Source organism: the organism of the source record quoted next, unplaced genomic scaffold (assembly GCF_019419815.1).
Source record: "Pyrus x bretschneideri cultivar Hongxiangsu unplaced genomic scaffold, Pyrus_bretschneideri_v1 Contig61, whole genome shotgun sequence".
Lineage (NCBI taxonomy): Eukaryota > Viridiplantae > Streptophyta > Magnoliopsida > Rosales > Rosaceae > Pyrus > Pyrus x bretschneideri.
Window position 1 is genome coordinate 681,582 of NW_025999800.1, and position 144,179 is coordinate 825,760.

Sequence of the window (144,179 nt, forward strand, 5' to 3'; positions counted from 1 at the left end):
ACACAATAACCATAGTACCAATAACTAACAATATTGTCAATCTAAAGAAACCAAATAAACAAAACTTAAAAAAGTCTACAACTGAAGCTTCACTTAAAGATGGCTCTTCCTGCATTCTTTACTGCAAAATCATTAATTAAACCTTCATAATCAATTTTGTCTAAAAAATCACTTTCAAGTCCATTTAACCTTTCCTGCAACATGGTTGACAAGTATGATTTTAATAACTTTAACTTTGAGAAACTCATTTTTGCAGATGCAACGATAACAGGTACAGTCAACAAAATTCTGTATGCAATGCTTGCAGTCGATAAACAATGCATCCTCTTCAAGTAGTTCAATATGTCAATGGGTGTCTTTATTTCTTTTGGCAAACGCTCTCGTAAAAACTTCAACTTTACTAATAATGCATCCCCATCAACATCAAAGAGTTCAGCTTTCTTGAGAAAGTTTTGAAGCCAATCACAACAATCTTTCAATTTATCATTGTCTATCGAATTCAACCATTCTGAAGTGAACAAAAACCCAAATATATCATCATACACTTGATATTCTTCAAACCTTCTCTTCAGTGAACCAATAGTTTGATCTATTATGTACAATGCTGATTGTTCAGTTGGTTGGGATGATTCACCTTTATTCTCATCAAAATGTCTTTTTCTACAAACTTGACGCTTTTCTGGAAACATGGGATCAATTTCCATTTCAATAGCAAGTTTTTTAGCATTAATCATAGCCTCCGCAAACCCAATTTCTCTGTACTTTTCAAAATAAATGATCAATCCTTGTACTTGTTGTATAGCAACATCAATAAGCATGTCTTTTGATTGCAAATATTTGCTAACCTCATTATCAGCAGCCAATATTTCATACCAAATTGTCATGCCCAATAAAAACTCAAAATTCCCAATGTCGAATGTTGCCAAAGATTTAGTTGCACTTCTTGTTACTAAGTCATTGTCACTTTCTGCTAATTGGAGTAAAGCTTTTTTTATTTGTAAAGGTTGGGATTGAATTACTTTAACACTCACAACACGGCTTTCCTATCGTGTGGCCGACAATGATTTGAGAGTCAGTCTTTTTATATTTTCTTTCAAAATCAGCCATCGTTTTGTAGAATTTGCGAACAAGCTGTAAATACGTTGTACTGTTCCAAAGAAGTCTTTCGCTATGCCACAAGAGTTTGCCATATCACAAAGCGTGAAGTTAAGACTATGGCTACCACATAAAGTGTACATTGCCCTATGATTTATATCCAAAAGCCTCTTTTGTACACCTTGATGTCTCTCTCTCATATTTGATCCATTATCATAACTTTGCCCTCTTACATCATCAATATCAAGATCAAGAACTTTTAATACATTTTGCAACTCTTCAAACAGTCATTCTCCTGATGTGTTATTCATAATCAGATATTGCAAAAAAAAAAATTCTTCTACTTTTATTGGAGTACTGTTCATATCCACACATCTTATGATCAAGGTCATTTGTTCTTGGTGGCTAAAATCAGTAGTACAATCAAGTATCACTGTAAAATATTTAGCTTCTTTGACTTTTTGAATGATTGCAGCTTTGATTTCACAAGATATCAACAATATCAACTCATTTTGGATGATATGACTAAGATAATGATAACAAATCTCATTATTTTCGAAGCGTTGAAGATGATTCTTTATCAATGAATCAGATTCAGCCATCATTTGAACTAGGCCCATAAAATTTCCATTACTTTCTTGATAAAGCGTATCGTTATTTCCACGAAAAGTCAGTGTGTGTTAAGCTAAATATTTCACAATGGAAATCAACCTTTGTAGTAACTCCCTTCAATGCTCTTTTTCTTTCTTGATCTGATCTTGCATAACTTTGTTAATTGTTTCGTTTTTCTGCAATCTAAGACGTAAATCAATCCAAGTGGTTATGTTCAAGATGCGATCAAAATTGTTTTCATGCTCTTTAAGCCTCACATTGAGATGTGTCCAATCTTTGTAGCCCTCATTTGCTAATTCACCTTTGAGAGGCCCTTTCTTGAACAATTTACAACAAAAGTATCAACATCATTTGAATAGACTAGCCAATCTCTATCATGTTTCTCTCCATTGGATAAGTATCGAGTGTAAAAGGTTGCATTAAAACGTATATTAAACTGATCTTTAGGACCTTTCTTAATTGATAGATCTCTCGCAGGACCTTTTTCGGCCAACAAATCAATCCATTTGGGATCAAGACTATCCCAAATTTGAGGATCATAAATGTTTGAGGGAATGGACTTACTTGGTTGATCAGTGACAATAAGAGCATCCTCATGATTATCATTCTCATCAAGGTCATCATCATTTCATCATTGCCCAAATCATCAACTAATTTCTCATTGTCATCCTATTGTTCCGTAATTAAATCATCCACTGAACTTTGTGGTTCTTTTTCTTTCAAAAAGAACCTATCAATAGCTCATTTTTTGAGACTGAATCAATTGTTCAACTTTTCTTTTTCTTTGATGCGTTAAGTAGCCAGATGGATATTTTCTAGTAGGTGCCATGTTTTATATCTCAAACAAGATCACAATAAAATTATAGTAAGTATGAACAATGAAACCTGATAGTCCGTAAAACGTGTGCGTCTAGCATTTTTTTGTGACTGCTCTTCTCTTGATTTTGCCCTGAAAAGTCCAAAAAAATAAAAAAAAAATCATTATAGATGAGAAATACCCAAATCTTCAAATTTTGCGTCAATATACTTAAATTAGTAAATATCTTACTTTGATCGAAGTCTACGTCACTCTAATAATTTGGAAGTTTCTCTTTAATTTCATAAATTTATAAATTAGGGTTTAATAATGTGTGGGAAATATAACAATGGGACGAAGAGAGAAGGGAATTACATTGGGAGTTTGGGACACTGGCACAACGTCTGGGATTTTGACTTCCCTGTGCTCTTGTAGTCTGGTGTGAAAAGAAGAAAAGTGGAACGCAGCAATGAGATTTTGGAGTGAGAGAAGTAGTCTGTCTCTGAATTGTTTGCCTCGGTTAGTGGGGTTCTCCACTTTAATTGATTAACTTTGCCCTTTGTGAATTATTATTTTATATATTTTTGTACAGGTTGTAGGTAGTAGTCTGATGGCTTTTAGGTAGTAGTCTAATGGCTTTTAGGCTCGTCAGATTTTTATATGTATATATTTTGATTTGATTAGTATTTCTATCTATTATATATAATATTATTATATCTATATTATTATATTCAATAAAAAATATTTTTGGGGGCCCCCAAAATTTTGGGGCCCTGTTCCATGGAACCTATTGCACTCCCCCAAAGCCAACTCTGAATATAATTAGATCATAAATACATAAGAAAAATTAGTGATGGCAATAATGTCAAGGATGATATTAGAATTGAAAAAAAGAAAAATGAAAAAGAGCTTTCATCATAAAATTAATTGGTAATATGAGATTTGCCAAACCTCTTATAAGCACAAGTAAGGTCCTATTTTTCCTGATGTATGATTGATACTCTCAACACGTCCCCTCACGTGTGGTGAAATTTTAAGTCTAACATGTGGATAACACAAATCGGATGAAGTCAAGCACGTATAGTTGGTGAGCTTCACACGCAGGATAACCTGCTCTGATATCATGAAGAAGAGGTTCCACCATAAAATCGATTACCAACTTACTTCTGATTAATGGCAAGGTTTCTCCCTCTATGATGTAGGACTCTTTAACTTTCACATCCTCACACGCCTCCCTCACATGGCGAATTCTCAAACCACATACATGGACAATACAAATTGGGTGACGTGGAGCACGTGTGACCATTAATTTTCACACTTAGGTCAATCTACTCTGAAATCATGAACAAAGTTGAGGTTAATTGGCAATGAAGACTAGTCCAGCCTTTTATAAGCACATACAAGATCAATCTCTTTCTTGATGTGGGATTTGTACTCTCAACAAGAAGTTAATAAAAATATATGTTGGCATCTAAAGGGTTCATTCATGATTAATGTTAAGGCAATATCTTTAATAAACATTTGCAAACTTGAGATATAAAAATATTTGTTGGCATCTAAAGGGTTCATTCATTATGAATGTGGGATTCTGACTTCCTATCCTCTGGTAGTTTGGTGTTAAAAGAAGAAAAGTGAAACGCAACGATGGGATTTTGGCATGAGAGAAGTAGTTTGTCTCTGAATTATTTGCCTCGTTTAGTGGGGTTCTCCACTTTAATTGATTAACTTAGCCCTTTGTTATTTTATATATTTTTGTATAGGTTGTAGGTAGTAGTCTGATGGCTTTTAGGTAGTAGTCTGACTCTGATGGCTTTTAGGCTTGTCAGATTTTTATATGTACATATTTTGATTTGATTAGTATTTATATATATTATTATATTCAATAAAAAATATTTTTAGGGGCCCTGTGCCATGGAACCGGTCGCACTCCAAGAAAGCCGACTCTAAATATAATTAGATCATAAATACATAAGAAAGATTAGTGATGGCAATAATGTCAAGGATGATATTAGAAGTGGAAAAAAAAAAAAAAGAGCTTTCATCATAAAATTAATTGGTAATATGAGATTTGTCAAACCTCTTATAAGCACATGCAAGACCTCTTTTTTCTGATGTATGTTTAATACTCTTAACACGTCCCCTCACGTGTGGTGAATTTTTAAGCCTAACATGTAGACAACACAAATCGGGTGAAGTCAAGCACGTATAGTCGGTGAGCTTCACACATAGGAGAACTTGCTCAGATATCATGAAGAAGGGGTTCCACCACAAAACCGATTGCCAACTTACATATGATCAATGGCAAGGTTTCTCCCTCTACGATGTAGGACTCTTTAACTTTCACATCCTCACACGCATCCTTCACATGACGAATTCTCAAACCAAATACATGGACAATACAAATTGGGTGACGTGGAGCACGTATGACCATTAATTTTTATACTTGGGTCAACCTACTCTGAAACCATGAAGAAAGTTGAGGTTAATTGGTAATGAAGAGTAGTCCAACCTTTTATAAGCACATGCAAGATCGATCTCTTTCTTGATGTGGGATTTGTACTCTCAACAAGAAGTTAATAAAAATATTTGTTGGCATCTAAGGGGTTCATTCATGATTAATGTTAAGGCAATATCTTCAATAAAGAGTTGCAAACTTTGTTGGCATCTAAAGGGTTCATTCATGATTAATGTTTGGGATTCTGACCTCCCGTGCTTTGGTAGTCTAGTGTGAAAAGAAGAAAAGTGGAACACAACAATGGGATTTTGGTGTGGGAAAAGTAGTTTGTCTCTGAATTGTTTACCTCGGTTAGTTGTAGGTAGCAGTCTGATGGCTTTTAGGTAGTAATCTGACTCTGATGGCTTCTAGGTAGCAGTCTGATGGCTTTTAGGCCTGTCATATTTTTATATGTATATATTTGATTTGATTAGTATTTCTATATATTATTTTATATATATTATTAAATTCAATAAAAAAATATTTTTGTGGGCCCCAAAATTTTAGGGCCCTGTGCCATGGAACCGGTCGCACTCCCCCAAAGGCGGCTTTGAATATAATTAGATCATAAATACATAAGAAATATTAGTGATGGCAATAATGTCAAGGATGATATTAGAAGTGAAAAAAAAAAAAAGAGCTTTCATCATAAAATTAATTGGTAATATGAGATTTGCCAAACGTCTTATAAGCACATGCAAGGTCCTTTTTTTCCTAATGTATGATTGATACTCTCAACACGTCCGCTCATATGTGGTGAATTTTTAAGCCTAGCATGTGGACAACACAAATCGGGTGAAGTCAAGCACATATAGTTGGTGAGCTTCACACACAGGACAACCTGCTCAGATACCATGAAGAAGGGGTTCCACCATAAAATCGATTGCCAACTTACTTATGATCAATGGCAAGGTTTCTCCCTCTACGATGTAGGACTCTTTAACTTTCACATCCTCACATGCCTCCCTCATATGGCGAATTCTCAAACCAAATACATGGACAATACAAATTGGGTGACAAGGAGCACGTGTGACCATTAATTTTCACACTTAGGTCAACCTACTCTGAAACCATGAGGAAAGTTGAGGTTAATTGGCAATGAAGAGTAGTCCAACCTTTTATAAGCACATACAAGATCAATCTCTTTCTTGATGCGGGATTTGTACTCTCAACAAGAAGTTAATAAAAATATCTGTTGGCATCTAAAGGGTTCATTCATGATTAATGTTAAGTCAGTATCTTCAATAAAGAGTTACAAACTTGAGATATAAAAATATATGTTGGCATCTAAAAGGTTCATTCATGATTAATGTCTGGGATTCTGACTTCCCGTCCTCTGGTAGTTTGATGTGAAAAGAAGAAAAGTGGAATGCAACGATGAGATTTTGGCGTGAAAGAAGTAGTCTATCTCTGAATTGTTTGCCTCAGTTAGTGGGGTTCGCCATTTTAATTGATTAACTTTGCCCTTTGTTAATTATTATTTTATATATTTTTGTACAGGTTGTAGGTAGTAGTCTGACTCTGATGGCTTTCAGGTAGTAGTCTGATGGCTTTTAAGCCCGTCAGATTTTTATATGTATATATTTTGATTTGATTAGTATTTATATATATTATTATATTCAATAAAAAATATTTTTGGGGGCCCTGTGCCATGGAACCGATTCCACTCCCCCAAAGCTGGTTCTGAATATAATTAGATCATAAATACATAAGAAAAATTAGTGATGGTAATAATGTCAAGGATGATATTAGAATTGAAAGAAAAAAAATCTTTTATCATAAAATTAATTGGTAATATGAGATTTGCCAAACCTCTTATAAGCATATGTAAGGCCCTCTTTTTCTTGATGTATGATTGATACTCTCAACACTTCCCCTCACGTGTGGTGAATTTTTAAGCTTAACATGTGGACAACACAAATCGGGTAATGTCAAGCAGTATAGTTGATGAGCTTCACACGCAGGACAACCTGCTCAGATACCATGAAGAAGGGGTTCCACCATAAAATCGATTGCCAATTTACTTATGATCAATGGCAAGGTTTCTCCCTCTACGATGTAGGACTCTTTAACTTTCACATCCTCACACACATCCTTCACATGACAAATTCTTAAACCAAATACATGGACAATACAAATTGGGTGATGTGGAGCACGTGTGACCATTAATTTTCACACTTGGGTCAACCTACTCTGAAACCATGTAGAAAGTTAGAGGTTAATTGGTATTGAAGAGTAGTCCAACCTTTTATAAGCTTATACAAGATTGATCTCTTTCTTGATATGAGATTTGTACTCTCAGCAAGAAGTTAATAAAAATATTTGTTGGCATCTAAAGGGTTCATTCATGATTGATGTTAAGGCAATATCTTCAATAAAGAGTTGCAAACTTGAGATATAAAAATCAAATTTACATCCTGTGGATCCAAATTTGTGCCTTCTTCTTCTTGGACAAAAATGTACGTGCAAAACAATTTCCACCTTAGGTTAAGGCGAAGAGCCTCATGGGCCCACAATGAATTGCTAAAGGGGCACTTTGACTGAAGAACCTTCGATGCCAAAGTTAGAATTTGGAGGGAAGAGTGTTTAGAAAATTTTTGTAAGAGAGTTGGAATTGAGTTTTTTGAGAAAATGGGGTGATATTTATAGGGGTGTGGCCGGCCTTTTTGGGAGAGATGGGGACCAGCCACTTGGGTGGTTTTTTGGGTGTGATTCACAATTTATTAGCTAATTAATAAATTAATTGAGTAATAAAGCAATTAATTACCTAATTAATATAATTTGAGAGGAATGATTTAGGGGTTACCTTGTGGAGAAGATTTGATGAGGATGGATGAAATAGGTTTTGAATAATTACCTATTTTGAGCACTTTTGACCTTGATTGTCCACTGCTCGCATGTAGGAGTTTCGGTATTTCTCGAGGGTAATTTTGTCATTTTCACCTTAAAATCCACATGTCGCCTCCATATTTTTCTCGATTATTTTTGGTTCCACAAATGCCTCCACGCCTGTTGGGCTGCTGGCAGGAAATGGCAGCAGGTGTAGAGATATTCTTGCTTTAGGAAATGTTGGATTGTTTCCTATTTTGATGTAGATTCCCTCTTTAATTGGAAATTAGATCGTTCGAGGAAAGGGAAATAAATTACTTCTAAAGTCCATTTAAGTCTACCTTAAGTAGATGATTAAATCAACTTTAGAGAGCAATTTATTCTACCCTACAAAAAAGAGAAAGCTAGAGGATATATGTTCCCCCTCCTCTAGCAATCTTCTACACTTGCCCATGCAAAGGACTATCTTTTGTTACTTTCTTCGTCTTCTCCGCGCTGCGCCAAGGTAAGAAAAATTTAATTTTCCTTGTATTCTTCTTGGACTTTGCTGTCGCGGGGTAGCCATCGGGGTGGTGCGGCATGTCGGTTGGCAGGGGCTAGGAGTCAGCTTGGCATGGGCCGAGAAGGTGTTGTGGCTAGGACCACTGCTTAGGCTGCTCAGCTTGGCTAGAGCAAGGGTAGCTTGTGTGGCTAGGGTTGCGGATTGAGGGGCTGGGGCGCAATGCTAGGCAAGCCGCATGTCTTATGTCATTTTGGCTCATGGACCTGATGGGGGCCAGGCCGGCGATTGAGAGAAATAAGGAAGTCGCGGGCTTTATGGGTTGCTAAAATGTTGGGCATGCAGGCTTCCTGCTTGTTGGTCTGAGAGGAAAAATGAGGGAAAATCCAGTATGGGTTAAGCTTCCCCGCTGAGTATCATGAATAACGCTGGCTGCTTAGTCCTCTTCGCCAGCAGAAATGTGGGCTGCTTTCGAGATAGGAGGTAAAGTGGATCAAGGTAGATGCAGTGGCTTGTCTGATCGTTTTGTGGAGCCTGCTATGAATGAAGGTTGAAAGAAGAGATATTCCCTACTTGCTCAAGAGATGATGGTTAAGAAAAACTTGAAAACTTTTTGCGCCGCTCGTGAGGGTCCGCCTGCTGCTAAGAGGCCTGTGATTGACATGACTTCTTCTAATAGGAAGAAAAACAAGGCTGCTGGATCTAAGCCTGTGGCACCTGCCATCTCTTTAGTAGGCAGTCTGACTTCGAGTTTGCTGGGAGAGACTTCGAAACCTTTTCTATTTCTCCAGAAGACTTGCTTGCCTTTACTTTTGAGGCCTCCATTTGTGAAGTAGTCGGAGATGTTGGTGCCCATGCTGGAACAGCTGATGGTGAAACGTTAGATGGTGCCACTACTGAGAATGTCACGGCTACTGAAGGTGTGGTGACCAAGTAGTCGTCGAGTGTCTAAGCTGCTGAAGAGTAATCTTCTAGGTAGTTTTCAGGATTTTCTTTGTTTCCCTCATTGCTTTTGGCTTTGCTTGAACTCCTTTAGTCTTTGCTAGTTGTTTATCAATTTTGCTAGAAAATTTAATAAACTTTCTTCCTTCTCTTTTCTCCATCTTCGCTTCTTTTGTTCATGCCCTAATCTTTAGACTTTATAGACCAATGGCAGGGGTGCTACTTTTTTATAAGCAGATAGGCCCGTGTGGCTAAGGCAGCCATAAATGTTGGTGTAGAACTTTGCAAAGTTGTTAGCCATAGAGTCGGCAGCCAGACACCTTACTTATAGAAGCAGACAAGTCTGCGTGACCACTAGGCTGTTAACCTTGGCTTTCTCCAATTCCATAGGTTGCATAGCAAGTATTACAACACTTTAAGACTTAGTGTAGGTTGTTCCGCGCTTGGTAGAGGTAAAGCTTATCGACTACGTAGCATGTCGGCAATGAGTAAAGCTTCATATAAGCATGCTAGCTTGTTTAACCTTTCACAAGAATGTGTGATTGTATAAATTTAGCGTGGTTTTACTGCTTGAAGGGCAAGCCATAGGCAGTCTTATGGAAACCATAGGCTACCTTAGTGTACTTGGTAGCAGCGTAGCCATCAATAGGACGTACTGCGTAATGTGCCCTTCTATCTCAGGGGCCCGGTTCTAAGAATCTTGGCATAAGCCTTGAAAAAGGATATTGTGGCTACTTCTAGGAATCTTGGTGCAAGCCATCGTGCACCTAGTTATACTAGGGCAGCCCGACTTATCCATGTCTGGATATTTAGAGTGTAAAGTTTATCCTCCCCTTTGGAGAGCAAACCCATGTGGGTGTCGGGGAATTGGTTTACCCTCTCGTACTGAAGAGCAATTGGTTTATCTTCTCGCACTGGAGATTAGACCTAGTTAGGTATCGGGGAATTGGTTTACCCTCTCGCACTAGAGAGCAAGGTTGGTCCCGTGGGGGGCGTAATTTTTGCGATGAATCCTTAAGAAGGGCATAGTCTTCTTTTGAAGTGCAGGAGTGATCAGTTGCTGTAAGCATGCAACCGAGCCAAGTTGTAGATTGCTTCTTAATTCCTGATTGAAAAACAAGTGAAACGAACGAGAACTTAGTTGTAAGGTAAGAACTACATAACAACTGGATAGTCATCGGTTTGTAAGGTGTTGCCTGTCAAGCTGCTTGAGTTTTTGGGCTTTAATGTAACGGGAGGTCACACATGGTACTTTCTCATATTGTAGGTGTTCGACTGCTTTTTGATCTCTTTGTAGTTCATGGTAGCTAGGATGTAATTTCCTTTACCACTTACTTTACTGATCTTGTACAGACCTTCCCAGATAGAATTCATCTTTTTGGAGCCTTCTCTGTGGGCAGTGATGAAGGTTTTCCTTAGGACTAGATCTCCGGGTTGGAACTGCCAGATCTTGGCCTTTTTGTTGTAACTGGAGAGGAGTTGTTGCTGGTAGGCTGCAATACGGGTAATGGTCTACTCGCGTTTTTCCTCTGCCAGATCTAACCTTGTGGCCATCTCCTTACTGTTTCACTCGATGCTTGGCAGTTGAGTGCTGATACTTGGCACAATGATATTAGGAGGAATGATCACTTCTGAACCAAATGCCAAAGAGAAATGAGTCTCACCGGTGGCTCGTCGCTTGGTGGTATGATATGCCCACAGACGTCTAGGGAGTTCATATAGTCATTTTCCTTTCTTATCAGAGAAAGATTTCTTAAGGCAGTCAAGGATCGTCTTATGGGATTCTTCAGCCTACCCATTGCCTTGAGGATATCTCGGCGTGGACATGTGCTGCTTAATGCCATACTTTTGGAAGAACTTCGGCAAATGTTTTCCTACGAATTACGAGCCGTTGTCTGTGATGATGGATTGAGCGATGCCAAATAGGCAAATGATGTTCATCCATATGAAGCGATATATATTTGTCTGTGCCATGGTAGTCATGAACTTTGCTTCTACCCATTTGGTGAGGTAATTGGTTGTCACGATTGTCATGCCTTTGCCCTCAGTAGCGGGCGACATTGGCCATACCAAGTTGAATGCCCATTGCATGAACGGCCAATAACTCGTTTGTGGGTGTAATTTGCTGGCATGCAGTATTGGTACTTCCTTATAGCATTGGCAGTGGTCGCACTTTTGTACTAACTTCTTAGCGTCTTAGTGAATGGTAGACCAGTAGTAACCTGCATTTAGAGCCTTCTGTGCTAACGATTAGCCTCCAAAGTGATTTCCACAAATGCCTTCGTGGATTGAGCTTAAAACCTTTAGATCATCAGGAGGCGTTAGGCAGCAGAGATATGGTCCAGTATAGGATCTTCGAATGAGAATGTCGTTCCACATGTAGTAGCATGCTGCTTTTATTTAGACCTTTCTAGACTCCAATCTTTCCATAGGGAGTGTGTCATTGACCAGGTAATCTAGAATGAAATCATTGCCAGTTTAGAGTTGTACTAACCTGTGACACCTCGGTTATTGGCTCTACTTCTATGCTTGGCTTGTCTAGATACTTCACCGGAATAGAGTGTTTGAGTTGGTGGTTAAAGGTGAAGCCTAGGCCTGCTAGTGCATCTGTGTGAGTATTGTCTGCCCGCGGAACTTGAGTGAGGGTGTAAGTTTGAAATGCCTCAAGTAGTCTAGCTAGTGATTAGTAGTGATTAGCTGGGAATCAAAATGAATTGCCAACTTTTTCTTCGCCAAGTCTTTTTCCATTCTGATGCTTGCTAGTAAGGCCTCATACTCTACTTTGTTGTTGGATGTTATGAAGTCTAAAGTGATCGCTTACTCGAGCATCGAACTGTCTGGGGTGACAAGGACCATGCCTGCTCCCGAACCTTTGCAGTTGGACGTGTCGTCGACATGAAAATGCCAAAAGTCTCCATCAGGTGAAGTAGGCGTGGCTAGGGTGTGCTTGGCTACCTCCAAGGCGTCGTTGGGCAGCTTTCTTACGTCATCTAGGCTAGGCGTGAAGGCGTAGTATGGAGTCGTGGAACCATCATTGGGTCATCATGTTGCGTCGTGAATGTGTGGTGGAGGAGCCGTGGGGCTAGGGTCATGTTACACGCAACAGGAGATACTCAATCACCGGTATTGGGCCACTCTAGAGTTGAATTATGGAGCAAGAGTCGGCTGGGGCCGTGTGACATGTAGCAGGAGGTGGTGTTCAATTGCTGATATATGTTGCTTTTATGTAGAATCTTTTGGGGCGATGAGGACAAAACTTGTTTCGAAGTGTGTCCTTCTAGTGTTCGTCTACCCTTGGTGCGCCTTTTAGGCCAAGTTGTTGTGTTCGTCAGAAAACTTTGCATCCGCCAGTGTTTACGCCTTTATCGTCGCGTGTCTGGATTGGGCAGAATAGTGCATTATGAGGATGACTGCGTGTGTCTGAAGGTAAAACTTGAGCTTCTGGGTTGCAACAACTATCGTCAAAGTTAGCTTTTGAATTTCTGGTAGCATTGATGAGAGCTTTTGAATTGTGGAATATATGTAGTCGGTCCTTCAGCTCTTTTTGTATGATGGTATAGCTTATCGCTGGTTCAGATACCGTCAAACATGCGAATAGGTCCTCCGTTGCTTCCGATTCGAATAGAAGGGATGTAATGTCAGGTTCTCTTTCAAAGTCCTTGCATCTGGGTCAGCGAGTTTCATCCCAAAGTGAATGCTTTTGTGTCAGAGCAAAAAAGTCTACCAAAGTTAGATATTCTTTCATAATCAATTTTTCGAACAACGGATGGTCTGCTGGAAGTCTTTTTTGGAAAGCTGCTCTAGCTATCGAGTCATTGCATCCGACTATCTTTGCCTTCTCTACTTTGAACCTCTTCACATAGTCATGAATCGACTTTTTAGGTTCTTTTTGACATTGAACAAGTGGTTAGACTTTTTCTTGATCAAGCGATATGATGAATATTCTTTGGTGAAAACCAAAGAAAGTTCATTGAAACTTCGGATAGATTGTGGCGGCAGGGAGTAGAACCAATCTTAGCCTCGCCTTATAAAGTGGTAGCTGATGTGAGTTTTATACGCACACAAATTAAACCCTCTTTTTATCAATTGTAGTAAGTACGTAAGTAGGGATCGTTCTGGACCGGGGATTAGGAGGGCTTGTTAACCACTTGGATTTGACTTCAAAAACGTAAAAACAAGTTTAAAACACTATACTAAACTCGAAGAATGCAAAATTCAAAATAAGATGGATTAAGACTAAAACTTCAACGAAATAGGGGGGAATTGGATTTGGACGAATTTAAACTAAAATAAATACTTGGAAACAAAACAAATTGTAAATATGGATTTGACGGAAATGAATGGATGGGAAGCTAGCTAAGGGGTTCATCGCCACACATGTTATACTTGCATACAAAACGATTTCTAATTACTTTTCAATAAACCATGAATTCTCAACGCCCCGGGTTAATTAGGTCCGCTTAAATTAACCGTCAAGTTTTCCTTAAGTTAATGAATTGGATAATTGCATACGACAATCCAAAGCATTCCTCACAAGTTCCCTACATGAATTGCATAATAGAGATGCAAGCAAGAATCATTAAGCATCATGAAAACTATAAGTGTTGACGAGGCATTCGTTACTATGATTGCATGAAACTTATGCCAAGAATATGTTTAACGCGATTGTTTATAAGCAACCTCCACTACTTGTGAATATAAGTTCATAACTATTACGTGAAACTTACTTATATTCTAGCGTCAAATTCATGCATGAAAATTAAGCGTTCATTCTTAATAAACATACATAAATAGGTTATCAATCAAACAGTTAAACAAATTGAATTCACAACTTATGAAACGTAATTAAAAGTAATCAAATCATATTACAAACATAAACATAGTTTCGAATCACCCCCTAGCTAAAGGGGGTTTAGTTCCTCATAACTTTGAAATCAAAGTAACACCTAAACATTCCAACAACTCAAAACTTGAATTGTATGAACGTTTAAGCACTCTTTTCTTCCATTTCTCATACGTACAAAACAAAGAGAATTAAAATGAAACTTTGAAATCAAAGAAACACCTAAACATTCCAACAACTCAAAACTTGAATTGTATGAACGTTTAGGCACTCTTCTCTTCCTCGTTGTTGTAGCATAAGGTTTAAGGATAGGTTGGTTGGGGGGGATGGAAGTATTGGGAAATTATGGAAATGGATGAGAAGCGGTGGAAATGGAAGATGGTTTTTGGATTCTAAGGGAGACTCACGGCTAAGGGAGAAAGGAATGTGTTTGTGGTGTGTTGTTGTGTTGTGAATGAGATGATTTTTGAATGAATGAATGCAAGGGTATTTATAGGAGGAGTGGAGATGTATATGGCTATTTGTTTAAGGTGTTTGTGGTTGCAATGATGAAGAATTGCATGTGGAAATAAAAGGGAAAATGTGGTGAAATGATGAAGTAGGAAGGTGGAAATGCATGTGAGATGTTGGAAAGGAAATGGGAATATGAGTAGGCCATGGCATGGGAGTTGTTTTTTTGGTGTAAAAGTGTCATGGTTGCAATGATGAAGAATAAAGGGTGCATGTGGGGTGGAATTGAATGAATGCAAAGTGAATGAATAATGAAATGAGTTAAAGAGGGAGAATGTGGTGAAATGATGAAGTAGGAAGGTGGAAATGCATGTGACTTGTTTGTGGAATAAAGAATGAATGGTGGAATGATGAAGAGTTGCATAAAGAATGCATGTAGGGTTAGCTAGGTTGGCTTTGTTTGGGTGCATGTGTGTTAATGGTGGTTTTGCATGTGAATTGATGGATTGTTTTTGATGGAATGGATGGTTCTTTGCATGGCTTTTGAAGTGATTGTGGGCTTTGGAATTGGAAAGAAATGCATGGCCTTGGGGTTGGTTTAAGAGAGAATGGGCTAGGCCCTTTGTTTTATGTCCAAAATGAGTACAAGGCCTTCAAATTCGTCCAACACTTTGGCTCCAATCATATGCTATCCATTCCAAGCCCAATTTTGCTCCAAAATGCTCCAAAATGCATCTTTTTGCTTCCTTAGCCATATGAACCTAAAAACACACGAAAATGGCTTAAACTACTAAAACAACTATGAATTAACAACATAGATGCACGAAAACAAGCTAAGTAAGTCGCCTAAATATGCTCCTATCAGTAGCGAATATCTTGCACATGAGATTGTTGTTGTTTAGATAGAGGATTATTGGGCATCGGTAGTGCTTCAAGTGTCTTTCCAGGTCTCCATCCTTTGAAAGATGTGAAATGTGGCATGCTAAACTCACGTGGAGGCTCTGTCTACTTGATCTCGTCTGTGAAAGGTGACTGCTTATATTGGTCATGTTCTGTCGTAGTGCCTCATCATTGACTTTGTTGAGTTGGAAATCGCGCAATTGCTTGGTTAAAAGTCTCTCTACTTTTTCTGGAATCTGCTTTTGTTGGGGTAGCGGAGCTCTTGGTTGCCCCCAGTCATGACCTACTGGTCTAGGTTGCTCTTCTACTTGTTCGGCTCGTCTATATCATAGCGGCTGTGCATGTGGTTTGTTCCTAGCAAATGAGGGAATTCTTCACAAGCTGTTAGTTGAAATTGTGTTGGACTTAATGACTGCTTCTCTCCGTCCTTCGTGCTGCTTACTCCAATGTGAGGTGGATGATGCTCCTTGCGGGCCTAGCATGAATGAACACTTCGCGTGGAAGGTTCACCAAGGTCGTCTACTATGTGAGCACGCTCATCAACTCAATGACTTGTCGAAACAAGTGTTATTCTCTATTTGGGTTGGAAGAGCTTGGAAAAAATGCATCTCCTTGAGCAATGGAAGTGTGGTAGACTCCGAGCGCGAGATTTGAGTTGGGAAATGTCAAATTCGTAGAAAAATATAGTGAAAATGCACCTGGTTCAATCGTCGGTCCGGAAATTTGGAGCTAGGACGGTTAAACTAATCTTGGACCGATTTGGGCTGCTTGGAAGGCCATGGGAGTTGGCTAGGCTACAGGGAGCAAGCTGGGCCAATGGAGTGGGTTGCTCGGCGTGTGGTGCATGTGGTGCTAGGCTAGGGCTCGGCTTGGCAACGCGTTAAGCTTGCATTGGGTTTGGGCAACTAGGGCCGGCTCGACTAGGGTTTGGGCCCTTAAAGGTTAAAGTGGCATGACTTAGGCCGTGGCCTTGGCGCCGTGGGTTTAGCTAAGTGTGGCCACCATGGTGTTTGCCACGGTGGTGACTCTTGTGGATGGTGCCGCTCCACTCATCGTTGTGTTGTGCCTTGTAGTTCGACTGTGGTCCTAATTCTTGAACGTTGGAATTTCCGTTCGTCGATGTTTCCGAATCTTTTGCCATTGTACTTTCCTTTTACGTTTAATCGAAGAATTTTTAGAAATAAAAATTCCAAGAATAAGAACGTACGAAAAATCTACAAATGAACAAGAAAACGAAAAATCTTCGATGTGAGAGTCTTCTATGAGTGTGTGACTCAACTCTCAATGAAAGCACCAATTTGTGGATGAAAATTTTTGTCTTCTTCTTCTTGGACCAAAATGCACTTGCAAAACAATTAACATTTTACGTCAAGGCAAAGAGCCTCACTCGCCCATGATGAATATAACGGGCCTTTGGCCGAAGAACCTTTGATGCCAAAGTTAGAATTGTGAGGGATGAGTGTTTAGAGAAATTTTGCAAAAGAGTTGGAATTGAGTTTTTGAAGAAAATGGGGTGATTTTTATTGGGGTGGGGCCAACCACTTGGGTGGTTTTTTGGGTGTGATTCACAATTTATTATCTAATTAATAAATTAACTGAGTAATAAATCAATTAATTACCTAATTAATATAATTTGAGAGGAATGATTTGGGGGTTACCTTGTGGAGAAGATTTGATGAGGATGAATTAAATAGGTTTTGAATAATTACCTATTTTGAGCATTTTTGACCTTGAATGAAATAGGATGAATGAAATAGGTTTTGAGTAATTTTTTTCCTTTTTACCCTAGAATCCATGTGTCGCCTCCATATTTTTCTCGATTATTTTTTGCTCCACACATCTCATCTTACACTCTCTGTCTTTGGAAAGGAAAATGTGTGTTCTATTTTAAGAAAAAATTTCAGTTTGCCAAGAATATGACTCAGTACAACAAGTATGATAATACAATTGATTGAATTTTTTTTTTTTCAAATTTCCAACCAATTATTTATTACATTTTGTGTATTGGGTAGTGTTCTAGACACACTGAAAAATTTCTCCCACTCTAATGAGGGAGTTGTAATTATTGAAATCTCAATTAGTATTCTCTATTGGGATTTTTTAACTTTAAAATCCTTCAAGAACATTGAAATTTAAAATGTGCATTTTATTTAATGTCTCCCATTAAATATTTAAATTTATTAATATACAAACTTGAAAGACCCAAGTAATGTACCTAAATGTTAGTACTGAATTGTATGTACCAAAAAATATTATATTGAACTAATGTATTTAAATGTTAGTACTGAAATGTATGTACTGAAATGTATGCACCGAAATACATTATATTAAATTAATGTACCTAAATGTGTGTAGTGAAATGTATGCACCAAAAGGTTAGTACCCAAATGTATGTACTGAAATGAAATATATTGAATTAATGTACTTAAATATTTGTATTGAAATGTATGTAACGAAATGTGTGTACCTAAATGTATGCACCGAAATGTATTATAATGAATTTAATGTACCTAAATGAAGAAGACAAAGTACATTAAAATATATTGTATAACAAAAATTAGTTTATCTAAATATATTAAGATAAATGAAATGAAAATTATGACTATAATGAAAGATAATTAATACATTAAAATTAGGAAGAAAAAGAGAACTAATTAAAAAATTAAAATGTAATTAATATATGAGATTATTAATGTATCAAGGACCAATGCCGCCTGCCATTGGGGGCAGAAGTATGATGATCGTAGAGACCAACTACTTCACAAAATAGGTCTAAGCCGAACCCATAACTACAACTACCCAAACGGACGTATAACGCTTTATATGGAAGAACATCATCTGCCGCTTCGACATCTCTCATTCCATCATCACAGACAATGGTCCACAATTCGTGGGCTTGGTGAAGTTCTTCGAAAAATATGGCATCAAGTAGCATATGTCCACACCCTAGTATCCGTAGGGCAATTGGTAGGGCAAGGCGTCCAACAAGACCATTCTCGACTGCCTCAAGAAGTCCTTCTTAGACAAAAATGACAAGTGGCCAGACAAGCACCCTGGTATTCTATTGGTATATCGCACCACCAAGAGATGAGTAGCCAGCGAAACTTCATTTTCCCTAGCGCATGGCTCTGAGGCGATCATCCCTCCCAACGTCATGGTGCCAAGCATCAACACTGTACTGCCGAATTTCGAGCAGAACGAGAAGGAGATGACCACAAACCTAGACTTGACAGAGGAGAAGCACGAGAAGGTTATCACCCACATTTCAGTTTCTATCAATAACAGTTTTTCTTCAGCTACAACAAGAGGACGAAGATCCAACAGTTCCAGCTAGGAGACTTAGTCCTCAGAAAAACCTTCATACTCGCTCGTCGGGAATGCTCCAAAAATATGGCTCCCATTTTGGAAAGTCCGTACAAAATCAGTCCAGTAGGCAGAAATGGCAGCTACACCCTTACCACTATGAGCGATAAAGAGATCAAAACGCAGTGCAATGCCTACAACCTAAGAAAGTACTACGTGTGACCTCCCGCCATTCCTTGGACCCTATTCAAGACAAATAAAGTTTGAAGATTCAAGCAGCTCGATGAATAAGACCTTGCATGCCGAGGACTATTAGTTGTTATGCTATTAATGCCTGCAAGCAAAGTTAATACATTTTCTCCATTTTCAATGAAGATTGAAGGAATTGTTCACACGCTTAGCCAAATGCTTAAACAAACTGACCACCCCTGTGACAGCAGAAGACGCCCTAACTTTGCAGACATGGCATGTGCTCTCTTATCAGGAGAAAGTAAACTGATATGGAATATCTAGACGTGGATGGGTTTTACGATTGCTAAGTTCCCCTTGAATTGATCGACTACATGAGCCGGATTGCTCCAGAATTGACGACAATAGTCTTTTTCCTAAAAAGACTTAGTTGATTGCAAGTCCTTTTCCTACAAGAATTGGCCACAATAGTCTTTTTCCTAAAAAGACTTAGCCCGAGTCTCTAACTAGAAGAGATGCTAAGTGCAGGATTCCTGCCCATGAAAGAATTCACATGACTAGATAGTCCTATCCTCGATGCACATGTTTTCATGAATGTAACCTGGCTCTAAAGTGTTACAATACTAGTTAAGCGAGTTGTCGAGTCAAGTTACAATTGTTGCCCTGGAGATCCATATCGAGCTACGTGCAGCTTAGAAATCAAGGGACCAGTAACTCGAAAGGATATGGCCTTTAAGGCACGATATCGCCAACAGCTTAAGCCTGAAAATCCTTTGAAAGCCAGGGACAACGCTTAAGTGGTCACACATGTCGTCTGCTTCTGTAAGTAAGACGTCTAGCCGACGACCCAACGGCTGGTAACCCAAGGCAATATGTAAGTCGAGACTTACACCTGCTATGACTATGCGAACTTGTTTACATATTTAAAAGTAGCGCTTCTGACTGACGGTCTATGATTTAAGTTTTGCAAGAGTTAAAGCTGAAATGTACAACTATAACAGCTGCGCGGACTCCTCTGCTTTCTATAAGAAGCACATGTCTGGCTACCGGCTCTATAAGTTAAAAATTTTGCAACATGCCTCGAGAAGGCCAAGGCTCATGCAGCCACTGAAGCTGAGATTCATGACTATAATAGTTACACGGACTTGCCTACTTCATTCGGAGACTATGAGTTTGGCCGCTAACTTTATAAGTTGGAAATCTTGCATTTTTTTCCTCAAGTAGGTAAAGCTCCTTAAGCATCAAAGTGGAGAGTAAAACCTAAGCGACGATGTGGGATTGACTACTTCATTAAGACAGCTCACCTAGCTGCCCATCCTACTATAAAGTTTTGCAAAAGACATGACAAAATAAAAGGATGAAGCAAAGCAAGGAAAACTATTTATTTAATTTCTAGCAAATTGATAAACCGGCTTAAAAGCCATCAAAGTTGAATAAAGCAGAAAAAAAAAAAAGGAAAATAAGAAAATTCTTAAGTTTAAGCAAAAAGACTACTCATCGGTAACCTGCGCAACCACTAGTCCCTCGACTGCCACGCCTTTAGCAGCCACACTACTCTTAGTAGCAGGTGAGGAATATATCTTCTTTTCGCACTCATTGGCAGGAAGCTCTACAACAGCAATAGTACGAGCCAACACCTCATCCTTTATCCACTTTATCTTTTTCTTCGCATGCGGCCTATCTTTCTCCTGATGAAAATGACTAAGCAGCTAGCGCCACTCACGATACTCAGCAAGAATGCCCAAGGCGATGTGCATTTTCTTCATATCTGCCGAAGTTCTTGGAGTTGAACCAAATTTCGAATCTACACAAAGTAAGAAAGACGATCAATAAACTGAAGTCATGAAGCAGCTTAACAAAAATCCAAGCAGTCCAGGAATGAAGTAGTTCACTTACCACTGATAAAGACAGTCAAGAGAAGAGTCAGACTCTCACTCTACACTTGTCTCCAAGGTATCCTCAGCTGTCTCACGCCTTCCTTGTGGCCGATTTCAAAGAAGTACCAGAACTCATTTATGGTCAAGCCAAAATTAAAGAATGTACTTAAGTTTGAAAACCCCATTATCGCACAAACAGCATTTGGAGAGCATTGAACAAGTGCGCATTTCATGGAGCATATCACCTCCTGGAAAAGACACGGCATATGAAAAGTAAATCCCAACACGAAGTAATACGAATGGAATTTGATAGCCCTCTTCCTAGCAGTGGCACCTCACTGCACGATTCATGGTTGCTATCATCCTTCACCCGCTTGACGCGAACCCCTGACAGAATCACATGTCTATACGTCTCAAGAAAATCCTGAAATAGCTCATCAGAGTTGACCTTGACATGTGCAGCCTTGAAGTAGCCCACCTTGCCAAAAGAACCTCCTTGGCAGGTACAAAGGTTGAGGATATTCATCACTTTTACGATTGGAGGAAGACATCTCAAAATTTTTGCAAAAAGTACAAAGAAAAATATTTAGAAGGCAACTCGAGAGAAGATAAACAAAAATAATAAAATTAAATAAAAAAGACCGCAGAGCCAGTGCCCCAGCGACAGACCCCACAACCCATCTCGCCCTTACTTTCTCATTCCTCCAGCACGAGCCTAAACCGCAGTAACCTAACGACAAACTATGCCTAACGGCCCAGACCCAACTTTACCTCTCTCTCGCACCTAATGTGCCCAATAGGGCCTAAGGCCTCTCAGCCCAACCTGCTTGCAGGAGAGAGTCGGACCATGTTCCTCCATGTTTGGCTCGTGCTAAGCCAAAACCTAGATGGGCTAGAGCCTTACGACTCGTCCAACCCCTTGCCTTAGCACACTTGTCACCTTGGCCTAAGCCGAGCCGAACACCTGGCCCACTCCAGTCGAGCTCTGCCACCGCACCCCTGCAGCACAACAACTCCGTGGCATCCCTGCCAATCATGCCTCTTCGGCCTTTGTCAAGCCAATTTTTCAAGTCGCAAAACTCCCAAAAAATCAAGAAGAAGAAAATTCAAATTTTTTTCTTACCTTGGTGCGTCACGAAGAAGAACAACAACAACAAGAGATGACTCTTTGCAAGGGCAAAAGAAGAATAAAGCTAGGGGAGAGGGAAAAAAATTCCTCTGGCTTCTCTCTTCCTTGTTGGAATGATGATTGTTCTTCTAATTTACTTAATCCCCAGCTTAAGGCAGAATTAAGTAGGTATCAAGGGCAATTGCTTTCCTTTTCATAGAAGAAGTATATCTCCAAATCAAGGAAGGAGATTAGGTTCAAATTGGGAAACAATTCTACAAGCCCATGCAGCTTAGGATTTCTACACCTACTGCCCTTTTTTGCGTGCAACCCAGTAGGTGTGAGGCCATTTGTGGAGCCTAAAATAATCTCAAAAATTCTAGAGGTGACACGTGTGATTTTGCTCAATAAAGACAAGATTGCCCTCAATAAATGGGTAGCTCCTCATATACTCCTACGTGCAGCTCACACTTTTGAAAGTCTCAGTAGCTAAATACGATTATCCACATCTCACCTACCTTTAGCAAGAAAAAGTCAAAGCATTAAAGATAAGGATTAATTACCCAAATCCTATCTTTAATACATTCCCCAGTTAAAGATTGACTCCAATCAAATAAGTAATCCTAATTTAAATCAATTTGGGATAATTATTTTAGTATCTCAAGATAATATTTCCTATTTAATATCTTGCAAATATTTCCCCATAAACCATGGCCAATAGGATGCCGCCATGTGTAGGGTAAAACCCTAACACTATGGCCGGCCCTCTCCTCCTATATATACGTCATATTCTACCAAATTTCGGAAGCGTTTGCTACCCTAAAGGCCCTAAACACTTTACTCTTCTGAAATAAACTAGTTTAGACATCTGAGATCCATTGGCCTAACCCCCCCCCCTCCACCACCTCGTGGGCATGTGAGGCTTAGGTCCTTGATTAAAGGCGTTGATTGTTTTGCAAGTGCATTTTCGTCAGAGCTAGAGACGGTGGAAATTTGCATCGATAGAGACAACTGTTATTTACAAGCAATTGCCATGGGTTGGAAAAGGTTTTCTACATACCGTGTTGCCAACTCACGTGCAATATGTGGTTTATGTTTTTTAATCAAAAAGGGCATGTTGAACTTGTGTCTATATGTTCTAAAAACTATTAACATGAAATCTCTTATATTGTATTTCTTTACTATTTTCGAGGGATGATTTGAAATCATAAATTGAGAGACTTTTCAATGTACCTAAAACATAGGTTGCTATTGTTGTGAATATTGCAGTTTAAGAATTGAAAAAAAAAAAAACAAAATAACCTTGAAAACCGAAAATAAATAACCAAGATAAATAACACCAAGAATTACCTAGTTTGGCTACGTGCCTACGTCCACGAGGTAGTAACAACAAATTTTCTATTTAATTTCAATAATGAGTACAACAAATTATCTTGCCAAGCCTTCAACAATAGTACTTGATGAAAAACCTGAAAGAATAAGAACAAGAAATACACTCTTATCTCTTTTCTTTTCTCTTGCATACATTTGTCCTTACAATATTCTCTCACTCTAACTCTTTGAGTGGTTCACAACTTATTGATTTGCTCCCCTTCAAGACTAGCGCAATAGCTCCTTTATATAAGCATAATAAAGGTCTTCTTCAATATGGATTACTAATCTAAAGAATCTAGTTATCAATAGTTCTGTAATACAAAAACCAACTCCAATTAAAAAAACCACTCCAATTGGGCAAACAATTTAATTCTCGAAGACTATAATTCTTAATAGACTTAGGAAAACTCATCATGGATTGGAAAAATCTAACAATCTCCTTTCATATGTATAGGAAGAAGCCCTGTCAAATAGAGATTTTTTTTCTTTCGACCATTTTTTGATTGTTAATACAATAGATAAGGACCACTACTACAAATAGTACTACACCCTTGATCCTCTTAACCAAACTCTTATTGATCGATCATCTAATAACCAAGCTTCCCTTGATCGAATTTTTCTTGACCAAGCTCCTCTTGACTAGGCTCTCGCTGACCAAGACTCTCATCTTCGTTTGGCAAAGGCAATTATAGATTTCTTTGCCAGAAACCATCGCTCATCGACAATAAAGAAGCTCTCCATCGTAAGTCACAACACCAATGAAATGTCCCATCCTTTTGTTCCTTTTCCATTTACGATACAGTCCTCTTAGAGCTGTAGAGAATTGGAAAATGTAGAACAAAATGCAAGCTTGGAATAAAGAGAAGCTTGGCAGCTAACTTAATAGTAGTAATTTCAGTCAAATCAGACTTGTCTCTTAGCATCCCAAGTACTGTTGGATTTGGTATGAAATTGGAATTGTATTCCTAACTAAAGTAGGAATCCTAGTTGTAATGAGTATAGGAAACTTGGACGCAAGTTTCCAGGTGATGTTTGGATTCTAACTTAGTTTAGGATTAGGTTTATGGCTAGGTTGTCTAGTATAAATATGTGTAAACCTTAACGTTAGGGTGTGTGAATTTGAGAGACTTGAGAGGCAAGAGAACTATTGTGAAAATTAATGTGAGTTCTTTTGTAATCCTTTATTAATTAATAAAGTGAGCTTCCGTTGTTCATATCTTTGTGTGATTGTTTTGGTTTAGTCATCGTGCTTGTGTTACAACAATTGGTATCAAAAGCTTGGTTCAGTGATTAAGCCAAAACAATGACAAAACCTGAAGACTCTAGCAAGAGTAGAGATGATGGGGGCACTGAGGTTACCAAAACATCGATGTGAAGTGCTAGGTTCGAGATCGAGAAGTTTGTCGGGACCAGTAACTTCGCTATGTGGCAGTGCGAAGTTAAGGATGCGTTGATACAACAAGGACTACTTGTAGTACTTGAAGATATGCCTATGTCGATGAAAAAGGAAAAATGGTAGCGGCTAAATGCGCACGCATGTTCCACAATTCGGTTATGTCTTGGCAAGGCACAAAAGTTTGGCGTGATGAATATTTCATCGGCCAAAGAACTATGGGATACACTGGAGTCCAAATATTTGAAAAAGAGTGCAGAAAATAGACTTTATCTTAAGAGTAAGCTTTATCGTTTCCAATATAAGGAAGGAACAAAGATGATTGATCATCTCGAAGAGTTTAACAAAATGATTGCTGAATTGTTGAATTTAGAAAAGACGATCAAGGATGAAGACAAAGCGTTGATCTTGATGAATTCTTTGCTTGAATCCTATGAATCATTTGTTACGACATGGATTTATGGTAGAGAAACTATTAATTTTGATGAGATCTCAAGTGCTGTGATGAATCATGAAGTTCGAAATCTTGATAGACAAGAGAGGAACAACTATAAAGCACTAATGGTGAGAGGAAGATCAAAAGAAAGAAAGTCTGCAAATAGGAAGAAAAGCAAGTCTCGCACAAGAGGTAACTCAAGCAACAGGAAATTCTTGGATAAAGATGAGTGCGCTTTTTGCCATGAGAAGGGACATTGGAAGCAGGATTGTCCTAAAATCAAGGACTAAAAACAAGGAAAGGAAATATGAGGATTCAGAGGCAAACATTGTTGAAGCTGGTGATGAGGATTTTGTTTGTGCCCTAACAGCAACGGAAAGCATAGACTATGTAAATCAATGGGTGCTTGACACTTGGATGCACTCAGCATATGACTTCCTAACGTCATTGGTTCTCATCTTTCAAAAGTATCACTAGAACTGTGTATATGGGTGACGATAATCCATGTTTAACGCAAGGGATTCGCAGTGTTATGATTAAGCATCATGATGGTGTAGTTCGAGAGTTACAAGGAGTAAGATATGTTCCAGACCTCAAGAAGAATTTAATTTCCTTAGGCACCCTTGAATCCCAAGGTTGCAAATTTTATTCTGAGAATAATATACTTAAGGTAACTAGAGGGGCGTTAGTGATAATGAAGGCTCCAAGAAGAGGTTTGCTTTACTTATTGGAGGGCAAAACCATGGAAAAACAGGTGGCTATAGTGGCAGAAGGTGATCAAGAGGATACATATTCTCTATGGCATATGAGGTTGGGGCATGTGGGAAACAAAGCACTGCAAGGGTTGATTAAACAAGGGATTTTAAAGGGAGCCAAAAGTGGAAAAATAGATTTTTGTGAACACTGCATTCTTGGCAAGCAAACAAGGGTAAAATTTGGCACTACAATACATCAAACTGAGGCTATATTGGAGTATGTACACCCAGATGTCTGGGGACCTGCAAATAATGAATCTTTAGGAGGGAAGAGATGGTTTGTGTCCTTTATTGATGATTACTCACGGAGATCATGGATTTATACAATGAAGCACAAACATGAGGTGTTGAATATTTTTTTGGAATGGAAAAACATGGTTGAAAAGAAGACTGGCAAGAAGTTGAAAGTCTTAAGAAGTGATAATGGCGAGGAATATACTTCTAATCCCTTCTTCAAGATATGCAAAAAGGAAGGTATTACTCGTCACTTTAGTGTTAGAGAAACTCCCCAACAAAATGGCATTGCAGAGAGGTTGAATCGAACATTGTTGGAAAAGGTGAGATGTATGCTTTCACAAGCAAAATTGCATAAGAGATTTTGGGTAGAAGCATTAAATTATGCATGCCATATTTTGAATCGTCTACCTTCTGTAGCTTTAAATGGTAAGACTCCAATGGAGTTATGGTCAGGAAAAATAGCTCAAGACTATGAAAGACTAAGGGTTTTTGGGTGTGATGCTTACTACCACGTGAAAGAAAACAAACTGGATCCGAGAGCAAGGAAAGCTATCTTTTTAGGGTTCAATAGTGGCGTCAAGGGATTCAGGTTGTGGAGCACAGAACTCAAGAAGGTAGAGATGTGATGTTTAATGAATCCCATATGAAACTTAGAGAGGTCAGGAATGTTGTCCATGAGGTGGAGTTATCAACAGATAATTCTCAAAATTCAAGCATCGAGAATGATGAACAAAACTGGGACGACCAAGAAGAAAGACAAGACGAAGAAGCTGTGGTTGATGATATCCAAGAATAGTGCATTGCCAAGAGGAGAGGAAAAAGAGATGTTGTGCTTCTTGCCAGATTCAAAGATTGTGTTGCATGTATGGCATACGCGTTACCAGTAATCGAAGTTGATATCCCTACAAGTTTTACTGAAGCAGCGAGTAGTGAAGAAGCAAAGCATTGGTATGAAGCTATGGATGACGAGATGTTGTCACTCAAGAAGAATAAAACCTAGGAATTGGTGGAGTTGCCTAAAGGAAGGAAGGTCATTAGGTGCAAGTGGGTATATGCAAAGAAGAATGGAATAGATCATGCAAGTCCAGTAAGGTTCAAAGCCAGACTAGTGGCTAAGGGGTATGCTCAGAAGGAAGGAGTAGATTATAACGAAATCTTTTCTCTTGTAATGAAACACTCATCCATTCGAATTCTACTTGCATTAGTGGCACAATTTGATCTTGAGTTAGTCCAGTTAGATGTAAAAACTGCTTTTTTACATGGAAATCTGTCTGAAGAGATTTACATAAGGCAACCTGAAGGTTATGAAGAACAAGGAAAAAAGGGTCTAGTCTGCAAGCTCAACAAGTCACTATATGGTTTAAAGCAATCACCGAGGTAATGGTATTTGAGGTTTGATAAGTTTATGAAGGATCAGGACTACACTAGAAGTCATTACGACTATTGCGTGTATCACAAGAAATTAAGTGAAGGTACATATGTCTACTTATTAATTTATGTGGATGATATGCTTATTGCCTTTAGTGATATAACCGAAATTACAAAGCTCAAAGCTCAGATGCAGAAAGAGTTTGAGATGAAAGATCTTGGTGAAGCAAGGAAGATTTTGGGGATGGAGATCACTCGAACAGGAAGGAGGGATCAGTGTATTTATCGTAGAAACAGTACTTGGAAAAACTGCTACACAAGTTTGGCATTAGTGAAGAAACCAAATCTGTGAGTACACCTCGTACTCCTCATTTTAAGTTGAGCACTCAACCATGCCCTAAGCGTGATGAAGAAAAATCTAGGATGAAAGATGTTCCTTATTCCAGTTTGGTTGGAGGGTTGATGTACGCTATGGTATGTACTTGGCCCGATATTGCTCATGCAGTGGGAATTGTAAGTAGGTTTATGCATAATCCTGGAAAACTGCATTGGGATGCTGCTAAATGGATACTGAGATATCTTCAAGGAACAAGGAATACAGGAATTTGTTTTGAACAGGATGACGGAGAAATTGATAAGTTCTCCATTGGTTATGCGGACTCTGATTTTGCTAGTGATTTAGACAAAAGAAGGTCTACCACAGGGTATGTATTCACTATGGCGAAAGGTCCTATATGTTGGAGATCAATACTACAACCAACCGTTGCTTTATCAACCACAAAAGCTGAATATATGGCAATGGCTGAGGCTATTAAGAAGGCCATTTGGACACTTGGTTTGATAGAAGATTTGGGTGTAAATCAACACAAGTTGGATGTGTATTGTGATAGTCAAAGTGCCATTTACTTGGCAAAGTATCAAGTACATCATGCGAGGACCAAGCATATAGATGTGCAATATCATTTTGTTCGAGAGATTATAGCTGAAGGTGAGATTCGTGTTAAGAAGATTGCTACGACTGATAATCCTGCTGATATGTTAACAAAGGTAGTTGATGTATCAAAGTTCAAGCATTGCTTGGATTTGGTGCACGTTAGACAAGTTTGAAACTTGACAATGGTGGAGTGACGGAAGCAGATGAAGTCTCTGATGGAATTTCTTACCAAGGTGGAGATTGTTGGATTTGGTATGAAATTGGAATTGTATTCCTAACTAAAGTAGGAATCCTAGTTGTAATGAATATAGGAAACTTGGACGCAAGTTTTCAGGTGATGTTTGGATTCTAACTTAGTTTAGGATTAGGTTTGTGGCTAGGTTGTCTAGTATAAATATGTGTAAACCTTAACGTTAGGGTGTGTGAATTTGAGAGACTTGAGAGGCAAGAGAACTATTGTGAAGATTAATATGAGTTCTTCTGTAATCCTTTATTGATTAATAAAGTGAGCTTTCATTGTTCATATCTTTGTGTGATTGTTTTGGTTTAGTCATCGTGCTTGTGTTACAACAAGTACAAGTTATTTATACAATAAAAGGAACATAAACTAGTACATGAAATAAATAGAGAAACCCAATAGACATAGCAGTTTTAACATTATTAGCCTTCTTGATCTTGGAATCTGATGGGTTTTGTAACCACCCTCTTAAGACGTTCCTTGGTAATAGAATTCTCATTAGATGATGCCCTTTTTGACTTTAATTCTATGTGTGACTCCTCAGATGATCCTTCATTAGTCCCTCTAGGTTGAAAATGACTCATCATCGAGTCAAAGTCTTGCTCTTAGACATCCGCATAGTACGTGCAAGTCAGCCATATTAAATGTTGTTAACACCTCCCTATCCATGGGAAACTCTATTTGGTAAGCGTTTGCTCCAAGATGCTTTAGTATTCGACAAAGACCGTAAGCCCAATCTTGTAGTTTGCCGAACTTCCCCCTCAGAAATCTTTCTTTACTGGGATTAACCCATACCAAATCTCTTTCTTGAAACTCTGAAGATCTCCGATGCTTGTCGGCTGCAAGCTTGTACTTTGTGTTACTTTCGTCAAGCTTTTTTCGAACTTGAGAACGTAACTCCTTGATGTGAGCTGCCATTCAGAAGCATCTCCACTAAATTTACTGGTGATTGGCAAAGGAATAAGATCAAGGGGTCTATTTGGAGTTAGCCCATAAACTATCTCAAATGGACACTTTCCCGTTGATCTATTCTTGGAGCTATTGTAGGCAAATTCAGCTTGCGACAAAGTGAGGTCCTAATTATGTTTTTCCTTTCCAACTAAACTCCTCAAGAGGTTTCCAAGCAAGCGGTTTACCACCTCAGTTTGACTGTCGGTTTGAGGTGATGAGAGCTGCTAAATTGGAGGCAGGTGCCCAATTTTCATCGTAATGTTCTCCAAAAGTGACTGAAAAATTTGGGATCCCAATCAGACGTAATAGTCTTAGGTATGCCATGGAGTTTGACGATCTCTTTGAAGTATAGTCCAGCCACATGAGTTGCATCAAAAGTCTTGTTGCACGTGATGAAGTGAGCCATCTTGGAAAATCTGTCCACCATTACGAACATGGAATCAACACCTCGTCTGGTCCTCAATAACCCCAAGACAAAATCCATATAAGCATCCTCCCAAGGTACATTAGGAACTGGTAATGGCTCATACAAACCAACATTTTGGGACTTACTTTTGGCCACATGACAAACTCTACACCTCTTCACATGTCTTGCAATGTCCCTATGCATCTTTGGCCAATAAAATTTTTCATTTCCCAGCTTGACAAGCAGCCCAAAATTTTCCAAAATCAGGATCATGCGCATATTGCTCCTTGAGTGCTTCAAATGCAGTCATCGTGGCGTACATAGATGTCAACAAAAAAATCCTCCTACTTAATGCATCAGCAACTTTATTTTGACTGCCGGATTTGTGACAAATGACAAAAGTGAATTCTTGTACATAAGCTACCCATTTAGCATGTCGGGGATTTATCCGATGCTCTCCATTAATATGCATCAAAGCTTCATGGTTAGAGAAAAGAACGAACTCCCTTTGAATTAAGTAGTGCCTCCAGTATTGCAAAGCCTGAATGATTGCGTAGAATTCTACATTATAAGTTAAGCAGCGTCGTTTGTTGAGTAGCGTCGCTTTGCATCATTTAATTTTTCACTGAAGAAAGCAAAACACCACCAATTCCCTTGTGTGATGCATCACAATCTAGAGAAATTATTTTCTCAAAATCTGGAAATGCCAATACAGGAGCAGTAGTCATCTTCTCTTTTATTAGTTGAAAACTTTTATTTACATTTTCAGTCCACTTAAATTCCCCTTTCTTCAAGCAATCAGTGATCGGAGCAATAATCGAGCTGAAATTACGAATGAATCTCCTATAAAAAGAGGCCAAACCATGAAAACTCCATACCTCATGAATATTTGTAGGAACAGCCCAGTTGAGAATGGTGTCCACCTTGCTAGGATCAACTTTTTATGCCTTCGTTGGGTACGACATACCCCAAGAAAAGCACCCTATTAGTCAGGAAGTCACACTTCTTGAGATTGGCATATAACTTTTCTGTTCGCAAGACTTGCAAAACTTGCCTAAGGTGTCCAATGTGATGTTCTTCATTCTTACTGTACACCAAAATGTCATCAAAATAAACAACCATAAATTTACCAATAAATGGTCTAAATATTTGATTTATCAATCGCATGAATGTACTTGGTGCATTTGAGAAACCAAAAGGCCTGACGAGCCATTCATATAACTCATCCCTTGTTTTAAAAGCCGTCTTCCATTTGTCGCCCAGTTTGATTCTGATTTGGTGATATCCCCTTCTCAAGTCAATTTTTGAAAACACTTGAGAACCACTTCGTTATCAACCAAGACAACATTCATGTTTCGCCGAATGACAAGAGCTTCCCCATGATCGCTCCATGTGACTTCTTCTCCTTCTTTGTAAACATCGTATACCGAGGCTGTTTCTTCCCTGAATGAGTTTTCATCAAACAAATATTCTTCTGCGAGATTGATGAACTTTTTATTTGGGCAATTGGCTTGTATGTTCCCTAAATCGAAATATTTGACGCATTTTAAGACCTGAGGCTTCGATGTGAATTGTCGAAGATCCTTTCAACAATATTCAACTAGTTGATGAACTCTTCTGGTCTGATCTTCCCTTCGAATTTTGGAATGTCCACCTTCATATTGATGTCGTTGAACCTGTCATTGAGTTGATCACCATGTCTATTTCTGCCCTCTTCACTTAACTCTTCATCCGGAGCGCGTAAATGGAAAAGGTTGCCATGTTTATCAGAAACTTGACCATCATTGTGATGGTTATGGGTTTCGAGACGTTCCAAACGTTCTATCAGCTGCTGCAATTGTCTCCTCAATTCCTCATTCTAGATATCGTGAGGATCACATTGGTAATGACCACGTTCACGTCCACTTTGACCTCGAACCATCAAGTTACAAAGTGACTGGCGGAAACGAGATCCCAAGGACTCTTGGCTCTGATGCCAATTGATACAGTCCTCTTAGTGCTGTAAAGAATTGGAAAAGGTAGAACAAAATGCAAGCTTGGAATAAAGAGAAGCTTGACAACTAACTCGATAGTAGTAATTTCATTCAAATCAGACTTGTCCTCCAGCATCCCAACTACAAGTTATTTATACAATAAAAGGAACATAAACTAGTACATGAAATAAATAGAGAAACCCAATAGATATAGCTGTTTTAACATTATTAGCCTTCTTAATCTTGGAATCTGATGGGTTTTGTAACCACCCTCCTAGGACGTTCCTTGGCAATAGAATACTTATTAGATGATGCCTTTTTTGACTTTAATTCTATGTGTGACTCCCCAGATGATCCTACATCAATTTACGACAATGCTTCTTCATCGACCCTTTTACCCACAATAGTAGCAGTCACCACCGAACATCGTCTCACCAAAATGTTTGCCTTTTTCTCCGTGATAAATATTTGTCCAATGTTTGCACATGAAGCTTTTCTCCTTGTTTCTTCATTGAACACGTTATCCGTAACAACATCCATAGATAGTACACCATTCTAAGCTGGATTGTTTACAGTTACAACAAAGTTTTCCTAACCATCTGGCAAGGATCCTAGGAACAATAGTGCTATAAGTTCTACTTCAATATCAACTAATGGATCATGCTCTGAAAGTTGTTCAAGGGCTCCATTATAGTAACATCTTCTACATACTTCACATTGACAAGCTCTTGATAAGGAATACTTTCTTGGCAGCGGTCTTCTTCTCAAAGAGAGAATCTAACTTCTTCCAAAGAGCTTGCATATCAGTCTTTAGATACATGGGGATAGATGCTCTCATCCACCCATTATCTAATCCTACCAATAGCTTTACAATTCATCTTACTCCAATCGATATTTGACATACTTGCTGGCTTATCCTTAACACCTTCAATTGGCTCATGGAGTTCTTTATAATAAAGCATGTCCTCCATTATTGATTTCCACATCACCTAGTTAGAGTGGGTGGTTTTTATCACAAGGCTAATCACACCCTTCATTCTAAACTGGATATCAGCCAAATGAGGCTTTAATACCACTTGTTGTGAATATCGCTTTCAAGAACGGAAAAAAATAAACAAACTCGGAAATCGAAAATAAATAACCGAGACAGATAACACCAAGAATTTACATAGTTCAGCTACGTGCCTATGTCCATGAGGCAGCAACAACAAACTTTTACTATTTCAATAATGAGTACAATAAATTATCTTGCTAAGCCTCTAGGATTAGTACTTGATGAAGACCTGAAATAACAAGAGTTAAACTATTATCTCTTTTCTTTTTTCTCGCACAGACTTTGCCCTTATTATATTCTCTCACTTTAACTCCTTGAGTGGCATACAACTTATGGTTTTGCTCTTCTTCAAAGCTAATTCAATAGCCCATTTATTTATACATAATAAAGGTCTTCTTTAGTAAGGAATACTAATCCAAAGCTAGTGGTGAAAATATGAATGCAAAAGGCATTGTTTAAATCCTTTAGGCATTAGGAAAAACTAACAAACTAACAAATTAATAAGCATGAGTTTCCAAACTTGTATTATAGTTTGTTAGTTTTTCCCAATGCCTAAAGGATTTAAACAATGCTTGATCAGTCAAAATTTAAAGTGCCATAATGGAAGAAGAAAATACATTATTCAAGACTAATATATGACATGTATTTTGGTTGTTGCTTTAGTTTATTTGGTATTTACCAAGCTAATGCATGTTTTTAATGCTAATTAACGCTTTTAGTAGTTTTGTACTACGGAAAGAAACGTACAAAAGAAAAGGAACTCGTTTGACTTAAGAAAACATTTAGGTGATATCACAAATTGGCTTTTGAATTAAAGCAAATGTATTATTCTTTCACATTACATAAAGTGTTTCTATTTCGAAGCAATTAGCTCCATCATGTTCTCTTGTAAGTATTGACATTATTGTGGTGGAAGTGTGATATTACAATTCTTATACAACTTGTTCTATATGTGATTAATCTCTTTCAAATATGTTGTTAGGTTTCTTGAGATTGATTGAATGTCAAAGGGAGTCATGAAGGAGTTAATGCCATTTGCTGGCAAGATTCGAAGCTTGAATCAAGTTATCATAATTTTGTCACTTAAGGCTAATTAATCCATGTTAGCTTGGTTTCAAGGCAAAGTTGATTAATGTCTTTTCAACCAAGCAAACCGCAACGGCTTAGTTGATGATGAGACTGTGTTTTTGAGTTATTTTGATCAACATTGCATCTTAATTAGAATAAAAGAATAATCTTCTTGCTTGCAGGTGTGGATTGTTTCTTTTAGTTTAATTAAGATGGCAAAGTATGGGTTTTATTTGACAGGAGTTATGAAAGCTTCATCTGCCCACAAGTGTTGAAGTTTTTCATGAAGGTACTCTTGTGACATATAATCTAGTACTAGAAACTAGGTAATTTTCTTGTCCACAGGTGTCAACTAATCTAATTTCATGGAGTTTATTAGGGATTAACTCCCATATCTTCAATTACAAATATTTCGAGTATGAGCCCCTTATAGGTCCTAGTTTTAAGGCATGGAAATCAGTTGCATCATGATGTATTTTTGTGTCTCCTCATGAGACTTGTTGATGCAAAGTATTGGATCCACGAAGGTTAATCAAGGATTGCTAAGGTACACATTGTTTAAGTACTATGCTTGTAAATCTTTTCAATTTGAACTATGATTTCTATTCAGAGGATAAACTTGACTACTTAAGTTTCCTTCGCACATCGAATTGAAATTGGATGAGATTGAATTAATTATGGTTGTATAGATTCGTGATAGATGCACATTGTATTTCTGGCAGATTGCATGTATTGATTCAAATCGGATGAATGACACATCTAATGGTCACCAAATGATCTGAATTTTTTATATGTTTAACATATAAATATCTACTATGTATCTGCACATTTGTGTAATTTTTTGCAATGTATTTTAATTATGGTGAATTTACTAGTAATCCCTGCTCGGCAGATTGCATTAGTCTTTTTGATACATCACTTTAGACTATCATTTTGACTTAAAATGGCTTTATACTTTTATTCTATGTAGATTAGTATATCTAGTTTGACCTATATAATTTTGGTAGAAATCAAGCGTATGAATTAATTATGAAAAAAATTCTAAAGTAAGTGTGACTTATTGCTGAAATTTTGCTTGACAAACTTTATGTTGGTTTTGGTATCTATTTTATTATGTCTAAAATATGAAGCTATTTTATTTTGGTACATCCTTTGGAAGAATACACATTAATGAGTGTTTGCCCAAGAGGGAGAAGTAGTTAAAGAAAATTGTGTTTCACACTTATTAGTTTATTTGCAGTAAGTGTTAAAAATTTAAAAGCTTAGTGGGAGTTGTTCTTGGGTTAATCTAATCAAATTGTTTATGGTTAGAAAGTTTTGAGCATTAAAGTAGACTTGCATGAATCTATTAAAGCGTTGTTTTACCTTCCATGAATATGTGTTTTGGCTAATGAGATTGGAATTAAACCATAACTTGAATGACAATAATATGTCTAAGTTGCATGAATAAATATGTAGTATATGTATGTGCATTTTTCTGTTACTTGCAATCACTTGAATGTCTCGATTGATTATTTATTAATCTTTATGAAGACAATCTAATCTAACAAAATAAAGAGTTACTCTTTAAATTTAAAAAGGGGAGAGAGAAAATAACAAAAGCAAAATATTAACAAACTCTTAAAACTCACTTCTCTCTCCTAAGAGGTGCGTTGGTTTTTTTGTGAGGTTATTTTGTTAAAATTAGAGCTGGTTCAATATGGCAAACCGAAAAAGGCATAACGAATTCCGAGCTGATCATTTTCAGGACGGGAATCTGACAATCGATCTTAAACCGAAATTTCGGTATTCCTGAATTTCGGAATTCCAAAAATGTTTTCGAAATTTCAGAATTTCCTGGAATTGGACTTGCATCAAAATCCAAATCATTCATATTGAAATTGAAATCATTCGAACTTGCATTATTACCCCAAATTAAAATCAGAGAAAGAGTGCAGTGAATTAGTGAAGATTGAAGGTTGACAAAGAGAGAGAGAAACATAGTGAAAAGATAGTCAGACCCACATCCTCCTCCTAACTCAAGCCCCCAATTCGAAACCCCCACACATAGAGAATCATTGGAGAGAATTGCATACGGTCTTAGAAAGAGAATCTCACAAGAGAGTTAAACGAGAGAATGATGAAGCTATGAGGTGTGGTGGGGGCCAGAGTGGAGATAGTTCGTCGGAGTGAGATTGTGAGAGGGTGGATGGATGGATGGTTGCTGAGCTTCGAATTGGAAGGCATAGATGAGATGACAACAACGGACGAGCAAGATTATTCTAGAGCAAACCAATGGATGGAATTAACCCTAACTTATAAATAAAAAATAAATAAAAATAAGTTCGGTTTGGGATTCCCGAACCAATGCATGTCTTAGACCTAATCCCGTACCAAAATTTCAAAATCGCTTCGGTATAGAGTCCCGAAATTTTGGTATTATCGGTTTGTGAATCTTTAGTATGGAATCGAGATTTTTTTAGTTTGGTTTGGGATTTTAGGGAAAGTTTCCAACCCTAGTAAAATTGAGAAGGTTGTTGAAAATAATAAGTTAAATTAGGGAAATAAAATAATTTCTCTCTCGCTGAAAGCATAAAAGAACCCTAACTCCCATTGTTGCCGACTTTTACTTTTAGGTGGGGGTCAGTGGCAAACCACCCCTCTCACCCCTCCTTACCAACCCCAACTACTCCCTCTCTGTTATCCTTTTAGTTTCTCTATATCTTACTTGGGCCCTTGTTTTTTTTTTTTTTCCTTGAGCTTTTGTCTCAAATTTATTTAGCTTATCTCAGATTTGAGCTTTCATGCTGCTCTCTTACTCAGATGTTGCTTCCATTGCGAGTTTTCAACTATCAACCTCTACTACTCGACTTGGGCGCGCTTTGGCGTTGGGTGGTGTTAAAGTGTTATTAGCACTATTATTTAGTAGGGTCATAGTAGCATTTTTTGCATGGGTGACTTGTTCACCCCCATTTCTAGTTCATGTAGTCATTTTGTGGGTTCATCTAGTCTTTCTGATGGGGGCGCAACTGTTTGGTGGAGCCAACGATCTTTCATATCTAGGTTTTGTAGTGATCTGGCTACTTTTGGGCCTTTTTATTGTATTTAAATTGTTGTTGTTTTTCTTGTACTTGGTTGCTTTGGACTGCTTTTTAGGTTTTTTTATTATTATTATTATTTATCTTGCACTATCCTTTTTAATTAATGAAATTTATGTATTTTGACAAAAAAGTTAAATTAGCTAGATAAAATAATTCTTTGACACTATTCACTAGCTAAACCAACTAAATTTTGCCACTTAGTACTATGGTATAGTGGTATTCATTTTCACTTGTAAGTGAGATGTTTCAGGTTGAATTCTCGCCAAAGACGAATTTGAACCACATTATTACTAGTCCATTGTGAGATTTAGCCCACTCCACCAACTCCTTAGTGTAAATAATATTTTTTGTTCAAAAAAAAAGAACCAGCTAAGTTTTAAAATTACTCTTGGAGATGTTGATGGCTGGTCTATTGTGTTAGCAAAGAAAAATTAGTTTCAGATTGGGCTTTGAGATTGTAAGGAATAAATAAAGAAGATATTGTATGGCCAGAGTCAAAGAAGACATATTCAGTAACATTGTGACATAAACCACAATCTATGACCCATGGCCGGTCCTGAGTTTTTGGGTGCCCAGTGCAAAAGCTCAAAATATGCCCTTTTTTTAATACGGAAACATATGTTTAAAAAATATATATTTAACGAGGGTTGGAACCTAGTCGAAGTTGGGGGGTTAGGTCCTCGCCCAAATTAAATTACTTGAGAAAATATACAACAAGGGGGACATAGTACCAAAATATACAACTTGAGAAAATATACAACGGGAGGACATAGGTTCAGGAGATTCAATATTTTCCTCTACACCAATATGATCATCATCAACATTTAAATCCACATCACCACCATTTTCATGGTCTTGAGACTTATTGCCAACATTTTCTTCTAAATCACTACCATTTTCATGATCATGAAAGTCCCCAATAACATTTTGTGACTCTTCACCAACATCATTTTCTCTCAAATTTTCAACTGAGTCATTCTTTGTAGAGAAAAATTTATTAAGAGATCCTCCTAAACTTTCAGCAATTTCATTATCCTTTGCCTTTTTTTTCCTTTTCATATTACCAGAGAGTTGTTTCCTAAAATACATGGTTTTGATAATTTGTTTGTAAAAATTACCTACACATCAATTATCAATTCATCAACAACAACAATTCTATACATCAATTATCAATTTATCATATAATTCTATGTCACCTGCATTGCAAAATTTTATATTAAATTATAAATTGATAATTCAAATTTTAAAAATTACTTTACCTCAAAACTCAAAAGGGTTGGTGGTGAGTGAATGCACTTGCAGCCAATGCGGCAATGCCCAATGGTTAATGGGCCTGGCGCTGAGCTGAGGAGGATTGCCTTGCCTGTCTGGCTGCGTGCAGCAGCTTGCACTTGTAGTTGACTTGAGTTATCAACTCAAGAAACACCGAAACAATAAATCACTCTTACAGCAGCTAATGGAATTGAGAGAAAGAAAAGGGAGAGTCAGGGACGGCAAGGAAGTGGGCAGGGAAGTGAGGGAAGTGGGGAACAAAGGGGGGTGGGGAATTGAGAAAGGGTTGGAAGTATTTGGGACATATGGTTAATTGGGGACCGAGTGGTCCCCGTTATGTTTTGTTTTGTTTTGTTTTTTTTATTTTTATTTTTATTTTTTTATTTTTTTTATTTTTTTATACTTAGTTATTTGGGTTTTTATATTTTGGTGCCCTGGACAGCTGCCCTAGTGGCACTAGGCCTGGGCCGAGCCTGCTATGACCCTTCCTTCCCCTTCACAACTCAAAATTCCTCGATATGGAGCATTGTCACTCCTTCCCTCAATGTTAGTATTCAGTTTACAAACTAATACCAAATAATGTTGCTGATAAGTTTACAAACTATACCACACCTCTCTTAATTTCACTCAGAGAAATGAACAAAAGAATCAAGAATATTTGATACAAGCAAAACACACTCTGATTTATTTGAATGAAGAGTTAACTCTTATTGGCTGAACCAAGTTAGCTATTGATTCGAATTTATTCTCCCCTTCTTTTGGTGTCAAGAATTAAAATTCAGAAAAATTGAAAATATATATCAAACCATATTTAAATATACTAAAATCCAAACTCCCGGTTACTATTCGTGAGCAGTAGAGTGGCGAAAAAGGCCCCTCAAATTTTTCATAATCTTTGTTTTAACGTCGCATTTCTACAGTAATATGACCGTTTTGCCCTTTTGGTCCTTTGTGTCTTTCATCGCTGGGTGAATACGATGGAAAGGTCAGGCTATTGCAGTTTGGTTCTATACACGTGTTGCTCATCGAGAAGGAAAGACGGATTGAAAAGCCGAGCTCTCACTCAAGCATGCAAAAGGTTCGTCTCTCTCTCTCTCTCTCTCTCTCTCTCTCACCGTTCTCTCGCTCTTAAACGTCGACTTATCTCTGTTTCACTTTCTTGCTGAAAACGATTGTTACTTCAGTACTTTCACTCTGGAACTACAAGCCATAACGTCCTCTTGCTGAAAATATTGAATCTGGTGTCGATTCGAAGAAAAACTTAGCCCATAAAAGGTATTGTTTTCTGTGAGTTCTTTGCCGGAGTAATTTTGTGTTTTGAATATTATGTGTTTAGATGTGTAAGTTTGGATTTAAAAATATGTTTTGTGTTCAAATTTCGTTTTTGTAATTTTGGGGGTTTTGTTTCTAACCTCAAATTCTATATTTTCGTGTTTAATTTGGTTTTGTTTTTAGACTCGAGAGACTTTTGTTTTCCTTCAGATTTGGGGGCTTTTGCTCTCTGTACTCAAGGTAACATTGGCTCGAGGTGACATCTATGAATTTGACATATTGCTATTTAAATTTAATGAAAAGAATATTATGCTTGGTCCAAGCGATGAGGAAATTAACAAGACTGCTGTTTTTCTTTATTAGCTTTATGTTGAAAGGTTGGGTTCAATGAAGAAGTATGTACAGGTTGTGTCCTTGCCTTCAAAGTCACTTTTCAGAAAGTGAGTATACTTTCTTCTTATTTTCTATCTTATATTTTGTATACACTTCCATTTCTATTAATCAATAACTATGTTTTATGCCTGACAGCTTCAATCGTCTTGATTCCCACGTATGGCTTGAATTCTATAGATCACCATCTGATTGCAATATCGATCTCTTCGGAAATGTATATCCGTCCACCTTTTTTCTTTAGGTATTTTTGACATTCAACATCAAACGCTCTTTTATTATTTCTACTAATCTGCAAATTTATTGGGATATTTGTGCAGGTTATTCAATCATAGTGTGTCATGGGATGCTTGGGTGCCTATATTGCCAGTCCTGAGTAATTCTGCTTAATTGGTGATCTTAGATACATATGAACAGTCATTCGTGATTGATTTTACCAAGTATAAACATTTGAATCAAACCATAAGGTAATCGTGTTGTAATTAGTGACTCGAATTGTTTTGCTTCTGTCATCAAATTATGTAGCAGTAGCCAAATATAAACATTTGATATAAACAATGTTTTAAAAGACGTGCCCCGAGGCACGCCTAGACGGCTTTGGAGGCGGGGCTGGAGTGATAACGCCTTTGCCCAGTGGGAGTGGGCGAAAACTCGCCGAGGCGTGATCGAGGTGAGACTAGGCGGCTAAGGTGTGCCTAAAGGCGGTTGGCGGGCGTTCCCAGATCCATCCGCGACCCAAAATCGAAGTCGACTGCTTTGTTTTCAAGCTTTACCATCTGGTTTTAGGGTTGCAGGCTGTGCGGCATCCTCACGAGGAAGATGATTGCGAAGAAGAAGAGGGATTTTTCGTTTTTTTTAAAAGACTTGGTCCAAAACGACGTCGTTTTGGCCAAGTCTTTAATTTTTTTTAAATGACTTTGCCCAAAACGACGTCTTTTTGGCCAAGTTTGTTTTTCTTTTATTTTTAAAACCCTAAGAGTCCCTGTTTCCTCTGTTTTTCTCAATAGTCCTCTATTATTTAAGGTTCCACAAGGCTTCGCCTCACGCCTCACTCCTCACGCCTAGGTTGGGCTATCCCTCAGACGCCTCGCCCACGCCTCACGCTTTTAATACATTGGAAATAACATTGCCTAAAGGAGCGGTTTTATTCTGAACTCAATTCTTTTCGGTGACATATTGTAGGTTGATTCACATTTTGGGATGTAATATAGTTGGCGTGTTGGGGCTGATTGTGGAGATTATGTTTAAACTATAATTGTTGTTGTAAAGAGTCACTATATGCTGCTTAAAGGCTGGTATCGACTGATTCATGATCTGATTACTCGAGAAGGTCCATTTCTTGAAATAGCTTGCATCCTTATTGCTGGTTTGACAATCCTTTTGTGGCTAGTTGTGGTTGTTTCAAGTATCGTGTTGGTAGTTTTCATGAATATTTTAATTGGATTGTATGCATCAGTTGTAGTATATCGAGTTTGCTTACACCATATCATAATCATTGTAATCTCCTTGGCCTTTCATGATAAGTAAAATTATACATTTTTTAACCGTTTGGAAATGCAGGAGAGATCTTTCAGGAAAGGTGTGGTACATGATTGCAATGGTGGCTGAATTTGATGAGTGCACGAATGATGGGCTGTATCTTCAAGAGGGGCAATCTTTCCAAAGTTAATGACTTTCCAGCTTGTGAAATATTGTTCCTTCAGCTAATTAAGTTTTACCGCAGAAAGTCACTTTCAGAAAGTGAGTAGACTTTCTTCTTATCTATCTTATATTTTGGCCATTTCCATGAATCAGTAACCATGTTTTATGCCTGACAGCTTCAATACTCTTGATTCCCATGCATGGCTTGAATCCTGTAAAATTGGCCATTGGGAATGAAAAGTCGCTTCATTGTTGTACTTTTACCCTTCTTGGATGTATCATGTGAAATTAAGTGTTGCTTTGGTATATATATTTTGTCAAAAATACGCTTTGATGAGCTTAGATTCCTAAAAGGTTCGATATTAAAATGACATTAATATGCATAATGAATGATTTGAGAGGTCGCAATTGAGTTTTATCGATATTAATAACAAAAAAACCCGAATACTTTAGTATAACTAGTGACAATGAACGGTTCGATATTAAATTGTTCAAATTGGTGGATTTGGGTAAGAAACTAAGAAACCCTGATATTTTCTTTCGGTTTTAAGAGCTGAAATGGACATGCATGTGCTTTTTTTTTGTGAGATATAAGAAATTGAGAAATTTTTGTTTTATCATTCTGGAGTGGGACGGGTATTGTCAGATATAAGAGAACTAGTAATTTTAATCAATTTGATAAATTAAGAATACAGAGGTAGTGATCTACATAAAAATATGTTAATAAATTGGTTAATGAGTTTTCAATTCCGTGTTATTATTGGCTCTGATGCTTTTGTTCGACTTATGTGTATGGTAGAATTGATATGTTCTGTGTGTGAGCTTGCTTAAAATATAGCTAGGAAACATCTTTCCTTTTCTTGGAATACTTTGAAGTATAGCTAGGAAACATCTTTCCTTTTTCATTTGGGCAAACATTTGTGTCCTACACTGTTAACTTTCTTTAATGCTTGCTCTGGATTTTGCAGGTTCTTTTTAAAGTTTGGCACTAATGCTTTTCTTTTCTTGGGGTGCAAGGAAACGGAGGAAGAGAAAGAATCAAATTCTGGATTTATCAAACACTTTGTGGATCTTCCATGCATTTTGTAGCTGGAATCTTTTGGTAAATACTTAACCTTTTAATCAAAGCCTATATATGCCAATAGGTTTTGTAAGTTGCATCAAATAATTAATTTGGTTTTTTCTTGATAAGTACCAAAATGTTTAGACTTTCAGCTTAATAGAAAATGATAAATTGAGACAAACTTGGAACATAATAATCAATATTAGCAAACCGTAAACTTATTTCGTGACTATCACAATATTGTTGCAATATTCTACTTTTGCTTGCAATTTTGTTCTCTCTAGGACATTAAAGTGCAGTTTTGGTTTTAAGTTTCACCGCCAAATACCAACTGTTTGATTGTGATCTCTCTATGAGATTGGATATATGATTTAAAAATTCTGTTAATAAATGTTAATTGTGATTCAAAAAATAGACTATGCTTTACCTGATCAAAAAATGGAAACTACTTGTGTGTATTATGAGAGGAAGTGGAGAGCAATCTGTCTCAGTTTTGGAATGTACTGGAATCAAAGAAGCTAACTCAAGGTGCTAACTTTGAATTTTCTTGAAATATCTCCTTTTTTTTTTTTTTTTTTTTTTTTGACTTATTAGATTAACACCCCATAAATTGTTGAATAAACCTCACATACTTAATGCACCCCACATTTGCTTTTTCACTTAAAAATTATCTTAAGACACTCCACATACTTTCTCATAATACCTTCACATCTCACATTCTCAATATACACCTTATATTTTGTACATACATCCTACATTTCTCAAATCTTATAACACTCATTTTTAATTTTCAAGGACTAATCTAACCATTTGAACATTTAGTTTGCCCAAAGATTTCAAATAATCTGAACATTTGGTTTGCCGAATGATTTCAAAATGATGATTTGAAATCATCTTAGTGTAGCTTGAAATCATCTCATTAACGCGTGCTAATTCGTATGTTTTAGCCTCTAAGTATTTACCTTTTTTTGTGTTCAATGATATAGCCAGAAGAAAAGGAGATGGAATTAAATCAAAAGATTGAGAGTAGGAGTTCCTATGGAGAATGGCTATCCTCAATTTGTCTCTAGCACTAATACGACTTATGATACTGGGTATGCAAGATTAATATGAACTCTAAAAGATGAATATGAATATAGAAGTTTAAATAACGCAACAAACACTAGTAGAAAAAACATGTTTGCACGACGCAAAACACCATTGGCGCGATGTAGGTACATCTGCATTGCACAAAACATCTTAGTGCGACACCAGCCTTTGTCGCGCAAAGGCCATTTGGGCGACGTTTTGTATGTCGCGCAAGATTTTGGCTGCAAACCAAGAATGCTTTACCGTTTTTTTCCCAACTTTGCGCGACGTAGGTGCACTTACGTAGTGTAAAAGCTTTGCGCGACAAAGACTGGCGTCACGCAAAGCTATTTTGCGTAACACTAATATTCGTTGCGCAAAGTCAATGACTTTTTCTGCTCCACTTAATCAACTCTGATTAGGTCTGCGTGTAGGTATAGTCTCATTAGTGCTCATGGGTTTATATATTTTTTGTATATTGCTCCCTTTTTCTTCTTGTCTTATTTGATCTCTATTTAAATGAATTAAATTGCCTTATTGTCATGATCATTAGCCCCTGAAATTTTCATCATTTATAAGTTACAATATTTACAAGATATCTGTTTATAGATGTCTGTAGATGCTTCTGCTAAGGGCCTACTTGATCTCAAAGGGTAGCTAACACCAATCCTGGTCTGTAGTTTTCGTTTACATGATTGTGATTGCTTTAGGATTTTGGATGACTGGATTTATTCTCTTTCTTAAGGTTTCCCTTGTTAGCAAGGACTCCTCTATGTTGGATGGACTTGACAATGCAAGTGTTGAGATGGACAAAACAGAGGTTTTTTTGTCATTTTACAGGTTGATTTGTTTTGGTTTTTGGTGTGGCGGAGCCCATAAATGAGAATGCTTCTTCTTTAACATATGTGATTATGTGATTCTCTTTTTCACATACTTCCCCTGCAAGCTAGGTTGAACGAGATTATTACTTCTGGTTTAAAGACGGGTAATAACAGTGCAACACCTCCTTGGATGGCTGATGGAGGTGGTCTGCCTTCAGATGCTTCTAAACTTCTACCTAAATTGGTAATTGCATTCGGTTTCCTCACCTACAGTTTTATTTGTCCTCCTATCAAGTCTGTTATTCCTCATTCTAATAGCATGCTAATATAGAGTTTATGAATTATGACAATTGCAACAATTCTGTTTTAATGCTTTCCAAATAGTCCTTCACATTACCGCCCCTTTATCTTATCCGTTGAATAGGTAAAATTGACCAAGGTCATTGAACAAGTAAGACTGCTAGCAAAGAATGAAAATGAAGAACTTGCAAAGACAAGCTCAGATGATCTAATACTTCCTTATGATCTGGGTACAATTAAGTGTTTCATGATTTTTCATTTATAATTGTCGAAAAGTCTTGTCCCGTTACTTGATCTCTGAATGTTTTTTTATTTTATTTTTTTTTGCGCGTATGCAATCTTGAAATATATACAAACGAGTTTGACGATTGGATCATTAAAATTAATTTTGTACAATGCATCTCCCATCAAAACAATAGATTCCCTAACACTTAGAATTTATTAATACTTTCATCAAGTATATTATAAGATTTTATGATATTCACTTATGTAAATATTTTAAATTGACGATCGAGCTAGTTCGTTGTATTCATATAGGGTCAAGGAGTGTAGCTGTAAAAATCATTAAAATTAGAGTTAAAATAATTGTTAAATCGTGATTTTTCGTTTATAATCTTTAAAAAATTTTGTTCCATTACTTGATCTCTGAATGATTTTTTTTTTTTTTTTTTTTTGTGATTTTTGGCATATGCAATATCGAAGTATATACAAACAAGTTTGACAGTTGGATCGTTGAAACTAATTTTGTACAATGTGTTTCCCATCAAGTTTGATGGTATATATATTTACTAAGTAGATTTTAATTTGTTTATTTTGTACTCATAAGCAAAAGGGCAAAAAAATAAAATAAAATAAAATAAAATAAAAACTTTGCGCAAAGTAGGTGCAATTGCGTCGCGCAAAGCTGTTTTGCATGACGCAGCTACACCTAGGTCACGCAAAGTTTTGTAGTTTTTTTGGTTTTTTGGTTTTTTCCTTTTGCTATTTTTTTGGGATTCTTGCATTGCCTTTTTCTTTTGTGGTATCCACTTGTGTAAATGTTTTAAATTGACAATCGAATTAGTTTATTGTATTCATATAGGTTTAAAGAGTGGAGCTGTAAAAAATCATCAAAATCATAGTTAAAATAACCGTTAGATTGTGGTTTTTAGTTTATAACTGTCGAAAAGTTTTTTCCCGTTACTTGATCTCTAAATGTTTGTTTTTTATGATTTTTTGTGTATACGATCTCGTAGTATATACAAATAAGTTTGACGGTTGGATCGTTGAAACTAAATTTTGTACAATGTGTTTCCCATCAAGCTCAATGGTATATATATTTACTAAGTGGATTTTAATTTATTCATTTTGTACTCATAAGCAAAAGCGCTAAAAAAAAAAAAAAAAAAAAAAAGATAGGAAATTTGGGCAACATAGGTTCAACGGTGTCATGCAAAGGGTTTTTTTTTTTTTTTTTTGGCTTTTCTTTTAGGTTTTTGCATTGCCTTTTTTCTTTTGTGTTATTCACTTGTGTAAATGTTTTAAATTGATGATCGAATTAGTTCATTGTATTCATATAGGTTTAAAGAGTAAAAAATCATCAAAATCATAGTTAAAGTAACCGTTACATCGTGATTTTTCGTTTATAGCCATTGAAAATGTTTGTCATGTTACATAATCTCTAAATGTTTGTTTTTTGTCATTTTTGGTGTATGTGATATCGAAACATATACAAACAAGTTTGACAGTTGGATCGTTGAAACTAATTTCGTACAATACGCGTCCAATCAAAACAATAGATTCACTAACACTTAGAGTTTATTTATACTTTCAATAAGTATAACATAACATAAGATTTTGTGGTATTCACTTGTGCAAATATTTTAAATTGACGATCGAATTAGTTTATTGTATTCATAGAGGATCAAGGAGTATAGCTGTAAAAATTATCAAAATCAAAGTTAAAATAATCGTTAAATCGTGATTTTTTGTTTATAGCCGTCGAAAAAGGTTTGTCTTGGTACTTAATATTTGAATGTTTTTTTTTTTTTTTTGATTTTTGGCGTATGCGATCTGGAAGCATATACAAATAAGTTTGACGGTTAGATCGTTGAAACTAGTTTCGTACAATGTTTTTCCCATCAAAACGATAGATTCACTAACACGTTTATTTGTACTTTCATTAAGTATAACATAAGATTTTGTGGTATCCACTTATGTAAATATTCTAAATTGACAATCAAATTGGTTCATTGTATTGATATAGGATCAAGGAGTGTAGCTATAAAAAAGTCATCAAAATCGGAGTTAAAATAATTGTTAAATCATGATTTTTCGTTTATAACCATAAAAAAGTTTTGTCTTGTTACTTGATCTTTGAATGCGTTTTTTTTTACGATTTTTGGTGTATGCGATCTCGAAGTATATACAAACAAGTTTGACGGTTAAATCATTGAAATTAGTTTTGTAGAATGCGTATCACATCAAAACAATAGATTCACTAACACTTAAGAGTTTTTTTATACTTTCATCAAGTATAATATAAGATTTTGTAGTATCTACTAGTGTAAATATTTTAAATTGACGATCCAGTTCATTCATATAGAGTCAAGGAGTGTAGCTGTAAAAATCATCAAAATCAGAGTTAAAATAACCGCTAAATCATGATTTTTCGTTTATAACCGTCAAAATTTTTTGTCTTGTTAATTGATCTCTGAATTTTTTTTCCTGATTTTTGGCGTACTTGAAGCATATACAAATAAATTTGATAGTCAGATCATTGAAATTAGTTTCGTAGAATGCATATTCCATCGAAACAATAGATTCATTAACATTTAAAAGTTTATTTATACTTTCATTAAGTATAACATAAGATTTTGTGGTATTCACTGGTGTAAATATTTTAAATTGAAGATCGAATTCATTCATTGTATTCATATAGGATCAAGGAATGTAATAAAAAATCATAAAAAACAGAGTTAAAATTACCGTTAAATATTTATATAAATTTCTTTTTTAAAAAATGTAACTTGCGCAACGTCACAATTGGGTCCTTGTGCAAGCACATTTTGCGCGACGCACCACCAAAGCGTTACCCAAAGACTGTTTGCACGATGAAGATTGCCGTTGCGCAAAACAGCTTTGCGCGACAAAAGTGCACTTATGTCGCGCAAAGTGGTTTTGCGCTACGTTGTAATGTATACAAATGTTGCGCAATGTGTTAAAATTTTGGCGGTAGTTTTGTGAAAATTAGGCCTTTTTTTTTTAATTTTCCCAAATTTGGAGAAAATGGGAGTGCAACTCAAACTCTCCACCTTCGTCTACTGACTGCTTTTCCTCCTCGGTCTCTCCGTTGGCATCTTCATCTGCATCATCATCCTCTCCTTGTTCATGCCCATCAATCTCTCTTCCCTTTCTCACTTGGTCTCTCCCCTTGTTCATGCCCATTTATCTGCATCATCATCCTCCCCGGTCTCGCCGTTTCGAGTCTCGACAGCAAAGGGTTAGTCTCACACTCTCACTTCTCTGTGTTTAATTTTCTGTTCAAATTATTTTCCGTCCATTATTTTATACAGTTTTAGAGGTTTGGTTAGAATGTTTGCTCTCCGTGGTTGTTTGGATCTTTGAGATAGATAGATGTATGTGAGTGGAAAACATTCAATTTGGAAAATTCAATTAGAAATTGGGGGTTTTAGTGTTAAATCGAATATTAAGATGTTGACGGTGCTGCCTTGAATCTTGATTTTGCTCAAGTTTTCGACTTTGTGAAGGAGCGCCTGGGCAAAGAGGTATTTGATCTTCACATTGTTTCGTCAATGCATAAGTTCCTTATGTGTGTTTTGTATTTGATGATATTGATCTTCATAAGAATCGAGAATTTGGCTTACGTGTTTCGTTCTTTTGGCGTTACAGGTTGAGATGGGTGGCTGCAAAGGACCCATAACAACATTCATTGTTGAACCCTTCATTCCCCCACAATGAAGAGTTTTACCTTAATATCGTCTCAGACCTACTTGGAAACAGCATAAGCTTCTCTGAGTGTGGAGGAAGTGATATTGAGGAGAACTGGGATAAGGTATTTTTGGATGTCAATGTGTTACCAAATTCTTATTCATACGCTATTCCTTGTTATTTTAAATAAAAAGATAAAAATTCCTAGAAGTGCATCTTCTATGAGCTCTATTCGTCTACCTTAACGCTCCATATTTATAAAAAAATATACTTTACGCAAGTTAAGACCATATTTGTCCCTACTGGAGTTGCTTTTACATCAGAAGTTTCTGCTCCACTTGTTGCAACCCTTCCCTTGGAGGTAAGTCTTTTATTGATATGGTATTTCGGTATCATTTCTGTGTACTTTACTTCTGACCAGAAAAAAAGAAATAATGTACTCGATTTTGCTTGCGTCAATCATATGCTATCTCTCTTGAGTTCATGTTTCGTTTTAGTTTAATCTGGAAATCATTGACAAGTATTATTCTTGAATATAGGTCAAAGCAGAACTTGAGGACTTTATCAAAGCCGTGTTTGCCCTATTTCAAGGTGTGTTAAAAAGTTTGGACCATTCCATTTCATACTAGATTGGTAAGAAGTGAGAACAATTTTGCTAATTATCATTCTATTCTAGATTTGGATTTCACTTTTCTGGAGATGAATCCTTTTGCATTGGTTGATGGAAAGCCATATCCTTTGGATATGAGAGGCGAGCTGGATGACACTGCTGCTTTGAAGAACTTCAAAAAGTAAATTTCATTCACTTCAGTTGGTTTTACCTTCTCTGTTTTGTTATGTATATGCCAAGCTATTTACTAGTGTTTTAGCATACTACTTTCAATACCACCTTACATTATTATTATTATTATGTTTCAGGTGGGGCAGTATTGAATTTCCAATGCCTTTTGGAAGAGTTATGCGTCCTACAGAGAAATTTATTCACGGGCTAGATGAAAGGTACACACAGAAACCTTCAACTTTTAAATAAGTAGTGTATTTGTACTTTTTGTTAATACCCAGTAAATACTCTGTGTCTAGACGTTCCAAATCCTTTGTTTTTGTCTAGGAAAGGAAATTGCATCTTCTTGGCACTACCAAGAAGTCAGCTGATTCCTAGTTTGTCCAATTTACATTTTCACTATGTAGCCCGAAAGCCGGGATTCCTGCATGTCGCTAGGTGTGTATAGAATTCAGAGCTTTCTGACCTTTGAGAAATAAAGGTCATCTTTTCCCAGTCAACTGGTCTGCATGTACTTCATTCTTTAAATTGGAAACCTGGTCCTTAATGGCTGTAAAATCTAAAAAATAAAATCCATGGACCGGAGAACGGGGCAATTAAGTTTACTCTTCAACCATGCTCCTAATGCCATAGTTATGTTCTAAGAAATAAAATCTAAAAATCAAGCAGGAAGAAAAAGGTAGTGTTTTCTGAAATCAATGATGTTCTAGTAGTTGAAAAGAATAGGCCTTGGGGCAATCAGTTGCAGTAAAGGACTAGCCATGAACCCTAAACCCCCTTGTAGACACGTAAATTTTGAAATTTTGCATTTACACCTCTATTGCGCATTCCAAATTCAAACTATCTAATATGTTATGTATCTTCTTGTAGACATTGAAATTTCAGTGAAATAAATGTTGACTAATGTATTAAAATTACAACCTTTATTCGTTTCACCTACATCACACACTCATTTCACCTACAACTTCCACTTACTTCACCAACCTCACACACACTTATTTCACCTGTAACATCCACTCATTTCATCAAAAAAAATAGATGGTGGTGATTCATTCTCTTGGCTTATAAATAGCCTTCTCCATCAAGGGAAAAAGGGGGGAATTTTACATCATACCAAAACCTTGAAGCTTTGAAATCCTAAAGCTCTCAAGCAAATCCCGAAGGATCAGTAAAACCCTCTTCGTTCTTCGTCTTCAAGATCAAGCCCCGACGGCCCTTGAAGAAAGTGTTCATCATTCATCACCTGTTCATCCTAAGATCAAGCCCCAACGGCCCTTCGGATTAACAAAAAATCAACAAACCCATACACCCGTTTTTTAAGATCAAGCCCAACGGCCCTTGAAGATCTATTCATCAACTGTTCATCCCTAAATCAAGCCCCGACGACCCTTTGGATCAACAGCTCATCCATAAACCTACACCTTACGAAGATAGAATCAGAGGCTAAATTTGTAGAAGAGATTGTAACCCCAAAATCATTAAATACAAAATATTATTTTGTACACGTATTCTTATTTCAGGAAAATTCATGTTTACACTTCTAATCTCACACCAAAAATAACAAAATGAACATGTTTGCTAGAGGGCTCCTGAGTTCTATCACAACTACCTTTCCCTTATACTTATAGTTATACAAATATAGAAAGAAAGGTATACATAAGTTATTGGCGATTGGAGGCGACCATCTATAAGTCGCAGAAGACCTGGAAAATGGTCTCCAGTCTCTCTACCTCCCTTTATTAGGCTAGGTCAAATAGATATATATGATATGAGTAGGACCCGCCTTTGGGGTTTCAACATTATGTACATGATTTTTGTGAGTCAATTTTACTTTTACATGAATTGTGATGTTACTCAAAGTCAAGTCAAGTCACTATCATGGTAAAGTGATCCATAAATTACATGCCAGCAATTGTCATAAATCGTATGAATGCATCAGTTGCTTCTGTTACTTTTCTACTTGTTTACTAGTTAGTCTCTATGGTCATGTGTCTGGTTGAATGGCTAGTACAAAGTAAACTGTTTTTGTACAGTACTTTGATCATATTAATTAGTCTAATGAAGTTTTGGTACCATTGATTGATTACAATGTTGCTTACTAGAGTGTTTACTAGGCATCCTGAAACATGTTTTAGTTGTTATAAATAGTGATTCAGATAAGCTTTAAAATTTATCACAGATTCCCAATGTGGAGGAAGTGACAACACTAAAAGGTCAGCTTACGACCCAGGGTGAGCAGATGAGTATGATTGTATGGGCCTTACAGATGTCCCCAGCCTCCAAATCCCGATGCTAGCACCTGATCTTACCTTCGACCTCCCAACCACTTCGCCCAGCCGATACCCAGTAGCCTTATGTATCAAACCTAGAAGACTACTTGTGTAAGTTTGTTCTTTTTTGTTCGGACATCTTGTATGTACATTTTCACATATTTTATAATTAAATACTTTTTCTTCATTTATTAATTATTGTTTAGAATTTAAATACAATATTTATTAAAAATTAAATAAAAAATATTTTTGTCTAAAAAAAAAAAAAAGGGGTTTGCGCGAGGAAGAAGTGACATGCGTCGCACCAAGTGGTTTTGCGCGACGCAGGTTACACGTCACGCAAAACCACGCATGTCATTTCTTCGTTGCGCAAACCCTACTATCACTGCCTTGGCGCAACGGTTGGTGCGCGACGAAGGTTCATTGGGAAAATTTTTGCGCGACGTTTTTGACTTTGCGTGACAAAGGACCTGAGTCGCGTAAAGTGTTTTTTGTACTAGCGAAACGCAAGATTAAATAATTATCGATGTCATTGAAATCACTAAAACAATGAAAAATATGAAGTCTTACCTCATGTGATGTTTTTGAAACATTGATTTTGTATTCCATTCTTCAAAAACAATTTTTCTCAATCAACATATTTGTAATTTCATTGGTTAGAGTTTTGTTCAACAATGGAGGATGGGAGAGCTTTGATTATTCAGAAAATAAATAATACGTAAAAAGTGATTTGGGGTGCATTTAGAAATTTTTATTTATTTTTTAAACCTAATAAGGTCAAAATTGTCATTGCATAGTGGGGTACATTCAACATTTTGTGGAGTGCTAGTATAAAAAGCCTTTTTTTTTTTGGATTAATTATTTTAGACATAGGAATTCTCCATGTTTTATCTGGTAGTTGAAAGTATAAATTTGGGACTTATTCCATTTAGTTATTTGGGAGTTTGAATTTATAAATGTAGATTTGTGTTTGTTTGCCCAGCTGCTATTTCAAAGCTAGAGGAGGCTTTGTGGATTAATAATAGGAAATATGACGCTCCGTGGTGCTGGGAAATGCTTAAACTGTTTGCGCATTATGCACTCCGGACGAAAATGAGGCAAGGGTTCCAAAAGATGTTGCAGTGCTTCCTAAAGGCTTTGAATGAGGTACAAGGAGGGTATTGAGATTGACTGCATAGTTTGTAATTTGGATTTAGTGAGTTATAAAATTGCAATTTTAAAAGATCTTAAATTACAGCTTAGTTATCCATTTTTGAAATTCCTGTGGAAAGTAATCGATAAATGTAATGCTATTAGAAAATTGTTATTACTGTGATTGTGCAGTGCTTATTGTGTATTTTCTTAGCTTAATTATTTTAAATTAGGGGTGGTTGAAAGATAGAATTTTATTCATGCAGTTTGTTCAGAGAAGAGTATCTCATTACAAGGAATTTGATCCAACAGAACATTTACTACCCTTAAAAGCATTTTGTGAACTCCAAGCTCAAGTCAATCCTTAATTTTCATCTACTTTTTATTTCTCTATGTTTAGGTGATTTACATTGTTTGTAACCATTAAATCACCCAACTTTATATTTACAATTGTGTTTCTGATTGTTGATGTCAATTAAAATACTATTATTCAGGTTATTAGAATTTATGCTATATGTTAACATATTCATTTTAATAATTACCACTTGCTTTCATGCATTGAAAAGGCTAATTTTGTGACAAGAAAATAGTCTTATTTCGTGCTTAATAAAACTCATAATTAGAGAAACTGTTTGAAGAGAATGATACATAATTATTTATGCAATTTGTAATCCCGCAGCAACGCGCCGGTATTACTAGCTAGTTTTGTCTAAACTTCAAATAGCTTCTTCAAGTTATGCCTCCACCATAACTTGGACAGTTTCCGGTAAACCTTTTCGGTTGGATGGAAAGAGTCGAAAAATACATATTCAGTAACGTTGTCACATAACTGATACTTAGTCACTCCTCTCTTCCCTCCACAAGAATAAATTGCTCCATATGGACCAGAGCCACAACATGCCGTCGTTCCTTCACTGAAGCCTTACAACAAAATAATAACAAAATTAGAAAAGACATAACTTATTTAGCTTATGAAAAAAAAAAAAACCAAATAAGAGAAACTAAAGCTAAAAGATGGTACAGTACAGTAGGTGTTATATATACCATATTTTGATGGACGATTTATGAATTGTTTTAGGTATGTATGGAGATCAATGGTTGAGTATTTGAATCCTTGGAGCTCTCTCTTCAGCTTTAGGAGGAGTTTTCCAAGTGCTTTATTGTGTAGTTTCACTAGTGGTATAACTTCTTCCGCTGAGGGGCTTGTGTCCCCTGGTTTATGTACTCTCAGGCTCGGCATTTCATTGAGAGGCGGCAAGGTTGAAAATCCAAATTTCCTTCCTCCTTTCTTGTATATTTCCTGACAAAATGTATACGAAGTCATTCATCCAAATATTTTTCTGAATTCGTAATCAATAGAAAAGGGCACGAGCTGTCGCAAATCATCGGAAAAAGAAGAAACTAAGCATTGAAATGTTACTTTGATCCAAATTGTCAGGTTGCCAATAACCAAGCCAACGTATTCTTCATTGCTAAAATTGGATGCTAATGGAGACAAATAGTCATTGCCTCCAATGCTAATTATGTAAACAGCTTTGGAGAGCACTGTGTAGGCTTCTGCATCACCTAGTTTGAGCCTCAACTGCATCTCCACCATCCTGAATTGACTTATTTGAGTTTTAAGGTCTATCACCTGGAAAGAATAAGGAAAACAAAATTAAGTCATGCCAAATGGATAAATGTCCACCCGAATTTCTTTCGCACACGGAAAATCAATAATCGAAAGCTGCAACTGTAGCAAAAAACTCTCAGAGGATAGGCGCTGTGCTCTCAGAAAGTGCAAGACCCTTCGGCTTCAGGACTGAGGGTGGACGCTTTGTGTCCCATCATTCCACTCCTATTAGCTATTATCGTCTAATCCTCTATTTCATTGGAAAAACGATAACTCCCAATAATAATGGAAAACATTTTATAAGGTAGAGCACATACAAGTCCCTGATGACTTTCAACTAGAGCACCAGCTCCGCCAGAAGCAAAGTTCACCCCATTAGTATAGCTGTTCAACCCAGGTTGTAAATATGCTGGTATAATTGGTAACTTGGCATACTGAGCTGCAACATCAATGCAAATGTACTAAATATGCTGGTATAATTGTTAGCAGGAAATGTGTTTGAAGGGGTATTGAAAAAATTGAACAACAAAAATTATTGACAGCATGATTAAGATTCTTACCAAGAAAATCTGGGATTAAACGTCCATCGCAAAATCTGCCAGTTGGATACTTGAAGAAGGACTCACCATATGGGAACCAATTGGCCTGGAAATCAGTGGTGGTGTTTATGTAGTTATTATTTCCAGGATCATAAAGTGAATCACCAAAGATGAAAAGGGCAGCATGCTTTTTCTGAAGCACATAATGGCCATAGCAGCTGCACTGAATAACTAGGCAAGCACAGAAAACCAGGATAGAAATTCTTAACCTCAAAGCTGCCATTGAAGTATATGTGTTTCTGTTTTACTTTGAATTATTATCAATTTAATAGAAAATCATTGAAAAGGGATCAAATCTTTAGCAAGTGGAAATAATCCCTGGGATAAGTAGACAAGGAAAGTTGATTGAATAATAACAAGATGACAGAACTGAGACCAGAAGCTTTGGCAATTATACAGATTTGGAAAGATTTTTGGCTTCATTATCTAATGGATAAGACGTTTTTATATTTTTTAGGGTAAAGTGCAAACGACATTTTCATATCTTATCTTTTAAAATTGATAATGTCATACCTCATCTTTAGAATTTGTGCCAATGTTATACCTTCTGTTAGCTTGGCCGTTTATTTCTTAGTTAAATGCTGACGTGGCTTGATTTGAGACCCATTTTTTATTAAAAACTAAAAAAAATCATTTAATATTTTTTAAATATTAAAATAATAAAGAAAAGTAAATAAAATAAAAAATAAAAACCTCAGGTCCGTTCGTCCCTCCCCCTCTCTCTCTTCCCCACCTTCCTGCAACCCATAAAGAAGGAGGAAGAAGAAGAGAAAAAAAAATTAAAAAAAACCCAGACCAAACCCAATTCGTCCCCCCTCCCCCCACCACAAACTCAACCTCTTGCAACCCAGAAAGGAGGAGGAAGAAGAAGGAAAGAGAAAAAAAAAAAAAAAAAAAATAAAAAAAGGGGAAACCCAATTCGTCCCCCCCCCCAACCTAACCTGCAAAAGAAGAAGAAGAAGAAGAAGAAGAAGAGAGAGAAGGGGGGAAGGGGACGAACTGATGTTGGTTTTTTTTTTTTTTTTAACTTTTTTTTTTATTTTAATATTTAAAAAATATTAAATGCTTTTTTTTTAGTTTTTAATAATTTTTTAATAAAAAAGGGGTCCGGATCAAGTCACATCAACATTTAATTGAGAAATTCACGCCTATATAACAGAATGTATAACATTGACACAAATTCGTAAGATGAGATATGACATTGTCAATTTTAAAAGATGAAGTATGAAAGTGTCGTAACACCAATAGTTGAGGTAGTTTTTTATACTTTACCCTATTTCTAATGTCTTGTCCACACTCGTCAAAATTATGACAACATAATTAAATCATAAATACAAAAGAAAAATTAGTGATGGCAATAATTTCAAGGATGATATTAGAAGTCAAAAAAATTGAGCTTTTATCATAAAATTAAAGGAAAATTAACGAAAAATTCAAAAAAAACTTTAGTTTTAATAAAAAATGACAAATAAAGGTGTAGTGAATAGTATCAGAAAAAGGTAAAAATGTGGTTTTTCGTTAAAAGTGAACAGTACCGGGAGTGTTTCGTTAAAACTTCCTAAAATTAATTGGTTACATGAGAATTGCCAAACCTCTTATAAGCACATGCAACATCCTCTTTTTCATGATGTAGGATTGATACTCTTAACATATCCCCTCACGTGTGATGAATTTTTAAGCCTAATATGTGGATAACACAAATTGGGTAAAGTGAATCATGTATAGTCAGTGAGCTTCACACGCAAGACAACTTGCTCAAATACCACGAAGAAGGGGTTCAACCATAAAACTGATTGCCAACTTACTTATGATCAATGTCAAGGTTTCTCCTTCTATGATGTGGGACTCTTTAACTTTCACATTCTCACATGGTGAATTCTCAAACCAAATACATGGACAATACAAACTGGGTGGCGTGAAGCACGTGTGACCATTAATTTTCACACTTAGGTCAACCTATTCTAAAACCATGAAGAAATTTGAGATTAATTGGCAATGAAGAGTAGTCCAGCCTTTTATAAGCACATGCAAGATCGATCTTTTTCTTGATGTGGGATTTGTACTCTCAATAAGAAGTTAATAAAAATATCTATTGGCATCTAAAGGGTTCATTCATGATTAATGTTAAGGTAGTATCTTCAATGAAGAGTTGCAAACTTGAGATATAAAAATCATATTTACATCTTATCTTACACTCTCAGTCTTTGGAAATGAAAATGTGTGTTCCATTTTAAGAGAAAATTTTCAATTTGCCGGGAATATGACTCGGTATACCAAGTATCATAATACAATTGATTGAATATTTTTTTTTTCAAATTTTCAACCAATTGTTTATTACACTTTGTGTATAAGGCAGTGTTCTAGACATACTGAAAAATTTCTCTCACTCTAATGAGAGAGTTGTAATTATTGAAATCTCAATTAGTATTCTCTAATTGCCTGGTGGGGTCCATCTATAAAAGGTGTAAAAAAAATTATGCAAATTTACATTTTTATGTGTATTTTCTAGCCAACATGGATATTTTACATCTCATCCACTAGAAAATTTTCCAGCAAAAAAAAATAAATAAAAATCCACAATCCAAAGCATTTTTGCACTCCTATTGATGATGCTCTTGAAAAGATTAATGTGAGTTGATGAATGTGGAAGTTAGAACTGTTGTGATAGTAATGTAGAGGACTCCATGTTGTTCTGTTTCCCTATTTTGTGATTTAGATACATGTTTTTCCCCCAACCTACTCATTGATCATGAAATTATGTTCTGCATACTTGTATGCACAAAATTGGCGGCCAAAGCTGAGAATAAATGTCTAGTGTCAAAGTCAATGAAGGGAAAACTTGCAATCCAGCCTCCTTACTTGAAAATCTTGCATCTCAAAATTTGACGTGTAATGGGCCTAATGGAAAGCTTCTAGAAGTCAAAGTCAATGTAATTCAGCTAGTTGATGTAGTTTGTTAAGCTAATTGTTCATAACCTAAAATCCATATTATATCAAGGGATGTGATATCTACACATTTATTTTTACTTCTCACACACGTTTTTAATTTTCAGTCATTCGATCGAATGAATTGAAGAAGAAGACCAAATGACAAAAATTAATAATGACTGTATGAGAAGTAAAAAGAATATGTAGATAACACACCCTTATATCAATTTGATTTACGTCGCGTCAATGTAGGTTAAAGAAAGCTAGACAATCAGCCATGATTCTATTTGGTTTTTATTCTTTCTTGTTTGCCAACGAAACAAATTAAGCATTTTTGAGATTATTGGGGATGCCCAGGGAGAAGATCTATAAAACCTCTTCTTCAAGTTCACTAGGTACAAAGAAATTTTTACATCCATTCAATAAATGTCATGATAAACTTTGTAGGGTTATGCAAGTCTACTATCAACATTACCGATGTTGTCTTCAACTTAATCATCTAACTAGGTGTGTGGTTTATCATAAAATGGATCGGTGATATTATATTGGAAACTCTCATATATTAATTGTATAATATTTTGTCATACGACTGATGTGAGATTCTATACTCCAACACGCCCCCTCATGAGTGGTCCCACACGAGGTCATAAGGGAAACCAACTCGCACATCGGAAACTGGATCAAGTCATTATACCACAGCTAACACCAATATTTTCAAGACCTCGGTAGGTATTGTGGAGCAAAAAATAATCAAGAAAATTATGGAGGTGACACGTGGATTTTGAGTTAAAAGGACAAAATTACCCTCGAGGCACACCGGATTCCCACGCGCATGCAACGGACAATAATGGCTCAATCTAGGAAGAGTCAAAGGTGATCAAAATGGTATTTATTCAAATCTCTCTCATCACTCCTCATCAAATCCTTTATTCAAAGGGTAACTCCCAAAACTTCCTATTTAATTTGGGATAAATTACCATGTTAATTGCAAAATATTATTTTATTCTTCAATTACACCATATATGGCTGGTCACTATTCTCCAAATAGGGTCGGCCACTTCCCTATAAATAACCCTATCATCCCACTAAAATGCTAAGATATTTGTTACCACAAACTCTTAAACACATTCTTTTCAGAATTCTAAATTCAGCATCAGAGATTCTTCGGCCAAAGCCCCCCACCATTCATTGTGGGCGCATGAAGCTTTTAGCCTTAATCTTAGGTGCTATTGTTTTGCTGGTGCATTTTCGTCAAAGGAGAAGATGACAGAAATTTGCATCCACAAATTGGTGTTTTCATTAAGAGTTTGATTCACATGCTCGAAGAAGACTCTCGCATTCAAAGTTTCTCATTTCTCATTCATACGTAAATTTTTCATCCATTCTTATTCCTAGAATTTTTAATTCTTTGAATAGACGTAAGAGAAAATTACAACGGCGAGAAGTTCAGAAACCACCGAACAAAACTTTCTATGTTTAAAGATATGGATCAAATGATGGAGATTGTGATGTAACCCCACCACGACGATCCACGAAGCTCAGTGCAACGGCAAAAGAAGTAACTTTGCCACCATGGAGTACCACTACCACGGCAGCCATGACAACCACCATGGCAATGTGGAGTGGGACACCTTCATGGCAGTAAGGCCACAAAGCAACAACAGCTGCCACTTTGCAGTATGGAGCCCAGGCTCGTGCCATAAGTCAACCAACTCAGCGCAAGGCAACCTAGATCTAGCAGGCCCATGACGTTACCATAGTAGATGAGGCCCAAAGCACGGCCCAAGCAGCTGCGATTGCAGCAAATGGAGTACCCCAACACTAGCGAACCTAATGCCAAACAGGCCATAATGCACCACGTCCACTCGCCCCGTACATGGCTCGGCCCACTTCTGCAGCCCAACCTATTCTCGGGGTCCACCTATTGATCCCGACTGGTCCAACACCAGTTCAACCATCCCAGCTTCATATTTCTAGACTAACGATTGAACCAGGGGTACTCTCACCTCGATTTTCTACAGATTTGATATATTTCGACTCAAATCTTTCACCCAGAGTCCATTGCCCTTTCACTACTCAAGGAGATGCATACCATCTAAGCTCTTCCATCCCAAATGGCGAACAACACTTATCTCGACAAGTTATAGAGTTAACAAGCACCATCACACAACAGACGACCTTGGTGTTCATATTTTGATAATCAACATAAGCAACCTTCTAGATGAAGTGTTCATTCGCGGCTAGGCCCACAAAGAGCATCTTCTACCTCACATCGGAGTAGGTAGCACAATGGACGGAGAGAAACATTCACTTAATCCAACTCAGGTTCAACTGACAACCTGCGAGTAACTCGTTCGCATGCTAGGAACATACCACATGCACCGCAGCTGCGACATAGACGAGTGAAGCACATGAAAGAGCAGCCTAGACTAATAGGTCACGACCGGGGGCAATCGGAAGCTTCACTACCCCACTAAAGGAAAATTGAGGAAGAAGTTGAAGGCTCTTGACTACTTCTGTTTAGACAAATGCAGCAACTCAACCTCATGATGCATCGGGGGCACACAGGTACCAAAATGACACACCATCCCAACCACCAAAAACCAAGGGGCATGTCTTGTTTTCATCACTCTAGACGATTCATTACTAAAGCAACACATCAATAGTAGCCGAGCTCTGTGGATCCAATGATCCAAGAGCTCACCGCTGTCCATACCTACTTATTGGTTCCCGGCCGCCCTCGATCTGTCACCATGACTCCCAGCTATGCCGATCTTTCCATACGTCTCCTAACTGTGCCGATTAAGCCCACGACACTTCAAACATCAAAGCATCCAATGACGGAGCACATATGAGGCTTGACTAGCAGTTTCTGCTAGTAAAAGAGTTAGTAGTGATGAAGCTTGCAATCCATTCAGATTCTCAGTTGATCACCAACCAAGCCTCAAGAGAGCACACAACGAAACATCCAAGGATGGCGCAATAAGGTCCGAGAGCAGTTCACCGTGCTCCCACATACACCTTTACACGGGTTCCACAAGCAGTTCAAAGTCTCAAGTAGATCGTCCAGCAAGACCTCACAAGCAGAGGATTATTTTAGATATCTAGCAGTCTAGCTTTTCTCAGTTGCACTCACAATGATTTCCAAGCTCTTCAGTGCGAGAGGGTAAACTAATTGCTCTCTAGTGCGAAAGGGTAAACCAATTCCCTGACACCCATATAGGTATACTTTTCAGTGTGAGATGGTAAACCAATCCCCTGACACCCATTTGGGTAAGCTCTCCATTACGAAAGGGTAAACTAATTGCTCTCCAGTGCGAGAAGGTAAACTAATTCCCCGACACCCATCTAGGTATGTTCTTTATTGCGAGAGGGTAAACTAATTGTTTTATAGTGCAAGAGGATAAACCAATTCCCCGACACCCATCTCGGTCTGCTCTCTAATGCAAGAGGATAAAATAATTGTTCTCTAGTGCGAGAGGGTAAACTAATCCCCCAACACTTATCTGGGTAAGCTCTCCATTGTGAGAGGGTAAGCTAATTACTCTTCAGTGCGAGAGGGTAAACTAATTCACCGACACCCATCTGGGTATGCTCTTTAATACGAAAGGGTAAACTAATTCCCTAACACCCATCTGGGCTTACTCTCTAGTGCGAGAGAATAAACTAATTGCTCTCCAGTGTGAGAAGGTAAACTAATTCCTCGACACCCATCTGGGTCTGCTCTCTAATACGTGAGGATAAACTAATTGCTCTCCAGTGCGAGAGGAAAAACTAATTCTTCAACACCCATCTGCCTCTACTCTCCAGTGTAAGAGAGTAAATTAATTTCTCGACACCATTTAGGTCTGCTCTCTAATGCAAGAAGATAAACTAATTGGTCTTCAGTGCAAGAGGGTGAACTAATTTCTCGAACCCATCTGGGTAAGATCTCTAGTGCAAGAGGATAAACTAATTCTCCAACGCCCATCTGAGTCAACTCTTCAACGGAAGAGGGCAAACTGCTAATGAATTTCCACACAATTACTCATTTTGATGTGATTAGTTAACAATTTTCATATTCCATGAATCTTTATCATGTTGTGATGTAGGTCACGCAACTCAAAAGATCGAATACTTGAAGACCAGCTAAGCAACAAATGGTTAGGGGGCAGCAGCCACTTCACACTCAACAAGTTTGCTTATCTAACACTTCATATTCAGCAGCTCTGATCTACGCAATTTCATCCTTGATTGCTTCATCTATGGCAGCTGAGAAATCAAACTCAAGCAGTTTCCTCATTCTTGGGAAGTAGCCTAAATGTGGCAGCCTAAACCATGGGCCATGCCACACCACTTCCTTGGCCCATGTTAAGCCAGGCCTTATCTCTATTCAAGCCGAGTAGCACAAGTTATGGCCCTTGCCACACCATCTCCTCGGCTCATGCCGAGCCAACTTCTGGCACCTGTCAGCCGACGTGCCACACCACCTGAACGATTGCCCTATGGTAGCATCACCCAAGAAGAAGACAAAGAAAATTAAGTTTTTCTTACATTGGTGCAGCGCGAAGAAGACAAAGAAATCAACAGAAGACGATTCATTGCACAGGTGAGCGAAGAAGAGTGTTAAGAGAGAGGAAACAAATATCCTCTAGCTTTCTCTCCTTCTTGTAGGGATAAGTAATTGCCCTCCGAAGTTGATTTAATCCCCTACTTAAGGTAAGCTTTAATAGGCTTTGGTGGCGATTTATTTCCCTTTCCTAGAAGAATCTAATTCCAAGTTCAGGTGGGAATCTGCATCAAAGTTAGAGATTTCTACACTTGCTACCTTTTCCTACGAGCAGCCCAGCAAATGTGGGGATATTTGTGGAGCCAGAAGTAATCAAGAAAATTGTGGAGGTGACACATGGACTTTTGGGTTAAAGGGACAAAATTACCCTCGAGACACACCAGGATTCCCACAAGCATGCAACGGACAATAATGGTTCAATCAAGGAAGAGTCAAAGGTGATCAAAATGGTATTTATTCAAATCCTTCTCATCACTCCTCATCAAATCCTTATTCAAAAGGTAACTCCTAAAACTTCCTATTTAATTTGGGATTAATTACCATGTTAATTGCAAGATATTATTTCACATAATATCTTGCAATTATTCTCCAATTACACCATATATGGCCGGCCACTATTCCCCAAATAGGACTCGCCACTTCTCTATAAATAGCCCTATTATCCCACTCAAAAGCTAAGTCATTTGCTACCTACACACTCCTAAACACATTCTTCTCAGAATTCTAACTATGGCATCTGAGATTCTTCAGCCAAAGCCCCTCCCCATTTATCGTGGGCGCGTAAGGCTTTTCGCCTTAATCTTCAGTGTTATTATTTTATTGGTGCATTTTTGTTGAAAGAGAAAATGGCGTAAGATTGCATCCACATGTATTTACTATTTAGTAATCCATCACTAGACCCAACACACAACTTTTCAAAATCGTAGTTATCAATCAATTTTAAGAAGCAAGTTCGAGCCCAGTAATTCAGGCTCAGGACAAATCGAGAAAATAACGTGCTCTACCATAATAAACTTTGTAGGTACATATTATTTCCAACTTAACAACCTATCTCTAAGTGTGAGGTTTATTTATAAAAAGTTTTAGTGGTGGAAACTGACGCAGGACAAGCCAAGGGTTGACAGGGACATATCATCTATCTAAGTGGTTAATGTGGATATTGTTAAGATTGTTGTTTTGGATAGCAATTGATTTATTTATTTATTTATTTTTGGTCAAAGGGGAATTTCATTACACAACAAGCACAAATATACAACAAAGGCCCAACAGACACATATACTACAAACAAAAAAGGCCTAAAACAAAAGTAAAGCAGAAAGGCCCAAACAGACATATGGCCCAGAAACACAACACAACTTCCGCCAGAAGCTTCCACTGTATCTCCACCCACATAAAACTTTTCAGTTCATTGCCTAATTCCTTGTTCCCCATTGAGTATCTCCTCTGCAGATACCACCTCCAACTCCAATTTGCTTCCAGAGCATAGTCGTAAACAAGGGATAATCGGCTATAAAGCAAAAGAAGCCGACTACTAGTATGACTCTCTAACCTAAGAGTACTTCTTATTGCTTGTGAGTCTTTCAAACTTAGGATTTTTCGGTGACATCGGCCCTAGTTTCAGCCAGGGTCAGTTGCAGTGTTTTCTCTTTTCACTTTTCCTTCTTTTGTCCCTGCATCTATTGTTGTCTCATCCCAATTTTCTCTCTAATCTGCCCATTTCCTCTACTCTTGAAGGTATACCTCTTCCCTACTCTTCCTTGCTCTGATCATCAACCATGTTTATTGAAGAGATCATGTGTAGAGTTCCAGTGTTTACACCGGCTTGGGTGTTTCCAACACCACTACTTTCTCTTTGGATAGCAATTGATTGGGCAGCCGACGAAATATGGAAAAGGAAATGTAGAAAAGCATTCAAATGAAACTCGACAACGGGCTTTTTAGAAAATTTTGCGAGCCGGTAATCTTTGGGATTATGTTTATCTACATTTTTGGAATGTGAGTCATATGGAATGATTTTGCGAGCTGGTCTAATCTTTGGGCATGATACCGTTGCCTTTGCACCATGATGTGGGTGTGAACTCCATTGACTCCGTAATCTAACATCTAATTTAACAAATCTATCGTTTGGCAGAAAAAAAATAAAAGTCATATGGAATGATTTGGGAATGATACCTAAATTGTTTAGACATGCGATAAACATATGTTTTAGGATAACTTGTTCGACATTGAGAATGAAACATATTTTCAACATGGAAATGACTTTATTAATTTCAAAAATGAGACTCATATCTTACATTATCAGTTTTTAAAGTAATTTGTCATTCATTTACTGACATTATGGATTGAGGAATCGTAAAAGAAATTTTTTTTAATTTTTTTTTTTAAATTCGATTGTACGAGAGAAATTTATTAATATGAAAAAATAAGTTACACCTAGTCATGAAAACATAAAACTTTATAGAGCAAGAAAAAAACAAAATACAAGAAAAGAGGGGGGAACATACACCTAACTCCCTTTGAAAAAGAAAATACAAGAAAAAAGAGGGAGAGACATAAATATTGCCTCTCTTAAAAAAGAAAATACAACATGATGAAAATACATTAGGAGAATTTATTTTAATGTATAACCAAAGGCTGAAAGTTTGAAAGGCACAAGTTTACATCAAATTCATAGTTAATGTGCACAATTTGGGCTGCATGTTACATTGATGCAAAAGACTTACAATTCTTGGAAGAGATCCCCGAGATTGTATAGACCTTTCGTGGCCTTTAAAAGTTCCATGGCATACTCAGCTGCAACATCAATGCAAAGCTAATTAATAATCAATTTATCTTATGTTTTTGTATCACAAATTGATGTGAGTTGGATACTTGAAGAAATGCCTGAAAAAAGGATATTGCAGAATTAACATTAAAAAGTAATATTCTTACCAATAAAGTCTGTGATCAAACGTCCATCGCAAAATCTGCCAGTTGGATACTTAAAGAAGGTCTCACCATATGGGAACCAATTGGCCTGAAAAACAGTGATGGTATTTACGTAGTTATTATTTCAAGGATCATAAAGTGAATCACCAAAGATGAATAAGGTTGCATGCTTTTCTGAAGCACCGAATGACCATATCAGCTGCATTGATAACTAGGCAAAGCCAGGATAAAAATTCTCAACCTCAAAGTCAAGGCTGCCATTGAAGTATATGTGTTTCTGTTTTACTTTGTATTATTATCAATTTAATAGAAAATCCTTGAAAACTGAGAGCAGAATCTTTAGCATTGTATATTTTTGGCTTTATTATCTAATGGATAAGACGCTTTCAGATTTTTTTAATGTCTTGTACACACGTGTCAAATTATGATCATATAATTAGATCATAAATAGTCTCAAAGATAATGTTAGTAATAAAGGTAAATGAAGTTTCACCATAAAATTAATTGATATTATGCACCAAAGAATTTTTTCATGTCCATTTCACAAATGCCATGATAAACTTTGTAGGCTCATGCAGGTCCACCACTAACATTATCAATATTGTCTCAAACCATTAGCTGTGTGGTTTTATCATAAAAAGGCTCAGTAATATCAATATTAAGAGTGGATATTCTCATATATTAATTGTATTTCATTTTATCATATAACCGATGTAGGTCTTATTCTCCTAGATGCGCCCTCACGAATAGCCACACATGGGTCACAATGGAAACCAATTCCACAATGGAAGCTGGCCATTATTCTACAGCTGTGCCAATCTTTTCGAGAGCCTAGTCGATATTTAGTAGTCCATCACTAGAGGCAACAAATGACTTCGAAAGTCCAGTTATTGATCAGTATTAGGAAGCAAGTTCAAGTCGAGTAACTTGAGTTCATGACGTGTCACAAGAATAGCTTACTCTAATACCATAAAAAAAAACTTTTGTAGGCTCGTCGTGTCATCAATTTAATCACCTGTCTCTAAATATAGGATTTTTTTTCATAAAAGGTCTCTGTAATAATAGATGTTGAAATTGATGCACAAGCCAAGGGTTGATTAGGCAGCCGACGAAATGTGGGAAAGGAAGTCGTCTTTTCAAATGTGAACAAGCCAAGGATCGACGGGGGGACATCTCATCTTTTCAAAAGTGGCTATTGTGGATAATGTTAAAATTGTTGTTTTGGGAAGCAATTGATTGGGCGGTAGACGAAATGTGGAAAAGCATCCAAATGAAACTTGTGGACGAGTTTTTTTCTTTCTTTTAGAAAAGGGAGAATGATTGAACAATCAAGGCTCTCGTGCATGTATTGGAACCTACTAAGAGTCTCAAACGAATAGGAACTATGAGAAACAGTTAAGTTATTAGAGCATCACAAGATAATTAAGTAGTCAGAAAAATTTAAATAGTTGTGGCTGGGAGCAAAAGTCCATTTGGGACTTATGCTTTATTTATTAGGGTAAATTACATTCTACTTTTTAAGTTTGTGGTCAAATGCAATCTCATACAACATTTTAAAATCATTTTTAATTTTATACGTTTACTATTATTTCATTTCAATTTCATACTTCCATTAGAATTTCAGTTAATTACTCTGTTATATGCCTATGTGGCTGTCAAAAACCCCAATTCAGCAGCTTTTAGAATAATTCAATCAAATTACGAATTGAGTTTTGCAAATAACTATGTTCTCCGATTGACAAGAAGAAACACACCGATTCTGAATTGGGTGGACAAAGAGGAAGAGAACTCTTCAACTATGTATCGAGCGTCTTCTTCGAGGTCATAGACCGTCAATAAATCGCCGCGCCATCGACTGTCAATAAATTATTGATTTCTCAGTTTATTGGTGAATTTCCCATCTTAGTAGGAGCTTTTCAAAGAAGTAGCTTAGTAGCCACATTAGCAGCGCTTGCTGCCCTTGGTTAACTATCTCGTTTTCTCCCGTTATATTCATTATCCTTCCATCAAAGATCCCCGAAAGCTGCTAAAAAACCAAAAAAAAACTAAAACAAAAGGAGCCATCCTTCACGGGCTAAGCCCCTACTCAACAGGATTTTTATTGCATCACCCACCCCGGCTCAGATTCAAGCAATGCAAAGCTCTATGGATCTTCCATAGCCTCCTCGAGAATCTGACCGGGATCTTCGTTTTCCAACATAATAAAACCATCAATATCAGTAATGTAAGCAAGAGACTTTTTGGTAGCGCTGCGAAATGCTTTCTTTATTCCCATGAAGCCATAATCATGATTGACATGTTGGAGAATAGAATTCCATAAATATATAAAAATTTCTAATGCAGGACAAGTCAAGGGTCTCAAGGAGAACAAGAATATACCATGGGAATTACTCAATCAAGGGCAACTGAGCTCGCCCGATGTTGATAATCACGAATTCACTCACACGACTAAGTCAAACACTTGATTAGAAAGAATAACAACTCACTTTGACTGCACAAGACAATTATACTAGTTAGGTTCGAGTAAACCTTTGCCAATTAGTTTTTCCTTGTACCTTTCAATTGACCCATCACAAGTTTAACCTTGTAAACTCTTTTACATGGATCCGACACGTATTTTTTTTTTCCCCTTCTAACTTCGCAATAGTCCATGTCTTATTCTCATCAAGAGCTTGAAACTCCTCCATTGCGTCTCTCCAAACATCTTGCAACCTTGCTTCCTCAGGTTCGGAGATTTTGCAGACTTTTCTTAGAAAAAGTTGAATAAGGATGAGATAAATTTCCATAATCCAATGAATTCTTAATTGGATATTGTGTGGCATGATAGCTCAAACAATCACAATATTTTCTGGTATTCGTCTTTTTCTAGTTGACCTTTCGAACTGATGGTTGAGACGGAGAAGCAGGAAGATTTGATGTTCCTCTTGGAGATGATTCCTATGATTTAAGGGAAGAAAACTTGTTGCCTGTTGCAAGAGTTTAATCATTTGATGGAGGAGACACACCAACAGAATCTAAGAACAAATTCAAAAGAGCTCTCTCTCAGAGCCACGCCCGATTAGGATTTGTTCAATAATACTGGTAGCCTTTTATGTGGAAGAATAAGGAAAGAAGATACACTTGATGACACTTGGATCATGTTTATCTTGATTTTGAGCTTAAACATGGACAAAATTAATGTTGCAAGTGTTATAAGTTGGTAGTTTTATATTTAAGTACTTCTATGAAGGACTTGAACCCAAGAAACTAGACAACCTGTTAATCAAACAAGAACCTCCATTGGCACATTCATCAGATACAACCAAGTAGCAGGTGACCAAACACCAACAAAAATTATAAAATGTTTATAACTATCAGAAGGGGCAATGTTTGAAACCGTCTGAATGGACTACTCAAGGTAGTCCTTGATGAAGAAACGGTTCTTTGTTTGCTTGGAAAATTGGCAATTATTTCACATAAAGTATCACTAGTTGGACTCAAAGGCTTGGTGGTTTTTGAGTGGTTTAGTATATTTAACTCATAAATAACATTATTGCATGTCTCATCACATACAAAAAAGTTACAAAGTTACAATACTAAACAGTAAACACAGATGCGATTACATTATATGTGAGCCAACATTTCTCGTTACATTGTGGGCAAAAATTCATGGCTCGATAAGGTCTAAAAGTAAAAATTGAACTATAAAATAAAATACAAAAAAATTAAAAAATGATTATATTCTAGAGAATTTTAACGAAATATTACCGGTATTGTTCACTTTAACGAAAAACCATATTTCTACAATAAAACGTCAATCATGGTACCATTGACTCCTTGTCGTTAAAACTCAAAAATTTCAAGGTATTTTCATTAGTTTTCCTTATATTATAACATCCAGTTAGAAGATTTAATTTACTTAATACTTAATTTCAAATAGTGTTTTCAAATTGTAAGACACGGTAGAGTTGGGAGTTCCGTTCCAGAATTGGTCGGCAATCTGTTGAAAGATCCTTTCAGTTGGATGACCAGAGTCAAAGTAGACATATTCACTGACATTCTTACACAGGTCATACTCTTTGGTTCCTCTCTTGCCTCCACAGCTATAAATTCCTCGATACGGACCACTTCCACAGCAAGCCACTTTCCCTTCCTCAAAACCTTTGCCAACAATAGCATCCCAAAACAAAAACAACATCACTTAGTTCTTTCTCATAGATTAAGTAATCAAAGAATCTCTAGAATGTATGGTCGAGATTCATAATCTAGAAACAAAGATATATTAGCGTGGCAATTACTCAAAAAAAATCAGTAAAGTTGAAATTTCTAGTAGTGCAAGAGAAAGTTACTCATAAGAAAATCAAGGAAATGTACATACCATATTTAGAGGGGTGATTTATTCTTTCTGTCAGAAACTCATAGATTTGGGAAAGTGAGAATCTGAATCCCTTGAGTTCTCTCTCTAGCTTCTGTAGGAGTTTGGGAAGTAATTTGTTGTGTAGTTTTACGTATGGTGTGATTTTGTCAAAGCAGCCACCACGATTTTGTCCCTCAACAACTGCTCTTGAATATGGTAAACAAGCAAGAGGATCAAGACCAAGAAACCCAAAATTCCTTCCTCCTTCTCTATATATTTCCTGACACATCGACATTAATATTACTTAAAACTTGGCATATATATCAGTGGGAAAATCTCTTGTTTTTCAAGTACGTACTAGCTAGGAATTTACTTTGATCACTGCAGTGATATTTCCTATCACAAGGCCAACAAATTCCTCATGAGGGTGGGGTCCGAGCACACTGGAGTTTTTCTCGAAAGGGAAAATGTAATCGTTGCCTCCGACGTTAAACAAGTAAACAGCTCTTGATAGCAGGGTCTTGGTTTGTTCATCCCCTAGTTTCCGGTTCAACGACTTCCTAACGCTCTTGAAATATGAGAGTTGAGAATGAAGATCTATCACCTGAGGAAGGTTCAGACATCAATTAGTTTCACCTTAAAGGACATGTTTTTTTTTTTTGTTTTTGTCAAAATCTTAGGGACATGTTTGATTATAGTAATGGAGGATGACATATATGTAAATTTAAAGAAGTTAGTTACAATGTTTGAGCCTTTGAGCCCAAATCAAATATGTTCTTGGCAACATTTCTTTATACTAAATTGGTTGTTGACTAGTTACATTTATTTAGGAATGAGGATATTCGAGGTAAAGTAGAAGTAGCCAAATTGAAGGAAAGATGAGAGAAAATCGGTTACGATAGTTTGGACATGTAAAACAAAGGCCTACTGACGCTCTAGTTAGAAGAAGTGGTTATGGGACAGAGGTTTAGGACCGAAAGAGGAGAGGAAGACCTTGGAAGACTTTGGAAAAGACTACAAGAAAAGACTTAGAGTACTTGGATCTAACAGAAGACGTTGTACAAAACCGACTGCAATAGCGTTCTAGGATTCATTAAGCTAACTCCACTTAATGGAAAAAGGCTTTGCTATTGTTGGTTGTTGACTATTACATGCATTCAATGGGTTGTTGACGTAAGTGTTTCTTTGTCAACAACTATTGCTCGTAAGATTAATTTGAACAGATTAATAATAGGCAAGTCTTTAAAGTGATTTGTTTGTATGAGGAGGTGAACTTATCCCTATCCGCCATGAGTAGGTAGCAAGTATAAGCAGTTTTATAATGGGAGGCAGATTGTTTGCCCTCTTTTACCATGCCCTTCCCATCCCTTCCTATTTGTTTGGTCACGATTAAGTCACGTCAACATGTCTTATTATCTCTATAAAAAAATAATATAAAATGTTGATATGACTTAACTGTGATCTTACAATATAGAAATGAATGAGAAGGGCATGGTAATGGGAGGGCAGACAATCTGCCTCCTTTATAATGATGTACAACATTTCTTATATTACATTGGTTGGTATATAAATATATATTATGTACCTCTGGTCAAGGTGCATGGAACCCAAATGTGTAAAAAAATTGTGGTGAGTAATGGTTGACCTAATTCACAATATAGCATATGCCTGTAATTTACATTATAGTATATCTCTGACAAACGTGCGTGACTTTTCTTGTATAGTATATGCTTATAATTATAAAAACCAAATTAGTGAAGTAACCCAATTGAACTCATATGCAAAATGATGTTACATACGTACCAAACCTTGGCTTGTTTCGACCAAAGCACCAGATCCTGCAGATGCAAAGTTTGCACCATATGTAAATTGATCATTACCAGGTTGTAGATACGGTGGGATAAATGGCAACTCTGCATACTCAGCTGTAACAGCAAAATAGATTTATATACTTAACTGTTGATTACATATACTAACAATATTTCACGTTTCCATACGAAAATATTCTCAAAATTGTAAAGTATATATCTTACCAATAAAATCTGAAATTAGTCGACCATCGGAAAATCTTCCGGTTGGGTTCTTGAAGAAGGTTTCACCATATGGCCAGTAATTTGCCCGAAAAGTAGTGTTGATGTAGTTATTATTTCCAGCATCAAAAAATGAATCTCCAAAGAAGAAAACGGGTACAGGTTTTTCAAACCCAAATTGGCCGCGGCTTTGTGCTGTGATGAGAAGGCCGAGGCACATACAAAAGACAAGGACACAAGAGACTTGGAAGCTTGTATTTGCCATATTAATTTGTTTGCTAGATAATTCGAATGTTTGCTAGATAATTCGAATGTTCAACTTTCATGATTATATAGCTATTTATAGGGGGCAATTCACCGTGACCTTATGTGTTTTGGTCAGCTGATCAGTGACCTATCAATTTATGCATAAAAACCAATGACTTGGTCTCTAGAAAAAATCAAACAATCGATCAAAATTCCAAATTAAAACAATCCAGAAGGAAAGGTACGTAAGCAAACAACATTTCCCTTCATTCTCTCATCTCGAACATTATAAACATATTTGTTTTCATTTTATATGTTACGCGCTCATTTTCATGACAACTAATTTTAGAACAACTTCCAATATTTGGTTCCTGTCGGGAACTTCAAATAAATATAATATAGTAATTTGCTTTAAATAAAGTGTATAAATGAACAATTCATCACGAATATTTTACTTGGTACTCACACCATCGATTTGTTCTATACATTTGGATGACTAAATGGTTTCTGATTTAAAAGATCTTTTGTTTGGATAATCTTCAAATGAAGATCAAGAAAAACTTATAACATGAAGATACGTTTTTTGTAAGGGATATGTGCATTTTTTTGTGGAAGGATCCAACTATTATTTTTTATATATGAAATTGGGTGCGTATAGCCGGACAGAAGCATCTAACTACTCTTTGACAAATCTAAAATGACTTTTTCTTATGATTAGTTTGACATATGGATTTTTAGAAACATATGCGTCACGTCTGAACATTTAAATTTGGTTATCTGTGGTGAAGATGTGACATCCAAAGATTTTGAAGAAAGAATACATACACAAAGACTTGCATAACGAAAACCGTGTACCAGATATAACCTAAAATTTGGCCGTAAAGGCCTTTACCATTCCGATTATAGTTCTTCCAGAAGCAAAGACTTATTTGTTGTTCGCCTGCGTTGCTTAACCGAAGTACCAAAAGATTCATGAGTGGTGTCAAATTATTACCGCTTGATTCATTCTTCATCAAATTGAAAATTTTGTGACCTGGCCTTATCTTTGGGCATGTTTATTAACAGTTTCGGGAATATGAGTTATATGGTTTGATTGGAGAATGATACCTAAATTGTTCACGTATGGGATAAACATATTGTAGACATCGAAATTTGGAATTTTTCGTGTTCACAAATATTTTTTACGATATCTCATTAAACATTGAGAATGAAACACATATACTCAACGTGGGACTGACTTCTTTATCAATTCTAAAAATAAGACTCATACCTTACAATATCATTTTTCGTAAGTAAATTTATCATTCATTTACTGACATTATAGCGTAGAGGAATCATAAAATATTTTTTTTTAATGTATAACCAAAGATTGAAAATTTGAAGTTTCCAAGGCACATGTTACCTCAAATTAATAGTTAATGTGTCCAATTTGGGCTGCATGTTACATTTGATGCAAAAGACTTACAAGTCTTGGAAGAGATCCTTGAGACTGTAATGACTTGTCGTGGACTTGGAGTTCAATGGCCGGCCACTCCACATTTCATTAGCAAATTGCTTGTAGACCTTTTCAGTGAGATGCAAAGAGTCCCAGAACACATATTCATTTGGATCCTCACACAACTCAAACTTCTTCACTGTTCTTTTCCCTCCACAGCTAAATACTCCTCTAAACTGACCTGTTCCGCAACATGCTGTTTTCCCTTCCTTAAAACCTTAATTTCATCACACACAATTACACAATTCAATATCTACTTGTAACTTGTAATGTATTACACATTTGTAAGCAAATACATTTGCATAAAAGATACGGAATATGATTATGTTTTTGTGCTTAGACGTTATGTCTAGATTTGGACTGTCACTATTGTTTTTTAGATACATTGGCGGTTTTAAACCCGTCCATAACATACTGCTACCTATCACCCTGCCCACCCTCCGCAATAGGCTACCGCAGTGGCTTCAGCCCTCTTTAGCAACAGAACAAATTGCACATAAATAGTGAAATGGGTGTGCTCATCAAGTTATCGGGTGCATTTAGTAACCCCATATAAGAAGTTCCCAACGTGTTGTGTTGAGCTTGTTGGTTCGCGTGTAAGGGACAAGGGCAAGCCAGTTCGGCATAATGTTTACCTAAGCACGGAATTAAGACAACTAATTTGCTTGTGTGCGTTAAGTACGTACCATATTTAGAGGGATGCCTGATTCTCTGTCTAAGATTGCTGTTTAAGTCGTAGAGTGAATATTTGAAACCCTCCAACTGGTTCCAAGTTGAATGAGGAGTTCGGAGAGAGCTTTGTTATGTAATTTGGCAAGTGACGAAACCTCCTTTAAGCAGCTACCATTATTTTCAGGCTTGATTATTCTGACCCCCGGAAGACAACCCGAGTCCAGCAAATTGATGAACCCAAATTTCCTCCCCCCTCCTGAATAAATTTCCTGCCAATTTTACACCCAATCAAACCATATAAAAAATTTCAGACTCGTTTGATTAGATAGAGTCAGGTCAAATATAAAATATGTGTTTTTGACCGACAATTTCAAAACATAACATTTCAGACTCTGTGTAAATTGTTTAATGCATACTTGGATGACGCTCGTCAAGTTGCCGATAACCATTTCGACGTATCGTGAGTGAGAGTAGGACTTTAACATGGGAGAGTTGGTTAGGAAAGGGCTTATGTAATCGTTGGTTCCAATGTTGAACAAGTAGATGCCTCTTGAAATGTGTCACTTTGGCTTCAACATCACCTAACTTGTGTCTGAACCAGGTCTCTACCTTCTTGTAATACTTCAGTTGTGTTTTAAGGTTAATGACCTGAAATAAGACGGAATATGAAGGTTCCATAACTATTTAGCTGCAATTTGTGAGTGACAAGTAGATGTAACATTCATGAATGTTTTCCATATTCAGAAAAACCTAAATACCCCCTTACCCCACCACCCCCAAATTTTGAGGCCTACACTTATCTTACTGTGGTCCCAGCCTCTCTCTCTCACACTTACCCCAATCTAAGTTCCCACACAAGAATTTCTACCGTGAGGGTTTATATGATATGGGTTAATAACTCACCAACATTTAAATATTACGTGTCGTTTTACTATTGATTTTTTACGCTATTTATGTCAAATAACGAGGCAATATATAAAACCATTACACCTAATTTTCTCAATTTTCTTGTTTTTTTTTTTTAACAACGTATACAAGCTAAACATTTAGTGCTTCACCTTACCAAATAATTGGGAAACATCATGAATGTCACCAAGTGATATATGTTTCATTTCCTCACCTAATGCAGCAGAGTAATATGCTTACCAAATTGTATTAATAGCTGGCCATATCATAATATCACTCTCAAATGTAAAGAATACATACCTCGCCTTGAAAAGTCTCCACCAGAGCTCCAGCTCCGGCAGATGCGAAATTCGCGCCACCATAATATTGGCGAAATCCCGGTTGAAGAAAGGGTGGAACAAATGGCAGGTGAGCGTACTCAGCTGCAAAGTATATTGGATAAGATACAAATTAGATTAGATCACGATAAAGTATAAGCAGACAAAAAAAATCTTGTATTGGGTTAGCTAGCTAGCTAACAAAAGTGGACATGTACACCAAGGACGACATTATAAAAGATTTGTAAATCTTACCAATAAAGTCTGACATCAAACGTCCGTCGGAGAATCTTCCAGTTGGGAACTTGAAGTAGGTTTCTCCATATGGCCAGAAATTTGCTTGGTCGAGAGTTGTAGTGTTGATGTAGTTGTTGTTGCCAGAATCTAAGTAAGAGTCTCCGAAGATGAACAAGGCAACTTGTTTTTTTGCAGGCCAGGATTTGCTTCCAAAACAAGTTGAGATCAGTAGTGCTGCATGAAGAAACAAAACGACGGAGACAGACCTTTGCTTTTCCATGGCTGATAATTCAGTTCTTGAAGTTATATCAATGTCAAACAAATATAGAAACTTTGTTTCTATTTAGTTTGAAATTAGATGACTATATATAAATCATGGGAATTAATACATCTGGGTGATGAATAAGAAAAGGCTTCTCGCCGACACGAGTTGCAGAAGTCAAAATAAATTTGAGAAATTGAAAATATTTGTCCAAAAACTAAAGAAAAACGTGGCTCAGAACTAATTCTAGGCGTTGAACTTTGAACAGATATTGTTTTTTTTTTTTTTGATATATTTTGGGTAATGCTAGATAAACCATATTCTTAAACTACATTTTGTAAATCACATGACGTGGTTGTTGATGGTTGACCTTCTTTTAAAAAAAAAAAAAATTAATTATGAAGTCTTACTTTATTGCAACATCATATGGTTTAAAAAAAAAAAAAATTGAAAAGATAATCTCCCTAACAGTTTTCTTATATTTTCTATGCGATTTAAAATTTTCAGCCAGCAATGCCCAAATAAAAAAAGAGTTATGGATTATTTTCTTGTTGGATTGTGTTGGCGCGAGTCAGGCATTTCCTTGATTGTAATCATTTATTGTAATTTCCTTATTAGTTGGGATTTCTTTGGAACCCTAGTGAACTATGTAGTTTGTATATATATTGCCTCATTGAGAGAAGAATACATACACCAATCCAGACCCTAATATTCTACTTCAATTTCATCTTAGTCTTAGAACAAGTTTTTGCCTGTCTCAATTCCCGAAAAACCCTCTTGCCTGTCTCAATTCTACTACAATTTTATTTGTCCCAACGTAAGTATTTGCTAGATTTGCTCTTCGAAACTAGTATGTTAGCGTGTAAGTCTGCAAAAACTCCCATATTTTCAGAATCATCATCTAGCTATATATCCAGAACAAATTCCAATGGATAAAGGGAGATAACAAAGGTTGGTTGGTCGGTTGGTTTATTTGTCTCTTACTTATTGTGATATTGCATATGTTGTGAAGATCATATGGTGGCTGTGATGAGGATTTTGATTACTTGAAGTCTTCGCCTGGAAGAGGTTTAATTTTCTTGAAGAATAGACATTTGGAGATTAAAGGGTACACTTATGCCGATTGGGTTGGTAACATAATTGATTAGTGTTCGATGTTTGAATGATTTTTTTTTTTTTTTTTTTTTTAACTTTTGTTGGTGGAATCTAGTTACTTGGTGTAGTAAGAAGCATAATGTCGATCTCCTGCAGAGGCTAAGTTCAGGGGATGGCTCATGGTATTTTGAGCTTTTGTGAATTCAGATTTTGCTCACCAAAATTGATTATAAACTAAAGGAACTTTATTGTGATAATAAAGCAGCTTGGGAGATTGCCAATAATTCAATTCAACCTGACCGTAGAAAAATGTTGAAGTGGATTGACATTTTTATCAAGGAGAAGTTGGAAATCAAGATTGTCGATTTTTCATATGTAAGATTAGAGATGTCGTTTGCAAATGTGTTAACATGCGGTGTCCACAAAGGTTTTTAATGACTCACCTTGACAAGTTTGGCTAAAAACATATCTATACACCACTCTAGATGGAGTGTAGGTGTGAGTCAAGAATTTCTTATTGTAATTTTTATTATACTTTCTTTGTTGTTGGGGATTCCTTTATAATCCTAGTCAACTATGTAATTCGTACAATTAGTGCCTCCTTGAAAGAAGAATACATATAACAATTCAAACCCTAATATTCTGCTATAATTTTATCAAATTGCGGGTATGAATGTGTTGAGTTGTACTTTTTGTCCCATACAGATTCTAGAAGTCTGTTGCTCTTTATGGAAAATATGTTAGAAACCTTTCCCAGAAAAAAAAAAAAAACAAAAGAAAAAAAAATCAAGCTTTGATTCTAAGCAATCATGGGTGATTACTAGTGTTAGATTGCTACAATCCTCTCGCTTATATATGGAGACGCATAAATATAGACATGTGGATAGAGTCGATAGACTGCAAAGAGACAAGTATATAAGTACAACCAAATTGTATTATGGTCCAAAAAAACTTTACCAAAGTTAAAGAATTAGCGAACAATATATACCAAACTTTTACTAATCTTTCTTTCATATTATGTATCATTGAATAGTTCAAAAAATTAACAATTAGATCTTGCATATAGAAATTTAATAAATCTTTACAACAATTAAATTTTATATAAATTTCATGTTACTAAGTGAGATGTAGCATTATGAACTAAACCAACTTTCGCATGTAGAGCCATATGTATAATATGTGGTTTGCATGGTTTCAGAGAAGTTAAGCGATATTAGGTAAATGACCATATATATCCTTGACCATGACATAAATTTTCTATAATTTTTAGCATAAGGGGCCGGGATGTGTTAAACTTACACGTGCCCCTGTTACCTTTTTGAGATAAATTGTAATGAGAATCTTGCGTGTCATCAAATGAATGAATGCCACGAAGTTTTATTTATTCATTTATTTATTTATTTATTTTTATAACAAATGATAGGGTTAACTTGTTAATTGTTAAAAAGAGACATCGGTGCTAATTAAACTTGTACTATAATATATAAATATAATTATTTTTATCATTGTAATAAAGCGTCATCTATAATCAACATGAAGTAATTAAACTGCCTAATTTTTATGAGGTGAGAGGAAAAGAAACTAAAAGTCCGCATATAAATTTGACTGTTGACCTCAAAAAAATTAAAAATCATTGGCCTAATATATAAATTATGATTCAATTTTTAGTTTGGAATAAAAAACTGAGTGATTGGTAGATCAGATTGTTCTAAGATCAAGTCTTCGATTGTATTTATTTTAACTGCTATATTAAATATAATATAAAATTTAGGGCATGTATTTAAATAAATCACACACATGTACATTTGACTTTGAGTTAAAAAGAATCATAATAAATAAATAAATAAAAATACATTTTACACGTATATAGAATTCCCACATGCATGACCCCAAGTATCTCTAAACAGTTGGTCAAAAGTCTGCTTAATTTAAAATTGTGACCCTGATCTCGGTTTCCTAATTCACCTTGTTGTATATAATCAGTAAGCAAGCTAGGTAGCTACCTACTATCATTTGGTTGTTTATGTAAAGATGCGCCCCAATATCATAGCATCTAATTACAAATGTGGGTTTTCACAGATGGAGGAGGACCTAATCATCTTGCGTTTTGGCAAAAGGCAAATAACCAGAGAGGAGTGAGATTTTGAGATTTTCACCCCAAAATCAATTTGGGTATTAGCTAATAATGTAAAATATGCATGATTAATTGTTGAATATTTTCTTGGCCCAAACAAAAAGTTGAATATCTTCATGCTGAACAATGTTCTTTTGTCGTAATGCGTGAATTTTAATTTATAGTTGTCCGTTGTAAGATTATTTATCTAACAACATAGGTTTGCAAATGAACATTACTCTTTTGAAGATTATGCATCCATAAGAAATATTCAAATTTCATAAAGTAGGCATCAATGTCTCCAAAGGGACAAGAAACAAAGGTGAATTTGCCATGTGAGTTTTGCTAAAAGCCAGCCACAGAAGAATGAGTACGTATTACCAAATTGGTGAACAAACCCATCAAACAACATCAATCTCGGTCTTTGATTGGTTTTAAAAAATAGTTGATTAGGTTAGGTGATCTCTATGTTTGAGAAGGACCAAATGATGGAAAGACCATAGAATGAGATGATGCAGTTTGATGGGACATGTGAATGCTTACCAAACCCACATAGGCAAAGGTCCAACAACATATACAGTAAATCAGGTAGTGCTATTCACACACATCTTTTTACCTTTTACAGATCTTATTAATTTTTATCCATTATCTTCTGTAATTCATTTGGATTCGATGGTCGAAAATTGAGAGAGGTCTATTAGAGATAAAAATAGGTATGTAGATAACACCATCGTAAACGAATTAATGTCAAACTCAATAGGAATATTCCTACCTGTTTGTGCAAGCAATTTGTATTCAAACTAGTTCTGATTGATTCTAATGATACTACTCTTCCAAATATTAAAAGATGATTCAAATTCGAATTTACGAACGATTGAACAAAAAAACACAATTTGGTGCACATAAAAATCATTCCAAATTTTACAAAGGTAAAGAAACCATGTCATTGTTGGAGAATACGATTTCATATCAGTCATATGATAATAATATACAATTAATATACGAGAGTTTCCATCCTTAATATTACCGACATTTTTATGATAAAACTCTACCCCTATTAATCTGTGCATGTGGTAGTTAATAAATTAAAGATAATATCAGGGAGAATAATTTGACAGTCATATCATCGGGGAGGAGAAACAGTAGGATCTTTTGAGAGAATATGCACGGCACAGTTTTCGGAAACATAAATTGTCCGATTTTTTATTTTTTGTGAAACATCCATGGAAGATCATCATGTTAGCCTAGGCTAATTGACTGCACTATTATGTGTTTGTTTTAGGATTGTTAAATGGTACTACTTGTACATGAAGGAGGAATTTGGTGTCTTTCTTTTGCCTCCCTTCTTTGGTCAAATACCATGGCTCCAAACATTTTCCTCCCCACCAAACAGTGTATAGGAAAGATCATCTATGTTGGAGCAGGATTTCTTACAAAAAGAAATGCTTTCACAGGTTACCGACAAGGTTCTTATAGGTCATGTATGAGCTTCTCGAATGTGAATTTAAAGAAGGAAAAGAGGAGGGTCGGTTTTACTTGCAAAAAGCACTCTAACGCTCAAGTTAGTGTTTGCAGAATAGCTTACGTCAATAAGAGGTCATGTTTTCTTACCTTTACTTAAGTTGATTGATTGCTTATATAGTGATGATCCGTTTCACCTTTTCCCTCCCCATGGGAAATGGAGAGATAAACATGTAGTCGAACAATGCCTTATTCCACACTCAGCATTAGCTTGACCCGCACTTCATGCGTGAGTGGTAACATTGGTTACGTGATTCAAAGATAATCATTTTTCCTTGGGTTTCTGTCCTTAGCCCATCAATCTTTAATAGTCTCAACATTTTTAGCCTCCCAGTCCCGCTAGTTAGGGTTAGGGTAGAATTTTGAAATCCACCAAATCTCAATGTAGCGAAAATCTTGAGCATCACTAGAATATATCCCTAGCTAAGTGTCTCACTAGTGAGCTCACTTATCAGTATACGAAGATTAACTTGGTCCCGTGATAAGTGAGACATTCAAATGGGAATGTATAAGATAAAATCTCTCGTAAATGCGATATTAAATCAGTATGTAGTTAATCCGATTACGTGATAAATAAGATACTCACATAAGAATGTATCCCGATGATAAGGTCGAATCTCCTGCATGGAACATTGGGACAATCTTTCTCTTCAATTAATGTTTATTTGATATGAGATTGTGATAGTTCTGGAACACTCATAGGGTTACGTGAATTGCACTTAGTTTATCATCAAAGCTTCACAGGGCAAATGAGGTAGGTGTGTTAGGTTCACCTTCCCTTGTATTCTAACAAGTAGAAAACCCCCTAAACATCCCTTATTACAATAACACTAATTCAAACCCACATATTTGTGGTGAAAATTCAAATCACAAGCAGCCCCCATTGTTCCCTCCACCTAATCCCCATTGGTCCTTGCCCTGGTTGTAAGTTTTTCTGCACAGAAACATGTGAGTAATGGCTAAAGTCGCCCTTGTGAGCACAGGAGCAAGGTGCTGCAGTGATGCTTCTGTTCTGCCATGCTTTTGCTTCCACGTCCTTTAGCAAATGAGAGAACGAGAACAATCACAGCTGCCCATGCAATAAGGACCCTCCCTTCCCCGGTACCCTATGGATTTGTCTATTTCTTTGCAGCTGATGCATGAGGCAGGCTGAGGGTCCAGCGTCAGGGGCACGTTTTGGGGCTGAAGAGCCGAGCAAAATCTTGTGTGTAACCGTCTCATTATCTCCTCAATATCTCTAATCATGTGAATGGTCGCATGACGAGAGGGAGGAGAGAAAGGTAATGAATCAGTTACAACAAAGAGAGGGAGGTAATCAAACAGTGAAAAACTAACGTGATGAGAGAAATAACGGAAAGGAAAGTAATGAAAGAATGACATAGCTCACGTGACGAGAAAGACAAATAAAATGAAGTAACGAAACGGTTGGACCCGACTACACTACAAACTACGTGCCAAAGGCATCGCCACGTGTCGGTCAATTTAACCATCACGACAGAGAAACAAGTGGCAGACACGCCCAGCAGAGTGACAGCACCCTTCACATGGCTGATGCATATGTTAAAGCATAAACCTGGACGGTACAACCAATTCCATGCCACTTGCAATAAGCTAGTGTCATCTGCGCCAGATACATCATGCATCTTTGAAAAACACGACCTGTAATTATCAATAAAAATGGCCTGCCCTTCTGGTAATTCCGTCAACCTCCAAGGGTCAGATATGTCATACAGATCTCTCTCTCTCTCTCTCTCTCTCTCTCTCCCCCCAAACACCAAGTCAATTATACATTGAACCAAATACCAAGGCTTACGGATCTCTCTCTCTCTCTCTCTCTCTCTCTCTCTCTCTCTCTCCAAACACCAAGTCAATAATAAATTGAACCAAACACCAAGGCTAGCGAGCAATGCAAAATCTGACGGCCTCTTGTAAAATGAAAGACCTGAATAAATTTAAACGAGTACAGAATTATGAGGTTTCGGTATTCCATCATAGCTCACACATTTTCATCAATACAAACATCAAAGTTCAGAAACCAGAAGTTCAAGCTCTATGGAGGTGAAAGTAAACCTAATACCCGCACGCTCTCCATACGACATTAACTACGGCTTATAATACTCCCCGTACAAGCCTTATTCATGTTCAACAGCCTACACAGTTGCACTCCAACCCGAAACACATCCTGCAAGAACAAGTACAAGCCTTATTCATGTTCAACAGCCTACACAGTTGCACTCCAACCCGAAACACATCCTGCAAGAACAAGTACAAGAAACCGAGAACTCTTTCTGGATAAAATGGGACGGAACACGAGACCAATAATGAAACAATGTAGAAGCTGACAGAGGACTGAAAAACTCACTAACATGTAGCTTTATTTACATAAACTAGAAAGGTGGGGAAAGGTTCATCGCTTAAAAAGCTTCCCCAACAATTGCGGGCAGATCATCAAAGCTCCAAAGGTCCACTGGATTACCACCATCCTGAGTTGCATCACCGTTGAGGAACGCGTCCACTGAAGCATCCCAGCTCCCATCAAGATATGGGATCTGAAAGTACTTCATCTCAAAAGCTGAGAGCTCATCAGACAGTGTCTTTCCCGAATTATCCTCGGGAGGCACCAGATCCTCTGAGTTAGGCTTCATCTTCTTTGTTGGGTTAGAATCCTCCAGAAACAGTGAGTTATCACTTTCTTCCATAACAGATGAAAGAACGGATGAGATTTCTGGAGTCTTCGAGCCTTGTTCTCCCCAGCCAAAGTCAGAACAATCAAAGGAGTTGCTTCCCTGATCGGAACTGAAATAAAAAGGGGCATTTTCTAATGAAACGGAGGATTTCAGTGCAACATCTTCATTGGCAGGGAAGGTGGACATGTATCCAAAGTTATTCATTGTTGGCTTTTCATCCAGAAAACTCAGAGCATTGTAGTAGTCCTCACTTGAGTCGTTCACAAAATTGAAGTTCTGGTTCAGATTTGACTGAGTGCCAGTCAAGTTTGTCTTGGCTATCAATTTCTGAGGATTTTCCTTGATGGAACGCTTTGCAGAAGCACGAGGAGTTTCTTCAGGGAAATTAACCTTCGCTTTCTTCCCGCGAATTCTACGTGCCTCGGCATCATACGCCCTTGCAGCTTCTTCTGCAGTGTTGAATGTTCCAAGCCAAACCCGAACCCCTTTCCTTGGGTCTCGGATCTCTGCAGCCCACTTACCCCATGGGCGCTGGCGAATTCCCCTGTACTGGTTCTTCCTTTTTCTCTTTGCAGATTTCTCAGCTTGCCCATTGAACTCCACAGATTTCACAGCGGTAGAACCTTCAAGATTGAAAAGAGAGAAAATATTAAGCCAAAGCAATAAGATGCATCAAGAAAACATCACAAATCTGTTTACATGTAAATTGGATTTTAAAAAATGATGAGTAGCCTTTAAAATATGGTGAGAAAAACTAACAGGAAATTAACATAAACATAAAGCTGAGTTCGATACCACAATAGTCTACAACGAGCTGCATAGTATCAAGTTTTATAGCATAATAATTTATCAAATAGCAGAAACTCGTAGATGTGATCTCTAAAATATCCGAAAGACACGGAACCAAAAACTTTGATCTCCATGTCGTTACAAGCATGATCATCACACGAGATAGGTAGCAAATTAAAGAACATATTAAGAAACAAGCAGATGTTAACACAAAAATTATGTTGAAGAAAAAAAATTATTATTATTGATCAATAAATTCATATTCTCAACTTGCTTGGAAATTTCATTTCGCTCTGGATCTGAGCTTGGTCTTTCATAAATTACAATGAATCCATTATTACCATAGAGAAAACTATCAAAGTTTTATAAACTTTCAATAAAAATTAATTAAAGAACAATGAAAAACTAGATTGATGATTCCAAAATTAATTAAGAATTTACAGAGGAAACTCCTACAATATTAAATCAATATCGCAAATTCCTCAGATTAAAACACACAAGAACTTACGAATTTACCAAGATCTTTCTACCCACTTCAACAAATTCCTCAGATTAAAACACACAAGAACTAAAACAAGTTACTTCTAAAGTGATCATCCCAACAATCAAATCAATATCGCGCACACATATAATTAATAAGCAAGATTAAAACTTTATAATTTATCTAAGAAAAAGAGGTCACCCAGAATATCTATTCAATCTAAAGCCACAAAATTTCCAAGTAGATAAAATAAAGCAACAATTACAATTTACAAATAACCATTCTAACTTAAATCCACTCCTTAAATAAATAAATGAAAACAAATACATGCATATACAGACACAAATACAACAAAAGGGAAGAAAATAGGAGATTTTTACCACGAGCAGAAGAGGGCTTTCCGGCAGAGAAAGCAGAGGGCTTGGAATCAACCATTTCATCGTCCTCGTCCACATCGGACTCGTCCTTGAACTCCTGGAAATCAGCCTCGAAGTCGTCGTCCAAGTCAACGATTTCGGACCTCAGAGGCTTCGAGAGCCGCTTCCCAGAACTGGGGTTTTTTAGATCGGGCCAGAGGTAGTCGGCGGTGAGCCGGCGGGACCGCACCGGCGCTATGAAATCGGAAATAATAGCACCTCCACACATTTTGCTGTTTCACAGTGGACTTGCAGCTGAAAAGGGTGTCGGAAAAGATCAAAAAGTTGGGATTTTTCACGGAAAACAGTTTGATTCAACTGGTTTTAGTGCTTTGGAAGGAAGAGAATCGAGAGAGAGAGAGATAGAAAAGCTTTCGTTATTTCTGCTGAATGAAATGAGGGGTTCAAGGTTTTATATATATTTTATCTTGCGGGAAATGGCCAACTACAGTGATGGTTTTACCATTTTGCCCTTGGTTAAGTCGGAGATTTGCAGATACCGCTACTTTTGTTGGTTGCCCAGAATGCCCTTCTGTGGTGGTTGAATTTACTGCTTTCTTTTTTTTTTTTTTTGGGAGGACGAATTTACTGCTTTCTTTGGCCGACCAAGAAAATACAAAAAGAAGAAACAAAAGAGGCAGATGAACTATTGAGATTTATGATGAATTGCAGGTTATGAAGATGACAAAAATGATTATAATTAATGGTGTATTATTTTCCTTTGTGATGTGCCTCCTGTGGGAGTGTATGCGTTGTTCACGTACGTATGCGTTTGTATTAGTCATTGACACGTATTTTTTATCGAACGCATAATTTCGGCGTTGTACTAATTAAGCTAATAGGATAAAACAATTTCATAAGAAGTATTTAATTCGTTCGTAAAGATTGAAAAATGATTTCATTTTATGACATTTACTCACATTCAACTTGTGGTATCTTCAAGTATATTCAGTCACATTCAACTACATTAATAAATGTACTAGGTAATTATAAATCATTAAATAATCATTTATTTTATGACCTGACGTCACAAGTTGTAGCTAATCACTTGTGTGATTATCCTACCGTACATTTTCAAAATGAACTTATCCTAATTGCATGAGTTATGTGTACATAATTTCGAAATAAACTGAAAGTTTTTATTTAATGTCAATAATTTGCACGCCATTGTATATGAATTGATAACCCTTATTAGTCACATACCTAAATCATCGTTTAAAGTTATTCATAAGAGAGAGTAAACGACAGATAATAATATGCACAAAAAGTAGATACAAAGAAATGGAATGCGTATTCTTTATTTGTTACTTGATATTTAGAGGTAATGAAGGATTAGGGTTGAAGCTCTTATATGTAGTAGGTGTGAGTGTATCTTGACTCTTAAGAATGTGCTAATGAGAGCACAAATGATGCTTTCACAGAAAGCTGGGTTGCTAATTCATATTAGTGGTTAGGAAGTATTGACAAATTAAAATTTGGCCTTTAAGAACCTCAGATGCTGTCACACCTACCGTGGACTGTGGAGGAATTTGAGCATTCTGTATATATATAAAAAAATAAAAGAAAATAAAAAAAAAAATTTTAAGAAATTGCGGCAATAGTTCCTCAATTTTAGTTCATTGTAGAATGAGAATTTTGAAGTGCCAATAATAATGCCCATTTTATTTTTAATTTTGGATGATAATAAAAGATTGGTTGAAAGTATTTGGAAATATTAAAATGTGATGTAAGGTGGAAGAATATAGTTAGATATTTATATAAAAAATTATTATTATTTTATATTTTTGTGTTTTTAATTAATTTTTATGATTTTTTTTTAATTTGTAATTGTAGTTGATGTCAGTCTTGTGTCACATGGCCTAGGACTATGTTAGCTGATTTTAGCCTAAGCTCCTCCAGAGTCCAATGTAATGGAATGGGGCGAAGGAGTTTTGGGGGATTTAATCCCCTATCCCCTAGGGAATTTGAGAGGTGTGGAAGGTTATATATGGCGTATTTTGATCTAGTTTCAAAATTTTGAGCTACTGTGGGATTTAGTTCAGTTTCTCTATATTTTTTTTAATTTTATTTAATTAAAATTTGAGCTGTTGTTAAATTTAGTCTAATTTTTCTATTATATTCATGCATAGGGATGGTAAAATGCTCATGTGTTTGGGTAACCGCAGTTAGCCGTTCATTTAAAGTTTACGGTTACGGTTATATGAAACCGTTTAGACAAACAAGCGGTTATGAGTACAACCGTTTATTCGTGAAATTTAAATGGACTGCTATAGGTATTACCCACGGTTATAACGGGTATCCATCAGTTATAGGTATTACTCACAGTTATAACTGATATCTATCAATTATAAGTATTGCCCATAATTATAACAGATATCCATTTATCTATTTAATTTAATATATGTCTTACTCAATGTTACCATAAGCAAGTATGGGGATTTACACATTCAAATTTCAACAACACTCAGCACAGACGGTGCAGAGTTTCAGAAGCTGTTGGTCATAGGTGAGCAAGCTGATGCCCCATCTGAAGATCGAAATCTGACTGCTCAGACTCGGTCGGCAAGGGCTATTTTAAGGGGTGATGCTCAATCTATTATTTCAATATCGTTGGTAAATTATTATTTCAATTATTACAATTGTATGAAAATTTAAATGATTAAAATAAAAAAATATATATTAATATGTATTTATAATGGTGTTTAATTGTCAGAAAACAAAAATTATGACAAATTTATCTTTTGTAATTTTCATGTTGTTAAAAAAAACATGTAGAGAAAAAAGGGATAAATGAGTCAAAAAAGGATAAACGGGTTCAAAAATGGGTAAACGGGTAAATAGTTATGGTTAAATGGGTACATGGTTATGAGTATGGTTAATTGTTTATAAACAATCATGGGTATGGGTATAACCGTTTATACAATTATCCAATGAATAAACGATTATGCAGATATGAACATAAACGGTTATGAGTAAATAACCGTGTTTTCTCATTTGCAATAACCGTTGTCCATCCCTATTCATGCGTGCATGCAGAATTGATCACGTCCATCCAGATGCTTCTGATGTGCATGAATTTCATAAGTCAACAAAAGCAACATTGTGTTTGTGTTGGTCAAATTTAATCAGTAGAAAGAGTGTGAAGAACACACGTCCTGTGAAGCCTTTGTTGACTTCTAAAGAAAATTACTTTCATAAGCTGCGACCCCGCGACCAGCTGCCAGCCATGGTAATAAAACTAACGTGTGTTATTTACCTATATATAAACAACCCAGTTAACCAAAAGAATTCAAATCCTAGGCAGGTATAAAGGAAAATTTCCGAAAGTCATAATTTACCATTGTGGATGTGTAAGGTTTGAAATTGAAGGAGAAATATTATAGATCACCATTGATGCATAACTTTCTTTCCCAAATGAAACAAAAGAATCTACGGCTTGATTGCTTTTTCGATATATGCATGCATAGATAAAGAGCATATGGTCAAGTTGTCAAGCATAGTTGTTTCAATCGACTATAAAATAATCAACAAAGGAGGGTCCTTAAAAAAATAATGAACCAATATAAAGTTTGCCTCAATCCGTATATGATTACAGTCTGAAACCCAAGCTCTACGCTTAAATGGGTTAAAGATCAATAATATAATGTATAATTTTTATTTAATTACAAGGGAAAAGAAGGTTCATGTATCAGCTCTAATCCTATAGCCAGAACATGAAATATGAAGAATCAAACATCGGAAAAACTAAACGACAAATCTACAAAAGTGTCTTTTACAAAGAGGTGGGTGTGGGACCCCTAGGTGCGGACTTGCCCATACACGGATTATGGATGCGATAGCCGGCGTAAATTTTCAAATTAAATTTACAAATCAAATGATATATATGTCATTAATATTTATGTCATTTGATTTAAAAATTTCATCTTTCTAGCATTACCTAACAGATAATAAATTGATTATGAATGGGATTGAGCTGGTTTGTAGTCCAAGGAGAAGCTTTTTCGAAAATGAATTTAGATGAACAAAATTTTGGATTTATAAATTTATATTCAATGAAATCTTATGTGTAAATTTACTTTTTATTATTATGAATATCTAAACTATATATTAGTAGAATTCTCTTTGTCAATTAAAAGATGGTGAAAATATTATTTAGTCTTTTATTATAAAAATAAAAAATTTAAATAGTATAATGTAATTTCATAAAACCAAATTTTACAGTTTTGTAATTAAGCCTCACTACATGTAATTTTAGCATTATATCTAATATTAATAAATAAAAACCTCTCTCTCCACTCCCACTCCCACTCCTTCTCCCCCTCTCTCCTTCCCATTTTAAAAACGAAATAAAAAATATTCACAGGCATATGCTAGTATTACTAAACCGAGGCAGTATAGCAGCAGTAAATTCATTTTCATGTAAATTGCTTAAATTTTCCATGTGATATTTGATAGAAATATTTACCATTATTTATACAAAATAGTGGCAGTAATAGAAGAATAAAATGAAGTATACTACTTGCACTCTGTTGTATTTTTGCTCATCACCATAACTATGATGCATGCCCACCATACACCTAATCATCTGTCATGTGTCCTTTCATGTAATTCTAGTTAACTTTCACAGGAAATGTTACTTTTTCAATTTTGAAAATAATTAACCAAGATTAAGCGAAATGACACATAGCAGATGAGTAGGTGTATGGTGAGTATACACCATAGTTTATGATGGTGAGAAAAAATGCTCCCTTTCTAGGAAGAGCTTATTCTTTCTTGTGAATAACGTATCTTAGCCATAGAAATTTTATAATCAAAAGTGTTTAACTTTTTAGTCTTCATATGAAGATCACTCCTACAAAAAATCATTTCAATCAGAAATCATTTAGTCATTCAAATGTATAGAACAAGTCGACTGTGTGGGTACCAAGTAGCATATTCATGATGAACTGTCTCATTTATTTGATGCATTTGAATGATTAAATAATCTCCAATTGGAAAGTTTGTTGTATGAACAATTTTGAAATGAAGATTAATAAATTGCATGCTCCGATCAACAATGATTAAATAATCTCCAATTCGAAAGATTTTTTGTATGAACAATTTTCAAATGAAGATTAATAAATTCAAAGTTCTGATCATTGATTCTATTCAGTCAAAATATGATATTTACAAATGGGGGATACATGCATCCCCAATCCCCACGCAGGGGGATGCAAGCATTATCCTAAAATGAAACAATTAATTCTAATAAAGCAAAGTCATTTCTACACATCAACTTACTTGGGTGCTTATTATTACGTGGGGTGTATGTTAAACCCCTTTCCTACCATGTGGGATATATGTCCCATCCTGCCCACGCTTCTTCCGGATTTTTTGTTGGATATTGTTATTATGATTAAGATTTGATTATCTGACTCATATAACTTGTAAGCTTATGGTATGACTTTGGTTCAATAGAAATACCACATGGCATGAAAGAAGCACTTGTTCAAGCAATCATTATGTTGTGTTTAAGTGACGGACTTCTTAATTAAATTGAGAAATGCTAAAAAGATGTTTTTTTAAGTGGGAATCTCTATGATTCTCTGGTATTTCACAGTTTAATATCAATTCTTATGCTAATATTATAAAATATTGTGTAAAAAATATGGGATGACAAAGAGTTAATAGAGAATCTCACTTTTAAAGTTTCCTAAGCATTTCTCTCTTAAGTGATTGAAGTCAAATAATAAGGAATAGATAACAAGATGTTAGATAAAAATGTCCTGTATGAGCATTGAAATTTTTAAATGACCTATTCAAAATAGGAATTTGCAAATACATTTACAGGTTTTCAATGCTCATGGGACATAGAGTGCATTTGTAATGTAATCTATCTAAATTTTAGGGCCCATTCTTTATTAACTCGGCCTTAATTCTCTAAGATTAGTAAATGTTCGGTGAGGAATTTCAAAATTCCAATGAACTTTGGTTAAATAATGGAAAAATAAATCACAAAAAGCTAAATAAAAAGGATTAGGAATACCACACGAGCATTAAAAAAGGATGTAAAAGACATTAATGTTTTTCTTTCTACACAACTCTTTTATTTTCATCTTTTAATTATAATTTTATTAGTTTAAAATTTAGAAATAAACGTATGTGGATGTAACTGTGACATCCCACATCGCCTAGAGGAGTGATCCTTATATGTATATTCTCATCCCTACCTAGCACGAGGCCTTTTGGGGAGCTCACTGCTTTGGGTTCCGTAAGAACTCCGAAGTTAAGCGAGGAGGGGGCTAGAGCAATCCCATGATGGGTGACCCCACTGGGAAGTTGCTCGTGAGTTCCCAAAAAACAAAACCGTGAGGAAATGGTAAGCCCAAAGCGGACAATATCGTGCTACGGTGGTGGAGCGGGGCCCGGAAAATGATCCGCCCCAGACGGGGATGTGATAATTTGGTATCAAAGCCTAATCCTGGCCGTGGTGTGCCGACGAGGACGTCGGGCCCCTAAAGTGGGTGGATTGTGACATCCCACATCGCCTAGGGGAGTGATCCTTATATGTATATTCCCATCCCTACCTAGCACCAGGCTTTTTGGGAACTCACGAGCAACTTCCCAGTGGGTCACCCATCATGGGATTGCTCTAGCCCCCTGGTGCGAAATATATTAAGCACACAAATTAAACCCTCTTCTGACAATTGTAGCAAAGTATGTAAGTAGGGATCGTTCAAAACCGGGGATTAGGAGGGATTGCTAAACTCTTGAAAACTGACCTAAGAACTCCAAAACAAAGTTAAAACACTAATTTGGACTCAAAGAATGAAAACCAAAGTTAAAACACTAAACAAAACAAAAACTCAAACAGCAACTAGAAGACTCAAAACTGCCTAAAAACCACTTTCTGGGCAGTTTTGAGCACCTACACTAATTTGGACGAAATTGGTTGAAAACTTGACTCAAAACACTTAAAAACATGAACCAAAACAATTTCTAACTAAATTGAGACTTCAAAGTAAAGGGGGATTTGATTTGGACGAAATTAAAGTTGAGAAAACAGATTGCAAAGTAAAACTGATTTTGAAACGTTTTTGGGGTTTTTAATGGATGATGGACTAGTTAGGGGTTCTTTCTCCACACATGACAAGTATGCAAATGACTCGATTTCCAGTTATTCCTTCATAGAATTATGAATGACAATGCCCCAAATTAACCGTGACATCACTAGTTAATTCTCAAGTTTTCCTTGTGTTATTGAATTGGATGACATCATACGACAACCCAAAGCATTCTTCAAAAGTTCCTTACATGACATCATAATAAAGATACAATCAAAGATCATTACGTTCAATGAAAACTATAAGCATTGACAAAGCACTTGTGACTATGACATCATGACACTTATGCTAGGAATTGAACTTAACGCGATTGTGACTAGCAACCTTCACTACTTGTGAATATAAGTGTGTGACAATTATGTGAAACAAACTTATATTCTAGCATCATATTCATGCAAGCCAATTAAGTGTCGACCCCTAATTAACAAACACAAATACGTTATTACTCGCACAGTTAAGCCAATTGCATTCACAATTCAAGAACTCATAACTGGAATTTATCAAATCAACTTGCACACATAGTTATGGCTTCGAAATCACCCCTAACCAATAGGGGTTTAGCCACTCATGTTCATAGCAAAATGAAAGGAAAATAAATTAAACATTGAAATCATAAAACGAATTACACCTAGAATGCACCAACGACGAAGCTTGAGCATCCAAGAGTCCTTCCTTCTTTCTCCTTGCTACGGCACAAAGGTGGATGGGATGGTTGGGATGTGTTTTAGGATCAGGGATTATGGAATTGGATGGAGGATAGGCACGGCAAGGTGTAGTGTTGGCTGGAATTGTGTTTCTAGGATTTTAGGATGTGTAGAATGGTGTGGCTAGATGAATGGACGAAAATTGGGTGAATGAGTGATCCCCCTAGTGCCTTGTTGCAAAGCCTTATTTATAGGGCTAGGAAAGGTTTAGAACTTAGTTGAAACCAAAAGGTTTTGTACTAGAAATTCTATACATGAAACACTTAAAGGATATATGTGTGTAGCTTGGACAAGGTAGGAGACAAGATAGGACGGCTAGGACACAAGCTAGGACGGCTAGGACACAAGCTAGGACGGCTAGTGACAAGCTAGGACGGCTAGGAGACAAGGTAGGACGGCTAGTGACAAGCTAGGACGGCTAGGAGACAAGCTAGGACGGCTAGAAGACAAGCTAGGACGGCTAGGAGACAAGGTAGGACGGCTAGTGACAAGCTAGGACGGCTAGGAGACAAGCTAGGACGACTAGTGACAAGGTAGGACGACTAGTGACAAGCTAGGACGGCTAGGAGACAAGCTAGGACGGCTAGTGACAAGCTAGGACGGCTTGTTCTTCCAATACAGAAATTAGGCACCATGTGTGAATAGATAAAGCCTTCTAGAAATAAGGTTTTTAGGGCCCCTTGCAGCTCCCTAACTGAATTCAAGCCTTCAAATTCGTCCATCCTCATGCCTCCATGCTTGCACTATCCAATCTTGGCCCAAAAATGCTCTAGAATGCTCCAAATTGCTTCTTTTTGCATACTTTGACACTAAAACCTGAAATTGCACGAAAATGACTTTAAACACTAGACTAACTAAGGAAAAACAACATAAATGCATGAGAACAAGCCAATTAAGTCGCATAAAAATGCTCCTATCACCCCCTCCTCGTTTAACTTTGGAGTTCCTACGGAACCCAAAGCCAGTGAGCTCCCAAAAGACCTCGTTTAGGTAGGGATGATAATATACATATAAGGATCACTCCCTTTGGGCGATGTGGGATGTCACAATCCACCCCTCTTAGGGGCCCAATGTCCTCGTTGGCACACCACGGCCAGGGTTAGGCTCTAATACCAAATTGTCACATCCCGACCCGGGGCGGATCACTTCCCGCCCCGCTCCACCACCGTAGCACGATATTATCCGCTTTGGGCCCCGACTATGCCCTCACAGTTTTGTTTCTGGGAACTCACACGAGAACTTCCCAGTGTGTCACCCATCATGGGATTGCTCTAGCCCCCTCCTCGCTTAACTTCGGAGTTCCTACGGAACCCAAAGCTAGTGAGCTCCCAAAAGGCCTCGTGCTAGGTAGGGATGAGAATATACATATAAGGATCACTCCCCTGGGCGATGTGGGATGTCACATAACCATGCGAGAAAAATCATTTCCTGTATTAAAAACCTCTCATAACTCGCCCCAATTAGTCCGAATACAGAAATCTATTTTCATTTTACTTCACAATGTATCCAACTGGCTTTTAGTTGGATCAAACAACAAAACGTTTGAAAAATAATTTAGTTTAAAGTAGGTATTTCCCTTCGGATGTTCTTTATCCGTTCTCTCAAATGTATGTTTTGTCACATGCTAACTGTCACTAGACAAACGCAATTGCAGCATAATATTATGCTTCAGTTTTGTCACTATTGCTCTTAAATCAAATTAATTCAAAATTTAATTTACAAGATTACTTAATTGCAAATTCCTCCAACGTGGAATGGAAACAAAATGCATATTCGTAAGTCATTTTAATAATATCTTAATATGTGGGAGGATGGATCCCTGAAGGTACACTGAATGCTAGCCAGCAGGGTTGGGACTTGGAGGAGGTAGATGAGCTCGTGCACTTCCAACACGCTTCACAATTGACATTGGCATAACTGCTTTTTATTTATAATCCTTTGACACATATAAAATAATTACTAGGTAGAACTAGGTAGTCACCACACCATATAAATAGAGAACAGCTTGGCTGCTTAAGATTCAAAAAGAGTTTCTCTTCAATTTATTTCATATTTGATTCACATATATTTCGTGTTTAAAATCGAAATCATTTATATTACAAATTACTTTATAAAGTTCATTTCTACAAAAAAAATATTAAAACTTATGCTCAATCAATGATAACAAATAAATAATTAAAACTATATATGATCTCATATGTTATTCATTTTTTTTTATAGACATGTCTCTCTAGAGTGATTTATAATACTAACTGTTCCGATTATAAACCTGATTCTGTGAATCGGCCACGAAATAAATTAAAAATGAACTCCTTCACAACTATCAATAAGCAAGTTAATACGGTAAGGTATATGGATACTCTAAATCAAGTTGGCAAGTGGACTTTTGTTTTCTATTGACAGAAATACTTAGATGAAAAATAGATATGCAACAATCCAGAGAAGATGTGGGAGGAAGGCTAGAAAATTGGGAGTGGGGTTGTCACCGGTCCAAAGTCAGAACAACGGCCCCACGGCTTTGGAGTTTGTAGATTTAGAATTTGATACGAGATGAATTATTAGCCTTACTAGTTGAATGACAAACTACAAATTGTACGTTTCCCTTTTCTTTTTGCGTCCAAATTATTTGGGAAGCGGATTGTTTGTCCTCTTGTTACTGTGTTCTTCTTATTCTTTTCTATTTTATGCGATCACAGTTAAATCATGTTAACATTTTATATTCTTATTATTTTTTATCTTATTATTTTTATTAAAAAATTAATATAAAATATTAACGTGGGACAGACAATTTGCCTCCAATTATTTGGTATGCTAATCCAAAACCAAAAGCACAAAACCAAAACCAAAACCGATGATGAAAACCAGTCGAACCCTTGTATACGTATTATATATTATTTAAAGTCACAACTTTGATCAAATGACAAATTTAACAGTAATCAGATGATTAGTTTTTGGCCAACTTGGCATAATCCCTTTTATTTGTTTATTTTATTTCTTCACATTGGCACCACTTGAAGTTGAAGACAGCTTGTTGAACTATTATATATATTTCGAATTGTCCTTTCAATATTATTCCGATTTGTTAAATACAAAAGTGAATTGAAATTATTCGGCTTTATCCATATGACAAGGAGGGACCCATAAGTAGACTAGTAGTTGCCACCATATGATAGGATCCGACTCATGTTAATTTGGGAAAGGGCCTCTCTAAAGTAACTATTGTTTGTTAGATTTTAGTTTTTTTTAGCAAATGATATTATTTACATTAAAAGAGAGAGTAAACTTAATCTCACAATAAGCTACTAATAATATTGTTCAAATTCACATTTAGCGAGAATCAAACCTAAGACCTTTCATTTATAAGTGAAGAGAAATAGTCATTAAATCACAGTACTAAGCGACATTAGATTTCTTACCAACTAAATAAAACCAATAAAATAAATTTTTGTTGTTGAAAAGATAGAGCGTTTTTTCTTTTGCTAGCGAAAAGATTTAATTTTTTAGGGAAAAAATATATTAAATAACTTTTTGTTGAAGGACATATATGTTTGTATATCACTGATTACCAAATGAACAAGTCATTCATTCTTCAATTGATTAGACAATTGGTTTTCTCTATTAAATTAAGGATATTTGTGTAATTTGATAAGATAACCACACACTATATAAAAGTCGTTGTGTCTGATAGTGTAACACTACGAAATTCTCTAACAAAATTCTCTCATTCCATCTCAAATTATTTTCCTCTACAACATGTTATTAGCTCTTTTACTCTTAACGGAATCAAAACCTACATTTTGGATTTTCTCACCTTTTGGCAACAATTACACATCTTTCTCTTCTCTCTCTATATGCCGCACCCTCTCTCTCCATATGGCCTCCATAATTGTTCAGTAAATTATGCCTACAACATGTTATCAGCATGCTCTTGACGATGCGCTAAAGAGAGTTTATTCTTCAATCAGGGAGCATTGCGTTTTAATCATTCATTTTATGATTAATTTATTATTTTATTGAATGGATCTACATGCTATTGATTCAATTTATTTATTTATTTTTGTGTTGAACGTGATACAACGCATTGGAGATGCAATTCCAACTTTCCGAGAAGGATCTTCAACAAAATCAAAGGCTTTTGTTGTTTTTTGCCAATCAGGTATGCTTAAAATAAAGTAAGATATTTGAAACGACCATGAACCATGAAAACATTCACCATAATGCATTTTTCTTCTGATACACACACACACACACACACACACAATATATATATATATATATATATATATATATATATATTTGTTTCGTGCATCGCACAATTAAATTGTTATGTGGAATATGTGAGTCAAAGTATCAAATTAAATTAGAAGCAATTCTAGGGTTTCTTAAACCCTACCTATGTCAAAAAAAATTTGGGAATTTGGATTTGGTATGGCACCACCCCTTGTGGCACAAACTGGGTAGTAGCCCTCTGAGCTTTGCTGCATTCACATGGACCTTGACAACAACCTTGCTATAAGCAGATAGTCACCCTAGGCTTTCACCCTGGTTGGGATGACTCGGGCCCGTAGCCTACATTCATCAAGGAAGCTTGCAACTTTCCTTTTTGGACCTTCATATGCTCTCGGCTCATGCCAGCAAGCTATCATACTTGCTGGGCCCTTGTCCCGCATGCCACTAGACTGCTAGCAGCAAGCCAACGCCGCTTACTGGGTCATCCTTAAGGCCCAATTTGATGCTAGCCATTTGGCTGGGCTTCCCATGCATTATCAAGCCAACAAACTTGCTAGGCCTTGCTCCTGTGCCTACCCCTTTGGTCCAAAACGCCAGCCTTAATGGCTGGGGCTATAACCCCTGACCCGTGGCTTGCAGCCCACATCCGAGGCCCCTTTTGGGCTTTGCCTTTCACTTAAGGCGCCCAATCCGAGCTCAAATATTTTTTGGGGCTATATTTTCGACCCAATAATATTATTCTAATATTATTTAGCTTCTACAATCGACCATGTATGACTCGATTTATTGAATTAATTAAAAGTGACCTACAATCCATTAATCTGATAATGAATCCAAAATTATTGACCTAAAGATCACTTTTGGATATTAACGATTCAATAATTTATTTTTATACTTTGAATTGTCACATACTTTTGTAGTAACGAAGCTCTCACACTTGAGTTCTCGAAGAACCTCAAATCCACTACACTTAGTTGTATATTGCATTTTGTGTTTCTTGCAGGAACCTCGCTTTTATGAACTAAACATTCATAAACTAAATTGAACTTGTAGTTTCAAATTTAGTGCCTGTGAAACCCGAAGTTTTCATAAAACAATACACTCATAAAAACCTAACGTTTTTGATGAAAACGATATCTTAGAACTCGAAGGTTCTAACTTTAATGCTTATGGATGGTTCATTCTTATAGCACCAATCACAATCTTATTCCCTCCATTCAGTGGATTGTCATATCGTAATAAGTTCGATTTTCTGATTTGGACGTTTTTAATAGAAACCACTTTATGTGAGGTACAAGACGTGAATCTCCACTTGACCATCAAGAAGTTGAGAAACCATTGATGTCAACAATGGCAAGAAAGAGCTGAATAAGCCGTCGTCATGATCTTCATTCAAAGACTTGTGCCCAAAGCATTACAAATGGAAATATCTCCTGATCGAGGATTCCATTGCTCTTTGGTCCGCTCCTACGGACTATCTAATCATGAAAGACATTGCCTGAAGCACATCGTGATTACGTCCATGAATGAGTACAATTCTAAAGTTTATAAATCCGATCAAATTTTGACTAGAGAATACTTTTCTCGTCCGTCCATGTTTCTAACTTACCCTTTAAGTAGCAGTGTAGAAAGAGGAAGTTTACCAAATTCTCGGATCTGATTACTACCACAAATGTGAGAGAAAGGTATGGACTAGTTTGGCTGGAGTCTACCGAATGGCTCGACCCAGTTCGGTTAAAGCCTAACCGAATGGTGATGCACTGCTTTGGCAGGGATACATCGAATGACATACTTTCTTACAATCCAATTTGGAGTTTGCTTTTACAACATATCATAGAATCAGGGCCTGCCAAGGTGTGGCAATGCCCGAAGCGTGATCCTTGGCACCTAAGACCTAAAGCTTCAAGAATAAGGGATAGTATTCCTAAACCTTAACCCTGCAGAATCTACTTCTGTCTTGATGAAATAGATCATTGGTTATGCACCTATTTGTGCCCCTATCAATGTTGTTAAGAAGTACCATTCTAGTAGTCAATATGTGCGACTAATTTTGTTCCACCAAACATCGTTGGAAGAGCAAAATTTTGACATGGATGACCTTGTTGGCCGAATCCACCCTAGTAACTTTGGTTTACTTTGTGAAAATTTTCCATGTTCTTAGATTCAAGTTTGGTGTATGTTTTACTTATAGATAATCTTATTGATATTGTCCTCAAATATGAGTTAATTGAATCATGTTTCTTAATACATGTGACAATTCAATTAAACACGTGATTAGATAGGAGTTTGGGAAAGTTAGTTGTCTAGATGAATGCGTACTACACACACTAACTTTACACCTAAATCACATCTCTAACAAAGACTTTAGGTCTATCCAACCTGATTAAGAGCATTGGCATACTCCTCGTTGTATGAATGGTATTGCATCACCATTTAAGGGACTTTAAATTCTCCCTGATGTCGAGTTTTTAAGGATATTCGAGATGACAATGATCATAAATGAAACCACTGAAGAAAATAAAGTGAAATATTTTTGCACCACCTCCAAAAATGAGCCTGAAGCTTTGATTTGGGGCCAATGGGTTGTTTTCCAACTGGGAATACACCACATGTGGCCAGCCTGGAGCCTGGTGATTGAGCAGTTTATTTGCTTTGCCACAACCTTTGGGGACACTTAGGTCGAACAATGATGCTACAATGCATCTCCTTACTGAAGTAAGGATATTGTGCCTACAAGCACACTTTGCCAAGCATGCTGATTAAGGAAATTAATTTTCTATATCATTCCTCGCAAAGATATAACACGACTTTTTTTTCACAGTGGATTCAAAGGAATATATGTGGACTAATCCAACCAAAATTCAGACCATATAAATACTTATGGTTTTGGTTGATGAATCGACAAATTGGTCACATGTTTGTCCACACACATTACTGCTAAACCTCATGGCCAATTAAGGGTTCACCACTCTACTTATCCCTTAAGGTTCGAGAGACTGGATAATGTCGGAGAGTTTATATCAACTGTTTTCGATAAAGTATTGCATGTCTTTTGGGTTTATAATTGAACATTGAATTCCCATGTTCACCCAAATAGCCTCGCCTAGCGATCATAAAGCGCAAATTTAAATGATCGCTTGAATTTTGGTAAAAGTACCAAGTTTTCGGTTTTTGCCTAGGGCTATGCAATCCTTGTACATAGTTATGTTGGTTCGCCTTCAGGCCCATTGCCACCCAACCTATATGACGTTACAGTTGGTTACTGGGTAAGAACCTGACGATTTTCGTATTTACGCATTTGTGTGTGCATTCCATATGCCAAGTTGCGCCGTTGCAACGTACCAAAATGGGTCCTCAAAGAAGGATGTGTATCTTTTGTTGATCATGATTCTCCTTCACACTAACTCTCTTAGAGCCCTTGCACGTGATCTCTTTACCACTCATTTGTGGGTTGTCATCTTAATGAGATAGTCTTCTGGCCATTAAGGGGAGATAAGAACGTCAACGTTCCTGGAGAACGGCGTGAATTTGCGTGGACGTTGCCTATTATGTCTCATCTCAATCCCTATATCGCACAAGTGTGATAAGCAAGTGAGATGAATTCTAGTTTTCAGAATGTTGCTCTAGACGTATTTCTCTGATCTAGCTAAAGTGACGAGATCACATACCAGCTGCAAACATGCTTGCAAGGATAGACGTACTTAACGGAAGTCGAGTCAACATCCCTGGAGGATGTGCCACCTCTGTTGGACGGTTTAAAACGTCCCTATTGGACGGTCTGGTACACCGACGAATAGCCAATCAATCTGTCTTGGCCTAGAGCACTACACATTATTCTTGGCCTAGAGCACTACAAATCATTTGGTTCGTAGGATTCACTTCCCTAGAAAAGCAAGACATGTCACAACAATGAATCTAAACTCGATTGCTGTCTCAAATCATTTCCATCTCATGAGACTTAATCCGGATTACTCTCGAGACTTGAAGTTCTTGGTCTAGTATACTAGTTTGGATGAGCTAGATGGAATTGAAATGAGATTATCATCGATGATATTTTCACTTATATGGTAGCTACCGACATAAATGAAAAGCGACGATATCGAACCGTGTTTCGTTGATCAAGTGGCAACGTAGAACTAATTGGACAACTGAAATTACAATCTAGGCCTTCTTACCAAAGTTTGTATTGAACCTACTATTCCTACACTGCCCAAGGTAACCCTATTGTGTTACAAGTGGGAAATGAAGCGTTATGAGATGAATGAAATAGTGTGATATGATGCACGCCTTATAGCGCAAGGTTCTCTCAAAATGTCTTGTGATTGAGAGTAGCATTATGAAATGTGGCTAGTGTTTTCTTGATAGGGATATAGATATGGAGATTTACATGTAAGTTCCCAAAGAATTACATGGACTGGTTCAAATAGTTCCAAAACCACGGAACACCTTGTTAACTCGTTTTGAGGCGTTCATTTACAATCCGAAGGATATGGCTATACCCGTCTAAGTGATTATTTGATCAGTTAGGGATATGAATTATGCCATTGCATGTTAAACTATGAAGTCTTATTCCGAATTGCTAGAGTTACAATTTATGTCGTTAACATGAATCTCACTAAGGCTCCAAAAGAGCTTGAGAAAACTTGCCTCGCACCTGAAGATGGAATTTGAGATGAAGAATCTTAGGAAAACTTGTTTATGCCTTGACTTGAAGTTCAAGCGTTGTTCTGATGGTACCTTAGTCTACCAGTCGAACTACACCCCAAATGTGTTACTTTTGAGTATACATTGATCGTCCATACGTTATATGCAAATGAGACCCCTGAAGAGGTTATGGAATCTGAAATTCATATCTAAAGTTCAACTTTGCGCTTTGTTGTACTTAGCTTATTGTATTTAGACAGGACATCTCTTTCGTTGTTGATCTTGGTAAAGATGCAGCACCATGCCTACACGCAACCATTAAATTGGTAAAGACGTACCCTGAAGGTACTACGAGGGAAAATCCCAACGCATCTCGAGTGGATCCAACCCCCTGATCCTTGAAATGATGCTTGCCTTGTTGTTATACTACGCATGTTACTTATCAAAACCGCACAAGGCAAAATCCCCAAATGGTTATGTCTTTACCGTTAGGGATATCGCAATATCTTGGAGGTCCACGATATGACCTTAGTTGTGAAATCTTCGAATTGTTCCAAGACTCACCTCACTTCACTACGCCACAAGTGAGACATGGTTAGGAATTCTTGTTGAGCATATTCGAAGTACTTGTTGTGTTTTCATCCATTGTTGAGTCCTGACGACGATCCATGAAGACTATGCCGCATGTATCCACCGGACCAAGACATGATACATCAACAAAGTCAACGCCAAGACATATTGCGTCTACATCTACATCAGCAAAGCATCAGGAAATTGAAGTTATGCAAGCTGATCCCAGACAACCTTGCTGACCTCTACACAACGTCATTGCCGAAGTCAACCTTCCAGAAGCTTGTCTAAGGAATTGGTATGCCTAACTATCATATGTAATGCTTGTAGTTCTCATTTGGAAGTTATGTTAAACTTAGTGGGAGCATCCAGAAGTATATTCACTTGATCTTAATGTACTCTTTTTCCCTACGAATAGGAGCATTTTTCCCACTGGATTTTTGCTACCTAATTAGGTTTTAATGAGGCACCCATCTTGGGCTGATCATACCCTTGAGAGCTCTTCTACTTGAGTACAAAAAGACGTATAGTTTTGACTTAATGTAACTTCTCACTTTTCTCCTTAATCATAGGTTTTTCTCCCACCTTAGGTTTTACCATAGCAAAGGTTTTGTGAGTTTTACTTTTTATGCATTCTTCCGTTGATTTGAGACTCGCATTCACTTATTGTGCCGACGACTTCATCAATTGTACTTGCTTCATCACTGAAGACTTGATGCGCTATTTACTTGAGTATTTACACACTCAAGGGGGAATGTTGCAGTCTTATTGGAATAGGAATGTGATTGTGCAAATCCTAGTAGATATTAAGAATGTATCTTATATTCCTATTAGGAGTGGATTACTTATTCAATGTGTAATCCTAAAGGGTAAAGAATTAACCTTCCCTACTACTATAAATGAAGGCACAATGGGGTGGAATAATTAACACACACCCACAATTACACATCTCTCTCTTCTCTCTCTATATGCCGCACCCTTTCTCTCTATATGGCCTCCATAATTGTATAGTAAATTATGGCTACAACAATATAGTATTTGTATAGGCAAAAACTAAGAAGACATACATACAAGTATGAAAAATATGAAAGAATATATAAATACTCGTGATTCATCATTATTTCTCCACGAGTAGATAATGGTTAAACTTACATTATCGTTTAGATTTTTAAAATCCTCTAAACCGTCATAAATAATGTTTTTTATTTGAGGGCAAAATTAATAATAATTATTGTAGAAGTGTAAAAAATGTAAAAAAATTATAATATACAATTACTCATAGTGACAAACTTTACAACTTTCATGAAGGGGTCAACTTCGAAATCCAACACTATAATCCAAAAACCTTAAATTTATATTTAACCGTCGATTGTCATTTATTCTTTATTCTTCTTACTGAATTTCATTTTTTTAATTTTCTTTTTTGAAAACATGATCATCTGGCAGATGTAAGAAGATGAACGGTTCAGATCTTTGATATCACGTTTTGATATTTATGGTCAACTTAAATATGAGTCGATGTCATATAGTTTGTAGAAACTTTATAAACATCAATCAATATTTTCACTAACCGTAATACTCTGAATTTAATATCAACGATCCAAACCGTTCATCTTCCTACATCCTCTAATAGATCATGTTTTCAAAAAAGAAAATTTGAAAAAACAAAATTTAATGAGAACAATGAAGCGTAAAAGTAAACAACAATCAACGGTTAAATTTTGATCTATGATTTATATGATTATAGTGGCGAATTTCGAAGCTCTTTATCAAAGTTGTAAAACTTGTCATTACGAGCGTTTATATATATTTTTTATACTTCTACATTAATTAAAAAACTATTAAAGACTTTACTTAATTAATTGAGCTATTAATTAAGGAAATTGTTATTAGCACTCCAAAAATCTCATTCTACACTCCAAACTTTCTATATTTGGAAAGAAAAATACACTTGTGAGGAGTGTAGAATGAGATTTTTGGAGTGCCAATAATACTTCCCTTAATTAATTTATACCCATTTTGTTTTAGAAGCAGTGGATGCGAGAGATTCAGATTCAATAACTGATGAAGAGTGTGAAAACTATAATGGGAACAGAACGAGATCTTGTAAGCAAAAGTATAGACAATACAAATACTAGTCTTGCAAAGAAAAGGCTAGAGCAATCAATTTAGATAAGCGAAAATATACTTAAAAGAAAATTTATGTTTTTATGTTTTGGATGTGACAATATGATATGTATATACTTATTTAGTCTTATGTTTTTCATTTGATTATTTATTGGTTTAAAATATATTTTTCTTAACGGGTAATGAGTCGGGTCATATTACCTATTAATATTATTGGGTCGATTTCGGATCGGGTCATTCACTACTACAAAAGGGCCTTATAGTGTCAGTAGGTGGTGTCGGTTTAATATAATATAGTGGCGGACAAGACAGTTGCGACACTAACTAAACATGATGTCGGATTTACTGTCGCTTATAAGCGTCATAAAATGTCTACGTCGCTTTTAAACCGACGTAAACATTTAATATCACTTATAACCGACATATGTTTTAATAATTTTTAAATATTGGCGTCACTTTAAACAAAAGAGTGTCGCTTTTAAGCGACACAAAGTATGGGTGTCGCTTTTAAGCGACATAAAGTATTGTTTTTAAATATTTTAAAGCCTGCGTCGGTTCTGAGCAACATAGTTTTTAATTTTTTTTTTAAAATATTTTGAAACCTGGTGTCGGTTGTAAACGACAAATTGATGGTTTTTATGTACTCTCCCCCGTGTTTTCATCTTCATCTCTTGCATTTTTCTTATTCGTTCTTCCAATTTTTCTTTTTAGTTTTTTTTTAAATAACCGTTAAATCGTGATCTCTGAATGTTTGTTTTTTACAATTTTTGGTGTATGTGATCTCGAAGTATATACAAGCATATTTGACGGTTCGATTGTTGAAACTAGTTTAGTAGAATGCGTTTCCCATCAAAACAATAGATTAACTATCACTTAAATGTTTATTCATACTTTCATTAAGTATAACATAAGATTTTGTGGTATCCACTAATGTAAATATTTTAAATTGAAGATCGAGTTTGTTCATTGTATTCATATAGGGTCAAGGAGTGCAGCTATAAAAAATCATCAAAATCGAAGTTAAAATCACTGTTAAATTGTGGTTTTTCGTTGATAACTGTCGAAAAGTTTTATCCCGTTACTTGATCTCTGAATGTTTGTTTTTTTATGATTTTTGGCGTATGCGATCTCGAAGCATATATAAACAAGTTTGAAGGTTGGATCATTGAAATTAGTTTTGTAGAATATGTATCTCATCAAAACGATAGATTCACTAACACTTAGAATTTATTTATACTTTCATTAAGTATAACATAAGATTTTGTGGTATTCACTAGTGTAAATATTTTAAATTGAAGATCGAATTCATTCATTGTGTTCATATAGGGTCAAGGAGTGTAGCTGTAAAAAATCATCTAAATCGGAGTTAAAATAACCGTTAAATAGTGATTTTTCGTTTATAACCGTCGAAAAGTTTTGTCCCGTTACTTGATCTCTGAATGTTTGTTTTTTGCCATTTTTGGTGTATGTGATCTGGAAGCATATATAAACAAGTTTGATGGTTGGATCGTTGAAATTAGTTTCGTAGAATGCGTATCCCATCAAAACGATAGATTCACTAACACTTATAATTTATTTATACTTTCATTAAATATAACATAAGATTTTGTGGTATCCACTAGTGTAAATATTTTAAATTGAAGATCGAATTCATTCATTGTATTCATATAGGGTTAAGGAGTGTAGCTGTAAAAAATCATCAAAATTGGAGTTAAAATAACCGTTAAATCGTGATTTTTCGTTTATAACCGTCGAAAAGTTTTGTCCCCTTACTTGATATCTGAATGTTTATTTTTTGCCATTTTTGGCGTATGCGATCTTGAAGCATATACAAACAAGTTTGTCGGTTGGATCGTTGAAATTAGTTTCGTAATATGCGTATCCCATCAAAACGATAGATTCACTAACACTTCGAGTTTATTTGTACTTTTGTTAAGTATTACATAAGATTTTGCGGTATCTACTAGTGTAAATATTTTAAATTAAAGATCGAATTTATCCATTGTATTCATATAGGATCAAGGAGTGTAGCTATAAAAAATAATCAAAATCGGAGTTAAAATAACCGTTAAATCGTGATTTTTTGTTTATAACCGTCGAAAAGTTGTGTCCCGTTACTTGATCTCTGAATGTTTGTTTTTTGCGATTTTTGGAGTATACTATCTTGAAGCATATATAAACAATTTTGACGGTTGGATCGTAGAAATTAGTTTTGAAGGATGCGTATCCCATCAAAACGATAGATTCACTAACACTTTAGAGTTTATTTATACTTTCATTAAGTATAACATAAGATTTTGTGGTATCCACTTCTGTAAATATTTTAAATTGACGATCAAATTAGTTCATTGTATTCATATAGGATGAAAGAGTGTAGCTGTAAAAAATCATCAAAATCGAAGTTAAAATAACCGTTAAATCGTGATTTTTCGTTTATAACTGTCGAAAAGTTTTGTACCGTTACTTGATCTCTGAATGTTTGTTTTTTGCGATTTTTGGTGTATGCGATCTCGAAGCATATACAAACAAGTTTGACAGTTGGATCGTTGAAATTAGTTTCGTAATATGCGTATCCCATCAAAACGATAGATTCACTAACACTTAGAGTTTATTTATACTTTCATTGACTATAACATAAGATTTTGTGGTATCCACTAGTGTAAATATTTTAAAATGAAGATTGAATTCATTTATTATATTCATATAAGATCAATAAGTGTAGCTATAAAAAATAATCAAAATCAGAGTTAAAATATATTAATTAATTTTATGTATTTTAAGTATTAATTAGACTATGTTTCAATTAGAATGTGATGATATTTTATAATAAAATTATATTTCTGTTTTTTTATTAAGTATTTTATTTATTAAAATCTTAAAATGTTGGTGTCGGTTTTAAGCGACGCTATCATCTTTTAATTCAACGCGAGTTTCATTAAATCGACGCTACGTGAATTTTAAAAAGTGTGTCAGAAGTTAGTGTCGGTTTAGACCGACACCAACATTAATTTAAACCGACGCTGTGATTTCCGATAAAGAATGTCAGACTTCACATGACTCTTTCTCTCTTACACACACATCACTGTCACATCATTTTTTATTTTCTTTCTCTTTGTTCGGTTCCTCACATGGGTTCTTTATCTCTCTTTGACACACATGCCTCATTTCTCTCACATTATTTTTTTTTTAACTGGTTCTTCTTCACCCCCTCTTTTCCGTCTCCATAATGTCTCTCTCTGTACCCACACTCAAGCTTCTTTCATCCTTCTCTCTCTCATTCCTATTCTCTCTCTTTTTCCTCGACTTCTCCATTTCCCATCCCTCCATCTTCTTCTCTTTTGGGCGGGATATTTCCCCTCCATTTTTTAAATGAAAAAGAGGATATCAGTCTCCCTATTTCAAGAGCCTCACCTCCCTCATTTATCTCTCCCTTCTTCCAAGCACACCCTAAAACTACAGCTTCTCTCTCCACATTTTCTCAAACCCTAACCTCCTTTTCTGCAAACCAAACCTTAATCTTCCATCATCAACCCATAAGACCTTGCAACCATGGATTTATTGCATCACCAAAAGGGTAGCAACACCGATCTTGGTGCCGACACATCAAGTAAACTTCTTACCCTCCTTTGCCGATTCATGCACTCAGGTTCACGGATTGAAATATACCATACAAGAAAAAAATCTTCAACTCCAAATGCTTGTGTTGTTTCTTTTGCAGGGACCCAAGATCTGTACAAAAAAAAAGAAAAAAGACGATGCAACCACTGGTACAGCCCCAAATCGCATCTCAAGGAAAAACCACCAGAGAATTGTCTCCGTTCTAGATCCGTCATTTAAAGGTATAACAACAAAATATATTCTAATTGGATGATTTCGTGGTGAAAAGGTAGGAAGAATAAGCGGAACTCTTGATGTATTTATAACCTTCCATGTAGCTATTAATATGTGAATGCTAAGCAATCTAATGCATGACTCACTAAAGCTATAATCTTCACTGAGCTCCTCTTTTATGTTCTTGTTCAGTAAGATCAACAGTTCGAAAATCCATATAAAAATTCATGCATGTTCATTTTGGATCTGAAGAGCAAGGACACTGGAAATTTCAGATCCATAATTTTTGAAAGGTATAAAACCTGAATTTAATCTATAGAGATTAGAGCCCTAATGTTGAAGTAGTAAAGTATTGGAGCATTGATCTGATGGCAATCATGGTTGCATGGAGCTACTAGTATTATATATGGCAGCATGGAGCTACAGAATCTGTGGTCTTCGACAAAGGCAAGCATGGGAACGCATCATGGCAGCTGCTAGTATTATATGCAAGCATGGAGCTCTGATTAGTATTATATGTAATTGTTAGTTTTTTTATCTTCATCTTGTAACCGGTTCTCTAATAGCTTTGTACTTACTTGTTTATATGAAATAGAATGCATTTAACAAGAAATTCTACACCCAAAGACCTCAGTTGAATTCTTGAATAAATTAATTGAAATTTATTATTTTGGTTATATAATTTTTTTTAGGCACAATTAATTGAAAACGAATGCAGAGACAGATTTCCAAATATTTTTATTACTATTAACAAAGGTGGTGTCGGTTAAAACCGTTACTAGTTTGCATATTTTATTTATTTAATTGTTATCTGACGTCGGTTAAGGGATATTTTATTTGTTTAATTTTATCACGATGTTGGTTAAAACCGACAGTAGGTTGAATATTTTATAGTTGAATTACTAGTACACGTCGCTTTAAACCGACGTAATGTTGAAGTATGCGTCGCTTTAAACTGACGCAATGTTGAAGTATACGTCGCTTTAAACCGACGTCAACATTAGTGTCGCTTTTAACCGACGTTGTGTAGTGGCGGATTAAGCGAACAAACCGACATTGAAGCCCTCTCGTGACGGTAGCATTAGCTTCGCTATTATAATCCGACATTACATTGTTTTATGTCGGATTTTTGCCATAGTTCCGACAAAAATTGGATTTCTTGTCGCTTTTTGCTTCGCCAGTGATAGCCTATATTGTAGTAGTGATTTTCCTATTTATTTTAACGAGTGTTGCACGACACAACCCGTTAAGATATTAGGTATGACACGAAAACAACATAATATTAAATTTACAAAAATGATTATATTAAATTAACTAGCTTATTAACTTTAATATATAACATCCAAGAGCCTTTTAATTAACATAAACTCAAGAATCTTTTTTTATTTTTTTAGATGAAACGATTGGAATCGATAGCTAATACAAAGAAAACATTCGAGATAACATCCGAGAAGTTCTCAATCAAGAGTGACTTATTAACTTTAATATATAACATCCAAGAGCCTTTTAATTAACATAAACTCAAGAATCTTTTTTTTTTTTTTTTTTAAGATGAAACGATTGGAATCGATAGCTAATACAAAGAAAACATTCGAGATAACATCCGAGAAGTTCTCAATCAAGAGTGACTTTAACAAAACTTAAAAAGCGAACTTGCCAAAACTAGTTGACATCATACTGGTGTATTTGAGGGTGAGATGAGCCCAAGAATAAGCAAAGAACGCATCCAAGTTTTGTACACACAAACTTAGAGGACTGAGATGACATTCTAACCAAGGAACTCCATTCATGATGAAAAAGGTCAAGCACTTCCCGAGTTAGCTTTGAAAATTTCAATGCACAAAACCATGAATATAACAAACAAGATAACATTGTTTGAGAATGAACAACGCTGACTTTAAATAGGAACTGTCAACGAAACAACTAGTGCCCATACTAACATGAATTTTGTACGCAAACAAGTATAAAGATAACCCTAATTGGCTACTACAAGCACTACCGGTACTAGCACAAGCGTGCAGGTTTATATCTTCCATAATGCCATAATGAACCTAAATTAGGCAGAAGTAATGTCACCACCAAAACGAGAGACCATATTAAACCATGGCTAATAAACGAGGCCACATCACTCGCTAAGTAAGACATTACCCGCTAGACACAATACAAACAAAACTTATGCTAATCCGACAATGAAATCCACTTATCGGCTCATCTCCACCGGTTGGCTCGTCTCCACTGGCGGCTTTACCGTTTCTGTCAGATCAGCCACAACCGCAAGCCAAGTAAAGGGAGCCGCCACGATCCATCCAGGTACGACAGCAGCGCCACGATTCAGACAATAAGAAAAGTACCAATAGAGGCACGAAAAAATGGCTGTGGTGGGGGTAGACTGTAGGTGTTGGGTAGCACTCATGGATGGGGAGAAAATGGAAAAAAAGAAGTGGATAGGTCACTGGAGAACTGTCGGGTTAAAGGGGAAGCGAGGTGTAAGGATGAACATGTGTGGATGGGGTTTAGGATGAGGGGTAGAGGCTAGGAGGATGCGGGCAAAGGCTGATACCGGCCCCAAGCTTGAGCAAGGTGTCGACGACTGAGCTTGGTTGCAGATCTAGGGTTTTCTTTTGTTGAGAGAGTGATGAAAATGATTGCAAGATGTATTCTAGGGATTTCTTTTGTATAAATTGGTAACTAAAAGATTTCATATCTTATCGATCTTTTGTAGAGATGATCTTTATAGTATAATTTATAATATTAACGATCCAATTATAAGGCCGATGTTCCGTACATAGGCTACAAAATAAATTGAAGAGGAACTCCTCCTAAACCATTAAGAAACCAAGTTAATTCCGAATTTTTGTTTTCTATTTTTTGGATCAGAGTTATCCATAAACCTACTAGCTGTCTCCGATACGAAGCAATCTGCATTAAGTGTTTTTCTTTTGCTTGGTCAGATGAGTTTGAATTAGAAAGTAAAAAATTTTGTCACCAAGCTCAGTCCTAAGAAAAGGGCTTAGTCCATCTAGCACCTATAATTAGGTTTGATAATTATTTTGATCACAATTACGTACAGTTTTTTATATTTAAAAACTTATTTGAAGTACTTTTCATTTTATGTAATGAAGCTTTAACAATATATTGATAAGCCTGTGTAATGTTCTAATTCTTAAGTTCGGATAAATCAATCAATTTCTTGTTCTCAGTACATCAGTGTCAAAGATTATAGGAAATTGACAAAAAGAATATATTAAATTAACTAACTTGTTAAATTCAATCTATAAACATCGCGGAGCCCTTAGTTAACATAAATTCAAGAATTATTAGTTTTTTTTTATTTTTTATTTTTTATTTATTTTTTTATAGACGAAACGTTAGTGGTTTTATGATAAAATTAATAACTCATACAAATATTAAAGAAAACATTCAATATGACATTCAAGAGGTCCGCAGTTTAAAGAAATTTTAACAAAACATAAAACGCTAACTTAGCAAAATAGTTGTCACCGTGCTGTATTAACGGATTTGATAACTGAACTGCTGTGTGATAATGTATTTGCTTGTGATTTTGTATTGTGAGAGACATTTGGGTAGATTTTGACTTGTCAAACATACGAGTCAAGTTCATTTTATTGGAGTTGTGCTTCTCATAACTGGGAAACTCATATCTAGCTGACTAGTTCTCTAACAAGTCAACTTTTCAGAGTTTAATTTCTTTGTGTTCCTTGTTACTTACAGTTGTCCACATATCTTATTTATTGCATATGTTACATGCATCATATGAATTGTTATTTGATATGTTTTTCGGATTAAGTTTACACTGCATATTATAAGTAATAAATTGAATTGTTATTGATGCGAATAACTTGTAGCAAACTAAGTTTAATTGATAGATTTATGATTAGTTAACTAATAAATTTATACTTAGTTGATTGGTGAGTTTGACTAGTCAACCTAGTATACTTTAATTCACAGTTGCTTTGTCATTGTTCTTTGCGTAATGAACAGATGTGTAAATGTGTTCAAATGTGGAATTTGGTGTTGGGAGACAAATCTGAGCAGTCTCTAACTAGTTAGACGTACTAGTCAAGTAAATTTAGTTCTTGCAACTGTACTTTTTGTTACTGACCAACTTGTAACTAGTTGACTAGCTCATTTGACTAGTCTACTTTGCAAAGTTAAAATTTTAATTGTAAGATATTTCACCTGATACCAGTAAGAGATGAATTATTAGTCTTATTAGTTGAATGACAAACTATAAATTATCTGTTTCTTTTTTCTTTCTGGCGTCCAAAGTATTTGGTACGCTAATTCAAAACCAAAAGCTCAAAACCAAAACCAAAACCAAAGCCGATGATCAAAACCAGAATTAGACCTAAACCAAAGCTATACATATTTTATTATTGTTTAAAGTCACACGTTGATCAATTATTAATCTCATTAGTTGAATGACTAACTACAAATTGTGCGTTTCTTTTTTCTTTTTGGCGTCCAAATTATTTAGTACGCTAATCCAAAACCAAGAGCCCAAAACCAAAACTAAAACCAAAGCCGGTAATCAAAACCAGAATCAGACCAAAACCAAAGCAATACATATTTTACTATTATTTAAAGTCACAACGTTGATCAAATGACAAATTTAACACAAAATCACATTAGTTTTTGCCCAACTCGGCATAATCCCTTTTATTTGTTTATTTTATTTCTTCATATTGGCACCACTTGAAGACAACTTGCACACCTAGTTGAACTATTATATATTTCGAATTGTCCTCTTCAATATTTATATATACAATAGTGAATTGAAATTAAAGCCACCATATGATCGGAGTCATGTTAATTTGGGAAGGCTCTCTCTAAATTAACTAATTTTTTTTATTAGATTTTAGGTCTTACCAACTTAATATAGCCAATAATATGAGACAATCTATGTTTATACAAAAAATATTATTTAATTTCTTTTGTTCAATAGATGTTTTATTCACACATCCGAAGATGGTATCAAACTTAAGTGGCTATTAAGAGCAAAACTAAATTTAAAAACACAGAATTTAGTCACTTACTGTTACGGCCTAGTCGTATTATTTTTCATGTGTAAGTAAGAGATCTTAAGTTTGAATTTCGTAAATCGCGAGTCCGAGATCTATTTATTATTTCCACCTTTTAGAATAACTATATCATTGTATTAGAAAAAAAATTAAGGACCTATTTGCAGTTGCTTTTATAATTGCTTAAAGTGGATTTTGATGAAGATCTTTTCGGAAAGAATCCTTAGTAAAAAAAAAATGCAAATGAATCATCCAAAAGCATTTAAAATGCTTCTTGCAAATGAATCCTAATATTTTCTCTAAAAGTTTTTTTAATTATTTTAAAAACACTTCTGAATGAACTCTAAAACTAAAAACACGGTGCCTGAAATATCATCACAGACAATAACAAAACAGAAATGACACAAAACATTGTCAATTCTATCTTATACAACGCCTTCTAAAGACAAAGAAAACACCAAGCTATAGGTTTCACACTAAAAGTGGCTCTTAGTAAAAGAAAAACACATGAAAAAAACTTTGCTTCTTTCTTTTTTGTAAAATGAAAGTAGGAACCAATAACTTCAACGAAATAAGAATCAATTTAAGTGAGGGCATATCCATCTTTGCCACTTACTAATATTCAGTAGGTGGGCACTGATTGGAAAAATATACTTCACATATTATATATGTTGTATATATAGATATGGGTAAGCCTCGTCCACATATGCTACTTTATTTTAAGGCAAGTGCACCCAATTTTGGTACAACCATGACCAATATTAGTTCATCTTCTTGCGACTGCAACTCCCATGCCACCCGATTTTCCTGCAACCGCACGTTAAGTTGTCATCCCCCGAATACCATGCATATACAGGGAAACCAAATTAAAAGATACGCCTTACTTGGACACAAATTAGACAAACTGTTCATTTGCTTTTTCATTTACCTTACTAGGACACAAATTAGACAGACTGTTCATTTGCTTTTTCATTTATGTATGTCACGTTATCATTATTTTAATCAGTATGTTGGTTTATATAAAACACCAAACGATATAGGGTGATTTCTAATTTCAGATGTCTTAAATTTAAATATAATACGAAGTTTAACTTAGGGATAATTAGTACGTGCATCTTGCATTTTTTTTTTTATGGCCTCGACGGATAAGAGAGGAATATATATGATGGAGATGTTTTGCTGTTATCCGAAAAAGGATAGACATTGAGGTTAGGCATGCGTCCCTGAAAAGCTTGGCCTTGTTATAGCTACTAGTAGTAGTAGTTATCGACGACTTGGATTCCTCAGAGTTTCGCACAAATGGAAGAGATCACGTTGAAGTAACAAGCATGCATGCAGAAGTATCCATGTCAATTTCTTTGCATTTGGTAAAGGCTCAAAACCGACGTCAAATGTTACAGGTGGGAGGGAACTGGTGCCGAAAACGATGGTACACTTCGTCATCTTCTAAGTGACAAGGTTTATAGTGACCTCCTATGGCTAGGTGGCCTGCATTTTCAATGAAGGCGGAGATTATTAGGCGTAATTTTGATATTTTATCATAAGAGAGACATCGGATGCGGTCCTTAGTTATGAATATTCTTTGATTGAAACCTTGTTGGTTTTAATTTTTTATCAAGGTCCCTAAAATTAATGTGATAATTTGTTTCTATGTACGTTATTATATTTTTTAAATTAAAAATTAAAAATGATATAAATGAGATTTTAAAGTGAAAGTAGGAACCAATAACTTCAACGAAATAAGAATCAATTTAAGTGAGGGCATATCCATCTTTGCCACTGAATAATATTCAGTAGGTGGGCACTGATTGGAAAAATATACTTCACATATTATGTTGTATGTATAGATATAGGTAAGCCTCGTCCACCTATGCTACTTTATTTTAAGGCAAGTGCACCCAAGTTTGTAACAACCATGACCAATATTAGTTCATCTTCTTGCGACTGCAACTCCGATGCCACCCGATTTTCCTGCAACCGCACGTTAAGTTGTCATCCCCCGAATACCATGCATATACAGGGAAACCAAATTAAAAGATACACCTTACCTGGACACAAATTAGACAAACTGTTCATTTGCTTTTTCATTTACCTTACTAGGACACAAATTAGACAGACTGTTCATTTGCTTTTCATTTATGTATGTCACGTTATCATTATTTTAATCAGTATGTTGGTTTATATAAAACACCAAACGATATAGGGTGATTTCTAATCTCAGATGTCTTAAATTTAAATATAATACGAAGTTTAACTTGGGGATAATTAATACATGCATCTTGCATTTTTTTTTCTGAAAATATGACTTTAACCCCTGAAACTCAAGTTTCTTTACATAAAACCCGACATAGTCTTTTTATCTGAATAAAACCCAATGACTAGGCTCCACATAAGTAAATTCATTAATTTTGTTTGCCTTTACACATTTTTCATTTTTTAGATACCTAAAATACCCCTAATTACCGTTTTGATGTAGACATTTAATTCTATGCATATTTGAAGGGAGAAATTAATAAAAAGAAATGTATTAATGAAGTCGCTATCATTTCAACTCTTGCATTATTGTATGTCATCTTCTTGACATTAATAAAGTCGCTATCATTTCAACTCAAAAAAAAAAAATTAATTATAGAATAAAAAATGTTATTTGATTCAAAATAAATTTATCTATATTTTATATGATAATATAGGTAAATTTTTCCACACATATTTATTAGTAGTAAAATATGCCCAATATATATAATAATGCATGAAAATAATTCACCAACAAATAAAGGAAATTTGATTAAAAATTAATATATCTATTGCTTTTTGTTTATGAATTTCAATTCTTTTTTTATATTACAAACATAATGTACCTACAATATAATTTACCTATTGTTTAATCTTATAAGAAAATAATGTATCTACTATTTTATTTTATTTATTTATTTATTTATTTTTGTTTTTGTCGAATATGTACTGTTTTATTTTAATGGAGATAATTTGTCTTGGTTTAATTTTTACGAAATTATTTATGCACTGTTTAACTTTCCCAAAATAATGGAACTACTATTTTAATTTACCTACAAAATAAATACTATTTGATTCAAAATTAATTTACTTATATTTTACATATAAATATAGATAAATTATTTTTAACAAGCATATATGATAACAAACAAAAAATGCCTAATGTATGTAATAATCTAGGTAAAATAATTTACCTACAACATAAAAGAATATTAATTGGTTTTTTGTTGTTTTATAAAACAATATTATTATTTGATGCAAAATAACTGATTGTACAAAGGATTTTTCTTTCCAAACGAAAAATGTGCCCATAAATTGTTTATGAACATAGCTAAATTTATATATATATATATATATATATATTCCTAATATTTATCATACAAGAAAGGTAAAATTTTCATATGGGGTTAATTGCTAATCATAATTAGGGTGGGTAATAATATTTATTGACATAACTAGAGTTTTGTGGCATAAGTTGTAAATATGTGATGATAATTGGTTACATATTTGTCTACATGGTACTCTATTTGAAATTTGGGTTTTATTTGGAAGTTTAATATTATGTGGGTTTTTGCTTGGAAAATAAGAGTTTCAAGGGCCTTTTTCTAAAGAACCCTTTTTTTTTTATGGTCTCGACGGATAAGAGAGGAATATATATGATGGAGATGTTTTGTTGTTATCCGAAAAAGGATAGACATTGAGGTTACGCATGCGTCCCTGAAAAGCTTGGCCTTGTTATAGCTAGTAGTAGTAGTAGTTATGTACGACTTGGATTCCTCAGAGTTTCACACAAATGGAAGAGATCATGTTGAAGTAACAAGCATGCATGCATAAATATCCATGTCAATTTCTTTGCATTTGGTAAAAGCTCAAAACCGACGTCAAATGTTACAGGTGGGAGGGAACTGGTGCCGAAAACGATGGTACACTTGCTCATCTTCTAAGTGACAAGGTTTACAGTGACCTCCTATGGCTAGGTGGCCTGCATTTTCAATGAAGACGGAGATTATTAGGCATAATTTTGATATTTTATCATAAGGGAGACTTCGGATGCGGTTCTTAGTTATGAATATTCTTTGATCAAAACCTTGTTGGTTTTAATTTTTTATCAAGGTCCCTGAAATTAATGTGATAATTTATTTCTATGTACGTTACTATATTTTTTAAATTAAAAATTAAAAATTATATAAATGAGATTTTAAATTAAAAAAACCATAATTTGTGGGATTAAAAACATTAAAATATAAATATACTATTGTGTGTGTGTGTGTAATAAACATGGGTAGATTCATCAAAATTAACCAAAAAATTAATTATATCAAAACATGGGTACATTCTTCAAAATAACAAAAAAACAAAAAAAAAAAGAAAAAAAAGAAAAGAAAGATATTAGGCTTAATAACATTAGTAAATTTCTTCGATTAAACTTGACATGAATACATTTTAAAATCAAAGAAAAAAGAATGTACCCATATAAGTTTAAAAATGGATTAGAAAAAAATTGAATAGATTTTATATAAAAAATTGTACATTTTACATATAACAAATTGGTATATTTAAGAATGAGTGCATTTTAAGATTAAAAAGTTTTACATGAATGGGTACATATAATTAGCATGGGTACATTTAGCAAACTAAAAAGTACAAATAAAAAAAATACATGGGTACAAATACAAATAAACTTTAAAAAATATGGGCACAAAAAGAAATTAATATATGGGTACAAATTAAAACTGAAAAGAAAATTAGTACAAATTAAAAAAGAATTACAAATTAAAAATTAGTACAAACTAAAACTAAAAATATATGATAAAAAAATTTAGTCATAAATATAAATATACTAATTGTAACATTTTTAACATTAAATGAATATATTTAGAAATAAAAAAAAAATTTATTATTAAAATAATTAATGATGTTATTAATACTCAAGAACTTTGATCAAAAATTGAAAATAAATAGGATTTTAATCAATGTGGTAGTAAAAAAAAAGATTATCATAATGTAATCTTAGTCAACAGTCTAATCATATGTGATATGTCAACTTGGAGACACTTAGAACTTGTCCGATGCCTTTTGAAACCCTTATCATGTGGAATCAGGATCTTTCAGTGTCGAAAGGCGACAATGTTAGGTAAGTACCAAAAATGGAATGCCAGCTGCTGCCGAAGATTTGGATCTAATTACGTGGCCTTCGCTCTAATGGTGAAGTCTCTCTCTCTCTCTCTCTCTCTAGGATTCGTGACGATCTCTAGAAATCTCGTGATTAGATTCAAGATATACGGGAAGGGGCATAGCGTGTAGCTCAGAGGATTAGATCTCGTGGCTGCGAGCGGCCAACTTGCTAGTACTACTACTATTACTAATTGAGCGGAGAAACTAAATTAACACGTTACTGGAGGAAGTTATTTAATTCTACTTAGTGAGCCTTATAAGAGTCCAGTTTGGCCCTTTTTTCTGGACGCGTCTGGCCATTCTGAAATTGAAGGAAATTTGGGACGGGCCTCCAGGATGTTTTTTAGGCCGAAGTAGCTGGGTCACAAAATTCGAAACTGCTTCATATCTTCACCTTCCGTCTCTTCCCTCCACAAATAGAATAAATTCATAGGCTTGATTGGAATATGATTTAAATTTACAAATTGTAGTGCCAATCTATGTTCCTGCACAAGTAGATTCAACATGTAGAGATGGTAATGACCTACCTAATGTGGTGTACAGAATCATTTTATAACACAAAGAGCTTGGAACTCAAATTACTAAGAATATTTATGTTGCATTCAAGTTTTAAGTTCGATTCTTCAGATCTCAATATTGCTTTTAAATAAATAAATAAATAAGAACCATTTTGGAATGACGTAATATAAAATTACTTGCAGATCAACATTGGGATCAACAAGGTCAATTGATCCTATGGTGGCTTGGAAATATTATTGGCGCGTGCCTCCGATGACCCCCTAGTCGTCTGGGTGGTAACTACTTTGTACACATAAGGTGTTCGATCAAATGTTTGAGTGAGACTCAACAGCATTCGACATCGCTTTGTGTGCATTGTTGTTGGCATCTATCGACGTCCTTTCTTGCGTATGTCGACATTCACTCGGAAGTTGTCAACATTTGTCAACACACTCCCTGTTCGAAGCATCTGTCCACAATCGCACAATTGATCAACAAATCACTATAGCCCACCAATTGTTCGACAAAATACGGCATTGAAAATTTACGTGTCATTGTTCTCCAAAAAGTTTGACACCCAAGAATTTTTCCTGAACCCCTCACTACATAGAATTATACCCACCATGGTAAGTGCAAGTTACAAATGATTTGCTCTGTTCGAATAGTTACCCAACCAATAATAGAACAATAAAAGTCACGGATAGTGCTTTGGATATTCCTCTTGCTCCCATCAGGTGTAAGGTCTGGAGGAAATGGCGGGGAAATTGCCATCCCAAACAAAGTCACTTTGGTAGTTCTCCAAAAGACAAAGTCACATTGGTCCAACAAAACAACAAACACAGAAAAGAAAGACTAAGTTGAAATGACAAATGCCGTGCAGTTGCAGAGACCTAGTGAGACATGTGAAACATGCCCCACATTTATAGGGTATACCTGTCTCAATGGGAAATGCCTTTGTGCAATTTATGGACTAACCGGCCTACTGCTATACACCTAAATTCTAATTATGTGGGAAGCTTTGGAAGGCATTGAACCCGGATCCGGATTCTTTCCTTTCCCATTTTTCCTTCTTTCCAGTCATCTCCTGTTGCAACGCTTATGATTAAGTCAAGTCAATATCTGGTGTTGATTTGTTTATAGAGAGAAAGACAAGAAAAAGTGAGAAAGGAGGAGAGGGGAGGGGGTTAGATAGCTTCAGACTCTCTGTTCGTGTAATTTGATGAACATTATATGTCTTTGGTTTTCTAGCTTATGCATGTATATCTCTTCAAATATGTAATTTTTTTTTTTTTTTTTTTGGGTGAACTAGGAATAACATTACCAGGCAAACGCCAAGGGAACAACAAAGGCCCACAGAGAGGCAAACAAAAAGAAAACTTCAAATAAAAGGCAGTGTAGGGGTTACAACTGGGAAGGACGCTGCAATGATTGCTAAGGCGTCACCCCATACACCACCTACTAAAAATTAAGGAGGACATGGCAGCCCATCATTGTTGAGAATATGAACCAATGAGGATGGAGGCCGATTGACCTAGGTGAAATCACACATCTTCATATTTGTACGCGATGCCAAACGATCCGCCGCCAGGTTGGCTGATCTCGGGATCTAATACAAGCGACAAGCTTGGAAAGACTCCCCAAACTGCAATATTTTAACCAGGGTAGGAAAAGCCTCCCAATTGCCATTCAAAGGAGAACCACACAAACATGAGATAGTCTCATTTGAGTCAGACTCAATTATCACCCAAAGCCCAGCTACACCGCAAGTTCGTAGCCACGCATCATAGCCAAAGGTTCAACCACTGCCACTCCAGGTGTCTTAATTCTTGACCTCTTAGCCGCAATTAAACACCCATCTTGATCCCTTGCAACGACCCCAACAAACCCAATGGTAGTGGTCGGATCCCAGCTTGCTTCAATGTTAAACTTTACAAAAAAGGTGCAGGGAGGAGTCCAATGAGAAGTCGGGGAATTTGCAAACTGCACCACTCTTAGTCCCACGTGCACCTCCCTGTTGGCTTCCAAGAAAGCAGCAGACAAGGAGGAGATCGCAAGAAGGACATGATTTGGAAAGGTGGGCTCATGGTTAAAAAGGAAATTACACCTGGCTTTCCAACTGTACCAGCAAGTGAAGGTAACATGCCAAAGAATAATCTCCTTATCCAAAGTGGATCCTAGGTCCGAATTAATAAGAGAGAGCAGCCAAGTACCCAAAGTGGTAAACCTAGCACGATCAATTCGAAAGTTAAGGATGCCCCCAAACCATACAAGCTCCGCCCAAGGACAAAGAAGAAGCATATGTTCCACAGATTCCACATGATCCAAACAAAGAGGGCACATTGGGGGGAGAGATGATTTTTTTGGAAAAAGCCAGCCATGGTAGCCAGGGCCCGATGCAACGCCCTCCACATGAAGTGGCGAATTTTTTGAGGGGTGTGAAGCTTCCAAATAAATTTCCAAACCTGATTAGGGACAGAGATGGAGGAAGAGGGTCGACGTCTGATAATAGCCTATTTTCTCGTTAAGCCATACCAATCGATCCAATCTCATGGGATCACTAGTATAGGTATTAACAATCGTAAAGAGCTCATGGTCGGATATGAAAGGCCTTAGGAATTCCACGTCCCTCCTAGTGGTCTAGCGAATAAGAGAGTACGCCCTCATGTTTTTGGTAAATGACTCATCACGGATTGGGATAGGGTAACCACACGGGAGAGAGGGCAGCCACCCATCCGTTCTAATTCTAACATTGCTACCATTCATAATTTACCAGTGGGCACCCTCTAACAAAATATCTCTACCAGCTAGTAAGCTCATCCAAGCCTAAGAAGCTCGAGAGCCTTGTGTTGCATTTAGGAATGAAGAGTTAGGGAAGCATCAAGCCTTAACAACTTTAGCTCATAGCGAGTTAGTCTCCTAAATAATCCTTTAGCATTGTTTAGCTATGAAGCATCGTTAAATGCCTGAAAGTTGCGAAACCCTATTCCATCACTTAACTTCGGTAAGCCCAAGATTTTTCTGCAAACCTAGTGAATACGATTCTCTCCATTACTTTGCCCCCACTAAAAACCAGAAATAAAAGAGTCCAATTCCTTACACTTGGTAGTAGGGAACTTGAAAATATTCATAGGGTAGGAAGGGATTGCTTGCACGACGACTTTTAACATAACCTCCTTACCAGCTTGGGAAAGAGTACTCTGCTTCCATCCTTGGATCTTCTAAAAAATTCTTCCTTTCACGTAGGCCAAACCTTGCCACTTGGACCTCCCCTAGATTGCTGGCAGGCCCAGATAGGTGCCAGGGTCCCCCACTGTTGGAATACCTAACGTATCCCCAAGCTCTGTAGCAAGATCCTGTGGGACGTTAGCCAAAAAAAAAGACTAGATTTTTGCATGTTTACCTGTTAGGAGGTGAGGATTTGGACAAAATTGCTACAAGATTCTTTGTCGGCCCAAAGGAAAAGTAAAGTGTTGTCAACAAAAAAAAAATATGAGAAATAGTAGGTCCATTGGGAGTTGGGACTCATTGGAATCCCCTCAAGTTGTCTCGACTCCGCAGCCCCCTGAATGAGCCTTGACAAAACCTTGCTAACAAGGAGAAAAAGGTCTGGCGATAGTGGGTCACCCTGTCAAAGGCCCCGTGAGGGGTAGAATCTTCTTCCCGGTTGGCCGTTGACAATAACAGAATAGTCAATTGTTTTTACATAGTTCATCACAAGTGTTGCCTAGCTGCCATCAAATCCCATCCTCTCCATCACTGCCTCCAGAAAGTCTCATTCGACTCGATCATAAGCCTTTTGCATATCAAGCTTGTTTCCAAGCTCGAGCTTTCATTTAGTCTTTCTGAGCTTAAGAAAGTAGAATACCTCGTGAGCAATGCCAACATTGTCATGAATATGTCTTCCTGCCACAAAGGCATTCTGCATGGGAGAGATTAAACTTGGCAGGATAGGCTTGTGACGGTTTGCAAGAACATTAGATAATATCTTATAAGAATAATCTCCCAAGTAACTAATACTTATATTCCATACAATTCACATGCCTCTGAGATAAATGAGATTCATTGAGGCTTACCTTATGGTCTGACATTCTATGTTCTTCTTTAACTAATACTTCATACACTAACTAGCTGCTATGTCCCTAAACATGAAAAGGAAAAAAAAAAATTGCCGGATAGGGGTCATGACTATTCTAGTTTCTTAATGGCTCTGCAACTGCATGCAAGGTTTCTTCCTTCTTGATATAGGATTCATATTCTCAACACAATATGTTCACCAAAACTCACACCTATTTGCTCTTATTGATATTGAGAATGGAAAATCAAACACATGACTTCAAATCAGAGGTGAAAAATGCCATTATTTTTATCACTTTAGATTAAAAAAAAAAAAAAAAATTCGGGGGCACTATGATTTTATGAGGCACGAAAAACAAAATAGCCAGTGCTAAGAACCACGTTATATCATTCCCCATGGGTGCAAAGCACTTTCCCAATAAGTGAAAGTTTTCCAGCTAAGTTGCTTTTATCAAACGGATTAATTGCCTGAGTACATAAACATTGGTTATGCTTCAGTTTTAGGCAGACAGATCCTCATCATGCTACTGCTTTTTGGTTTTATGTCTAGAAGCATCGGCTAAGATACTTCAATGGATTGAAATTCAAACAATCAAGAGGAAACTTTACGCTGGATCAATTCAAGTTGATCATGATAAAAGCCAAGACAACTGGCTTGCTGATATTCTCATTAGGCTTGCATACATGTCAATGTATCAATGCATGTGACATTTTTTTGTTTTCTTTTTCAATTAGTGTTTAAGTTTAAACAATCTGAATGAAACTATCATATCTTACGGTCCAAAGTAAATTTATGCATGCGACAATGTATACAATACCTTGATGTATTGCAAATTGTTGCATTTTTATTTGGTCTAAAGTACATAGTTGTTTGTGGTTAGTGTACTCTATTTGCAAATACGGAAAATTATAATACACACATATATAGGTGATCAACACATGTTTTTGATACACATTGTTATGAAGTTCATGTTGTAATGTGTTTCAACGATTTGAATCGTCTATTTTTTAGTATATCATTCAAAGATCATTCTTGCAAAAAATTAGATCCAAAACCACCAAGACATTCATTTGTAGTAAAGAAAATGAATGAATATAATTCTAAAAATAAAAAAAAAAAAAAACACTAAATTTAATCTAACATTCATATGGTAGCCGATTTGGGTGCTTTTGGTAGACATGACCTTTAAAGTAAGACATAAAAAATAGATGGTTCGAATCGTTGAAATAAATTACAAAATAAGCTCAACAAAAACGTGTGTCAAAAGCGCTTGTCTCTAGATCCTAAAAGATGCTAGGCGCTAGTCGGGCAACAGGATGGCGCCTAGTTCCTAGGCAGCTAGGCGAGCTAGGCAGATTTATGTCAATCTATTATATTTCTTGTAAATAAGTGTTAGTTTATAATTAAAATATAAACAATTTCATCATAAATTACAAAATAGAATGACATATATATTATGAAGTATTAGGATATAGTGAAAACATAGAGAACAAGCATATAATGTGTGTTCATTTAAGTCTACAACAAGTCTCTTACAATTTATTGAAACAGATAAAATGCAAAGTAAAAGTTATCTACTTTCTGTTTAAGTGAGTCGTAACCTAGGCAGGAGCCTAGGCGGGTCTAGGCGGGTTAGGCAAGCTAGGTGTCATTTCTTAATTTTCAAACGCCTAAGCATTAATCGGGGCGGTGGTCAACCGCCTAGCTCCTAGGCGGTGCTAGATGGCACTAAGTGGGGATTTTTAGAACAGTGATCCTAACCTATATATATATATATATATATATATATATATGTAGTTCGAAGGTGCAGATATTTAAAAGAGATCGCTACACTTCTTATTTTATTCCTTTTGATATAAGGAAAACTAATGAAAAGATTTTCAAAACTTCAAATTTTAACCAAAAGTCATGTACCAACTTTATTTAATGGTTAGGACAAAACCCACAACCAAACTAGCCCAATAAAGTTGGCCTAAGCAAAAAAAATTTATTGAGCATCCGAATTTACCCCTAACATCAAGTCTTGGCTTGTTTATTTGGTCAGTTTCCTTTGTATCTTCGTCTCCATCAAACTCTAAAACTGGAGGAACAATATCTTCTTCTTCGTCCAAATACCAAACCTTACCTCAATCATCCTTCAACCAACCAGAGCCACCTCAAGATGCTTAAACCACAAACAAACCTTGACCAAATTTGCAACCCCCAAACTTAAGCTGAAGCATCTCCATCCCTTTCTCCGATATCACAAGAAGAGAATGCTTTGAATAGTTATATATTCTTCTCAATAAGAGGTACTTATAGGTGTACAACCCTAACATAAATGGAAAGAGAACTAATTACAAGTGATTACATGAGAATACACAGGATTACATATCAATTAGGGATCCTACCTAAAATGCAAAAGTCAACACTCCCCCTCAAGTTGGTGCATATATGTCGCTCATGCCCAACTTGTGTAAGAAACTTGAAAACTTGTGACTTGAAACAGCTTTTGTGAGGATATCTACCAACTGATCTTCTGTTCTTATCGTCGATACTTCAATTATTTTTTCTTCCAATTTTTCTCTGATGAAGAACTGGTCAACTTCAACATGCTTTGTTCTATCATGTTGTATACCTAAATCGCTTAACAGAAGCTTAAGCCACAAAATTTCACAAATCCCCAAAGCCATACCTCTGTATTAGGCTTCTGCATTGGAATGGGCAACGGGCAACCACATTATGTTTCTTACTTCTTCATGTAACCAAGTTACCCCAAACAAACATAAAGTAACCTGATGTTGAGTGCCTATTATCAATGGAACCTGCCTAGTTTGCATCAGTATAACCTTCAACACTAAATTGATTATTCATTTTAAACAAAATTCCTTTGCCCGGACTTCCCTTCAAATATCGCAATATTCTCATCACGGCATTCATATGTTGTTTTATTGATTCACTACACTTAACGCATAAGTAAGGTCCGGTCTTGTGTGTGCCAAATACATCAAACGGCCTACTAACCTTTGGTATCTTCCTTTGTCAACTGGTACTTGATTAGGATCGACACTAAGCTTCAATCCTTCTTCTAATGGTTTAGCTACTAGCTGACAAGATGACATGCCAATTTCGTGCAACAAATCAATAATATACTTCCTCTGAGACAAGAAAATTCCAAAACTGCTTCTCGACACCTCAATCCCAAAAAAATATTTCAGGGATCCAAGGTCCTTCATTTAAAATTTTGTAGATAGGTATCTTTGCAAGGCCGCATGTTCTTTCAGATCATTACCTGTTATCACCATATCGTCTATAAACACAATAAGTGCAGTAAGCTTCCCATTCTGCATTTTAAGGAACAAAGTATGATCAGAGTTACTTTGTTTGTAACCAAATGCTCTCATAGATTTTGGGAATCTTCCAAACCATGCTCGAGGGGACTGCTTCAAGCCATACAAGGATTTCTTCAATTTGCACACATTTCTTTTGTATTTATTTGGAGCATTACATCCAGGCGGAAGATACATATAAATCTCTTCTGTCAAATCTCCATGCAAGAAGGCATTCTTCACATCGAACTGCTGTAAACACCAATCAAGATTTGTAGCCAAGGACAACAAAACATGAACTGTGTTGATCTTGGTCACAGGAGCAAATGTATCTATATAGTCAATTCCATATTTTTGAGTGTATCCTTTTGCTACCAGTTTTGCCTTGAAGCAATCCACCATCCCATGAGCTTTCACAATATAAACCCATTTACATCCCATAGGTTTCTTGCCGACTGGCAAGTCTGCGATCTCCTAGGTAGCATTCTTCTTCAAAGACTTCAACTCTTCATTCATTGCTGCTAGCCAACGTGGATCAGCTAAAGCCTCATGCATATAGTTAGGAATAGATACAGTAGATAATTGATGCACAAATGCTTATTTGATTCTGATAGGAGACTGGTAGACACATAATTACTTAACGGGTATAACACATTAGACTCAGGGTTGGGCTTACTCATTGAATACCTAGTTTTGCATTTAGGGTCGGCTTCATAAGTAAGTTTAGGAATACCTCAATTGACATGATCAGGGAGACGACGTGGTGGTGCATCCAGGATCAAAGACTATTGATTATGGTTATTGGGACTCGAGATCGATTGTGAGATAATTAGCGACATAAGACTGTTTGGTGGTGAGGAAACTGGCAGTGAGCTATCAGGCAATGACTTATTTGGCGATGTCGACTCGTCCCTTTCAAGATTTTCAACATTATTTCCATGTGAATGATCACCACTTGTCTCCAAGACATTACCACTTAGTTCCAATTCATTCACATCATTGTTTTTGTGTGAATGATCACCACTTATTTCCAAGACATCACCACTTAAATCCAAATCATTCACACTATCTATATCTGGAATAGTATAATCAAGAGTTTGAACTTCTATCTGATTCTCCCCCTGAAGTGAAGACTTAAGTTTGGCAAAGTACATATCATTCTCATGAAATACAACATCCATAGTGACAAACAATTTTTTCGTCAGAGGGTGATAACAACGATACCCCTTTTGAGGCATACCCCACAAACACACACCATAAGGACTGGGGTTCATCCTTACTTCTCTACTGTTTATGAAGATGAATGAAGGCCACACAGCCAAACATGTGAGGTGGAAGATTAGGAACTGTATAAGCATTAACATATGAAGAGAAAGTCTGAAGTGGTGTCTGAAAGTCAACTGATTGAGATGGAACACGATTCATAAGATACGCAGCTGAGTTGAAAGCTTCTCCTAAAAAAGATAACGGGAAACGCGCCTCAAGCAAAGAAGCACGAACAACTTTTAAAAGCTGACGATTCTTGCGTTCTGCAACACCATTTTGTTGTGGAGTATATAGACATGTAGTTTGATGAACAATACCATGATGATCAAGGAAGGCACGAAGTTCAGAGTTTACATATTGCTGCCATTGTCACTCCTAAGAACTTATATTTGTGACTTATATTGTACTTGTACCATTTTGTAAAACCGCTGAAACAAAGAAGTAATTTCACTTTCGAACTTCATCAAACAAACTCATGTCATACGTGTGCAGTCATCAATAAAAGTAACCAACCATTAAGCACCACCAAGTGTAGCAGTTTTAGATGGTCCCCAAACATCAGAATGAATTATCATAAACGAGATTGAACTTTTATTCAAACTAGGCGGAAACGAAGTACGATGACTTTTAGCCATTTCACAAACACCACATTTAAAGCTAGAAACATCATGCTTAACAAATAGGCTAGGAAACAACCTTCGTAAATAGCCGAAAAAAGCATGTCCAAGTCGATGATGCCACAACCAAACCTCCGAAGCTTTATCCTTCTCCCTATGAGATCCTTCCACGGTAAGAGCTTGAGTTAAATTTCGAGAATTGTTCGATGTTAGCTCCAAGTAGTAGAGTTTTCCCCTCCGAATACCATAACCAATCGTCTTACGAGTCCGAATGTCCTTAAAAACACAAAAGGAAGGTCAAAAAATAACAAGGCAATGTAGGGCAATAGTTATTTGAGCAACATATAATAAATTATAGTCAAAAGAAGGAACAACAGGTACATAGTCAAGATTCAAGGTATCAGAGAGGGAGACATCACCTTCCCCAATAATGGGGACAACATTACCATTGGCAACACTAACTATAGTATTGGTGGATAGTTTTAGGGTTTGTACCTGTCTAGAATCACAAGTCATATGTTCAGTAGCACCAGAATCAATGATCCATGTACTATTCATAATAGATGCAGAAATGTTGAAAACCTTACAATTAGTCCTCCACTCCTGTTTGATTTGATCAGATCGATGCATAGTTGTGTGAGCCCAAAATGCCACGGCTCCAAGTAATTTGAGCGAGAAAAGATATGGCCCAAATTCCCAGGCCAACAAAAAATATGTAACGTCGGCTAAAAAAGAAAAGTAGCCGAAAATACAACAAACAACCTTTCTATTTTTCTTTTCTTCTTTTCCTTTTTTTCTTTTCTTTCCTTCTTTCTTTTTTTTTTCTTTTGTTTTTTAATAATAAAACAAGGTGCAGGGTTGCACTGTAGAAAAGATAGCAATTATGCAGCCACAACAGTAACGACGAGGAACAAGCAAAGAATCCTCAGAGATGGGCTTCAACCAATTTCAACGAAATTAGGTCTTTTGGCAGACGGGCACCGTGTAACAAGGATCGCGCAATGATAACAAAACTTGTGCTGCTGAGAATGATTGTAAACACGAGAAATTCCTGAAACAAGCGACAAGAATACGTGTACAAAATATATATTTTGTATTAATGATTTTGGGGTTACAATCTCTTTGTAATTTGGTCCTCTGATTCTATCTTCGTAGGGTGTAGGCTTGTAGATGAGTTGCTGATCCAAAGGGTCGTCGGGGGCTTGATCTGAGGATGAACAGTTGATGAATGAATCTTCAAGGGGCGTTGGGCTTGATCTTGAAGAATGGTGGGAGTTTTTTCAAGGGCCGTTGGGGCTTGATCTTGAAGGTGAACGGATGAGCGGATCTTCAAGGGCTTTTGGGCTTAATCTTGAAGGTTGGTGGATGTTCTTCAAGGGCCGTTGGGGCTTGATCTTGAAGGTTGATGGATGATGAACGATGAACACTTTCTTCAAGGGCCGTCGGGGCTTGATCTTGAGTTGGTGGAAGTTCTTCAAGGGCCGTTGGGGCTTGATCTTGAAGGTTGATGGATGAGCGGATCTTCAAGGGCTTCTGGGCTTAATCTTGAAGGTTGGTGGATGTTCTTCAAGGGCCGTTGGGGCTTGATCTTGAAGGTTGATGGATGAGCGGATCTTCAAGGGCTTCTGGGCTTAATCTTGAAGGTTGATTGGATGTGTGGATTTGTTGAGGTTCTTGATCCAAAGGGGCCGTTGGGGCTTGATCTTGAAGGTTGATGGATGAGCGGATCTTCAAGGGCTTCTGGGCTTAATCTTGAAGGTTGGTGGATGTTCTTCAAGGGCCGTTGGGGCTTGATCTTGAAGGTTGATGGATGAGCGGATCTTCAAGGGCTTCTGGGCTTAATCTTGAAGGTTGATTGGATGTGTGGATTTGTTGAGGTTCTTGATCCAAAGGGGCCGTTGGGGCTTGATCTTGAAGGTTGATGGATGAGCGGATCTTCAAGGGCTTCTGGGCTTAATCTTGAAGGTTGATTGGATGTGTGGATTTGTTGAGGTTCTTGATCCAAAGGGGCCGTTGGGGCTTGATCTTGAAGGATGAACGGATGATGAATGAATCTTCAAGGGCCGTTGGGGCTTGATCTTGAAGGATGAACGGATGATGAACGATGAACGAAGAGTGCTTTCTTGATTCTTCGGGATTTGCTTGAGAGCTTTAGAGTTTCAAGGCTTCTTTCTTTCTTCCTTTCTTTCTTTCTTCCTTCTTTTTTTCTTTCTTCCTTCCTTTCTTCTTTTCCCTCCCAAAATGAATGCCTTTGGCCTCCTATTTATAGAATTCCAAAACTTGATTTTTGGATTTAAATAATCAGATGAAATAAATCATTTCTGCCAGGTATTGACACGTGTCCTATTTGATGACTTTTCCAATTTATTTCGATTTTTCGTTCAGTCACACGCTTCATGTAAAATTTATGTGATACGTGAGCGTTGAAATTTTAATTATTGGTCAACATTCATTTCACCGAAATTTTGATGTCTACAAATGCCCCCACTTCAAGGCGCGTCGTAGACATGTGCTTGTCACGTGTAGAAGATGCGTTTTGAAGTCCCTTAATGTAGATGTCAACCTAAGGGCCGTCAAGGCTTGATCTTGAATTGGGCTGGAAATTTCTTCAAGGGCCATCGAGGCTTGATCTTGAGCTTGACTGGAAGATTTTCTGGTTTCCTCCAATCGTTGATTTTCCGCAGGCTTAATCTTGAACTGGGCTGGAGGATTCTTTTGGTCTCCTCCGAAGGTCTGAACTTACTCCTTTTATCTGGAGTTGAATTTGATTCAAGGGTGGTGAACACTTGATTTTGAATTGGACTTGTGATTTCTTCAAGGGCCATCGAGGCTTGATCTTGAACTGGGCTGGAGGATTCTTTTGGTCTCCCCCTATCGTTGATTTTCCTTTGTGCTACTCTTGAACTGGGTGCAGGGTTCTTTTGGTCTCCTCCACTCGTTGATTTTCCTTTGTGCTACTCTTGAACTGGGCAGCAGGATTCTTTTGGTCTTCCCCGAAGGTCTGAGCTTACTCCTTTTTTTCTGTTTCTTTGTTCAATCTCTCCAATTCGTATTGAAGAGGGTTAGAGGATAGCTCAGCATATGCAGTCGTAGCTTGTCTCCACATGCTTCAATGCATCATTTTCACTTGCCTTACTTGCTCCCCTTTGCAGAAGTGGTATTTCCTTATGCAGGTTTAGCATCTTCTCTTGTACTATTTGTTCCTGATGCAGGAGTTGAATGCAAACCTTGCATTTGAATGGACCATCACTTCTTGGTGGCAGCGCAAGTTTGAGTGGAGGTTCTGACATATTGCTTTCTCTGTCCTTGTCCTGGCAGGTGAGAACAAGGGCAAAGGAAAAGATAGGGGAAAAGCATGATATGAGATACCTTTGCTTTCGCCCTTGATGATATGAGATACTTTTGCCTTGGTGTCATTTGTTTGCAAGGGTATTCCCGGAGAGGAAGAAAAATGAGCATTTTGAGATGCTTTGCTGGAAGTGTACTCTCGGAGGTGAGGAAGAGTTGGGCATTTTTTTTTTCTTGTTTGCATGTTTGCCTTGCCATAAAAGATGAAGGTCGACATATATATAGGGATTTCCCAATAGCAAGCGGTGGTACTGTTCTTTTACCCTTGTCGACAAACGTTTTGATCCCGCAAATTCGGCTTTTTGAAATAGTGACGACTCTTCGATCTTTGAATACGCCTCTTTGATTTCTGAACGACGCCTCTTCGATTTCTGAACGAGCGTCTCTTTTGACAAAGTGGCACGCGTTTTCTGAAAAGCAGAGAAAGCGTCGCCGAACTTTGCGCTTGTCAGCTAAAGATGTGTAGCTGCGATGATGACCTCCACGTGATTTTTTGACAAAGTGGCACCCGTGCTCTGAAAAGCCGCGAAAGCGTCGCCAGCCTCCACGTGTTTTCAACTTTGTCGGAGATCTTTTGACAAAGTTGAACGCGTTTTCTGGAAAGCCGAGAAAGCGTCGCCTAACTTACGCCGGAAAATCCAGCTTTTGAGATTTGCAGAGCGATGTCTCTTCACTTTTGAACAAGCGGCCCTTCGATTTCTGAGCAAGCGCCTCTTCGTTTTTATAGAGGTATTGATCACCTCTAACATGCACACTTCGAAGGTTGCTCATTCCTGAAAATCATCTCCGGCCTTTTGAGTTTTAACTTCATTCACCCATCTCTTTTAACACCTTTGAAAAAATGGCTAATCCATCGAACCTTAGCTTAGAATTGAGTCTCAGCAATGATCCGGTTGCGCCGCTTCAAGGTAATGTATGGTGTCCTTCTTTCTTATCTTCTAACGGTCCTCTTACAGGTGAAGACTCCGTGATGCAGGACGCCACAACAGCTACAATAGTAGCTAGGAACCTCCTTACTCCAAAAGATAGTAGGCTGCTGTCAGGACGGTCCGATGAGTTGGCCGTTCAAGAGTCCCTCGCTCTTAGTGTTCAGTGTGCGGGCTCTGTGTCCAACATGGGCCAACGCCTGCTTGCTCGGTCCCGTCAAGTGGAATCATTGATGGCAGAGGTGGAAGATCTTAAGCAGGAGATTAAACAGCTTAAGTATGAGAATAGAAGTTTGCATGTGCTTGCAAATAACTATTCGTCGGGCATGAAGAGGAAGCTTGATGAGATGCAAGAATCCCAAGGTCGAATTCAAAGTGACCGTCAAAGGCTTGCGTCTTTCTTCCAGAGACACCTTTTTCCTGCATCATCCAGCGTTCCACCAGGTATTGGGGCCTCGAATGATCTATCTTCGGTGCCTCCCGCTCCTGGAGTTTGGCCAAGTAGTGGGGCTTCACGTGAACGACCTTTGTGAAGGCTCCATCTTCCTCTTTCTTTGTTAGATACATTTCTTCTTTTCTTTTTTTTTTTTTTTTTTTCTTTTTTTTTTTTTTTTCGCACTTGTAATTTCTCGAAAATCAATGAACATGCTTCGTTTTATTTAGTGTATTATGCTAAATACTGATAAAACATATACATCACTGTCCATCATCAATTCTTTATTCATTTGTTTACTTTCGGTGGCACTGATCCACCATTCATTTATATATATATATTTCAGATGGTGCCAAAAGCACCACCATTGTTTTTTCCTTTCTTTTTATTATATATATATATATATATATATATATATATATTTTTTTTTTTTTTTTTTTTTGCACATGGTTCCAGAATCACAATCATTGTTTTTATTATACATATATATATATTTTTTCTTTTTTTTTTTAATTTTTTATTATTCTTTTGAAAGATGCTTCCAGCATCATCATTGCTGCTTTTTTTTTATTTATTTATTATTCTTTTGAAATATGCTTCCGGCATCATCATTGCTACTTTTTTTATTTTTTATTATTTTTATTTTATTTTTTATTTTTTTTTATTTTTTATTATTATTATTATTTTTTTTTGTCTTTATAAGGCCATCTGCAAGGCTGAGTTCGTGGGTGAAAACCCAGGCGAGTCCGAGAGAAGACGGAGGAGATCTTTGGGTGTGAGTTGACAAACTTTGATTTTGTCAATCACATTCAAAGGCAGCAGCAGAGGCAAGCAGACGGATGAGATCTTTGAGTGTGAGTTGATAAACTTTGATTTTGTTGATCACATTCAAAGGCAGCAGCCATGTCGGAGGTGCAGAAGCAGCCAGAGCTTGAGGTAGTGCAAAGCGTCGAGCTTCACGACCGGCTAGTCGTTTGACGGCGGTCACTGAAGTTTCTTCGCCGATTTTGATCATGGTGGCCAGAGTGAGGAGGTCGATGATCGAAGGAGGAGTGACCTCTCGGACTCTCAAGCCACGCCCAGCTTCCTTTGCAGCTCCCAAAGTCGGAGCCTGGTCTCCCAGCGGATGGGAAAGCACCTCCTCCGTGACCCCAAGTCCTGCCTGGAGCGGTGGAAGAACTAACTGAAGCCCGGCCTGAAGAAGGGCTCGCTCACCCCAGAGGAGCAGGCCCTCATCGTCTCCCTCCAGGCAAAGCACGGCAATAAGTGGAAGAAGATCGCCGCCGAGCTCCCCGGCCGCACCCCTAAGCGCCTCGGCAAATGGTGGGAGGTCTTTAAGGAGAAGCAGCTCAAGTTGCAGTCTCAGAGGCAAAAGAACAAACACCTTCTGTGCAGTACATCGTCGTCGTCGACCCAGCTGCCACCGGATATGAATATTGCGGTCGCCAGAATTGGATCTCCGGAGAAGGCCGTTAAGGGTCCCTACGACCACATACTGAAAACCTTCGCCGGGAAATACGTCGTCCAGCCAAAGGTTTACGGTGCTGGGTTCCAGTCCACCCCCATGACGCAAGAACCCGACTCGGTACTTTCACTCGGGTCGGTCGGCTCCACCGCGACGTCCGTAACTGCACCTTCCGTTATGCCTCCGTGGATGAACATTAACCCGTCGTCAACAACGTCATCCACGTCCTCCACCACCCCTTCGCCTTCGGTGAGCTTGATGCTGTCTCCTTCCGAGCCGGTTCCCGACACGGACCCGACCCGTTTTTATCAGATGGGCACTCTGATTCAGCTGTGCAAAGAGGTGGAGGAGGAGACGCGATTGAGGAGGCTAGCGCTTGAGATGACGTCTTCGAACGAGGAACGATCGATCTTTAACTTATTCGATTTTCCGGCGGACTCTGGTGAGTTTTTCGGATCAAGATCGGAAGAAACTGATGAATTTTCCGGGGACGCACTCGCAGCGAAGCTCACAAGTCGTAGCCTCGCTGTTCTAGGTATCTCTTCTGCTTGCAGTAGTCAATGTCTGTCCAGCAATCCTCGCCCTCGTCCTTGAGATCCTTGACGGTGGCGTGGACGGTGTAATCACGGTGGAGGAGGAGACGGACGAGCCAGGATCCGATGCAGCCGCTTCCACTGGTAACGCATACGACCTCACCCTGCTTCGACATCCTTCCTTCCTGCAGGTTGCAGTATCCCTTTGCTTTCAGCAGTCGAGTGCTCCTCGGCTGATTGTTGTTGGTGATCAAATTGGATTGGGAAATTTAAGAGAGACAAACAGAGATGAAGGCTTGGAGCCGAGTGAGGATGGGCTTTGAGAGTTGGGCCCGAATTTGTAGCTGGGCTTGTTAACTTTGGGAAGAGGAATAAAAAGTTTTGGGGCCAGCCCCTTTTTTTTTTTTATCGATTTTTTTTTTTTTCATTTTTTTTTATTTTTAAATTATATATATATATATATATATACACACACACACATACATATATATATATATATATATATTTTTTTAATTGGGAAGAAACTATAATTTTTTATTTATTTATATTTTTTTTTACACAGGTTCTCACTGCATTCATGGCTTTCCTTGTTGTTTTGACGGATTACCCAGGTTTACCATTGGTGGCAGCTTCTTGTGAATTTGGAATTGGTGACGGAGTGAGCAGGATGTGGGTGCAACTGTACTCTTTGCCTGGTGCTTGTTTGCAGTGCACCACTTTTTACCATGTGGTGCTGTGCAAAAGACTGCAGCGGGATTTCGCTGTGTAATGCCTTTTGGTCACGGTTTTCCCTCGGCGGTGACTTTGTTGTGCACATTGACCTTACTGCTTGTCGTGGGCTCTTTACCACTGCTACTTGAAGCTTGTCCCAAAGTGTCACTTTTATCGTGTGTGGTTGTGCAAAAGACTCCAGCGAGTTTATGCTGTGTAGTGTCTTTTGGTCACAACTTTCCTCGGTAGTGACGTTGGTGTGATGCTCACCCTTGTAATACGGCTTTGTAACCAAATCATTCCTTTAAAGAAATAAAGTATTCATAGTTTGAATTCGCTTTTTTCTTCAAAGTGTTTGTGTTTTTGTTGGTGATGTGACTGTACTTGAAGTTTTGAAGTTTCAAGTTGCCTACGTACCCTTGGTTGAGAAGGGATCAAGTCAAGACGTAGTTCAAATGAGTGATGGTTTTGATGATGATTTTGCCGAACACAGTTTATGCTCTTGCGGGCCAGGAGCGTGGTGCGTTTGCTTTAGGGGTAGTAGCGCTTCAAAAATCTGCCGTTGATGGGGCCGATCCTTAACCCGTCTTCTGCCATGATTAAGTAGGCGCCATTGGTGTAGATTTCTTGTATCACGTAGGGTCCATTCCACTTTGATGTGAACTTGCTTTTTGTCTTATGAGTTGTAATGATAGGCCTACGCAACGCCAGCACGAGATCTCCGGCTTGGAAAGACCTTGGGCGGATTTTCTTGTTGAATGCCTTGGATAACCGTGCTTGGTAGCATTCCAAGTGTTGTTGAGCTTCGAGCCTTCTCTCATCCAGCGCTTCCAACTCCTGAAGGCGCAACTTTGCATTTTCTTCATCAGTCAAGCCTTCTTGTATAGCCATCCTTAGTGAGGGGATTTGACTTTCGAGCGGTAGAACAGCTTCTACGCCATATACAAGAGAATAAGGTGTAGCTCGGGTAGGAGTCCTATGTGTAGTCCTATATGCCCAAAGTGCTTCACTTATTCTTTCATGCCAGTCTCTCTTTGTTCGGCCGATTACCTTTTTCAGGAGGTTGCACAACGTCTTGTTGAATGCCTCTGCCAGGCCGTTGGCCGGAGCATGATACATGAAAGACTTGTGCTGCTTGAACTTGTATTTGTCGCAAAGCTCGTCCACGAGTCGGTTGGAGAACTGCTTTCCGTTGTCAGTGATAATGTAGCGAGGCACCCCATATCGGTGGATGATATGCTCCTTGATGAAACGAACAACAGTTTCCTTTTTTACTTCCCTTAAAGGTATGGCTTCAGCCCACTTGGAGAAGTAATCTGTTGCAGCTAGGATGTAAGCTTCCCCTGCAGATGACTTTGGCGTAATTGGTCCTACAACGTCCAATCCCCATGCGTCGAACGGCCATGAAGCAACTGTAGGGTGTAATGGTTCAGGCGGTTGATGTATGAAGTTGGCGTGGAACTGGCAGGCTTGGCACCTTTTGGCGTGTTCCAGGCAGTCCTTCACCATACTTGGCCAGTAGTAACCCATTCTTTTAAGCCAGAAATGTAGCTTTGGTCCATACTGATGTGCCCCACACACACCTGAATGTGCTTCTTCCATGGCTTGATTAACTTCTTCCTCACCTAGGCATCTCAGGAGTACTCCTTCAAAAGAGCGTCGGTAGAGTGTTCCTTTGTAGTAAAGGAAGCGAGGTGCTCGTCGACGTATTTCGGAACGATGTCTAAGATCATCTGGAAGCTTTCCGTCCTCTAAGTAGTCGATCAGCGGCTGTCTCCACTCTTCAGCATCAACTGAAAGTACTGAGATGACATTTGTATCATCTAGTGACATTTCATTAACGAGCGGAATCACCCACCTTTGGCAAACTGGCACGTCTGCTACTTCATCTTTTCCTAGTGTCATACTCGAGGCTAGATTGGCGAGAGCGTCTGCCATTTGATTTTCCTTTCTTGGCACATGTTCCAGCGTCACAGCTTCGAACTTTCGTAGCAGTTGGGTCGCTAGCCGGAAGGATGGGACGAGATCATCTTTCCTCACTTCATATTCAGTTAAGAGTTGATTGATTATGAGCTTGGAATCGCCATACACCTTAAGAGCTGTGATTTCCATGTTGATCGCCATTTGAAGCCCGATTATCAATGCTTGGTACTCAGCAACATTGTTGGAGCATAGCTCATTCAGTTGGAAGGAGTAAGGTAGTATTTGCCTTTGTGGCGTCATGAATACTACTCCTGCCCCCGCTCCGTCTGCTCGTGCGGATCCATCGAAGAACATCGTCCATGTCGGAAAAATATTGATGTAGAACACCTCTTTGTCAGGCAAGTCGTCTGAGATTTTCCAATCAGCCGGGATTGGATGATCGGCAAGGAAGTCTGCTAGCACTTGTCCCTTGACGGCTTTAGCTGAGACGTAGATGATCTCATATTGATTAAGAAGCAAAGCCCATTTAGCGAGTCGCTCCGTCAAGACTGGCTTAGACATAACGTATTTGACAGGGTCAGCTTTAGCAACCAAGTGGATGGTGTAAGCATGCATGTAATGTCTGAGTTTCTGAATGACAAACACCAAAGCGAGGCACATCTTTTCTATTGGGGAATAGTTCAACTCAGCGCCGGTGAGAGTCCGATTGAGGTAGTACAGTGCTCCTTCTTTTTGGGATTCATTCTCTTGCGCCAAGAGTGCTCCGATTGAATTTTCCTGAGCAGCAATATACAATATGAGTGGTTTCCCGGGCACAGGTGCCCCCAGGACAGGTGGACTTGACAAATATTTCTTTATGCTTTCAAAAGCATTATGGCACGCTTTGTCCCATACGAATGGGACATCTTTCTTCATAAGGCGACTGAACGGTTGACAACGCCCTGCGAGGTTGGAGATGAAGCGTCTAATAAAGGCTAGCCGTCCTTGTAGACTTTTCAGCTCGTGCAGGTTTCTTGGCTCGGGCATGCTTTGAATGGCCTTGATCTTTGATTGGTCTACTTCAATACCACGGTGCTTGACGATGAAGCCGAGGAATTTTCCAGAGGTGACGCCAAATGCACACTTTAACGGGTTCATCTTGAGGTTGTATTTTCGCAGCCTTTCGAACACTATTCGCAGATCCTTTAAGTGGTCTGATCTTTTCTTTGTCTTAACCACCACATCATCTACGTAACATTCTACGTTCTTGTGTAGCATGTCATTGAAGATTTTCTGCATTGCGCGTTGATACGTAGCTCCAGCGTTCTTTAGGCCAAAGGGCATCACCTTGTAGCAATAGATACCTTTTGGAGTACGAAAAGCTGTTAACTCCTCGTCTTCGAGGGCCATGCGAATTTGATTGTACCCAGAAGAACCATCCATGAATGATAATGCTTCATGGCCAGTGGTTGCATCCACCATGATTTCAATGATTGGCAAGGGGAAGTCGTCCTTTGGGCAAGCATCGTTGAGGTCCCGGAAGTCTACGTAAACACGTATTTGTCCTGATTTCTTAAGGACAATGACGATGTTGGAGATCCACTTGGGGTATTGCACTTCTCGAATAAAGCCTGCTTCGATTAGCTTGTCGATCTCGACCTCGATTTGTGGGATAAGCTCAGATCGATAGCGTCTTTGAGTTTGCTTTATCGGTCGTGTTCCAGGCCTGACCGCAAGATGATGAACAGCGATGATAGGGTCCAGGCCGGGCATTTCTTTGTAGGTCCAGGCAAAGACGTCTTTGTACTCTAACAACAGCTGATAATACTCCTCTATCTCATCTGTACTTAATAATGCACTTACGAAGATAGGCTTTGGTTCCTTGCTTGTACCTAAGTTGAGTTCCTTGAGATCATCCACTGTGGCTTGCCCCCCATCTTCGAGCTGTGGTGGTGCAGCAGTGACATCTTCCTCGGGGATTTCGTCTTCTTTACCTTCTTGAACCGTGATGTGGAAAACATCTTGGATCTCCTCTTCAGTGCTGTCTTCTTGAGCTTGTTGGCATAAGGATTGTCTGGTGTGGATGATAGTACGCCTTCTCACTTTCAGTGGTCCCTTTGTGTCGACCTCCAAGATTGCTTGGCGCTTCATCCTTGAAGGAATCAAGCTTCGAACGTCATCTTTTTCTCCTAACCCATCGAGCTTTTCTTCCTTTGGTGTTGTCTTCCTTTTTCCAAAAGGCTTCTCATTATCTTCAAATTTTTCTGAAGCTGATCGTCGCAGAAGAGAGATAACTGTGCTGCTTTGTTTCTTAAGCTTTAACAACCGTTCAAAAACAGAGTTTTGGGATGTTGGCGCGTTAAGCCTCTTAAAGACAGAGGTTTGGTCTTGACCACCAATGCGATTAAACACTGACGTTCTGGAGCTTGAATGGCTCATCCTATCGAAGACCGACGTCCGAGGGGAGGGTTTAGGCTCTTCTTGGTCTTGTTCAATGCTCACGCTGATGTGTTGAGCGCTAGTGTTTTTCGCTTTGTTTGAAATCATCACAGGTGCATTTGGTGTGAAACCAAGTCCGGCTTTGTTGTTGTCAACTCCGTAACCATGCTCCTTCAACTTCTTTTGAGTTTTGGTAAGGTTACGTTCTTCGTCATTGACGGTGTTTGAAACCTTCTTTCCAGCCACCACAGAAGAAGTGAAGTCGTACCCGGCCTTTGACATGAGTTTGTAGGCGTTAGGGTCGAAACCTTCCTCGGTCCTTTTGGTTGGAAGAAAGCTTGATTCCACCTTCTTTGGTAGAGCTTTTATGAAGCCTTGTGGTAGTCTTGCGACCTTAGCACCCCCTAGCTGTGTCAAAGGTAAAACTGCATTTGTCTTGAGCAACTTCACATTATTCGCGTGCCACTGTGTGTCGGTTTTTCTTGTTTCAGTTTCGAATGGAGATTGACCATTCTTTCTTCTTGACATCGGGATATATCGAAATATGGGTGCGTTCGGTCCTTCTGACGGCGTCCTACTCCCTTTGGTTGTTGCAGGTTTAGCAAACTCATCATCGTCTTTGCTTGAAGATGGCACAGTCTGCTCCTTTTGCTTTTTAGGCATGACTTGCCACTCCTGCTTTGTAGGTGCTGCTTTGCCCGTGGATCTGATATCTTCCGGCAGGGCTTCGAGTACCATGTCTTCATCCATGTAGAACTTGGCATCTGCAAAGTGTGATTCGGCTTCGGTGAATGGCTTGGTATCACCTTGGATCACCTTCACCCCTTCTCGGTAAAATTTTAGGCATTGGTGAAGGGTGGACGGCACTACCCCATTTGCGTGGATCCAAGGTCTTCCTAAGAGCAAGCTGTAGGAAGTTCTTGCATCAATCATGTGGAATATCGTGCTTGATTTGAGCTCACCAATGGTCATCTCTACTCGGATCATGCCCATCGCCTTTTGTCCTCCTTGGTTAAAACCCTGGATCAGCAGACGGCTCAGGGATAGTTCATTCACCTTGATGCCGATTATGGTCATTGTTGATTTTGGCATGATGTTTATGGCCGACCCACCATCCACAAGCATGCGGTTGACTTTGTATTCCCTTACGTACCCTGAGACGAAGAGAGGACGGTTGTGAGGCTTTGATCCCAGCAGTAGGTCTTCGTCAGTGAAGTTAATTGTGTCATGGGTGGCACAACATGTGGCACATTCATGTGGCTGAAGCTTCAAGCCTTCGTCGTTACTTTCTCGCACTTCGTGGTCGTCGGGACCTGCTAGGACTGCTGCTAGTGCTCTTCGTATCTTTTTTGGCAATGGTAGCGCTTCCTCGATGCTAAAGTGTGTTGGCAGACCTTCTTCAGATGTGAGGGTCTTTTCTACCTCAGTGGTGATAGCTTTGCCTTTTAAGGGCTCTTCTATTTCTATTTCAACCATGTGACAGGCCATGGTAGTGCACTGTTGCAAAAAGTCATTCGGGAAGTACTCACGCAAGGAAACGGGAATGCGTGGCTCCTGCTCCATAGGTTCCCTAGCATATGTTGTTTTATTATGCTTTATGTTTCTTTTAGACTTCGCATTGTTGCGGCCGTGGTGATTTCTTCTTTGTTCCACATTTGGCTGTATGACTGGTGGTCTTGGTTTCCTTGTCTTTTTGTAGGTTACCAAAATCCATCCTTCTTCATCATCAGCATGTGCATCTTGGCTTCTCTCCAGTGATGGTTGTGTAGGGGGTGCCGTGCAACTTGAGCATTCACGGGAACGGTCAGGTGTCGTTTGGAGAGGCACAGGATTAAACGATCCAAACGCAATTGTGGTGGTATGCGTTGCGGCCGTTTCCTCAAGATCGAGCTCAATTTGCCCTTGTTGTGCCAGCTTCATGATGAGTTCTTTAAGAACGAAGCACTTGCCAACAGGATGACTCACAATACGATGGTACTTGCAGTACCTAGGATCGTTTGTGCGATTCATTTCTTCAGGACGCTTGCATTCGGGTAGTTCAATCACCTTTTTTTCCAGCAAGTCATCTAACATGGCAGCCATGTCAGAGTCAGGAAACGGGTACGTTTTCTGTTCCAACTCTCTCAAGGTGCTCTTGTATCTGTCTTGGGTGCGAGGAGGCTCACTTGTCTTTATTTCCTTCGCTTTCTTCTTGGAGGAGATCTTGATGGGCGCTGAGGAGGTCTTGATGGGCGCTGAGGAGGTCTTGATAGGCGCTGAGGAGGTCTTGATGGGGATAGTGTTGACGGTGAAAGCTTCCTTAGCAGGCTTCTTCCCGGTCTTGTCTACATTTGGGGCGAATACTTTATCCTTATTGAAGTTAGTAATCGGCCCCTTTTTCCCGTGATTAGCGATACTCAGCTCCATGTCGTGGGAACGAGTTGCTAGCTCTTCGAATGTTCTGGGTTTTATGCCTTGGAGGATATAATGTAACCCCCAGTGCATGCCTTGAACACACATCTCAATGGCAGAGGTTTCAGAAAGCCGATCTTTGCAATCCAGACTTAATGAGCGCCATCTATTTATGTAGTTGACGACAGGTTCATCTCTCCACTGTTTTGTACTGGTCAGCTCTAGCATGCTTACAGTACGACGAGTGCTGTAGAAACGGTTGAGGAATTCCCTTTCTAGCTGGTCCCAACTGTTGATAGACTCAGGTTCGAGGTCAGTGTACCAGTCAAAAGCGTTACTTTTCAGCGAACGCACGAACTGTTTGACGAGGTAGTCTCCCTCTGTCCCAGCATTGTTGCAAGTTTCAATGAAATGGGCGACATGTTGCTTCGGGTTGCCTTTTCCATCGAACTGCATGAATTTTGGGGGCTGATAACCCCTTGGCATCTTCAAAGCATCAATCTTCTTGGAGTAAGGCTTTGAGTACAGTACGGAGTCATGCGAGCTTCCTTCGTACTGTGTCTTGATAGTGCTTGCAATCATCTCCTGTAGTTGCTGGATAGAGAGAGATCCCATGGACGCCGTTGCTTGGTCTAGTTTCAGCTTCTCTTCGACTTTCTCTGCTGGAGGCTCCTCTTCTTCGTCGCCTTCTTTCTTTAATAGGCCAACAATTGGGTCAACTTTCACGTCGGGCAGCGCATCTAGTTGGTTGACAAGTGCTTCAATCTGCAAGTCCTTCTCTTCCACAGTTCGTGTGAGCTTTGCTATTGCTTCATTCATCTGAGCTAGCTGCTCCTCGATTGAAGTTGCTTCAGTGGTCATGACTTGCATGGTTGTACTGCCGCTCGAATCAGCGTCGGAGAGTAGGGACTCTGAGTATTTCTTTGGGCTCTCCCCTTTTGATGCCCTTAGCGAGGCTAGGGTGATCACAGGCTCGTACCTCAGGTGCTCTTGTTCCTTTGACAGAGTTAATGCAGGGGCGGAAGCTGCGGCAAAAAGATCTCTTGCCTTACTTCGGGTTATGATGCCCGAAATATCACCACTTGCGGCGATGATGTTCTTGTTCTTTGCTTTGATTGCAGGAATAGCTTGATCCTTTCTTGATGCCATTTGCGTTTTTGATGATTTGAGGATAGAGATGAGAGGTAGAGATAGTCCCACTGGGCGTGCCAAATTTGTAAACACGAGAAATTCCTGAAACAAGCGACAAGAATACGTGTACAAAATATATATTTTGTATTAATGATTTTGGGGTTACAATCTCTTTGTAATTTGGTCCTCTGATTCTATCTTCGTAGGGTGTAGGTTTGTAGATGAGTTGCTGATCCAAAGGGTCGTCGGGGGCTTGATCTGAGGATGAACAGTTGATGAATGAATCTTCAAGGGGCGTTGGGCTTGATCTTGAAGAATGGTGGGAGTTTTTTCAAG

At 37.2% G+C, this 144,179-nt stretch overlaps 4 protein-coding genes, 4 long non-coding RNA genes and 1 pseudogene across 39 annotated transcripts; 4 read left to right on the forward strand and 5 right to left on the reverse strand.

Moving 5' to 3' along the window:
- Positions 1-89: 89 nt before the first annotated feature.
- On the reverse strand, positions 90-884 carry LOC125471756. Its single transcript, XM_048572469.1, has one exon. It carries the CDS (start codon positions 882-884, stop codon positions 90-92), a length of 795 nt encoding a protein of 264 aa, XP_048428426.1.
- Positions 885-39,456: 38,572 nt separating this feature from the next.
- LOC103930683 lies at positions 39,457-45,369 on the forward strand. 24 transcript variants are annotated; one of them, XR_007253861.1, is made up of 9 exons: positions 39,561-39,751; positions 39,932-39,988; positions 40,112-40,188; positions 40,277-40,355; positions 40,459-41,878; positions 42,748-43,370; positions 44,520-44,582; positions 44,656-44,975; positions 45,156-45,369. It is a non-coding gene; the product is annotated as an uncharacterized LOC103930683 (long non-coding RNA). The 24 variants fall into 24 exon arrangements; XR_007253859.1 differs by having other exon boundaries at positions 44,520-44,563; XR_007253863.1 differs by having other exon boundaries at positions 42,748-42,881.
- A 2,323-nt stretch (positions 45,370-47,692) lies between these two features.
- LOC103930685 lies at positions 47,693-53,641 on the forward strand. 6 transcript variants are annotated; one of them, XR_007253869.1, is made up of 8 exons: positions 47,693-48,798; positions 48,923-49,322; positions 49,501-49,552; positions 49,638-49,752; positions 49,880-49,960; positions 51,922-52,123; positions 52,995-53,158; positions 53,410-53,641. It is a non-coding gene; the product is annotated as an uncharacterized LOC103930685 (long non-coding RNA). The 6 variants fall into 6 exon arrangements; XR_007253870.1 differs by having other exon boundaries at positions 48,923-49,085; positions 49,248-49,552; XR_007253872.1 differs by having other exon boundaries at positions 47,693-48,512; positions 48,764-48,798; positions 48,923-49,552.
- Positions 53,642-53,714: 73 nt separating this feature from the next.
- LOC103930686 (GDSL lipase) lies at positions 53,715-55,756 on the reverse strand. 2 transcript variants are annotated; one of them, XM_009340053.3, is made up of 5 exons: positions 55,316-55,755; positions 55,073-55,194; positions 54,564-54,776; positions 54,188-54,443; positions 53,715-54,064 (listed from the first exon to the last, which is right to left on the reverse strand). In XM_009340053.3, exons 1-5 carry the CDS (start codon positions 55,575-55,577, stop codon positions 53,853-53,855), a joined length of 1,065 nt encoding a protein of 354 aa, XP_009338328.2. In that variant the 5' UTR covers positions 55,578-55,755; the 3' UTR covers positions 53,715-53,852. The 2 variants fall into 2 exon arrangements, with proteins under 2 accessions (XP_009338328.2, XP_009338329.2); XM_009340054.3 differs by having other exon boundaries at positions 53,917-54,057; positions 55,316-55,756.
- Positions 55,757-65,271: 9,515 nt separating this feature from the next.
- LOC125471730 lies at positions 65,272-66,019 on the reverse strand. The gene is made up of 2 exons (XR_007253802.1): positions 65,763-66,019; positions 65,272-65,624 (listed from the first exon to the last, which is right to left on the reverse strand). It is a non-coding gene; the product is annotated as an uncharacterized LOC125471730 (long non-coding RNA).
- Positions 66,020-69,342: 3,323 nt separating this feature from the next.
- On the reverse strand, positions 69,343-78,100 carry LOC103930698. The gene is given in 13 exon segments (XM_048572471.1): positions 69,343-69,899; positions 70,117-70,375; positions 70,469-70,699; positions 71,899-72,020; positions 72,129-72,423; positions 72,549-72,555; positions 73,837-74,083; positions 74,553-74,636; positions 74,639-74,807; positions 74,955-75,095; positions 75,097-75,186; positions 75,745-75,866; positions 76,017-78,100. Coding segments are annotated over 13 exon segments (2,271 nt in total). The 5' UTR covers positions 76,279-78,100; the 3' UTR covers positions 69,343-69,657.
- A 4,813-nt stretch (positions 78,101-82,913) lies between these two features.
- On the reverse strand, positions 82,914-85,732 carry LOC103930679 (ethylene-responsive transcription factor RAP2-12). 3 transcript variants are annotated; one of them, XM_048572460.1, is made up of 3 exons: positions 85,327-85,732; positions 83,356-84,299; positions 82,914-83,171 (listed from the first exon to the last, which is right to left on the reverse strand). In XM_048572460.1, the coding sequence occupies exons 1-2, from the start codon at positions 85,589-85,591 to the stop codon at positions 83,404-83,406; spliced, it is 1,161 nt and encodes a 386-aa protein (XP_048428417.1). In that variant the 5' UTR covers positions 85,592-85,732; the 3' UTR covers positions 82,914-83,171; positions 83,356-83,403. The 3 variants fall into 3 exon arrangements, with proteins under 3 accessions (XP_048428417.1, XP_009338319.1, XP_009338318.1); XM_009340044.3 differs by having other exon boundaries at positions 82,914-83,242; positions 85,327-85,731; XM_009340043.3 differs by having other exon boundaries at positions 82,914-84,299; positions 85,327-85,731.
- A 22,178-nt stretch (positions 85,733-107,910) lies between these two features.
- On the forward strand, positions 107,911-109,184 carry LOC103928260. Its single transcript, XR_664317.3, has 3 exons — positions 107,911-108,347; positions 108,459-108,579; positions 108,764-109,184. It is a non-coding gene; the product is annotated as an uncharacterized LOC103928260 (long non-coding RNA).
- Positions 109,185-134,174: 24,990 nt separating this feature from the next.
- LOC125471757 lies at positions 134,175-135,592 on the forward strand (annotated as a pseudogene).
- The last annotated feature ends 8,587 nt before the right edge of the window (positions 135,593-144,179 follow it).

Bases quoted from the DNA above. Each gene is read 5' to 3' on its own strand.
- LOC103930679 (XM_048572460.1), bottom strand. From the start codon at position 85,591: ATGTGTGGAGGTGCTATTATTTCCGATTTCATAGCGCCGGTGCGGTCC. The intron at 84,300-85,326 runs GTAAAAATCTCC...TCAATCTTGAAG, and splicing joins AAAGCCCTCTTCTGCTCGTG to GTTCTACCGCTGTGAAATCT.
- LOC125471756 (XM_048572469.1), bottom strand. From the start codon at position 884: ATGACAATTTGGTATGAAATATTGGCTGCTGATAATGAGGTTAGCAAA.
- LOC103930686 (XM_009340053.3), bottom strand. From the start codon at position 55,577: ATGGCAGCTTTGAGGTTAAGAATTTCTATCCTGGTTTTCTGTGCTTGC. The intron at 55,195-55,315 runs GTAAGAATCTTA...TTGATGTTGCAG, and splicing joins TTTAATCCCAGATTTTCTTG to CTCAGTATGCCAAGTTACCA. The intron at 54,777-55,072 runs GTATGTGCTCTA...TATTCTTTCCAG, and splicing joins TTGAAAGTCATCAGGGACTT to GTGATAGACCTTAAAACTCA.